At 51.6% G+C, this 134,810-nt stretch overlaps 12 protein-coding genes and 1 non-coding gene across 27 annotated transcripts in view; 6 read left to right on the forward strand and 7 right to left on the reverse strand.

Annotated features, from left to right (window-relative positions):
- Positions 1 to 14,684: 14,684 nt before the first annotated feature.
- Positions 14,685 to 21,051, forward strand: LOC119814739 (caseinolytic mitochondrial matrix peptidase proteolytic subunit). The gene is given in 7 exon segments (XM_038330757.1): positions 14,685 to 14,926; positions 15,028 to 15,099; positions 15,808 to 15,904; positions 17,540 to 17,736; positions 18,755 to 18,769; positions 18,772 to 18,862; positions 20,728 to 21,051. Coding segments are annotated over 7 exon segments (828 nt in total). The 5' UTR covers positions 14,685 to 14,740; the 3' UTR covers positions 20,898 to 21,051.
- Positions 21,052 to 21,918: 867 nt separating this feature from the next.
- On the forward strand, positions 21,919 to 24,144 carry Alkbh7 (alkB homolog 7). The gene is made up of 4 exons (XM_038330745.1): positions 21,919 to 22,579; positions 23,377 to 23,550; positions 23,654 to 23,778; positions 23,946 to 24,144. The coding sequence occupies exons 1-4, from the start codon at positions 22,274 to 22,276 to the stop codon at positions 24,097 to 24,099; spliced, it is 759 nt and encodes a 252-aa protein (XP_038186673.1). The 5' UTR covers positions 21,919 to 22,273; the 3' UTR covers positions 24,100 to 24,144.
- A 116-nt stretch (positions 24,145 to 24,260) lies between these two features.
- Pspn (persephin) lies at positions 24,261 to 26,928 on the reverse strand. Its single transcript, XM_038324826.1, has 2 exons — positions 24,826 to 26,928; positions 24,261 to 24,738 (listed from the first exon to the last, which is right to left on the reverse strand). Exons 1-2 carry the CDS (start codon positions 24,974 to 24,976, stop codon positions 24,422 to 24,424), a joined length of 468 nt encoding a protein of 155 aa, XP_038180754.1. The 5' UTR covers positions 24,977 to 26,928; the 3' UTR covers positions 24,261 to 24,421.
- Positions 26,929 to 27,079: 151 nt separating this feature from the next.
- Positions 27,080 to 35,163, reverse strand: Gtf2f1 (general transcription factor IIF subunit 1). 5 transcript variants are annotated; one of them, XR_005284945.1, is made up of 14 exons: positions 35,030 to 35,163; positions 34,780 to 34,942; positions 34,645 to 34,691; positions 33,284 to 33,356; positions 31,106 to 31,299; positions 30,416 to 30,586; positions 29,260 to 29,444; positions 28,330 to 28,483; positions 28,183 to 28,244; positions 27,990 to 28,109; positions 27,815 to 27,888; positions 27,604 to 27,743; positions 27,406 to 27,499; positions 27,179 to 27,313 (listed from the first exon to the last, which is right to left on the reverse strand). XR_005284945.1 is itself a non-coding variant. In XM_038324816.1 (13 exons), the coding sequence occupies exons 1-13, from the start codon at positions 34,789 to 34,791 to the stop codon at positions 27,109 to 27,111; spliced, it is 1,527 nt and encodes a 508-aa protein (XP_038180744.1). In that variant the 5' UTR covers positions 34,792 to 35,125; the 3' UTR covers positions 27,080 to 27,108. The 5 variants fall into 5 exon arrangements, 1 of the variants encoding a protein (XP_038180744.1); XR_005284946.1 differs by having other exon boundaries at positions 34,780 to 34,928; positions 35,030 to 35,161; XM_038324816.1 differs by having other exon boundaries at positions 27,080 to 27,313; positions 27,406 to 27,496; positions 27,604 to 27,737; positions 27,810 to 27,888; positions 34,780 to 35,125.
- On the forward strand, positions 34,026 to 34,098 carry Trnak-uuu. The gene has a single exon. It is a non-coding gene; the product is annotated as a tRNA-Lys (tRNA).
- Positions 34,867 to 44,204, forward strand: LOC119811194 (adenylate kinase isoenzyme 1). Of its 2 annotated transcripts, none has more exons than XM_038324834.1 (5): positions 34,867 to 35,168; positions 36,169 to 36,368; positions 37,517 to 37,630; positions 42,704 to 42,851; positions 42,994 to 44,204. In XM_038324834.1, the coding sequence occupies exons 2-5, from the start codon at positions 36,243 to 36,245 to the stop codon at positions 43,122 to 43,124; spliced, it is 519 nt and encodes a 172-aa protein (XP_038180762.1). In that variant the 5' UTR covers positions 34,867 to 35,168; positions 36,169 to 36,242; the 3' UTR covers positions 43,125 to 44,204. The 2 variants fall into 2 exon arrangements, with proteins under 2 accessions (XP_038180762.1, XP_038180771.1); XM_038324843.1 differs by lacking the exon at positions 34,867 to 35,168 and adding an exon at positions 35,200 to 35,276.
- Positions 44,205 to 44,305: 101 nt separating this feature from the next.
- On the reverse strand, positions 44,306 to 54,780 carry LOC119811161 (KH-type splicing regulatory protein). The gene is made up of 18 exons (XM_038324783.2): positions 54,425 to 54,780; positions 52,457 to 52,553; positions 51,939 to 51,977; positions 51,617 to 51,656; positions 50,260 to 50,309; positions 50,079 to 50,150; positions 49,159 to 49,216; positions 48,783 to 48,957; positions 48,593 to 48,691; positions 48,271 to 48,369; positions 48,079 to 48,181; positions 47,526 to 47,771; positions 47,291 to 47,451; positions 47,090 to 47,199; positions 46,746 to 46,834; positions 46,460 to 46,660; positions 46,311 to 46,388; positions 44,306 to 46,225 (listed from the first exon to the last, which is right to left on the reverse strand). The coding sequence occupies exons 1-18, from the start codon at positions 54,674 to 54,676 to the stop codon at positions 45,948 to 45,950; spliced, it is 2,247 nt and encodes a 748-aa protein (XP_038180711.1). The 5' UTR covers positions 54,677 to 54,780; the 3' UTR covers positions 44,306 to 45,947.
- Positions 54,781 to 55,970: 1,190 nt separating this feature from the next.
- Slc25a41 (solute carrier family 25 member 41) lies at positions 55,971 to 62,110 on the reverse strand. Of its 3 annotated transcripts, XM_038338218.1 has the most exons (6): positions 61,958 to 62,110; positions 60,726 to 60,878; positions 60,508 to 60,615; positions 57,696 to 57,863; positions 56,936 to 57,083; positions 55,971 to 56,384 (listed from the first exon to the last, which is right to left on the reverse strand). In XM_038338218.1, the coding sequence occupies exons 1-6, from the start codon at positions 62,087 to 62,089 to the stop codon at positions 56,197 to 56,199; spliced, it is 897 nt and encodes a 298-aa protein (XP_038194146.1). In that variant the 5' UTR covers positions 62,090 to 62,110; the 3' UTR covers positions 55,971 to 56,196. The 3 variants fall into 3 exon arrangements, with proteins under 3 accessions (XP_038194146.1, XP_038194136.1, XP_038194128.1); XM_038338208.1 differs by having other exon boundaries at positions 56,309 to 57,083; XM_038338200.1 differs by lacking the exon at positions 60,508 to 60,615 and having other exon boundaries at positions 56,309 to 57,083; positions 61,958 to 62,109.
- A 3,096-nt stretch (positions 62,111 to 65,206) lies between these two features.
- Positions 65,207 to 82,687, reverse strand: Slc25a23 (solute carrier family 25 member 23). 2 transcript variants are annotated; one of them, XM_038338190.1, is made up of 11 exons: positions 82,301 to 82,687; positions 80,887 to 81,013; positions 79,900 to 79,987; positions 78,002 to 78,113; positions 75,525 to 75,683; positions 75,287 to 75,439; positions 74,998 to 75,105; positions 74,395 to 74,562; positions 69,537 to 69,570; positions 69,005 to 69,155; positions 67,011 to 67,153 (listed from the first exon to the last, which is right to left on the reverse strand). In XM_038338190.1, exons 1-11 carry the CDS (start codon positions 82,451 to 82,453, stop codon positions 67,144 to 67,146), a joined length of 1,263 nt encoding a protein of 420 aa, XP_038194118.1. In that variant the 5' UTR covers positions 82,454 to 82,687; the 3' UTR covers positions 67,011 to 67,143. The 2 variants fall into 2 exon arrangements, with proteins under 2 accessions (XP_038194112.1, XP_038194118.1); XM_038338184.1 differs by lacking the exon at positions 69,537 to 69,570 and having other exon boundaries at positions 65,207 to 67,153; positions 82,301 to 82,672.
- Positions 82,688 to 84,084: 1,397 nt separating this feature from the next.
- On the forward strand, positions 84,085 to 90,096 carry Crb3 (crumbs cell polarity complex component 3). Of its 5 annotated transcripts, XM_038338238.1 has the most exons (7): positions 84,085 to 84,343; positions 84,634 to 84,765; positions 84,889 to 84,991; positions 85,350 to 85,521; positions 87,183 to 87,247; positions 88,622 to 88,765; positions 89,139 to 89,432. In XM_038338238.1, exons 4-7 carry the CDS (start codon positions 85,449 to 85,451, stop codon positions 89,202 to 89,204), a joined length of 348 nt encoding a protein of 115 aa, XP_038194166.1. In that variant the 5' UTR covers positions 84,085 to 84,343; positions 84,634 to 84,765; positions 84,889 to 84,991; positions 85,350 to 85,448; the 3' UTR covers positions 89,205 to 89,432. The 5 variants fall into 5 exon arrangements, with proteins under 5 accessions (XP_038194166.1, XP_038194160.1, XP_038194187.1 ...); XM_038338232.1 differs by lacking the exons at positions 84,085 to 84,343; positions 84,634 to 84,765; positions 84,889 to 84,991 and adding an exon at positions 85,017 to 85,136; XM_038338259.1 differs by lacking the exons at positions 84,085 to 84,343; positions 84,634 to 84,765; positions 84,889 to 84,991; positions 89,139 to 89,432 and adding exons at positions 89,456 to 89,494; positions 89,996 to 90,096 and having other exon boundaries at positions 85,163 to 85,521.
- On the reverse strand, positions 89,647 to 102,792 carry Dennd1c (DENN domain containing 1C). Of its 3 annotated transcripts, none has more exons than XM_038338161.1 (23): positions 102,695 to 102,792; positions 101,452 to 101,513; positions 101,320 to 101,363; positions 101,172 to 101,221; positions 99,702 to 99,821; positions 98,850 to 98,919; positions 98,623 to 98,703; positions 98,460 to 98,525; positions 98,297 to 98,350; positions 98,091 to 98,201; positions 95,916 to 96,016; positions 95,597 to 95,642; positions 95,374 to 95,475; positions 95,159 to 95,284; positions 94,617 to 94,721; positions 94,149 to 94,242; positions 94,031 to 94,071; positions 93,750 to 93,821; positions 91,876 to 91,920; positions 91,255 to 91,362; positions 90,622 to 90,689; positions 90,314 to 90,518; positions 89,647 to 90,236 (listed from the first exon to the last, which is right to left on the reverse strand). In XM_038338161.1, the coding sequence occupies exons 1-23, from the start codon at positions 102,709 to 102,711 to the stop codon at positions 89,697 to 89,699; spliced, it is 2,328 nt and encodes a 775-aa protein (XP_038194089.1). In that variant the 5' UTR covers positions 102,712 to 102,792; the 3' UTR covers positions 89,647 to 89,696. The 3 variants fall into 3 exon arrangements, with proteins under 3 accessions (XP_038194089.1, XP_038194083.1, XP_038194098.1); XM_038338170.1 differs by having other exon boundaries at positions 90,097 to 90,236; positions 90,314 to 90,543; XM_038338155.1 differs by having other exon boundaries at positions 89,647 to 90,543.
- Positions 102,793 to 105,160: 2,368 nt separating this feature from the next.
- Positions 105,161 to 112,187, reverse strand: Tubb4a (tubulin beta 4A class IVa). Its single transcript, XM_038346309.1, has 4 exons — positions 112,036 to 112,187; positions 110,950 to 111,058; positions 110,710 to 110,820; positions 105,161 to 106,796 (listed from the first exon to the last, which is right to left on the reverse strand). The coding sequence occupies exons 1-4, from the start codon at positions 112,090 to 112,092 to the stop codon at positions 105,739 to 105,741; spliced, it is 1,335 nt and encodes a 444-aa protein (XP_038202237.1). The 5' UTR covers positions 112,093 to 112,187; the 3' UTR covers positions 105,161 to 105,738.
- A 21,728-nt stretch (positions 112,188 to 133,915) lies between these two features.
- Positions 133,916 to 134,810, forward strand: part of Tnfsf9 (TNF superfamily member 9) — a 2,031-nt gene continuing 1,136 nt past the window's right edge. Inside the window, exon 1 of the mRNA XM_042055357.1 lies at positions 133,916 to 134,347. Coding sequence (XP_041911291.1) covers positions 133,916 to 134,347 — 432 coding nt within the window. The remainder of the gene's footprint in view (positions 134,348 to 134,810) is intronic.

The raw sequence follows: 134,810 nt of genomic DNA on the forward strand, positions 1-134,810 counted from the left end.
GGAGGATCTGGAGTTCAAGGCTACAGAGTAAGTCTGAGGCCAGACTGAGCTAATGAGACCCCATCTGGGAGGCAGAGGCATGGGGGTCCCTCTGAGCACAAGGCCAGCCAGGTCCAACTGGTGAGTTCCCAGACAGCCTGGGCTACACAGAGAAACCCCGTCCTCAAAAAACAAAAGAAACAACCAATAAACAAACAAACAAACATCACAAAATAATAAGTCTGCAGAGGTTCAACAGTTCCCCTTTCGCAGACAGGGAGTAACGTTCCATGGTGGTAAAGCTCTGCTTGGCTTTTTCTTAAATTGGTGTTTGAGACAGGCTCTTACGATGTAGCTCAGGCTGACCCGAAACTAGCAATTCTCCTGTTTCAGCCTTCTTAATGCTGAGATGGCAGAAGTAAATTCCCATCCCGGGTTTGGATTCGACTCTTGACCTGGCTGTCATCGAGAACCGGGGCATGTCCCCCCAGATCGATCCCCATTGGGCTTAGCTCTGTCCTCTTGGAGACCTTCCTGTGTGACCCTGTCCTGTGAAATCCCTTGAGGAGCAGGTTGTGTTCCCGCAGAGGTCATCTAGGGATGAGGGAACCTGGAGACATCCCACATGGGGTTCCTGAGTCCTGACTTCTCAGGACTGAAGGAGAAACTTCAAGGCACCTACCTGGTTTCCTAACTTGGGCCATGAATTCACCTCTCTGATTCTAAATTTGCTCTCCTTTTAAGGAGATTGATAACCAGCTGTTCGGAGCACAAACAGGGCTTCGCCTCTATACTCTATGGCAGCAATCCCTTTCACATGCATTTATATATTTTGTGCCTGTGCAGGTCCGAGGACAACTCTCAGGACTTGCTCTGGATAAAGCAAGTGCCTTTACCCTGAGTCCTCCTTTGGTGCAGCCAGTGAGCTTGCTCCTCGAGGACACCACGCACAGGTCACTGAAAGAGCTTTCTTCTCTTTTCCTTTTGTTTGTTTGTTTTCTGTTTTTTTTTTTTTTTTTTTTTTTTTTTTTGAGATGGGTTTCTCTGTATAACAGTCTTAGCTGTTCCAGAATACACTCTATAGACCAGGCTGGCCTCAAACTCACAGAGATCCACCTGCCTCTGCCTCCTGAGTGCTGGGATTTAAAGGCATGCGTCACCATTGCCCGGCTGGGCTTACTTTTCTGCCTGCCTAAGTATAGAATTTAGGATAGACTCCAACATACCATCCCCCTGCCCCAGGCTTCCAAGTATTGGGATAACAGGCTTGGACAACCATACTCCGCTTTAAGGTTTCTTTTGTTGTTGTTGTTTTTCGAGACAGGGTTTCTCTGCAGCTTTTAGAGCCTGTCCTGGAGCTAGCTCTTGTAGACCAGGCTGGTCTCGAACTCACAGAGATCCGCCTGCCTCTGCCTCCCGAGTGCTGGACTAAAGGCGTGCGCCGCCACCACCCAGCCTCTGCCTTAAGTTTTTATCTTCCTGTATATAAGAACTCTCTCAGGGGCTGGAGAGATGGCTCAGAGGTTAAGAACCCTGACTGCTCTTCCAGAGGACCTGAGTTCAATTCCCAGCAACTACAGAGTGACTCCCAAACCACCCTATAATGAGGATCTCGTGCCCTACATGCCAAAGCACTGTACATATAATAAATAAATCTTTTTAAGAAAAAAACTCTCTCCCTCTGTGGTGTTAGTAATGGGATAAGTGTCCTTACTGGGGGGATTCTACGGCGAGGGCTCCACCTTGACCATGCCCCCAGCCCTCCACTGATGATTCTAGGTGGGGCTTCACCCTGACTACGCCCCCAGCCCCTCACTGGGGTTCTAGGCAGGGCTCCACCCTGTCTGACCCCGCTCCCAGGACCTCACTGGGGGATTCTAGGTGGGGCTCCACGCAGACACTTTATGTTAAACCATATGCCCCAGCCCAGAAAACCATCAGCAAATAGAACAGTACTTAGCATTCAGTAAATATTCATTGAGGGCTGAGATGTGGTTCAGTGGTCAAAGCTTGCCTTGCCACAAATCCACAAAGGCTTTGGTTCCATCTTTACCACAGTAATAAAATAAAATAAAATAAAATAAAATGTGATAATGCTAAAAGGAGAGGAAATTATGCACTTGGAATGCTGAAGAAGGAGATGAGTTCTCTACTGCTCTAGACTACATGAGATGCCATTTAAAAAATAAATTAAATAATGTAAATGTGGCAACATAATCTATAATCCTAGCACTAAGATATTGGTGTAGTAGGATGAGAAGTTTGAGACTTGCCTGGGCTATGGGAGACTGAAAAAAGGAAAGAAAAAAGCCGGGTGGTGGTGGTGCATGCCTTTAATCCCAGCACTCGGGAGGCAGAGGCAGGCGGATCTCTGAGTTCGAGGCCAGCCTGGTCTACAAGAGCTAGTTCCAGGACAGGCTCTAGAAACTACAGGGAAACCCTGTCTCGAAAAACCAAAAATAAAAAAAGAAAAGAAAAGAAAAGTCCAGGCATAGTGGTGCATGCCTTTAATCCCAGCACTTGGGAGGCAGTGGCAGGCAGATTGACAGAGCAAATTCCAGGACAGACAGGGATACACAGAGAAAGCCTGTCTCAGAAAACAAAACAAAAAAAAAGTAAAATAAAAATAAATGAAATACAATAACATAAGGTAAAATTTTAGCCCGGCTTGGTGGCATGAACCTTTAATCTTAGCACTCTGGAGGCAGAGGCAGATCGATCTCTGTGGGATTTTTTTTGGGGGGGGGTTCAAGACAGGGTTTCTCTGTAGCTTTGGAAACTGTCCTGGAACTCACTATATAGACCAGGCTGGCCTCGAACTCACAGAGATCTGCCTGCCTCTGCCTCTGAGTGCTGGGATTAAAGGAGTGCGCCACCACTGCCCACTGATCTCTGTGATTTTAAAGCCAGACTGAGCTACATAGAGTTCCAGGCTGAACTACACAGTGAGATCCTGCCTCAAAAAAGTCCATAATATCAAAAATAGAGATGGAGATGTAGCTCGGTGGCAAGTCCGTGTCTAGAATCTGCAAAAGCTCTGTATTCCAATCCAGTACTGAAGAAAGTGTGTGTGTGTGTGTGTGTGTGTGTGTGTGTGTGTGTGTGTATGTATGTATGTATGTATGTATGCGTATATGTATGTGTTGGGGGAGACCACTTGTCTGTTCCCGGCTGCCCAGAACAAAAATAATCACAAAGAAATCTGTATTAATTTCAATACTGTTTGGCCAATAGCTTAAGCATATTTCTGGCTAACTCTTATATCTTAAATTAACCCATTTCTAGTAATCTGTGTATCGCCATGTGGCTATGTCTTACTGGCAAGGTTCTAGTGCATCTGTCCCCAGCGGCGGCTGCATGGCTTCTCTCAACTCTGCCTTCTTTTTTTCAGCATTCAGTTTAGTTTTCCCCACCTAGTTCTATTCTACCCTATCACAGATCAAGGCAGCTTTTTTATCCATTAACCAATAAAAGCAACACATATACAAAAGGACTTTCCACACACTTGTATGTAATTATGCCATGTGAATAATATGTAATGTAATATATGTATATGCATGCATATATGCCTATGTGTGTATATGTATGTTGTATGCATGTATGTATGTATGTTGTAGTCTTAGTTAGGGTTTATATTGCTTTGAAAAAACACCATGACTAAAAGCAGGTTGGGGAGGAAAGGACTTATGTGGCTTACACATCCACATCGCTGTTCATCACTGAAGGGAGTCAGGACAGGAAGGAACTCAAACAGGGAAGGAACCTGGAGGCAGGAGCTGGTGCAAAGGCCATTAAAGGATACGATCCCATGGCTTGCTCAGCCTGCTTCTTATAGATCCTAGGACCACCAGCCCAGGGTTGGCACCACCCACAGTGGGCTGAACCCTCCCATATTGATCACTAATGAGAAAAAACCCTTACAGTTGGATCTCTTGGGGTCATTTTCTCAACTGAGGCTCCTTCCTCTCTGATGACTTTAGGTTGTCAAGTTGACACAAAACCAGCCAGTACATATGTATATGCATATGTATGCCATGTATTTGTGAATATATGTGTGCATTGTGTATATGTGTGTATGTATATATGCATGAGTATACTGAGGTGTGTATAGACATATGCACTGTATGCATATGTGTATATATGTGTGTATATACGTTCCCTTAGTTTGGGTTTCTGTTGCTGTGGAGAGACAACATGACCACAGCAACTCTCATAAGAAAGGCATTTGAAGCTGGGCGGTGGTGGCACACGCCTTTAATCCCAGCACTCGGGAGGCAGAGGCAGGCGGATCTCTGTGAGTTCGAGACCAGCCTGGTCTACATGAACTAGTTCCAGGATAGGCTCCAAAACCACAGAGAAACCATGTCTCAAAAAACCAAAAAAGAAAGAAAGAAAGAAAGGAAGGAAGGAAGGAAGGAAGGAAGGAAGGAAGGAAGAAAGGAAGAAAGAAAGAAAGAAAGAAAGAAAAGCATTTGACTGGGTGGTTCACTTATGGTTCAGAGGCTCAGACAGTTATCATGTCAGGGAGCATGCTGGTAAGCAGGCAGACATGGCGCTGACTACATCTTGATCAGAAAGCAACAGGAAGTAGACTGAGTTACTACTGGGTTGTATCTTGAGCATAGGAAACCTCAAAGCCTGCCCCCCAGTGACACACTTCCTCCAATAAGACCACACGTCCTAATAGTGTTACTCCCTATAAGTTTATGGGGGCCAATTACATTAGACTACCACATATGTATATGTGTAAATGTGTGTACACATGTATATGTGTGTATATGTGTGTGTGCATGTGCATATGTATATATGTACATATGTTGTATGTGTGCATATATGTGTATATGCGTGCATAGGTGTAGATGTCTGATGCTCTTTACCTCTTGTTCCTCTGGGACTCTCTCTGTTCACATTGCCCCCTCCTATCTTTTTGAACTTGGAGATCTTCCCACATCTGCCTCCCAAGTGCTGGCATTAAAGGTGTCTTCCTCATTTTTAAATGTGTGTGTGTGTGTGTGTGTGTGTAGTATGTTTCTGTGATGTACCTGTGTGGGCCTGCAGGACACATCTGCAGGTCAGAGGGCAGCTGTGTGTAGAGAGTTCTCTCCTCCCACCTTTACATGGCTCCCAGGGTTCGAACTGGGACATCGGACGTGGGCAGCAAGCACCTTCATGCCATGAAACATATGCTCACTCCTCTTTTGGTTTTTCAAATTACCCCATGCGTGCGTGTGGAGGCCAGAGAGGAGTGTCCATCATTCTCCTCCCAGCCCACCCTTCCAGAGCCTGGGGCTGGAGTCTCCACCCACCCAGCAAGCAGTCCCCAGCAGAGCCATCTTTCCAGCTTCTTTGCCTTCGTTTTTTTGATCCCAGGATCTTCCTGTCTCTTCTTCCCCAGTGCTTGGGATGTAGGCACCACGCCCAGCACATCAGTGTTCCTAACTGCTGAACCATGTCTCCATCCCAGGGAACGTCTTAAAAATAAGCTAAAGGTTGGAGAGATGGCTCAGTGGTTAAGATCACCGGCTGCTCTTGTGGAGGACCTGGAAACTGAACCCATATCCCGCAGCTCTCGGCTGCCTGTAACTCCAGCTGGAAGAGGCTGGAGAGATGGCTCTTCGTTAAGAGCCCTTGCTGTGTCATCCTGAAGACTAAGTTCAGATCCCAGTACTCGTAAAACAAGCCAGGTGCATCTGCAGATGCCAGCTACTCTGGCTCTGGGTGGGAAGAGACAGGGCTGCTAGGGACTGCTTGGGTGGAGACTCCAGCCCCAGGCTCTGGAAGGGTGGGCCGGGAGGAGAATGACGGACACTCCTTTCTGGCCTCCACACGCATGCGTGGGGTAATACACAATGGAATTTGAAAACCAAAAGAGGGGTGAGCATATGTGGATGCCAGAATGGAAAGCAAAACCCTCGGGGCACGTACCATCTCCCAGGGATGCTCTCGAACTCCCCATCCTCTTGCCTCCACATCCTGAGCGCTGGAACCGACAGGCATCAGCCAGCGTGCCCAATAAGCCCTTCTCTTTTTTAAAATTTAACTTTATCTTTAAAAAGAAACAGGTTGCCGAGCGATGGTGGCGCACGCCTTTAATCCCAGCACTCGGGAGGCAGAGGCAGGCGGATCTCTGAGTTCGAGGCCAGCCTGGTCTACAAGAGCTAGTTCCAGGACAGGCTCTAGTAACTACAGGGAAACCCTGTCTCGAAAAACCAAAAAAAAAAAAAAAAAAAAAAAAAAAAAAAAGAGCTAGTTCCAGGACAGGCTCTAAAGCCACAGAGAAACCCCATCTCAAAAAACAAAAATAAATAAATAAATAAATAAATAAATAAAATAAAAAAAATAAATAAAAAGAAACAGGTTCTTTAAAATATTATGGGTGTGCATGCATATGCGCATGTGCATGTAAGGGGGCGTTTGATTTCTTCTGCCCCCCTGCCCCACATACACCGGCAGCTAGAGTTACAGGCAACTAGAGCTGCTCCAGTGGGTTCAGTTTCCAGGTCCTCCTCAAGAGCAGCCGGTGATCTTAACCACTGAGCCGTCTCTCCAACCCCTACCTTATTTTTTAAGAAGTTCTCTGGGTTGGAGACATGGTTCAGCAGTTAAGAACACTGACTACTCTTCCAGAGGACCTGGGTTCAATTTCCAGCACTTACATGTCAGCACACAACTGTCTGTAACTCCAGTTCTAGGGGATCTGATGCCCTATCAGATGTATATCTGATGCCAGATATACATGCAGGCAAAACATCAATGTGCATAAAATAAAAATAAATTTTAAAAAATCTTTTTTTAAAAAAGAAGTTCTCATTATGTAGCCCAGGTTGGCCTGAAATTGGCAGTAATCCTCCTGCCTCATCCTCCTGGGTGCTCAGCTGACAGACAGGTGCCCTCCTGAGACTCAGACATTAGGGGAGACAGCAGGAGGGAACACTGCATGGCCTTTCCTGTCCCCGTGCACCAGGCAGCTTGCCTGCAATCAGTCCAACACACCCAGAACCTTTGAACTTGACCAGTGGCCAGAAATCCCAGCTGGTGCCAGGCGTGGAGGAACACACCTGTTCCAGCACTCTGCAGGTGGAGGCAGGAGGGTCAGTCGCACAGAGGGAGGAGACCCCTCATGTCCCAGTGATTTGGCTCCTGTACTCATTATGTGCGCATGGGCCACGGCAGGTGTGCAAGGACAACTGGAGGGAATGGGTCCCTGTGGGTGGTGTAAGGTCTCAACTGTGGTGAATGGCAGAGGTGCCTGTTTAACATATCAAAGCTGGACCCGGCCTTCAGGCTCTCCCAGCATCCCTCACTCCTTACCTATTGCAGGGTATGGCTGGCACAATCCCACCTTCTATCCTGAACTCTCCAGTCCCAGGGCTGGGCTGCCCTTCCCCAGAGGCTTTTCTGTATATAGGTCAGACAGGTTGGTTACCCACCCCTTTTGTACCTTTGGCCTCCTGGCTGGTTCCCCTCTGTCCCCTCTCTTTTCCCCTCCTCCCGCCTCACATGGCTCAGAGTTCTGTCCACTCTGCACGTGTCTGCGTCCAGCTGCGCTCTCCCACATAACTATAACACTTTCCCCTCACCACACCTAGGAGCAGTCCTGTCCTTCCTGTCCTTTTTATCTCTTTTCTTCATTCAGGTCCCGGGGATGAAGTCGGGTCCTCAGTTTACTGGCTGAGGCCTCTTGCCTGCTCTTGCCTAGATTTTATAGGACAGTCTTCTCCCTATAACTCACAAACTCGACACACTTTGCAAGGTGCAATGGCACGGACCCACCATGCCAACACTTTAAGGACATACTCAGCTGTGGAGCCAGTTGCAGGCCAGCCTGAGCTACATGAGGCTCTGTCTTTAAAAGGCTTAAAAAAAAGAGACACTTTTAATAAGAGGGGGTGGGAGATGGGCAGTGGAGCAGTGGTGGGCACACACCTTTAATCCCAGAACTCTGGAGGCAGAGGCAGGTGATCTGTGAGTTTGAGGCCAGCCTGGTCTACAGAGCGAGTTCCAAGACAGTCAGGGGTACACAGAGAAACCCTGTTTTGAAAACCAAACCAAACAGATGACAAAAAACAAACAAATGGGGGGTCATAAAACATCTGGGGTGGCAGGAGCCCCTCTTCCTGATTTACCACCTGGAGTGGCAGCGGCCTCCCCCTCCTGACCAGCCCTCTGGGGTGGCAGCGGCCTCCCCCTCCTGACCAGCCCTCTGGGGTGGCAGCAGCCTCCCCCTCCTGACTTGCCACAGCTGCATAGTGTTCTGAACAATCACTGTGGCCTCTGAGTCAAGGGAGTATAAGAGATCAGAAACCGAAGTGTGCGGGGCTCCCTCTGCCAAGTGTTTAGAGGGTGGTCACCTGTGTTTTGTGGGGCTTCTGCCATGCTTCTGAAAGTGACCCAATAAACTCCCTGCTCACCAAGCTAGACTGGGGTGGGGCGGTTTCCAGGTGTCCTATCCAAGGTAAGTGACATGTATTCACATTTCCCAGAGAAAAGTTCAGGCAACAACTTTCTTTCTCTTTTTCTTTCTTCCTTCTTTCTCCTCTCCTCTCCTCTCCTCTCCTCTCCTCTCCTCTCCTCTCCTCTCCTCTCCTCTCCTCTCCTCTCCTCTCCTCCCTCCCTCCCTCCCTCCCTTTCCTTCCGCCATCTCTCTCCTGCTTCTATTACCCAGACTTTCCTTACACTCAGTAGTTAAGGTTGCCCTTGAACTCCCGACCCTCCTGCCTCTGTCTCCTGAGTACTGGGATGGCAGCCAGCTCTGTGAGACTGCTGCGGCAGTGGTGACTCTGGCAAGGACAGATGATTCCCACAAAGGCGAGCCAACGCCCACTGGTGTCACACGTTATGTAACTCTGCTTTCAAAACCAGAGAGCTGGCGCTATTGGTATCTGGAGATTTTAATCTGGTTTGAATTGCCTTGACCTGGATTCCTTGGGGTTTCTCCCCATTTCCCTGTGTGCACTTTGTGCAAACCACACAGCTATCATGAGCTTAATCACTAAATTCCAAAGGAAAGGCAGTGGTGGCTCCTGTCTGTCATCCTAGCCCTCAGGAAAGAGGCTCTGGAATTGGATGCCAATCTTGGCAACATAGTAAATTCCAGGCCAGCCTGAGCTACGGGAGACCCTGTCTTGGACAAAAATCACCAAATAAGGAAACTTAGTAACCCCTTGAAGAATAGAAAGGGGATTCCAACCCTACCACATCCTTCAGAACTTCAGCTTGTTTAAAAGGGATTACAAGGTTACTGCATTTTAGAAAGAGCCAATGACTTGACAAAGGTTTTGTTTTTGTCTTAAACAATTCATATGTGGAAAGGAATAAGACCTACTAGCAGTGAGCCTGGCTCCTTGCTACATGCCCACCATCTCAGCATTACTGAGGCTGAGGCAGGTAGATTGCCATGAGTTCCAGGTCAGTCTGGGCTATAGAGTGAGATCTTGTCTCAGAAAATCAAAAGAAATTCATCCCAATACATACACATAGCTGAACCAACCCCTCAGCCCACTGAGGTTTGAATAGTGACATTGAAGGACTGCAGAAGTGGAATAGCAATTGATAGCACTTGCTGTGTAGATGACAGTTTTTGTCCTGTCTGGTCCCGCAGCCATTCAGTCTGAAAGAAACACACACAGGCTTATATTAACTATAAACTGTTTGGTCAATTAGCTCAGGCTTATTATTAACTAGCTCTTACAATGTAAATTAATCCATAATTCTTATCTATGCTTAGCCATGTGACTTGGTACCTTTTCTCAGTAAGACATTCTCATCTTGCTTCCTCCACATCCGGATGATAACAGCGTCTCTGCCTTTCCTCTTCCCAGAATCTTCCTTCTCCTTGTCTGGTTGCCCTGCCTATACTTCCTGCCTGGCCCATCACTGTTTTATTAAACCAATACAAGTGACAGCTCTTGAAACGTACAAGAGCATTATCCCACAGCAGATAAGGAAAGGGGAGATGTGGGATGTCCTTCTGTATATGTGTTGCTTTTATTGGTTGATTAATAAAGCTGTTCCGCCAATGGCTTAGCAGAGTAAAGCCAGGCAGGAAATCTGAACATATATATATATATATATATATATATATATATATATATATATATATATATATATATATATATATATAGAGAGAGAGAGAGAGAGAGAGTAGGCAGAGTCAAAGAGACACCACACCATGTAGCTGCTGAAGGAGAAAGATGCCATAACATTACCAGTAAGCCACATCCTCATGGTGATACATAGATGAATAAATGGGTTAATTTAAGAGGTAAGAGCTAGTTAGGAATATTACTGAACCATTGACCAAACAGTGTTGTAATTAATATAGTTTCTGTATGATTATTTTGGTCTGAGCAGCCAGGAAATGAAAGTGCAGTCTCTGTCTAAAAATGGTGCCCAAGCTGGGGCTCAAACCCATGACCCTGAGATTAAGAGTCTCATGCTCTACCGACTGAGGTAGCTGAATGACTGTGGAACCGGGTGGGAAACTTCTGTCTACAAATGGCACTGAAAGATTTGGCAAGAATTTCCATATAAAGCCTGAGAAAGCTAAAAAAGGGGATTCTAGACAGACAAGAACTGAGACAAGTGAACCGTCTTGGTAAGAGACATGGTTCCTATAAAAGAGGTTTCCTGACTCAGGATTAGCAGCAAAAACCTTGCAGATCTTTTAAGAGGCTTTGCCACCAAACACTTAAATGGTATTTATGAGACAGTGACAGCATGCTTCTTGGTGGTGGCAGGGACCTAGAAACTCCAGAGTTGTAGCAATATACATGGCTTCCACCTATACCTCTGCCATAAAGCTAGACTCTCAGGAAGCTAAGTATGGGTCAGAGTCAGCCACCAATATCACAGCTTTAATCCTAGCCATATTGCTTAGCAGATTAAAGACTCATGTGCTCAGAAAAAAAAGAGATGTACAGTAAAGACAGATTAAATTGAAAAAAACCTCTAAACGGTTTACAGTGTGTTTAAAAATAAACATAGGTTGGGAGAGAAAAGAAATGGTATATAGAAAGCACTTAGGGGAAAAAAAGAAATAGAGTAATAGGTATGGTGGTGCATGCCTTTAATCCCAGCACTCGGGAGGCAGAGGCTGGCAGATCTCTGTGAGTTTAAGGCCAGTCTGGTCTACAGAATGAGTTTAGCAGGAATTAGCCTTGAAAACTACGCCCACATTCCAAAAAATTTGATTACAAATGTTTGTCTTTGTTTAGTGTGTTGGTTAAAAGTTGCTATCAATAATGGTCAGGAAAAAAAGCTAAACAAAAGAGATTAGATTCAGGGTCTTGTTTTGAAAAGAAAAAAGGGGGCTGGAGAGGTGGCTCAGAGGTTAAGAGCACTAGTTGCTCTTCTAGAGGTCCTGAGTTCAATTCCCAGCAACCACATGGTGGCTTACAACCATCTATAATGAGATCTGGTGCCTCTACTGGTATATATATGCTAACAGAACATTGTATACATAATAAATAAATCTTTAAAAAAAGAAAAGAAAAAAGGGGAAATGCTGTGGGATAATGCTCTTATACACTGTAAAGGTTTGTCACTCACATTGGTTTAATAAAACTCTGACTGGCCAGTAGCCAGGCAGGAAGTATAGGTGGAGCAACCAGGCGAGAAGGAAGATTCTGGGAAGAGTAAAGGCAGAGACACTGTTATCATCCAGATGCAGAGGAAGCAAGATGAGAATGAATGTCTTACTGAGAAAAGGTACCAAGTCACATGGCTAAGCATAGATAGGAATTATGGGTTAATTTAAGTTATAAGAGCTAGTTAATAATAAGCCTGAGCTAATAGGCCAAATAGTTTATAATTAATATATGTCTCTGTGTGTTTCTTTCCGACTGAAGTCTGCAGGATCAGGTGGGACAGAAACTTCCATCTACACTTGCTGTTTTTAATTGGGCCTGGGTTCAGTTCCCAGCCAGGAAGCTTACAATCATCCGTACTTTCAGTATTTAATCCCAGCACTCAGGAAGAAGAAGCAGATAGATATCTGAGTTTGAGGCCAGCCTGGCCTACAGTGAGCTCCAGGAAAGCCAGGGCTACACAGAGAAACTCTGCCTCAAAAAAACAAAAGAAAAAAAAAGTGCATCACTGTATCCCTGGCTGGTCTTTCTTTTAACATTTTTTTTTAAATCTTTCATCCTTTAACAGTTTCATACATTTATGCAAAGTATTTTACTCAGATCCATTCCTGTCCCTCCCATTCCTCCTGGTAAAGCCTCCTCCCACCTTCATGTCCTTTTTCTGCAACCCTCTGAGTCCAGTAACTGCTGCCTGCTGGAATACTGACTGATCTTATCCAGGCAGCTGCAGTTGCGATGAGGTCACGAGTGTGCATCAGACATTTCACAGCCTTCATCCCACCCTCCAGCTCTCGCAGTCGTTCTGCCCCCTCTTCTGTGATGTTCCCCCAAGCCTTGGAGGGCAGTGGTGCTGAAAATGTCCCACTGAGGACTGAGCACTTGCACCTGCTTCTTCCTCTGCGTTCTGACTCATGAGTCTCTGCAAACAGGCAGGAACATTCCAAAGGCAGTTTCACATCCAGCGAGCAATGAGAGGTGGGTGTCTTCCTTGGCCTGTGACTTCCGAAGGTGGGCTCTGGGTCATCTTACAGCACCAAGCATAATTCCCTCCTGTAGAATAGCCTTGACTCCAACCAGAAGGCTGCTGGCTGCCCCGTCACTCTCAGGCCACTACTGCACCAGGGTTGCTGTCCTGCCATTCGTCAGAGCGGTAGTAGCCAGGGTCCACAACCGGATAACACAACTGATATCTTTTCTTTCCCAACAGACTGAATGTCACCTTCTGGCACTATGAAATCAAACCAGCAGGGAGGAAGGCCCCCGTTCCAGCTTGGTTTCTCTGTGTCCTGCAACCAAAGCAACTGGTGTCTTCAGCAACTAAGTCTTGTCACCTGATTATAGGAGGCAACCAAGAGCCATGGCAAGAGCCTGTGTTGTTGTTGTTGTTTTGGTTTTTCGAGACAGGGTTTCTCTGTGTAGCTTTGGAGCCTGTCCTGGAACTAGCTCTTGTAGACCAGGCTGGCCTCGAACTTACAGAAATCCACCTGCCTCTGCCTCCCGAGTGCTGGGATTAAAGGTGAATGACATCACCGCCCAGCTGAGACTGTGTTGTTTGAAGAGATCTGGGGAGAAACATTTCAGGCCTTTGATGTTCTTTTCTGGCCTTTGTGCAAATTTAAATGCAGGTCCCCAGTTACCAAAATGTACCTTCCTCAGGGAACACAGCGCTGCTTAGGAAATCTTTCAGGAATCCCGGGATGCACCAGAGACTCCCATTTTATAGGCAAAGAAACTGAGACTCAGGAATCCAGCGGCTTGCCTCAGTTCATCATTTGATAGCTGTTTGACCTAGAATAAATTCCTTAACATCTCTAGGCTTTAGTTTCTTTTTAGTAACTCGGAGATGAAGTAGTTGCTATTTCTTGGGGCTGCTAAGGATATTAAATAAGATAATATGGGGCTGGAGTATGGCTCAGAGTTAGAGGCCCCACTAAGAATCCCCCAGTGAGGAGCTGGGGGCATAGTCAAGGGTAGAACTACCTAGAACCTCCCAGTGAGGGGCTGGGGGGCAAGGCTTGGCGCTGGGAATCGAGATGAACAACTTGTAGACTGTCTCCCCATGAAGCTCTTGTTCTACAACTACAAAAGACAAAACCAAAAAGATCAATCAGTGCAACTACTTTAAGTAATGTTTATGTCAGGTGACAACTAATTGGGAAAGTTCCAGACTGTGCTTCTGGTGGTAGCAAAGGCAGTGAGTTTCTGCATACATGTCTGAGCCTGATATAGGTGTGTTGGGAAAGAGCTCAGCAAAGAGCAGAGGGAATCCCATCTGGTAGGAAGTGTGGCCATTGGAGCCAAGCGAGTGTGCAAGGAAGACTAAGGTGGGTGCAGAGGTGACTGGCAAGGAGCCATGATGTCACGGGCTCGATGGCTCAGTTTCACCTCTTCCGAGAACCTCCTAGCACAGGCGAGGCTGGAGGAAAACGGAGAAGCAGGTGTGGCCGTGGAGGGAGTTTACGGGATTTGGGTCTGGCGGCGGCAGCTCGAGGTGGAGGGGACAGTATTTCTCAAGGTGGAGGACCATGCATCTCACAGCAAAAACTGTCCACCTGAAATGGGACAATAAAAGGGACGTTTCTAGAGAGCTGGGCACCCTCCAAGAATGAATACAGCTATAGAGAACATCCGATGCCTCCGTCAAGTTTCAGGGCTCCTGCTCTGGGGTCCTTGGAGGCCTCCAGGAGCCCTACCTCAGCGTCCCCACTCCTTAAGCTACTTTGTTCAATACATTTCTCAGCGAGTCCAAGGCTCGACTTCTTGTATAAGTCCCGCCCCCTTTTTCAAAGCGCCTATACCCGGGAGTCATGGCTGAAAGCACCTGGGAATTGTAGTTCCTATGACCAGGCGAGCACATGACATGCACCCAGAGATTGCTGCGGGAGCAACGGTGACGGGCAGATGTCTCACCTGAGGCATCCCCTCACCCCGCTGTGCGCTGCTTCCCGCGTGGGCACCGCGGAACCGCAAAGCCCCTTGCGGGAACCTGCATGACCGAGATAGGCTTTCCCTAGTCTTTCGAACGCTAACTTCCGATGAAGACCCCGCCCACAGGTTTACCCCCGCCTTCTGCGGCCCCACCCACTCCCTTCTCGGAAGTGGACTAGCGAGCGACTCCCGCAGAGCACGCCGGGAACTGTAGTTCCGGAAGGCAAGCCGGGGCGCGCGGAGGTATGTGGCCCCGAGTGCTGCTTGGGGAGGCCCGGGTGGCTGCAGTCGGATACGGTGCTGTCTTGTCTCGCTTCGCCGTGCGTTTCTCTCCGCCATGGACTGCTGGAAGCGGCTCACCCCTGCGGAGGAGCCTGCATGGAACTACTCCGCGAGCTTTCCCGCTCATCCCCATAGTGGTGGAACAGACGGTACGGGGTCCTGGTAGGGACATGGCGTGGCGTGGAGACTTGAGGAGGCAGGGCGGCGTGCAATGGTCGCTGACCTTTCACCACTTTTCTTTTCCTACCAGGGTCGAGGCGAGCGCGCTTATGACATATACTCGAGGCTCTTGCGGGAACGCATCGTGTGCGTCATGGGCCCGGTGAGCGACCCCGGTGCGCTCTGGAGACACCTAGCTGTCTCTCCAACCTTTCTCTCCTTGTCAAGCTCTGTGCCTCACCCTGCTCGGTCATCCCTGGTGACCTCCTAGACCCTAGGCCCTGACCTTAAACATTCTTTTTCTTTTGAACCAGACTCTTGCTGCGTAGTCCAGGCTAGCTTCCACCTTGCCATCCTTCTGCCTCAGCTTCCCGAATGTTGGGTGTCAAGTGCGTACACCACCGTAGTCTGCGGCAGGGTCTCACGCTGGCCTTGAAGTCCCTCTGTAGCTGATGGTGACATTTATTGGGGTGAAGGTGTACCACCACACCAGGTTCATGACGTGCTGGGACTGGAACTCAGTGCCAGCGTTCTACCCGCTGAGCCACAGCCCTAGTTAGATAGTTGACTTTTTGAGACAGGGTCGTGTGTAGCCCAGGCTGACTTTGAACCCTGATCCTCTTGCCTCCGACTCCCAAGTGCTGGGATGACTGGTATGTACCGCCACACCAGGTCTAGGCAGTGCTTAGAGCCAGGGCCTTGAGCTTGCTAGGTGAGCACTCGACCCACTAAACTACATCCCAGCCCTGTCCTCAGCTTATTGCCGTCAGGCGTCTGGGGCTCCCTGACCACCCCCTTTCTATGCTGGCTCATTAAGCCTCCACCCAGCCCACCTTCAATCTGGGGACAATTCTGCCCTCCCCACCTACAGATTGATGACAGTGTCGCCAGCCTAGTGATCGCTCAGCTGCTGTTCTTACAGTCTGAAAGCAACAAGAAACCCATCCACATGTACATCAACAGCCCAGGTGAGCAGGGCCTGACCTGGATAGGGCTTGGGAATATTCCCTCTCTGGAGAATAGGTCTGAAACAGCTTTCTGCAGAATCTAACATTTAAACTCGCTCCGGGCATGGCAGGGTGGTGCACTTGTCAGGCAAAGGCGGGCAGATCTCTGAGTTCTAGGGCAGCCAGGACTACACAGAAATTTAGTATTTTTAGCCAGGTGTGGTGGTGCACACTTTAATTCCAGAATTCAGGAGGCAGGTGCAGGCAGATCTCTAGAGGCCAGCCTGGTCTACAGAGTGAATTCTGAGACAGTCAGAGCGACACAGAGAAACCCTGTCTTAAGAAACAAAAACAAACAAAAAACAAAGAACTAGCTAATTAATTAAAATCGCTCCAAAAGGGCTGTCGCTGGCCTGGAACTTTCCAAGTATGCCAGTGTGGCTGGAGAGTGAGCCCCAAGGATCCTCGTGTCTCCGCCTCCCCAGTGCTGGAATTACAGGCGTGTTCTGCTGTGTGTATTTTGTGGGTGCTGGGGTTCTGAACCCACTTCCACTTGCTTGTGTAGTGGGAACTCACTCTGCCACCGATTCCCTGTTGGCGTCTCACTTCAGCTGGGGGTTGTCAAAGGGCATGAGCCCCCAGCTATCTGCAGAAATAACTGATTTTGTTGTTGTTGTTTTGGTTTTTCTTTCTTTCTTTTCTTTTTTTTAAAATTTATTTAGTAATGTATAGTGTTCTGCCTGCATGTCTGCCTGCATGCCAAAGAGAGCACTAGATCTCATTACAGATGGTTGTTAGCCACCATGTGGTTTGCTGGGATGAACTCAGAAACCTCTGAAAGAGCAGCCAGTGCTCTTAACCTCCTGAGCCATCTCTCCAGCCCAGTTTTTGGTTTTCGAAGACAGGGTTTCTCTGTAGACCAGGCTGGCCTCGAACTCACAGAGATCCCCGGCCTTCTCTGCCTCCGAGTGCTGGGATTAAAGGCGTGCGCCACCACTGCCTGGGAAAAATCACTGATTTTTAAGAAAAATGTTAGGAAGGAGTGCACTTCATTATGTAAGTATGTGGGGTAGATGGTTGGGTGCATGCCACTGTGTGCGTGTCGGAGGGCAGAGGACAGCCTATGTGAGTCACTTCTCCCCTCCACCATGTGGGTCCCAGGAACTGAACTCGGGCTGTCAGGCTTGGTGGGGAGCGCCCTTACCAGATGGTCCTTCTCAAAGGCCCAGGGATGGGCATTGTTGATTGGGCGCTTGTCAGGCCAGGAGCCTCTCTCTCGGAATTTTCTACACAGTGAGTGCACTCATTTCTCAACAAAGTTTCAAGTGGAAGGTGAGGATGCTCACCTCCGATCTACACAGGGCAGGTGTTCCTTAGAAAGCAGGAGTGGCTGGCCCTACATGGTGATGTATGACCTGACCAGAGTTCATCACCAGGAGGTGGCTGGCAGAGCCTTGTGTGACATGCATGTGTGTGTGCGTGTGTTGTCCCATGTACGTATGTGCCCATAGCTGATTCTAAAAGGAGTCTCCTTGTGACCCCGCCTCTCATTCCTGTCACCTACCCACCCCTATGATGTTTGTACTCATAGTTTGCTGGAACAGAACTGGGGTGGAGGAGGATGCTACTGGGCCCTGACTTGCTCACTGTCTGCAGGTGGCGTGGTGACTGCAGGCCTGGCCATCTACGACACAATGCAATATATTCTGAACCCCATCTGCACGTGGTGTGTAGGACAAGGCTGCCAGCATGGGCTCCTCCTCCTGCTCGCTCGCTGGCGGGCAGCCCAGGCATTGCGCCACTCACTGCCCAATTCCAGAATCATGATCCACCAGCCCTCTGGAGGTGCCAGGGTGAATACAGGTCTTGCAGGGATTGTGGGAGGAAGTCTAGGCCGCTGGTCTTTGCTTGTGACAGAAGCAGCATCTCACCTTGCATCCTTAGCTGTCCTGGAGCATACTATGTAGACCAGGCTAGCCCTAGCCCACTGAGATCTCTCTGCCTCTGCCTCTGCTTTGAGATAGGTTGTTTCATGACTTGGGAGGTGCTCCTTGAGTAGAAATGGAAGACGCTGGGTCCCATCGTCCTCTCCTGCCGGCCGCCCGCCCGCCAGAGGGAAAGGATAACTGTAGTGAGGAGCAGGGGGCAGAGTTCCCACCACCCCGCTCCTGGCCGCCTGGCTAGCTTATGTCCCGAAATAACAACACACAAACTGTATTTCATTTAAACACCTGCCTGGCCCTTAGTTTCAGCCTATTACTCACATCTTGACTAACCCATAGCTAATATCTGTGTAACACCACGAGTGTGTGTCCTTACCAGGAAAGATTCAGCATGTCTGACCTGTGGGCTGGCTCCATACCGTCCTGTCCGAGGCATCTGCCTCAGAGAGGAGAGGGCATAGCGATTGCCCTGAGGCATCTGCCTCACTTCCCAGCATTCTGTTCTGTCTACCTCCACCCACCTATGTTCTAACCTATCAGGCCAAGCATTCTTTATTAATTAACCAATGAATCAGATAGATAGAGAACACACCTACATCAGATAACTAACAAAAGCAGAGCCAGCATGGTAGGCAAGCGCCCTCAGTTTCCAGAACTCAGGAGGCAGAAGCAACAGATTGCTTGAGTCTGAGGCCAGCCTGGATCTGACAGAAGAGTTCCAGGACAGCTAGAGCTATGTAGAGAAACCGTGTCAAGAAGATAAAATAAAAACTGATCATGGGGAAGGAAAATAGGCTCAGAAACTCAGGGTTGAAGCACAGGAATGGGGCTCCCCTCACTCTGGCATCCTACTGGTGGGGGCTGGGGGTGGGGACCCCTCCAGTTCTGAGCTCATCTTCGTCCTGCATTTACCACTGCACATCCTCAGGGCCAAGCCACAGACAAATCGCCATCCAGGCCGAGGAGATCATGAAGCTGAAAAAGCAGCTGTACAACTCTAACGCCAAACACACAAAGCAGAGCCTGCAGGTGATCGGTTGAGCACCCAGCCCGTACTGCGCGTCCATGTACACATCGTCCTGAGTCCGGACTTCCCCACCTGGACATTACTGTGGTGGGGTCACCTGGGCCGTGGCGTGGGCAGCAGACTCACTGGCTACAAGTGCTCTGAGCCTGTGACCCCTTCCAATGCTGAGAGCCAAATGTCTCTAAATGGTGGGGGTGGGGCCCAGGGGTGGAGCCCCGCCTAGAATCCCCAGTGAGGGCATGGGGGTGTGCCTTAAGTGTAAGTTTTAGTATGACAAGTGGTGGTGGCGCACCTTAATACCCAGCATTTGGGAGGCAGAGGGCCGGCAGAATCTCTTGAGTTTGAGACCAGCCTGGTCTACAATGCAAGTTCCAAGACAGCCAGAGCTACACAGAAAAACCTGTCTCAAAAATCAAAAACAAAACAAATATACATTTCTTTCCCTTTTTAAAAAATTCATTTGTTTTTATTATATGTATATGATGTTTTTTCCAATGTATAGTGTCCTATAAATTGCATGTGTTCCTGGTGCCTGTGGAGGTCAGAAGAGGGTGTCAGATCCCCGTGAACTAGAGTTATATAAACAGTTGTGAGCCACTGTGTGGGGCTGAGGATTGAACCATGGTCCCTCTGCCAGAACAATTCTCTTGATCCATCCAAGCCAATTCTCCACTATCAGCCATGAAACTGGCTCTGTCCGGGTCCGTGCTGTTTTTGACAGAGTGTATTTGGGTGGGGAAGGTAAGCAAGGGGATCCAGCAGGGTTTCCCTGGTGCGTGTGACATTCATTTTTTTAAAAAGCAGTTGATTTGGGGAGCATGTGCCTGCCACGTGGATGTGTGGCGGTCAGAGGACCAGTTTGTAAGAGATCAGCTCTCTCCTGATAACTTTGCGCATTGTGGTGGTTGAATGCCAGCTCAGCGGAATTGGTGGCAAGCACCTCTTTCCTGCCAAGCTGTGTGGCTGGCCTGCTTGCCATCCTTTGATCTGTCTTTTTGCTGGTGTGGTTTGCCATCCTTTTGTCTGTCTTGTTGCTGGTGTGGTGTGGGCACGCGTGTACGGTGACATGTAGAGGCCGGAGAACAGTGTTCAGCAGAGAATCGGGAGTCATCCCTTTGAGGGCTACTGAGCTCCTACCTGAAAACATGTTATTTCTTACTACTGGGGAAACTGAGACACAGAGAAGTTCCAAGCCCCTTGGGAAACAATTGTCAGAGTGCGTGCGTGTCTTACTTAAAACTCAGGATGCTGGAACACAACACTGTGGGGCTGGAAGAATAAAATGCTAGGAATGTGTATCTGAGTCCTGGGAGCAGGACGGTCAGGGACAGCTGGTGCCCTAAAGGCAACCTTTGACCTTCAGCTCCCAACCGTTGCCTTGCCGAAATTACAGGTAGTTCTGGGAACGGAACCAGGGCCAGAGCAGGCTAGACCAGTGCTCTACCAATTGACTTTTTTTTTTTAACTTTATTTAACTTTATTTCATGCGCATTGGTATAATGATGTCAGATTCTCTTGAATTGGAGCTACAGACAGACAGCTGCAAGCTGCCATGTGTGTGCTGGGAATTGAACCCGGGTCCTCTGGAGGAGCAGTCAGTGCTCTTAACCACTGAGCCATCTCACCAGCCCCATGACTTTTTTTTTTTTTTTTTTTTAAGACATTGATCTTGGTCTGTATCTCTGGCTGGCCTTGAACTTTGGATCCTCCTGCTCTAGCCTCTCAAGTGGATTTCTCTGTTAGTAATGGCACCTCCTGTGGTCCCATCCTCACAACTTCATAAACCATCTGCTACTGGTGGGGACTTCAACCTAGGTATCTGGGGAAAGCATCCCAGGTTTCTGCTCTTACGTACATGTACTGCTTCCCGCCAGAGTCTGCCATGGAGAGGGACCGCTACATGAGCCCCATGGAGGCCCAAGAGTTTGGCATCTTGGACAAGGTCTTGGTACACCCACCTCAGGATGGGGAGGATGAGCCAGAACTGGTACAAAAGGAGACTCCCACAGCACCGGCCGACTCTCCTGCCCCAGCGAGTACCTAAGGCCTGACCTCATCTCTAGGAGTGTGGAGACCCAGGACCGCCCCACACTCTGTCCTCTGAGCCCAGAGGTACCCCTGGAGAAGATGTGGATTGAGGCTACCTGCCGGCCTGAGACACTGTGACTTTACATTAAACCTTTGTGGTTTTTGTCCCATGTCTGAGGCACCTTCCATTACCTCTCCAAGACACCAGGCCGCTTTCAGTTTGACTCCACGACAAACCACCTTGTTTATTTGTTTGTTTGTTTATCGAGATAGGGTTTCTCTGTTTGAACCTGGCTGGGTCTCAAACTCATAGATCCTCCTGCCTCTGCCTCCCGAGTGCTGGGATTAAAGGTGTGCTCCACTGTGCATGGCTGTTAGCAAGCTTTTAAGCCATATACTAGCCCAAAGCCAGTAGGTAGAACTATGGTTTTATGCATTTACTTTTGATTATGTGTGGGTTTGTGTATCTGAGTGCAGTACCCCGTGGTGGCCATAAAGAGGGTATTGAGTCCCCTGGAGCTTCCCAGTGGGTGCTGGAACTTGAGAGAAGTAGATCTTACTTGCTGAGCCTGTCTCTGCCCCTGGAGTGGGGTGGGTAGTGTGGGCTGGAGGTCAACCAGACGCGACGTGGAGGAGCCACCATCCTCAGACCATGAGACCTGGCTCTTTGCCATAGGATCCAAAAGCAGGCTGGAGCCAGAAAGAATGATAGGGGAGATTTTTGTGGACTTTTTACTAAAAAGGGAAGCAGAGGATTGGGTATATAGATATAGCTAAAAAAGGAAATGGGACAAGTTTATTTGTGGGAGAGGGGGCAGGTGCCAGTGTCCCTATGGAGATCAGGAGTGACTTCTCTGATTCCACTGTGTGTTGGGGGGGTGTCCTGGGAATCACACCAATGCTACCAGGCTCCGTAGGGAGTGCCTTTACCTGCTGAGCCATCTTCGTGAGCCCAGGTGTTATTAGGGTGGTAGACAGTTTTTTGTTTTTTTTTTTTTTTTTTAATTAAAAATTTCCACCTCCTCCCATTTCCCTCCCCCTGGTAGACAGTTTTTTGCTTTTAAATTCAGAACATTTGAGGTGTGGGTTGTATTAATGGGTCTTACTTGTTTTATTGTTTGGACAACATCACCTGTAGTTCAGGTTGACCTCAAACTCGTGTAGTCAAGGCCGATCTTGAAGTTGTCATTCCCCTTCTCTCCGCCAGGGTGTGCTGAATAGCAGGTGTCGGGCCCGTACTAGCACGCGGGATGAACCTCTAACCTTGACTTTGCCCCACGTGACCCCAAGCCTCGGTTAGCCCACGTCCAGCACCTCAAGCACGAACCAGAGAGATCAAATCAGGGCCCAGAGGCGGGACCAACACTAGACGGTCTGGGGCACAGCTAATAGATGAGCTCATGTCCAATAGCGTGCGGTAGGAGGCGGGCTCGGAGCTGGCCTCAGCCAATGGCTTGCGGGAACATGGGCCGTCCCTTAAGCGGTCGCCTGAAGATGGCGGTCAGCAGGCGTCTGGCGATGCGGATGCTTTCTGGGTGCGGCTGGGTTCGCGGCTCGGACCCCGCCGTGCTGAGCCGCCTGCGCGATGAGGCCGTGGTGCGGCCCGGATTTCTGAGCCAGGCGGAGGAGGACACGCTGACACGCGAACTGGAGCCCCAGCTGCGGCGCCGGCGCTATGAGTACGACCACTGGGACGCGGTGAGTGGGCGGAGCTCCAGGGGCGGGGACCGATGAGGGCACGCCCACGGGGCGTGGCCAGACGGAGGGGAGAGCTGAGAACTAGGAATGCCACCCCTGGGACAGGGTGAGGGGCGAGACAGCCTAGTTGACAGTAAGCACTGGGGGCGGGACTCGGTGGGCTCGGCCAGGCTAGGGCCGGTCTCCCTCGGCCGGCAGCGTGTGACGCACTGCTTTGGTGTGGAACGTGGCGGGTACTCGGCAGCTCAGGAGGCACAAAGTTCCGAACACTAGGATCCGGACATCCTATGGGATAGGGCTGATCTTAACGCCAGAGCTGAGGAAGGGGGAAGGTCTGCTGCTGGGTGGTGTGGGTGGGACCTAGAGCGGGGGGCGGGGGGACTGAGCCAGGAAGGTGAGCCGGGAGTGTTGAGCCCAGGGGGCTAGAGCAGTGTATGGGCTTGGAATCAGAGGGCCTTTGTGGGCATCAGGGAATGGGCTGCAAAGGCAAGATTCCTTTGGACATGAGGTCTTGCAGCTGATGGCTGTCGACAAGGTCAGAGGTAGAAAGAAGACTCGGGTGAGGGGGTGCCAGCAGTTGGGGTCTCTCTAGGGTATTAGTGGGATTGAATTGAGCCCGGAGACTCAGACTCCTAATACTGGGGCAGCACCAGGGACTAGGAATTGGAGCCTGTTGACCAGATGTGTGGTTGAGACCTGAGCCAGCTTAGGATTGTAAATCAAAGCAGGAAAAACTACCTGTGGACTCATTTCCCTCTCCTGGAAGTTTCCAATCATGACCTGAGCTCTCTGTGCAGGCCATCCATGGCTTCAGGGAGACCGAGAAATCCCGCTGGTCTGATGCAAGCCAGGCCATCCTGCACCGGGTCCAGGAGGCTGCCTTTGGCCCTGACCAGACCCTGCTATCCTTGGTTCACGTGTTGGACCTGGAACCTCGGGGCTACATCAAGCCCCATGTTGACAGTGTCAAGGTGGGCAGAAAGCAGTTCCTCAGAACTCCCAGGATCTGAGTGGGCAGGAGGGCAGATCTGAGCCTGACTCAACCCCCACATGCATACCATACCCCTCTTCCAGTTCTGTGGATCCACCATTGCTGGCCTTTCCTTGCTGTCCCCAAGTGTTATGAAGTTGGTGCACACCCAGGAACCTGAGCAGTGGCTTGAACTGCTGCTGGAACCAGGCTCCCTCTATATTCTAAGGTAATGCCTTGCCCAGAAGCCCTCAGATGAGGTCAGATGCTTCTAACACCTCTTGTTTGTGCTCTCACAGCAGAGGAAGCTGCCACCACTACTCAGGGAAACTATAGAAATGCTGGAAGGGCGGGATTTCCCTCCACCCACCCCAGTCAGTCAGTCTCTTCTTGCAGGGGTTCAGCCCGATACGACTTCTCCCATGAGATCCTTCGAGATGAAGAATCATTTTTTGGGGAGCGACGTGTCCCTCGGGGCCGACGCATCTCAGTGATTTGCCGCTCCCTCCCTGAGGGGATGGAGCCAGGAAAGCCACCCCCAGCCAGCTGACCTCTGCCTATCCTCTGGACTTGTGAATAAAGTTGGAAAAAAGAATACTGTGGTTGTCTTCAAATTACCATCTGCCAGGGCTAGGGTCCTCAAGAGACAAATATTAGAACCCACATAGCCTGGAGGCTGCCAGGGTGTACCCCATCACACATACTCCTAAAGCCATTAGAACATTCCTTTTATTGCATTAATTGCAGATCCCCAGTCCCGGGTCACTTCCTTCTCCTCTTCACCTAGGCAGGTTTCTAATAAACGTTACCTGAGCCCTTCAAAGCCCAGGCTGCCTCATGCTTCTGATTCTGAGACACAGAGCTGGCCACCTTCAGCCACCACAGCCACAAGCAGCCGCTGAGAGCTGAGGCAGCTGTTGCCAGCGGTGACGATCATCGAGGAAGGTCACATCAGCATAGCTGGTGGGCCGGCAGCAGGGTCGACCATGGGCCCGACCCTGCCCACGCAGTCGGGCCAGCACCAGGCTGTGCTGGGTACGGGCCTCTCGGGGACAGCTGCCAGCACAGTATCGGAAGATGACCTTCTCCTCTGAAGCATAGCCCAGGCCCAGCTCAGCTACCGGCAGTGTCAGGCTCCACAGCTGGCATGGACCAGCCAGAGCTCTTGGAAGGCGGACATGGTTGATACCTAGTGCAGGGTAGAATGGGAATATGAGGCAAGATAAGGGCTTTAGAAGGAACTGGGGAGTCATGAGGCACCCCCAGGAATTCTTACCTTCCTGGGGCTTCCAGGTCCCTCCAGTCTCTATCTCCTCAAATGAGATCTCTTCTGCCGTTGGAGCCTCCTGAGGATCAGAGCCCCACCCGAGGCCCAGGTGCAAGGACAGGAGCAGCAGAAACATGAGTGTTAGTCTTCCTGCAGCCATTGTCACAAGGAGGTCCCAGGATGCTGAGACCCTGGTGCCCTCAATTTATTCACTGCCTGTCCTGGAGATTAAACTCATTGCCAGCACCATGGCTTAGGAAAGCCACTGGGGTTCCACCCACCTTGTCCCCACATCCTCACCCCTAAGAATTGATGGCTTACCCACCCAGACATTCCATAAATCCATTTCCGGATGCCCCTGATTTATGAGTGCCCCACCATTGGCCAGAAACAAAGCCCAGAGCTGGCCACCAATCTGTGTCCCCACCCCACCTGCTTTTGCTGGGAAGTGCAGGGACATCAGAAGAGAGTCTCTTGTAGGTCATGCACTAGAGTGTGGGCCATGTGGGGCCAATCAGGACCGGGAAGGGCTCAAGGCAGATGGAAGTCAGTGGGCTTCCATCCATCTCGGATTCAGTTAGGATTAAGACATCGCACCCTTGTCTCCGGGCCTGGTTGAGCCAGCATCAAAACAGGAAAAGGGAGTCTAAGCGATAGCCAAGGGCTGGGACTCCCCTTCTTGGAAGGCTAACCTGAAAAGCCACAGCCATAGCTAATCTGGGTTTTAGAGCATCAGAGCCCAAGGGGAAGCTGGAGCTTGCTGGATCCCATCATTCCCAAGAAGGAGCAGGTTTTGCTGACTTAAAACCCTGAGACCCAGCAGTGGATATGGGCAACATCAAACCAAAGACGTTGGAGGCAAAGGAATCCAAGTGATGCTGGACATGGCAGTGCATGCTGCCCACTCCTGGACAGCTTGGTACTCAGGAGGCTGGGGCAGGATTGCTGTAGGCTGTAGCTGGCATAAGCTAGAGTGAAGGCATCTCCCACGTTTGAAGCCCTGGGTTCCATCCAAAGCACAGCATAAAATGGCATGAGGTGCATGCCTGTCATCTCAGCACTGGGGAGGCTGAGGCAGAAGAAGCACTAGTTCAAGGCCAGCCTGGGCTATGTGAGACTCTTATCCCAAAAAGGAAAAGAAACAAAAACAATGGCTTTCAAAACCAAAGATCACTTGTATGTCATGCAGAATCAAGTTTGAAACAGGTCCTCTGAACATGAGGTTCTGCCCCTAACCACAAGGCCATGCATACCCGCCTGCCCTGGGTGGATGGCACCTTAGACCCAGGTCCAAATGGTCAGATAAAGTACAGCAGGATGCTCAGTGAGCAAGGGTATCCTTAGGGATTAGCCCCTTTTCTCAGCCAGGGGCAGCTGAAGTGGGAGTGGGTTTCTCCTGGTGCCACTGAGAGGAAGCCCCTCCCCTCCCTCCCAGGCTGCTCAGGACCCAGTTTTCAATGTAGCAGCTGAGGCCAAGGACCAATCAGCCATGTCACCACCCAAGAATGTAAAGCACTCTCCCTGAGCAACGCCCGGCTGGCCTGGGTAAAATATATCACTGGGCCTGTCAGGAGATAAGGGTGACCCCAGGAATGTCACTTGGAAATGGAAAACAGCATCCAAGTGCCAACACTAGGAATAGGTTTGGGTTCCAGTGGCCATGGAAGGAAGCACCTGAGCCAAGAAATGCAACAGTGGCTGGGCTGGATGCAGCAGTACTGTCATCCTAGAAATGCAACAGTGGCTGGGCTGGATGCAGCGGGTACAACTGTCATCCTAGCATCTGGGAAATCGAGTTCCTGGATAGCCTGGGCTACACAGCGAGACTCTCTCGAAAGATAGAAGAGCCGTGCCTGCCAGTGGTACATTGCCTATGACCCTAGCACTCCAAGAGGGTGAGGTGTGAGGATCAGGAGCTCGAGGGCAGCCTCAGCTCTAACAGTAAAGAGAGACTGGGGCACGTAGCTCACTAAAGAGCGCTGAGTAGCGTGTCCTGAGTCCCGCCATTTCACCACTTGTGCTCAAGCACAGCGAAGTCCCAAGCCTGCACAGCCTGGAGGACTGCTGGGAGCTGAGCACTCCCAGACAAGATCACGGCACAGGTAGGGCTGGGCATGGGCAGGGCAGAGCTTCTCCAGGTGGAATTAACTCCTGATGATCGCACAGGGGACAAGCCCTGGCCATGGATTGAGCTCAGCGGGCAGGAAGGCTGTGTGTGCCTGCCCCAGGGGAGGACTGGGGTGGCAGTGAGGACTCGCTCGCATTCGGGGCTTGCAGCTCTCTTTATTCGCGTCACTCTTTGAGGGAGAAGTGCATCTTGTCACCAATCATCTTGCGCTCAGGGTTGAGGCGCTTGAGGATCTGCGCCAGCACATTCACCGTCTGCTCGCTGCTCAGCCCTGTCTTTTTGGTCTGGAACTTTTTCAGAAGGTCCTTTGTGGTCATGGGCTTGCGGGTCAGGTAGCGGCGCACAGCGTCCTCTGTCACCTGGACATCACTGTGGGAGGTGGAGGGAAGGAGGCTCTGGTCACACAAGAGTCCCTTGTGGCCCAGTCCTGTCTTGTGGTCCCTACTCAGATCTGAACCTACCCGCCGCTGGGTGTGGACTTCCCAGACAGGCTCTGAGGGCCCGTGTCCATCCGCAGGCGCTTGGCTGCTGGAGTCTCACCTGTCCGCTTCCCTGCTGGAGAGAGGAATGTCAGGTGGAGGCAGGCGAGCAGATGGGGCACCGGGGGTACAGAAGGATGTGGGCTGCCATTGGCTCTCAGTTCCCCCAGGGACACTCACCCTGTTCCAGCTTGCTGGCTGCAGCCCGCAGGGTGGAAGAGGTGCTTGCTGCCTCTGTACTGGGAGTTCCTGGTCGACTGGGGCCCTTCGAACTCCCCCCTGATGGCTTCCGCTCCCTCTTGGGGGGGGGTCTTCTTCTTCTGCAGAGGTTGGGGTGTGAGTCTGTAGGCTCGGACTACCACTACCATCCCAGCCCTGGGCTCTGCCTTACCGCCATGAAGAGTGCAGAGGAGGTCTCGCTGTCGATGTCGCTGTCCTCCGAACTGTCTGACTCATCGCTGCTGTCTGCGCGGGCCAGAGGTGGGTCATGAGAGAGACCCTAGAGCCCACCCACCACTAGTGAGCAGGAGGATACTGCAACCCTGAGGCTCAAGTGCCCCATGTACCTTTCCTGCGTTTCTTCTCCTGTGGGGTGGGGGCCTTCTTCTCCTCCTCCTCCTCCTTGTCCTCCTCAGGGGGCTTCTCCTCCTCGCTCTCCTCACTGCTCTCGCTCTGCTCGTCCACGCCTGGGGACATAGGTGTGAGCGGAGGGACTGCCTGCCAGGAGGGCTCCCACCCCAGCTGGTCCCTGACACCGACCCTTGGGGCCATCCTCCTGCTGCAGCACTTTGGGCTTGCCCTCTGTCTCATCCGGGGAGCTGCTGTGGGGCAGAGAAGGGCAAACATGAAGATGGATGACCACAGGCTTGCCACAGCCTACCACGGCCTGCCTCACACCTGCCTCACCTGGAGCCATCTGACATGTAGTCCACCTCCTGGCCCTCAAAGTCCCCATCGTCGCTGTCCTCAAAGGCCTCGTCATCTGAGCCCTTCTTCTTTTTCTTCTTCCTGCCTGCCTTAGTCAGTGGGGCCTTTTTCTTAGCTTTGGAGGCTCTGTTGCCTATGAAGGAAAAAGAAGATATGGGGGAAATCAGACTGGATGAGCCCAGAGCATTGTTCACAGCTAGGTGGGGGCTCCACCCCAGAGCCATGCCACCAGCCCCTACCTTGTATCACTGTGTTGTGTGGGGTTTGGTGGGAGGGGAAGACTCTCTATCCCTAAGGCATCCAACTAATCCTTTTTTAGATTTTTTTTTTTTTTTTTTTTTTTTTTTTTTTTTTTTTTTTTTTTTGGGTGAGGGCACGTTCAGATAAGATTTCTCTGTGTAGCCCTGGCTGTCCTAGAACTCACTCTGTAGACCTGGCTGTCCTTGAACTCAGAGATCAGCCTGCCCCTGCCTCCTGAGTGCTGGGATTTAAGGCATGCCCTTTATATTTTAAGATGGGGTCCAGGTAGGCAGGCAGGGCTGACTGTGAACTCTAGATCCTCTTGCCTAGGCCTGAGGTCTGGGATCGTGGCCAGCACACCATATGGGGTGAGCTTTCATATGTCATACCCTGACAAGGAGACTGCACCCCGTGTTAGGCCAATTCACAGAGAAAGCAGAGGCTAGTCTGGGCACTTACCCTCCTGTGCAGGCAGCTCAGCCTGCAGCCCTCACCCCATTCTACCAGTGGGGTGACTGTCACTCAGTCACCCAGGCCTTGGGACCTGCAGCAGAGCACCCTCAGAACAGTCAAACAAACTGCTCCCATGGAAATTCTGTTAAGGTGTCATGTGTCATGTGCTTCCCTGGCGGCCCTGTCCTTGAACTAGGACCTCTAGGTCCCACTCACCCTCCTCGCCACTGGCATCGCTGCCATCGGAGGACATTTCCAGGTCATCCTCCAGGTCATGGATACGCAGCTCGCTGGGCTTCTTGCGGCTGCGCTTCTCCTTCTCTTCCTCATCTTCGTCCTGGTCCTGGTCCTTGAGCCGCCGCTGCTGCATGATGCTGAAGTGATTCAGAACCTTGTTCCTCCTGCACATGGGGACAGTGACTGAGCACTCTGGGGATGGTAGAGGATGGTGATCAGGTCACTCAGGTGGGCAGAAAGGATGACCCCGCAAGGTCGTTGGTATGAGCCACACAGCATACCCTATGTAGCCTGTTTCCACACAGCACGCTCCAGGAATACGTCTCCCCAGTCAACCAACCACAGAAAAAGGCAGCCTGGGTCATTTCAGACACCCAAATCTTGAAACCATACAAGGTGAACCCTCAGGTCCATGTACAACTGAACACCCAGGGAGCCCCTCCAAGCTCAGGGTCTGTTCCAGGCAAATCCAGCCATCATATTGGTTAGCTAATTAATATTCCTTTTTTTTCCTTTTTTTCAGGTCTCTACATAGTCCTGGCTGTCTTGGAACTCATTATGTTGACTAGGCTGGCCTTGAACTCACAGAGATCCTCTTGCCTCTGTCTCCTGAGTGTTGAGATTAAAGGCATGCACCACCATGCCTGGTTAAGTTTTGGGGTGTTTTGAGACCAGATCTCATATAATCCTGGCTGACCTCAAACTTAATACAGCAGAGAATGAACTTCAACCCCTGATCCTCTTTTTCCACCTTTAGGGTAACCAGCGTGCAGGTGTACAAGCCCACACCACATCCCCATAATTGATTTATCTCATGGATTCCTTAGAGCAGGGGTCTTACTGGACAAGGAGCTGTTGTGGACACATTTATGCTTATGGGAAGAGGCTGCTTTTGACCTTGTAGTCCTGGCCCCTTGAGAACCTGCACTGGTCCAGGCTTGCAAGCAGGCACACAGCAACTCCACACATCACATAAATACCCATAGCCCTCCCTGGACGCCTTATGCTGGGCCTCCCCAGTTCTGTCCCAGCTTCCTTGCATCCGTTTCAAGTTGTGCCCACCCTCAGCTGTCCTGCTGCCCATGCTGGGCAGGCCTGCTCCACGAGTATTGGCACTGCGACCCCTGTGGCTCACCTCTCCCATTCCTCCTCAGCCTCCTCAGCAGTGAGTGTGCGGTGTCGGGCCAGCGGTGTGAAATTATACCAGTTCTGCACAGGAAAGGCCTCAAAGGCGCCATCGGCACACTGGGTGAAGATGTAGTAGGCTGTGTTCTCAGTCACCCCACCCTTCTTTATGCCTTTGAACCTGTGGAAAGTCAAGGTCAGGTCACAACCCTACCCACAGGGCTGCCTACACCCCCAGCTACCTCATCAGCACCCATTTGGGCTCTCCTAGGAATGCCTGGGACAGAAGGGCACAGAACACAGCCTCCTTAGCTCAAATCATCACTTGGCCATCCTCAAAGCTGCTGCTGACAGAATCTGGGCCATGTTGCACTGTTTGCCCTGCTCCTAGCCTATAACCCGCCATGGCTTCGGTGCACAGAACACTTGTCACTGGCTCCATCGGACTCCACCTCCTTTGCCATGGATGGCCCTCTCCCAGGGTTTGTCCCCAAGTAATAAGACCTCATTTCAAGGCCACGCTCAGGCTGCTGAGCCAGGCCAACAACACCCAGTTGGCTCACCTTTAAGATTAAACCTTGGTCAGGGCGGTGGTACTGGGACGCCCCTTCTGCTGGAACACACTTGGGGAAGGTGCCCCTAAAGTGTGCACACATGTGTGAGAGCACAAGCTCCCCCCACCACCATTGGCACCACTCACTTCCTGCCAGATTTGCCGTTGACCCGGAGCAGCCAGGGCTGGTCCTCAGGCCGGAACTCCTTCAGGACGATGCCATACTTCTTCCGTCGTGCCTCCTCCCGCAGCTTTCGGTTGAATTCGCTGCCTGCTCCGGACTCCGGCATCTCCTCCTCCTGGTAGATCTTCTTGTTGCTCAGATCTCGCTCCAGCCGGGCCTGGAGGAGCAGTAGGCATGGCCTCTCAGCCTCTCACAAGAATACCCTTTTGTCTCCCTTTGCTGGGTTCTGTATGCTCCCAGCATGTGGAGTGGGAGTTCATATCCCCAGTACCTCTGTGCAGCTTAGACCCCAGCAGGGAGGGTCAGACAGCAAGGCCCAGTTTCAGTGAGATACCAACTCAAAAACTAACGCAGGCAGAATGCCTGCGTTCTGAAAACTGTTCTCAGATCTGTACACCGTATCCCACACACACCTGTGCCCCAACAAATGTCACTGGATAACAATGTGGACTACGGAAGACAGCTGATGTCACCTCCGGCCTTGACATGCACGGCACGCCCACAAGCACATGTGCGCACACACAACAACATACACATCAAGACTCTGGCCACAAGAAATGGGGAACTCAGAATAACAATAAAACAGACTGGGACAGAAGACCACAGAAACACGTAGGTGGCATAATGTCCCTCCAGCCTGATGCCAGAGTAAGTAACCCTGCTAGCTATAAACTCCCCTGGCTAGGCTAAACCCTAGCTGTGGAGTTTCACTCAGCCCTAATCCATCCTTTGTGTGACAGATACCTTTTGTGGAACTATATGAACCTTGTCCCAGAGTTTCCCATGGATACAAAGCCTATGCAAAACTTGGTTAAAGGAAACCCGGAAAACTGTGGTTCCTCATGAATCAGGGATTTGCACCTGCCATTGTATTTTTGGAAGCTTCATTCAGTCTGTTTTGAGATACAGAAATCTACTAGCTGAAGTGTAAACACAGGGAAAATAAGGTGCCCAGAGGCGAAGGGAAACGGCTCCAGGTCACTGAGACTGAGGCCTGCAGCCAGAGGCTGAGCTCATTCTCGTGTCTGAGTCTTCATTTTACAGACCCACGGGAACCCACACATCAGTGCGGTGTTACACACGACACATGTACAGAGACTATAGACAGACAGTGTCCACCCGGAGATGGGCAGGAACAACCCAGATGGTGTGGAAATACATTTTAACATGGCACCCAGAATAGTGGGTGGGCACTTTAAAACTTTGGTCTGATTTATTGGTGTTTTTGAGACTGGGTTTCTCTGTGGATCCCTGGCTGTCCTGGAACTCGCTCTGTAGGCCAGGCTGGACTCCACTCAGAGATCTGCCTGCCTCTGCTCCCCGAGTGCTGGAAATAAAGGTGTTTGCTTCTGCCACCTGGCTACTATTAACCAGAAAATCCTGTTGTTCAGCCAGACTGGCTTCACACTTACGACTCATCTGCCTCCCTGATGCCGTGGTAACAATCCCAGTGGCTGTTTCCATCTGCAGGCTGTCCTGAAACTCAGTGCAGACCAGGCTGGCACTAATCTCAGGAAGATCCTCCTGCCTTTACTGCCCAAGCTGGCATTATCATTAAAAAAAAAAAAAATTTTTTTTTTTTGGTTTTTCAAGACAGGGTTTCTCTGTAGCTTTGGAGCCTGTCCTGGAACTAGCTCTGTAAACCAGGCTGACCTTGAACTCACAGAGATTCACCTGTCTCTGCCTCCCAAATGCTGGGATTAAAGGCATGTGCTACCACCACCCAGCTAAAAACCTTTCAACTGCATTTATATTCATTGTGGGGGAAACTGTATGTGTCACAGGTTTGTGAAGTCAGAGGACAAATCTAGAGAGTCGGCTCTTTACTTGCTGAGCCATCTTGCTGTCCCCTACTTTATCTTTTTTAAGGCATGGTCCATGTAGCCTAGGCTTCACTTGAGCTCATTATGTATCCAAAGATGCTCTTCAACTTAAGATACCCCAGCCAACTCCAGCGCTGGGACTACAGATGGGCGCTACCATGCTCAGCCAAGCACTATCTCTGCCTCAGGCTCCTCCAGACGGCTGGAATCCCACAACTGCTAGTTTATAGGTGTAGCCACCATCGTTTCAGGAAACTGATTACTGCAACCACCAGCCCCGTTAGGTCCCTGCCCAGCCGCCCAGAATGACAGACTCACCTGGTTCCAGGTAGCAAAGTTGACCTTATCTGCTGCATTGAAAGCCATTATGTTGTACTTTTTGGTTGTGTTCCTGGAATAGACAAGACAATTCAACCTACTGACTACTCATTCAACAAATCCACCACGACTGCAGCATGGTTGTGGGTAATGCTGGGAACTCATAGAAGACTCCAGAGTAGTGCTTCTCAACCTCCCTAATGCTGCTGCAACCTTTTACACAGTTCCGCATGCTGTGGTGACCCCCAACCATGCAATTATTTAACGCAGTTCCGCATGCTGTGGTGACCCCGACCATGCAATTATTTTTGCTTCTACTTCACAGCTGTAATTGTGCTACGAATCGTAATGTAAACATCTGTGCTTTCCAATGGTCTTAGACAACACCCATCAAAGGGTCACTTGACCCCCGAGGGGTTGCGACCCATAGGTTGAGAACCACTGCTCCAGAGTTTCCCTGTCTGTTTAAGAAGCTGGATCCATCTCCTCCAACTCACTTTAAAAAAAGTGAGCCAGATCCACGGGCACCAAACATGCTCATAGTGCATATCTGTACACCCCGACAAGACATTCATAAAGAATAATAAAGCTTTAAGAAAAAGTGGGACAAAGGTGTAAAAGACCCCTACTGTAGAGAGGGGCGCAAGCAGGCAAGCGGTGAAGGCAGATGGGTCTTGGTGGGTTCAAGCCCAGCCCGGTCAGATCAGCTAGGACTGACTACACAGCAAGGCTGACCTCAAGAGCCTGGATAGCTCAGTCGGTAGAGCATCAGACTTTTAATCTGAGGGTCCAGGGTTCAAGTCCCTGTTCAGGCGGAAGTTGTTTTAGACACTCATACACTCATGCTGCCGGGCAGTGGTGGCGCATGCCTTTCATCCCAGCACTAGGGAAGCAGAGGCAGGCAGGCCCTGTCTCGAAAAGCACAAAAAGCATCTTCAAAAGGAGGCTGGGTGTGTGTCAATGGTGGAGCACTTGCCTAACTAGCACCCACCTAAGATAGTTGAAGGACTCTTAACATAGAAAACAGGATGTATAACATCTATGACTAGTTCGGGTTTTTCTGGGTTTTTTTCTGTGTGTGTGTGTGTGTGTGTGTGTGTGTGTGTGTGTGTGTGTTTTACTGTGTAAACCACAGTGTACTCCTGGCTGTCCTGAAACTCGCTCTGTAGCCCAGGCTGGCCTCGAACTCAGAGATCCTCCTGCCTCCGCCTCCCGAGTGCTGGGATTAAAGGGGGCCACCATGTCTGGCCTGAGCGTCAGAAACAGGACAAAGTAGCCGACGCTGACATCAACTAAGGTGTGATTGCTACTGGGGCATGGACGGGAAGCCGGCCGAGGAGTGTGTGGTGTGGGTGACTTACTTGGGGACACGGACGACATACTCGGTGACATTCTGGTTGCCGGGGCCCTGCAGAGGATGCACGAGTCTGTGAGGCGAGGAGAGGTCGCGCGGAACTGTCCTGCGACCCCCCAGTCCCTGTCTCATCCATACTCACTATAGCCGCCATGGCCGTTGTTCAAGTGGTTCCGGGTCGGCTTGACCCGGATTCTTCGTGGTGTCCCTGGGTCCGGGGAAGGCAACTTCCGTGTCACGTTAGAAGGATCTTGTGTTTCTGATCTCCAAACCCTTAAGTCTCAGAAAAAGCTGGGAGAGACAGTCTTTAAAAAACAAAAAGCAAATAAACCTCTCGGCGCGTGCGTCACAGCCTGACCCGGAAGCAGAACTGCCACTCTGATGGCAGTTACCTCAGTATCCACTTCAGCTTCGCCTCCGACCTCTGAGAAGAATGAAGCCACCTTCAGCCAGCGCTCTCTTCTATAGCGTGACTGATTGACTCACGGCGCGCGGCCACGCCCTCCGTGACGTCACGGCGCAGGCACCGCGGTGCGTCCTGGGTAGGGTGGGAACGGCGCCTGGCGGGCGTGTCCGGCGCTCAGGCGCGCGTGTGCGCCTAGGGCGCGTTGCCGTAGCAACCGCGGCCGTCTCCGCGGGGTACTCTCGGGGCTCCTCCCGGGGTGGGCGCGGGATTCCGTTTCCTCTGCGTCCCCGTGCCGAGGGAGTCCCCGGGGATTTTGCCGCATGAGCCCCTTGTGACGCAGAGCGGAGCCGAGGGCTCAGGGGTGGGGTGCAGATGGGGTCTCGCGTAGCCCGGCATGCGGACGGGATGGGTCTGTGTGAGTCCACGCTGCCCCAGACGGGCAGAGTTCTGAGGCCCCAGGAGAAGGGTAACGCGGGGAAGGGGGCGTGGGAGGGGCAGGCGTCCTCGCTGTCAGGGTGTGCACACACTAACAGGGCAGAGACACAGCTGCGCCTCCCCCCGCCCCACCGTTGTTGGTGCCTTTGGGAGATAACTTGACGGGTAGCGAAACCAGTCTCCGAAATGGAAATTACAACTCCGGGAGCGCTCCGAGAAAGGGAGTCAGCGGGACGCATAGGAGTTAGTTGAGCGGGGCGGCGGGGAGACACAGACGTGGAACCATAAACTGCTGACTCCACAGCTATGTCTGGTAGCCGAGACATTGCTTTCTTCAGAGGCCGTGCGCCCTGTGTCAGAGGCTGACTAGGAGGACCAACGCGAGTGGAAAGGGGAAAAGAACCATGGCTGACTGTGAGGGTCTGAGGCAGGGAGAGGAAAGGGCAGGGACGCAAGCAGGCGGGATAGACAGCAGCACCTACGGTGGGCGGAGCAGGGTGCGGCTGGGTGAGTTTGAGGACCTTTCCCTTTCATCATCTGTAAAATGGGGTAGTGGAGTTACTGAGGTGCTCCGAGGAGGTCTGTGCAAATGGCTCAAGAGAATCCCAGCGGTGCGAATCCCTTCGATGCGAGGCCACGGTCCCTAAAGACACGCACCAGTACCCGCTCTGTCTTCCCTGAACACCATAGATGTACTGAAGTCCCTCCTGATCATCTTCGTGGTGGGCGGCCCCGGCTGCGGGAAAGGGACCCAGTGCAGAAACATGGCCACCAAATACGGCTTCTGCCATGTGGGGCTGGGCCAGCTGCTGCGGGAGGAGGCTCAGAGGAGCACCAAGCGGGGCCGGAAGATCCGGGACATCATGCAGCAGGGCCTCCTGGTACCCACGGTGAGAGTTCAAGGGAAAGGGGGGGGGGTGGGGCACAGCAGGACAGAGAGTCCCCACGACACCAGGGTGTCCTGGCCCGGCCACTGCCTTGTCATGCTGATGTCGTCATGAGAAGTTGTGATGTGGGGCCGGTTAAGGGCGTCTGTTGCTCCAGCCCAGGACCCACGTGGTGGCTCACAACTGTAACTCTAGTTCCAGGGGGTCTGACGCCTTCGTCTAGCCTGAGGGCTCTACGCACATGCACAGACATCCATGTAGACATGGATAAATAAATAAATAAAACTCTACCCCCCAAAAAAAGTCATGTTAAGGGCTGTGGCGGAGGTCAGTTGGTAGAGCGCTCACCTAGCATGCACAATACCCTGGGTCCCATCCCCAGCACCGCAGAAACTGGGTGCACACTGGACAACCCAGCACTTAGGAGGTAGAGTCAGGAGGATGAGGAGTTTGTGGTATGACTACAGAAAGAGTCCATGCCAAGGACCAGAGAGATGGCACTGTGGGTGAAGGTACTTGCAGCCAAGTCTGACAACCTAGCTCAGTCCCTGGGGCCTCTGTGATGGAAGGAGAGAACCCCCTGCTCTAAGCTGTCCTCTGACCCCCACACATGCTGTGGGAAGTGCGCCACCCCTCCAGCGCCACCCCTCCACAACTAGATACATAATAAAGAGATCTAGTAAACTTTGTTTTTGAGACAAGGTTTCTCTGTGTAGCCCTGGCTGTCCTGGAGCTCTGGAGACCAGGCTGGTGTGGAACTCAGAGATCCGATCCAAGTGCCTCTGCCTTCCGAGTGCTGGGATTAAAGGTGTGAGCCACCACCACCCAACAATATCTAATAAACTTTTAAGAGTCTAGCCCTGAGCCTGGCGGTGGCATGCTTCTTTAGTCCCAGCATTTGAGAGGAAGAGGCAGTTGGATCTCTCCGAGTTTGAGGCCAGCCCAGTCGACAAGTTCTAAGACAGCCAGGGCTACATAGCACAAATGAAAACCTACAAGCAGAAAGGAAGCTAGTGATGAAGGGACTGGGTCCTGCTTCCCTGCCACCCGCCCCACCCCTCGTGAAGTTCAAACTGAATGGCCTCCTTAGCACCTGGCCTCTCGGCGGGGCCTGCACACTGAGTCCCGAGTCTACACACTTTCCTTCCCAGGGTCTCATTCTGGACATGGTCAGTGACAGCCTGTTGTCTTGTCCGGAGAGCAGCGGTTTTCTCATCGATGGCTTCCCCAGAGAGCTGGAACAGGCCAAAGAGTTTGAGCGAATTGTGAGTGTCCCGACCCCACAATGTCCTGGATGTGCGTGCCTGTGTGGAGGTTCCAGGCTACCCCTCCTCCCACTCCTCTCAAAGCCCTAATGGGTGATGCCTGAGGGTCTGAGGCTGGGAGACCTCCTTTCTTTCAGCTCTCGTAGCCTAGGCTGGTCTCAAACTCACAACTCGGACAGGCTGACCCTGAAGTTCTAGGCAAACCCTCTGCCTGCCAGGACCCTGCCCAGCCTCCTCATGCACAGTAAGGGTCAGAAGCTGGGATGCATGGAGGCGTAGGCCTGGAAGCCCAGCACTGGGAGCCTGTGAGGCAGGAATATCGTGATTTCCAGGCCAGCCCAGGCTACATGTAGAGTTCAGCTGTCTCAAACAAACAATAAAAACTGAACAAAACAGGCTGCAGTCTAGAGGGCTCAGCAGTTAATAACAGTTAACTGTTCTTTAGCTCAGTTCCCTACAAGGTGGCTCACAACCACCTGCAACTCCAGTTTTAAGGGACCCGACGCCCTCTTCTGGCCCCTACAGGCTTCTGTGTGTACAGTGCACGTAACTCACCCAGGGAAAGCTTATACACATACATTTTTGTTTGTTTATCGAAACAGGTTTTCTCTGTGTAGCCCAGGCTAGACTCAAACTCTGAGATCCACCTGCCTCTACCTCCCGAGTGCTGGGATTAAAGGCATGTGCCGCCGCCACCTGGCTCACACACATGCACACACAAATATTTTTTAAATCATAAAAAAAAACTAAGGTGGCGAACAACTGTGGAAGGCACAATTGGCCTCCACACTCGGATGCTGCTGGTGCAAGCTGATGGAAGAATCCAGAGGGTGAATTTACCCATGCAGAATGTTGCCAACGAGCTCAGTAAGCATTCCCACTGCTGTTGCCATGGGGACATGCAGGCCCCCATGTTACCAAGCCAGTGGTTTTATGAGAAGCTGGGAGCTTTGCTGCAGAAGTAGCATCCCTGCCCCTTGTTTAAATATCGGTCAGATTCTTAACATGTGAAACTGTGTAACCCAAAGGGAACTGTGGACTGGGAGTCAGGGTGGAGCAGCCCCAGTCCTCAGTGTCTCATGGTCTCCAACTCTGATTCTTTCTTTCCTTTCTTTTTTTTTTTTTTTTTTTTTTTTGAGAGAGTGTTTTTCTGTGTAGCTTTGGTTCCTATCCTGGAACTTGTTCTGTAGTCCAGGCTGGCCTCAAACTCACAGAGATCTGCCTGCCTCTGCCTCCTGAGTGCTGGGATTAAAGGCGTGCGCCACCACCGCCTGGACTTGACCTCCAATTTTTAAGTACCCAAGGATGACACTGATGTTGATGCCTCTGCCTCTACTTCCCCAGTGCTGGGAGGACAGTGAGACAGCACTGTCCGTCTGGCTGGCTTTATTTTTTGTTTTTTTCTGGAGACAGTGTCTCTCTGTGTGGCCAGGCTGGCCAGAAAGTCTCTGCAAGTCCTCCTGCCTAGGCCCACTGAATGCCAGGAACACAGGCGTGTAACATCACAGCTAGCTGTTGGCTGGACAGTAACAGTTAATTCTTTTCAGATATTCAAATTTATGCATATGAGTATTTTGAGTATTTTGTTTGCACGCCTGTACGTCCACTACAGATGTGCCTGGCTTGCCCCTTTGAGGTCTAGGTCTGAAGATGGCATCAGGTCCCCTGGAACTGGACTTAGAATGGTTGTGAGCCCTCATGAGGATCAGGTCCTCTCCAAGGACACAAGCACTCTACCACTGAGCCCTAACCACGCACCACATGGGTGCACTTGATGATACATACACAAAATAAGTCTTTGTCTTAAAGACCTGAAGATTGGAGCCTGGTGGTGTTCTGACACCCTCAAAGTCCCCAAGAGAGGGGCTGAGATACAGCTCAGGGGTGGAGCCCCTGCTTAGAATCCCCCAGTAAGGGGCTAGGGGCGTGGTCAGGGTGGAGGCCCGCCTAGAATTCCCCCAGTGAGGGCAAAGAATGTGCCTTAAGTATAGATTTCTTGCCAAGCAGCGGTGGTACATGCCTTTAATCCCAGCACTCAGGTGGATCTCTTTGAGTTTGAGGCTAGCATGGTCTACAAAGTTCTAGGACAGCCAAGGCTACACAGAGAATACTTCCTTTCTCAAAATAAGAGAGAAAGAAGAAGGGAGGAAGGAGAGATTTGGGCTGAAAAGATGACTCAGTAGTTAAGAGCACTCAATGCTCTTTCAGAGGACCTGAGTTCAATTCCCAGCACCCACTTCAGGTGATTCCCAACTTCCTGCACCTCACTTCTCTGTGGGTACCAGCGCTCGCTCATGTGTAGCAAACACATAGACACATAGATTAAAAAAAATATTTTAAAAAAGAATGAAGAGTGGGCTGGAGAGACGGATCAGAAGTTAAGAGCACTGCCTGCTCTTCCAAAGTCCTGAATTCAATTTTCAGCAACCACATGGTTGCTCACAGCCACCTATAATGAGATTTGGTGCCCTATTATGGCATGTAGGCAACATGCAGACAGAACACTGTATACATAATAAATAAATCTTTAAAAAAAAAAAAAAGGATGAAGAGGGACCAGTGAGATGTCTCAGCAGATAAAGTGCTTGCCACCAAGCCGAGTGAGAGAGAGAGAGAGAGAGAGAGAGAGAACCGTCACCCTTTTCCATGTTTGTCTTACATGCTCTGCACATGCAATGCCCACTACTCCAAATCGAGCCTTGAGTTGGGTGGGGGTGGACTCGGAGGGCAGAGTGCTGGCTTCCTATATTCAAAGTCCTGAGCTCCATCCCAGTGTAGAAGTGAACCCTCATTAGTGTCAGCTCAAGGATGTGTGGAAGACCTGCCATCCCAGCACTGGTCTGGGGAAGTGGGAGCAGGACAATTGGGGTTCAAGAACAGTGTGGACTTCTGAGAAAGAAAAAGGAGAGGAAAAAAAAAAGAAAAACAACAAAGGGTCAGGTGAGGTAGCACATATGTTTAACCCCAGCACCTGGGAAACAGGCCAGTGGATATGAATTGGATATGAACTTGTGGAAAACCTGCTCTACAAGGCCAGGTCCAGGGCTATATCGTGCAACCCTATCTAAAAAGAAAGGAGGGGGGGAGCAAAATGGCATAACTAAGTAACAGGCTTTATGGTATCAGCATTCAGGAGGCCGAGGCAGGAGGAATGTTAAGTTTAAGGCCAGCATTGGGTATATAAAATGAATGACCTTGTCTTAAAATAGAGATGATAGTCAATAAATAAAATAAAAAAGAACATATCCAGTATGGCTGTGCACACCTGTGATTTCATCCCCTGGCATTGGAGACAGGGGGATCAGGAGTTCCATGTCAGCTAGGGTGACATGAGACCCTGTCTCCCAAAGTACACCAAGGGTACATGATATGGCTCAGTCATCAGAGTGCTGGCGTTGCAAGTGTCTGGGCCTGAGTTCTATGCCAAGAGCCCACATAAAAACCTGGGTGTGGAGCTGGAGAGATGGCTGTGGTTAAGAGCACTGGCTGTTCTTCCAGAGGTTCTGAGTTCAATTCCCATCACCCACATGGTGGCTTGCAACCATCTATAATGGGATATGACGTCCTCATCTGGCGTGTAGGCATACATGCAGGCAGAACACTGTATATATGATAAATCCTGGCGTGTGAGCATACACGCAGGCAGAACGCTGTGTATATGATAAATCCTGGCGTGTGAGCATACACGCAGGCAGAACGCTGTATATATGATAAATCCTGGCGTGTGAGCATACACGCAGGCAGAACGCTGTATATATGATAAATCCTGGCGTGTGAGCATACACGCAGGCAGAACGCTGTATATATGATAAATCCTGGCGTGTGAGCATACACGCAGGCAGAACGCTGTATATATGATAAATCCTGGCGTGTGAGCATACACGTAGGCAGAACGCTGTATATATGATAAATCCTGGCGTGTGAGCATACACGCAGGCAGAACGCTGTATATATGATAAATCCTGGCGTGTGAGCATACACGCAGGCAGAACGCTGTATATATGATAAATCCTGGCGTGTGAGCATACACGCAGGCAGAACGCTGTATATATGATAAATCCTGGCGTGTGAGCATACACGCAGGCAGAACGCTGTGTATATGATAAATCCTGGCGTGTGAGCATACACGCAGGCAGAACGCTGTGTATATGATAAATCCTGGCGTGTGAGCATACACGCAGGCAGAACGCTGTATATATGATAAATCCTGGCGTGTGAGCATACACGCAGGCAGAACGCTGTATATATGATAAATCCTGGCGTGTGAGCATACACGCAGGCAGAACGCTGTATATATGATAAATCCTGGCGTGTGAGCATACACGCAGGCAGAACGCTGTATATATGATAAATCCTGGCGTGTGAGCATACACGTAGGCAGAACGCTGTATATATGATAAATCCTGGCGTGTGAGCATACACGCAGGCAGAACGCTGTATATATGATAAATATTAAAAATGAAACAAAAAAAATCTGGGTGTAGCATATATGCTTGATCTCAGCTCTTGAACAGGGGAGACAGGAACATCCCTGGGGCTCACTGGCCAGTCTAGCCTGCTTGTAAAGTTTTAGGCCAGTGAGAAACCCTCACAAAACAAAAACAAACAAAAAAACGAAGGTTGCAGGCTGCAGAGAAAGCTGTCAAGATTGTATATTGAGCCAGGGAGGCATGGTGTCATTCCCCTTCAATCCCAGTCCTGGGGAGGCAGAGGCAGACAGGTCTGAACACTCAAGATCCTCTCTTAGAAAGTATTTTTTTCAAGACCAAGTTTCCCTATGTAGCCCTGGTTGTCCTGGAACTCACTCTGTACACCAGGGTGGTCCATGTGTCTCTGCCTTCCAAGTGATGGGATTAAAAGCATGCATCACAATGTTAAGTTCAAAAATGTTTAAGAGTGTATATTGCTGTTTCTAGAGGACCGGAGTTCAGTTCTTAGCATCCATGTAGGTGACTCATTTCCACTCCTACACCATCCATTGCCAAAGGCCCTGATACTCTCTTCTGGCATCCATAGGCATTGAATTTATATCACACAGTCTCTCCTCACCCTGTCCTGTTGGTTATTGCCTAGGTGGGCAGGGCCCCCAACGCAGTCATGGTGTTTGACTGCTCCATGGAGACCATGGTGCGCAGAGTGTTGCGACGTGGACAGGTGGAGCACCGGGCAGACGATTCAGAATCGACCATCCGCAAGCGTCTAGAAACATACTACACCCTGGGTGAGCCCGTCCTGGCCTTCTACCAGCAAAAGAACCTTCTGCGAAACGTGGGTACCTGAAAGGGGGCACCGCTTAGCCAGTTTGAAATGAGGGGATTCTATTTCATGTAGCCCAGGCTGGCCTAGAACTCATGTCTCCCCAGCACCGATAGATGTGAGCCACTGGATGTGCTTAGCTCCTGAAAGCTACAATGGGGTCCCAATGCTGCACCTGTGTAGCCATGAAGCCCTGATGCTTCCCATACGTCTGGCTCAGCACAGGGGTGTTAGGTAAGGGACTTTGGTGGTGTTCTCATCTCTGTGGGAACAAGCATTGGAGACTCTGCCTTCTGCTCCCTGTACCCATGGGGTCTCCACTCCCTCCACACCCATTGCTGTCACCCAGGCTGCAAACCTGCTCACATCAGGGCTTGCCTTGAAGCAGTTATGGGAGCATAGATCTTGCCATGGGCTGTACCCTTGACCCCATGGCTTCCTCTCCCCTAGATCTTGGCTGAAGAAGCCCCCGAGAGCATTTTTGCCAAGTGCTGCTTAGTCATTGAGAGTCTGCAGTGAGGCAGGGAGGGGCCAACGTCCAGCCTACTCCACCCCCCACAGTACACAAGACCCAGGCCTGTGAGGTGAGACCTTGGTGATAACAGGGTGCCTTGTGGGAAGACAGGCACTTAACATAGCCAGAGAGCAACTACCTTCACCTAGAGGTGGCAGCTGTCACTGCATCATGTGGACACTGGTCATTTTGTATTGTGTCATGGTCTGCAAGGGGTCTGAAGGCAGCTTTGGAGAGTAGGTTCTTTTGGTCCTGATGCTGTGGCCCATAAGCCCATCCCCCATCTGGCTGGGGTTACAGGGGAGTCAATGCACCTAATTTGGGGACCAGCACTTTCACCTGCTGTGCCATCTCCCTGGCCTTGACTGATTTTGATCACAAAAGGTAACTTCACAAGCTGGCACACTGCCTCAGAGACCTTGGCACTACCCACTTTGTCCATGCATCCCAAGTGGCTTTCACTCATGCAGGCCTGACGTCTACTTCCCACTCAGTATTCACCACACACAGGCAAGTAAGGCCTGTGCCCCAATGGGATGTTTCCACAAGGCAGCCTTAGTGACAAGTGTGGCCACATCCATGGGAACATGCACCCCGGGGATCATCCTCAGTGCCTGGCTCCCCAGGTCCCAGAGGGAAAGAGTACATACAGCTGGGCAGGCTCCCCAAAAGGAAGGGGACCGCACTCACTCATCACCTCTACCCCACTCACTCTGTGTGTAATGAAAAGAGAGGTCAGGAAAAGGCAGGCCTGCAAACTGTCTCCTAAAAACCAAGACAAAATCCCCACATGAAGCCGCTCGCCTCCACTGTCACCAGGGTTATATTCACAACATCTACAAAGGTCATCCTCTGCAGAAGTCTACTTGAAGGGTGGAAGAAAGACGGCACCAGTAAGACACGGGGACGGTTTTGTCACCATTTATTTGTGAAGTTAAAAACGAGCGGTAAAAAGTAAAAACTGCCATACAATTTTTTTGTTGTTTTGTTCTCATTTTCTCAGTTTATCTCATCCTCAACAGATGACAACGTACCAGGCCAGTCCTGGGGTTGGGGTGGGTATGGGGCGGAGCCAGGGAAGAGCAGAGGGGAAAGAGAAAGGGAGGGGAGATACAGGTAGATGGGCAGGGCAGGAGGGGCCTGCGACACCCACACCTGGTCCAAGGAATGTTCCAACTCTAACTAAAAAAACGAAAAACAGAGATAGCAAGAGTGACTTGTTTCTTTCCTTTAAAAAGTTTATTTAAAAACAAGAATAGGCCCCGGGCAGTAGGGAGGAAGTGAGCCACTTCCCTCAGAGGGTGGGCTCAGAGGCTGGGGGATAGAGATTTATATATTTCTATATATATATCATTTTATAGGTTTTGTTCTGCTCTTTGTGATTTAATTTTTAAACTTTTTTTTTTTGGCAGAGGTTAAATTCTCGCTATTTTCTAAGGCTGGCTCAACATGAAGGATCCCGGTTTTGTAAGGAAAAAGATGTGAGACACACAGAATGAGAGAGGGAACGCCTCAGCATGAGGGGGACCCCCTGCACCCCGGGCAGCCATTGCTCTCTCACCAAACCAATCAAATTATAGAAACCAATAAAAGAAGCCCCCAAATGGAACAAAAATGGAGGGAAAAAATATTTTCACAGATGAAGTTCATATCCATTTGCTTCAATTGCCTGCGGAGAGGGAGAGACAGGAATGGTCATGGCAGGAGGGCGGCCGGGCTGTAAGAGGCTGCGACTCCAGGCAGCCGGCCAGGAGGCCGGACCCAAGCCCGCACAGGCCAGGCAGGGGGCTGTGGCTGTCTGTCTTGGGGACTCTGCTGAAGTCAGACTGCTCCTTGGTGGAAGAGAAGCAGAGGAAGAGGAGGAGGGGTCTGCAGCAGAAGCCAGAGGCATGGAAGGGGCGCACAAGGGAGAAGTGCCAGGGTGGAGAGGAGGGGGCAGAGGAGGGAGGCGGCGGCTCGGCGTCACAACATTCAGATCATGGTGTCCCCACAACACCCCTGTGAGGTAGGTTGGAAGGTGGCAACGATCGTCATGCCCACTTCACAGACAAGACTGGGACACAGAGGCAAGTGCACGAGAGGTGGCCTTGCCAGGCAGGGAGGGCCCAGTCCCCTCAGTGGGCTCCCCTCTATCCCAGCAGAGCCAAGGCCGCCTGCAACACGCAGTTACTTGGACATGGGGGATAAGGATGGTGTCTTTAAAAAAATAAAAAGAATAAAAAAGAACAAAACCCAAAATAGTGATGCTGAGAAGGGGAAAAAAATAGACATTTTCTTCCCAAGTGGCCAGATTTTGAGCGAGCGGGTTCGGCAACCGGCATGGCGCCCAGTGCAGTCCCCACTTCCTGCCCCCACCCGGGACACCCCAGCAGTTCAGAGTTCCACCTTTTCGGCCGGTGACCCCAGCACCCGACAACGTTGCACCAACAGCGGCTGCGGCTGCTGGATGAGCCTCTTCCGTGAGCCTCTGCACCCAGCAGGCGGGCGCTTCCCAGCGGCGGGGCTGCGGGGCTCCGGGAGACTCTGGCCACGCGCCCCAGGCTGGCATCAAGGGCACACCCCGCAGGGGAAAGGGTTTCCGGCGCTACCCACTAAGGCAGGATGGACGGTGGCCGGGGGTTGGAAGGAGAAAGGAGGAGGAGGAGGGTGGCAGTTCCCACTTGCCTGCTGCTGTCCCTGCTGGGTGGGAGGTGGCTGAGGGCCACCAGGGCCTGGGGTCTGTCCGTAGTAAGCGGCCTGCTGTCTGTAATACTCAGCCCAGGCGGCGCTGTAGTCAGGCTGGGAGCCAGGGGGTGCTCCAGGACCCCCACCAGTGGCCACTTGCGCTACAGGCAGAGAGGACAATGAGCGGCTGGCAGAAGAACCCACACCCACGCACAGCCCCATGCCCGGTCCCGCCCAGCAGCTCACCTTGCTTCTTGTAGTATTCTTCCCAGGCCTTGGTGTAGTCCTGCTGTGGGGGCGCACCAGGTTGCTGGGGCTGCTGGCCTGAAGAACAGGGTGTCAGGGCAGCTAGATCCTGTGTAGAATACCCCACTGCTCCCTGGCACTGAACTTACCAATTTTCTTGTAATACTCTTCCCAGGCCTTGGTATAATCCGACTGGCCAGTGGGTGGAGGCTGGGGGGGCTCCCCCTGCGCAGGTGGGGCTGCAGGGGCTGGGGCAGGGCCTGGCACAGGGCCAGGGGGTTGCTGGTAGTAGTGGGAGTAGTAGGCGGCCCAGGCAGCATTGGGGTCTGCAGCTGCTGCAGCAGCTTTGTCTACAGGAAGAGATGTCAGTTGAGGGAGGACACAGCAATTGGTCTGATGTCACCCCCAAATCTCCTACAGAGTACTGACACTTACTTGGGTCGTGGGGAGCAGGAGGTTGCCACTGGGGGTAGGTATTGCCCCAGCCCTGAGGCGGGTACTGATGAGGAGGGGGACCACCGGCACTGCAGGGGAGGAGAGAGGTAGTCATGAGAGCTGGCTCAAGAGTGAATATGGAAGTCCCTACCAACCTAAAGCTGGGGCTGACACACAGGATAGAGACCAAGGTCAAATGCAGAGCACTCTCTCAGGGCACCTATCAAACAGGCTGAACACAGCTCCTCCTGTGCTTGAGGGGCAGGGCTGAGACAAGGCCTGTCCCTCCTGTGCCAGGGGCTCCACAAGCCCATACACAACCCAGGAAGCCAAGGAATACTCACTGTGGGGGTGCTCCTGGAGGCCCCTGGTTGAAGGGTCCAGGGTTGAAAGGCCCCATAGGTCCAGCAGGACCTGGTCCTCCAGGGCCTGGTCCAACTGGGCAGAGGGGACCCTGAAGGAAAAAGTGGCAGCTGTGGTAAGCGGACCAAGATGTGTGTGTGTGTGGGGGGGGGGCACCTTTAACAGCACCCCATGGAACTCACCTCTATCTTCTCCTCAATGAGCTGCTTTGCATGGTCAATCTGCTGGGGCGAGCCCCGGATGACGAACAACTTGAAGTTGGGGTCCCCATTGGGTGGCAGCTGCCGAGATATCTCCACAAAGGCGCCCGTCTGCTGGTTAATGGCCTTCACATTCTCACCACCTGTGGGATGACAGCTAGTGAAGGGCTGACAAGTGCAGAACCAGGCAGGAAAGGGCAGAGCCCCAGGGACTCACCTCGGCCAATGACCAAGCCACACTTGTGGGTAGGAATGGAGAAGGTCATCTCTCCTCCAGGAGGGCCCCAGTTGCCTTGGCCGCGGCCCCGGCCCCTGCCCCCAGGGGGCATGCCAGGGGCTCCTGGAGGACCCGGGGGCCCACTCCGAAGGCTCTGAAGGAGGTCATTGATGATCCGGGCTGCATGCTCACACCGATCTGGGGGCCCCATGATGTGAGCAATCTTCTCAGGGCCTGTCCCGTCATCTGACATTCACACCAAGAAACAGTTACTTAAAGCAAAGTCAAGCTTCCTGACTCTGCCTTAGTTCAAGACCAGCTCCCTGACTTGCTGTCAACATGCAGTTGGACTTTTGCCCAGAACATGCCCCCATCCTTTCAGCGTGGCATGAGCGTCTTCCCACCTTTGGGGTCCACAGAACTAGCTAAACTTGGGGAGACAATGGTTTCCGAAAAGCAACCAACAGAAACTGGGCATCAACTTTCCATAAGAACTGAGGGCCTGCGAGAGGCAGGGGCAACACTAGTGCCTGGGCCAAGATGGCTCACTGACCTTGCTTGAACTGGATGCGTACGCCAGCATCATTCTGGATCTTCTTGATCATCTCTCCACTCCGGCCAATGACCACACCAACTGAATGCCGGGGTACAGGTACCTGGGAGGACAGGAGGCATAGGATCAGCTGGCGAGGCCCTAGCTCTGCCCTGCTCCTGCTGCCCACCTCTCTGGAGTGCTTGCACTTACATCAATGCCTCCACCAACTCGAGATCCGTACTCATTGCGGTCCCCAAAGCCGCCCTGGTCACGTTCTCGCAGGATGTCCATCACCATCTCACAGGCTTGCTGTGGACACACAACACTGGACAATGGGCACAGGCAAGTGTACTGCCCCAGCATCCACCCCCTGGCACCTGTAAGGGCCCTCCACATTCCTTAAGAGAGGTGTTCACCCCAGGGAAGAAGCCCAAGGGTTAAGGAAAGAATGCTGCTGCCAACAGAAAGGCAAGACCCCCAGGGCGGGCCTGACAGTGGAGCCTTCCAGAGACCATGCTGTCTGGGCACTCACCTGCACTTTGTATGGGTCCCCGATGATCCGCAGTGGCTTGTCCACATTTGTATTCTGGGAGCCATCTTGAATTAAAATCATCTTTACCCCAGCGCGCTCCTACAATGGTAAGTGCCTGTCAGAAGTGGGCTCTGACAGGGGCCCTCCGGGGACTGTGGGGACAAGTGTTCTGCCCTGCGCCGTCCCGCACCTGCAGCTGCTTGATGGTCTCCCCGCCCTTGCCAATGACCAGGCCAGCCTTGCCAGCGGGGATCATGATCTCCTGCACCGTGCCATTCTGACCCCCATTAGCGTTATCATGGAACTGTCCTGGGGGTCCCCCACGGCCCCGTGACACGATGTCATCCAGCATCATCTTCGCCTTTCTGGAAAGAGAACAGGGTGAGCACTCAAAGAGTGTGTTTTTGCTGCACACCCCGCTCAGGTGAGCTATCTGGCAAGGGCCAAAGACCTGGGGCTGTTCAGGACTGAGAGGGGTGTGAACTCATTTACACAGTTCTAGGAGCAGGTCAGGTGGGAAGGACACACATGGGTGTCACTAACACCCAAAGGAGCTGGGAACTTACTGGACAGACTCAGGAGCTCCAGTCAGGGACACGCTGCGCTCAGGGAGGCCACCACTATCTGCAGAGAAGAGGAGAGGCTCAGTGCCCAGAGGGCTGCTGTGGGGACAGGAAACTTCCAGAACAGTCTGCAACCCTCTTTGACAAATCATTTCACTCCCCTGCCAGAAGACACCCAGAAGGCTGCTTTTTAAAACCTCACTGGGGAAGATGAAACTTGGGAGATAAACAAGCAGAGCACCACACCCCATCACCTAGCACCATGAGACCAAGGCAGGAGGACGGTGAGGGGAAGAGGGAGAGTCCAGAAATCAGTTCTGGGGCTCCCTAGAAGCATCCGGGATCCTGTCTCAAGTCTGAAGGGAAAATCCTGAGCAAGGCCCTACAGGAGTGGTTCCACAGCAGATCCAAGCAGCTTCAGAGCCAGGCTGACCCTGCCACTCTGCTTTCTACGGCACTAATCCGTAGTTCATGGCACTTTAGGTGACAGCATAGAGCCTGCCACCTCGAGAGAGGTGCCCCCATACCTAAGTCCACATTCGCCTATGCTACCCCACATATAAACAGTAAAAACATCAGGTAGGGATATGTCTCAGGAAGCAAAAATACTAATCACCAACCCTGATGACCTGAGTTCAATATCTGGACCCCCCCCCCATCTGATAAAAAGAGCCAGAAAGCAGCACAGGTTCTGATCACCCTGACCAGAGCTGACCTCTGACCTCCATGTGTGTACTGTGGCAGGTGTACCTCCAAAAACACAAAAGAAATAAATACAATAAAAATATAAAGAACAGGAGAGTTCCAGCCACTGTGGAGCCTGTTGCCCCTAGCAGCAGTGCTGTGTGCGAGCCTAGGAAGCACCCACCCAGCAGATCCAGCTCTGCACCAGGGTCCCGGGCGACTTTAGATGACGGTCATACCTGGTGAGATCTGAACTTTGCAGCCCGAGTCCTGCTGGATTTTGTTAATCTGCTCACCACCTCTGCCAATGACTGGGTGGGAGAAAAGAAGAAAGGTAAAGGCCAGGAAAGGGCACCCAGACCAAGGATGCCCACCAGTGGCCCCTTGGACTCCACCCTCATAATGGGGCCCCACACTCACTCAAGCCCACCATGCCGTCCGGGACCCTATACTCTTCTGTCATAGAGGTCCTGTGGGAAGAGACACTGAACATCAGCCTCCAGCTGAAGAGAGACCCCAGCTCTCCTGGAGATGAAGGCCTGGACCCTTGAAGCCCCAGGACTTCTGCTGTACACTGTTACTAACAACCCAAGGGCAAAAGCTTCAGGGCCAGAGAGAAGAATGAAGATACCAGTTTACAAATGGCATGGGTCGTCCCATTTCCTCAGGTAGGAACAAGCATTTGAATTTCTTTTTTCTTTCTTTGCTTTTTTTCCTGAGACAGGGTTTCTCTGTGGCATAGTACTAGCTGTCCTGGAACTAGCTCTTGTAGACCAGGCTGGCCTCAAACTCACAGAGATCTGCCTGCCTCTCCCTCCCCAGTGCTAGGATTAAAGGCGTGCACCACCGCCCGGCAGCTCTTGAATTTGTTTTTGGAGACAGTGTTCCATGCAGCTTTGAACAGATTCCCTGCCTCTACCTCCCATGTGCCAGGGTAAGACGTGTGTCACCTTGCCTGTGGTCCTTGTTTGTTTTTTGAGACAGGGTTTCTTTTGTGTAGCCTTGGCTGTCCTAGAACTAATAACTCTGTAGATCAGCTGGCCTTGAACTCAGAGATCAGCCTGCTTCTGCCTCCCAAATGCTGGGATTAAAGGTGTGTATCACTACTGTTCTAACTAAACAATTTCCTTTCTTTTTTTTTATATTTTTATATGCATTGGTGTTTTGCCATGGGTGTTGGGTGCCCTGGAACTGGAATTACATTAGTGAGCTGTCAAGTAGGTCCTGGGAATTGAACCCAGGTCCTCTGGAAGAGCAGTTAATGCTCTTAACCGCTGAGCCATCTCTCCAGCCCTGCCTGTGTTTTCTTGGAACACAGTGCTGGGGAGGGAATCCAGGGTGGGTGTTCTATTGGCTGAGTTACAGCTTCCCCACCCTGGACATTTTCATACCACATTGACAGTCCAGACCTCAGTTTAAAAAAAAAAAAAAAAAAAAAAAAAAGAGGCTCACCACGCAGTACATCTCATTCTCCAGCCAATGTCTATTGTATTTCAAGAAATTACAGGCTCATTCAAAGACAATCAGTGGCCTGTCCCAATAACCTGGTCAGATTCACCCTAGGCAACCTGAGGCAGCCAGGTAAGAGCAGAGACCCACAGGCTCTGACTACCCTGGGAGCATCTGCCCAGTCCTAGCCAGTGCTTCTGAATGCTCAGCGTGGGAAAGGGAGGGACAAGCAGAGCAGTGAGGAGCAATTTTGCTCCCATGGTCACACACCTTGCCCCCACCGCCAGCACCCAAACCAAAGACACCAGGAGGCCGGGGAACAGCTTACCTGGGGGGAGGATGGATGGGTCCCAGTTGAGAACCAATAGCTGAGGAAAGAAATTCAAAGCAGAGCCTAGTTTAGAGCCTATTTAGGCTCCACAACACCAACCCATGATGTCCCTGCTTATACCAGGGGCAAATAGTACCCAAGACATAGCCCTGTGCCTGGATCTCATCCTGAGGGCACTGTGGCCTCTTCCCATGAAAGCCCCTGTGTAAGCTTTCGAATGTTTCAAATTCCATAGGCTCGAGGACCCTTAAACCTTCTGAGCCACTACACAGGTCTCCCGGACCCCAATACCCCCATGCCCACACACCAGCGAACTTACAGTCTCCCTGGGAAGCCAGTTTCTTGCTGTCTGGCTGGTCTGTGGATGAGAGAGACTGTCAGATGCGACACCACCCACTTGCACCGCCTCAACCCCAAAACTGGTGCGTTATGTTCCAGGCATAGTCACCACCATCCCGTATGACAGCCGAGATGGAGGGTTAGAAGGTGCTGGCCCAGAGTGACAAAGTTCACTTTTAACATTAGTAATATCAAGGGGTCCTTCCAGATTAGAGCTGGACATACCCAGGGAACAAGTGCCCTGCTTAGAAGCAACCTTGGTGATGTTGTGCCTGTGTTGTCTCCCACAAGAAAGGAACAATCTTGAGAACCTACAGTTTTCCTTGGTCACAATCGACTTGCCCTTCTCTCAGCTACCTGATACCTCAGAGTGGCAAATGGAACAAAAAACTGGCCAACTCCCCTGTCTTAGAGCCCCACTGGGACAAAGTACTCCTCTCAGTCCCAGGCTTCCCTCCAGGGTGAAAGCCAGTCACTGCCGCCACCACCAGGAGTTACCTCCATCTTCCAGCTGTCTCTTTTGGCCCCCAAAACCGAAATCGGGAGTGTTGTTATTCACGGTGGTAGCAGCATCACCTCCAATTTTGGCTGCAATCTAGGGTGAGGTAGGAAGTACAGACAAGTTACCATCTCAAGCAACCCTCAAATTCACCCCAGCCTTGGCCTGGAATGGCAGCTCTGGATTTTGGGTATACACACTCTGGAAACTTAGGAAAGTCTCCCTGTTTATTCTAAGTGCAAAGGAAACAGCAGCTTAGGAGGACAGGAACCTTGGGTCACCTCACACAAGGGCAACAAAAAGGACTTCAGCATGGTCCTTCCAACTTTCCTGTCTCTCACCTCTGACATAATTACAAAAAATCCTGAGACATCTCAGCCAAACTTTCGTCTTCAAAGCACCTGACATCCCCATATAACCAAAACAAAAGCACCTCTGGGATACAGCAGAGTTTCGAGTGCACAAAGCACCTTCACATTATCCCCAAATGTGCAAACACACACCCCCCAAATCCTGAACTCAGGAACCAGACTAGTCTATAAGAACCAGGTGTGCTTATCCTTGACAGCAAGTGATAGCACCACCCCAGGGTAGGCTGCATCTTAATCAACACTGTGGGGAATGACCAGAAGTAAGGCATGCTAGAACCCACCCCACCTAGCAGTGATGAAGGCAAAGACAATGGAGATGATAGTAACCCAATGGTTTCTCCCACCTTGGGAGGAGCCAGTCCTTAGCCCAGAGGCCCCTGGGCAACACCATCATCCATTGTGAACCTGGGCCATTTAACTTTTAGATGAAGAGAGAGGGGTTGTGAGCAAAGTTGAGCTGGGTCACACCAGCACATGCCACTTCTATAAGCTGTCACCAAACAAGTCATGTTCCCAAAGGGAGACAGACAATTCTTTTGAACCAACTCAAACAGTAAAGAGCAGGTGCCTGGTGTCCACCTTCCCCATCTCACTCCAAGGCCCGGCTCACCAACAAAGGGTCCTCTCTTTACCAACCAGATCCAAGAGGAAGGACTTCTCCCCACGCATCACCAAATCCCTTCCCAGGGAAGAGACAGAAATGTTTGGTTTGGGGACCTGTCTTGATTGGAAACGGGAGCAGCGGTGTGTAAATCAAGATCCTCTACCTATAAGGTAGATGTTGAACTTCTGGGAGGGTTCAAGTATGTGCTAAGCTGGGTCCCCACCTTCTAAGCATGTGCTGCCTCTTCGAACCCCCTCCAATAGTGGTCCCCTAGCATCCTTGAACGCAACTTTTGCAAACCCTGATGTGGCTCTTGGGGACCCTAATATAACAAGCATGGGTTCCCAGTACCCCTGACCTCATCCTTTTTGAAGTCTTGCAGGCCGGGAGTCCTCATTAGCCCTAAGAGCAGTTCCCTAACAGACTGCAAGCCTTCGTGTCTCCTAAGAGGGATCCTCGACTGCATACCCAGGAGTGGATCTTGGGGACATCCTCATAATGCCCAAGCTCAGGCCTCTGCAAAACCAGAGGACCTCTTCAAATCACAACCCCACCGGATTCTGGGGTGGTCCATCAGAATACAAGGCCGCGATTCCTGAATGGAAATGCAGAGTGCAAGCTTGGGGGTGGCTCTTGGGGACACTGTCCAAGACTGCGAGCTTTGTGGGTCCTAGAGGAATCCTCCAGTGCACTCAGGAATGGTTCTGGGGAACTCCGAGCCTGCAACCTTCCTATTCTAAGAGACCTAATGCAAGTTCAGGACTGGGACTCGGCGACCCCCAAGGCTGCCAACCCTTGTCCAGTGCAAAGTCTGGTTTTCGGGGACCCCCTCTGAGTGAACCCCTAACCCGAAGCACGCAGAGGGTCACCCTCATACCGAGGTGGCCCCAGACTCCCCGCCCCTCCCCCGCCGCCCACGTGACCCTCCCGCGACCCCGCGCGCGCCGCCGCCCCCTCCCCCGCGCGCGCACGCGCTTTCGCGGCCTCCTCACCTGGCGGGCCCGCTGCACGGCGTCGGCGAAGGCGTCTTTGCGGATCCCCGGGCCGCCACCACCGGGAGGCTGCGAAGGGCCTCCGGACGCGCCTCCTCCACCCGGGCCGCCGCCGCCGGGGCCTCCGCCGCCCCGGTCTCCCGCGCCCGGCGGGCCAGGCGGAGGGCCTCCTCCCGCACCCGCGGCTCCTCCTCCTCCGCCGGCAGGAGGCGGCGGGCCTGGCGGGGGGCCTCCGGTGCTGTAGTCCGACATGGAGCGGCGCGGACGGGCCTGGCGTGGAGGCTTCAAGCTGAGGAGGCGGCGGCGGCGGCGGCTCAACGCGGGAACAAGGCCTCGCTCCACACGGCCGCGGAGCACGATGGGAAGCCAGCGGCTGGGAAGACGACGGAGGGGGGGGGGCGGAGGGGGGCGCCTCCTCCCGCCGCCGGCGTGACGGACGGTGCGGTGCAGCCAGTAGAATGCGGCTGTCGCTCTGCGCCGACCAATCGTCGGCCGTGAATCCGGGCGACCAGTCAGACTCCCGCAAGGCTCAGGGGGCGGGAGGTGCGGAGTGACTGACGACTATAGGACTCAATAAATAGTAGGCTGCTGGAGCTGGGCGGGAAGTTCGAAGTCACGCGAGAAGACAGGAGGCCAATGAAGCGTGAGTTCCAGATTCGCGGGGCGGCTCCAGAACGAGAGTGATGGCGGATGAACGGGCGGGCCCTCGGGGAGATAGTTGTGAACGCCAGCCAGTGACTACACGTGGGAGGCGGTGCTTGTCAAGACTGGCAGTCCCTTAACCCATTCTCTGGAGCGTTTTGGGATGATGTGCTTGGATTTGGACTTGACGGCTCTTCTTAGACTCCGTGTCCCTCGACTTCTGAGCCAATGGCTGAGCGACAGGAGCAAGCGTTCGATGATCGACGTCTCCCTGAACGAGTAGCAGCGACGGAAGTAATAGCGCCTGTTTTGATGGGCGCGCACCTGCATTGGGTGGAACCCGTTACCAGAAGGCGAGAGCGGATTAGCGGGAGCCGGAGTGAATGGCCGCGGACGTGGGCGGGGGTGCCCTGCAGTCGGAACTACGGCCTGACCTCTAGATCAGCGCGCCAGCAGCCTGTCTCTGGGAGGACTTGCACGTGGCCTGCTCGAAGCCTGGGGGATCTGTTTATGGGGATGTGGGCGGCCCGAGGTTTGGTGAAGAACCCAGGGGTATCCCTGGTCTTCCCTCTCATCCCGAGTACCTAGAATCTGTATTTCTTCCAGTACTCATGGCACCAACTCCTCAAAGTTACTGCAAGCCTGTTTCTAAACTGGACCCAGGTCCCAACCCAGGACCCACCCTGGACAGGAGCCCTCTTACAGGGGGTCTAAAATCCCCAGCTAACACCCTGGATCCAAAAATCTCAGGTCCCTACAGGAACTTTTAAGCCCCTTGTTTCCCTTGCCCTCAGGGTGGGGATTGAATCCAGGACCTTGCTGGACAAGCTCTCTACACTGACATACGCCCTCATACTCAGATTCCCCACCCTGAACCAGCTAATCCCAGACAGAGACAGCCAAAACTATCTTTATTCTTTGTCCACACCTTCTGTTGAACGAGCCTGCAACAAAGCAGGCTGGAATATCAAATCAACTCAGACTGTATCCTGCAGGAGGGAATCCCAGCACTTCTAACCCTAGTCCTGGATGGTTTTTGCAAACCAAAATGGCCCTAAAGCCTGAGCCTTAGTGGGCTTTCTGAGACCCAGAGACACTGGGAATTCCATTCTCTTTTTGTTCGGGGCATGTCATCTGCTCAGGACTTGTACACCCAGGGTTTTCTTCATGGCTTCATACACCACGTAGCTGATACCGCCTGCTGGTAACACCTTCAGTAATGTGGGTGTCATGCCTCTGTACAGCCCAGGCCAGCCCTGTTGACTCAGTATTCGCCGGAAGACTCCCAGCATGGTGGGGTTAGAGCCCTCCACAGTGTCTGGGGATAGACAAAGACAAGTTCAGCACTGGGTCTGATGTGAGATGTCACTGTCAGTGTGAGAGGATCTGAGTCACATTTTGGGCAGTCTTGTCGAGATCATTCAGTTATTGCCATGTATGTATTTTGATACAGTTTTATGTAGTGCAGGCTGCCCTAGAATTCCATATGTAGCTGAGGCTAGCTTTGGACTCCTGATCCTCTTGACTCTACCTCTTGCTGGAATTACAGCAGCACTGCCACACCCCATTTACCCCTGGCTTCATGGATAGGCACACGCTACATACTGTGCCAGGCTGAGCTCCAGCTCCAGCCTCAAGGTATGTCACCAAAGATGATCTGGAATTCCAGATCTTCTTGCCTCCACTTCCCATGCGATGGGGTGACTTCTAATTTGAGAGCCAGGGTTATATTGGTGAGTGAGCATGTTTTGGTAGGTTCAGTACTCAGCATAGGCATTACAGACTGGTTTATGGAGAGGCTGGAAGTTTGTGGGGAAGGATGAGAAAATTCAGAAAGCCAGGATGAGGTAGGGACGGGGCCAGGCTGACCTTGTGCCTGCATCCGTGTGCGCACCAAAGTCAGCGGGTAACTGGCCATCTGGCCACAGGTCGAGGACAGTGTTACAGATGACAGACTGACCAGGCCACTGGGGTCTGTCATGTCCCTACCCGACTTCTGCCACAAACACCGGAGTAGCTGCAAAAGGAGGCAAGAATGCTATTTTTTTTTTCTGAGACAGGGTTTCTCTGTAGCTTTGGACCCTGTCCTGGAACTCGCTCTGTAGATCAGGCTGGCCTCGAACTCACAGAGATCCGCCTGTCTCTACTTCCTGAGTACTGGGATTAAAGGTGTGCACCAACACCACCCGGCAAGAGTGCTATTTATAATGACTCAGAGTCATGATGGTGCATGCCTTTAACCCCAGCACTGGGGGCAGGGGAGGGCAGGGGCTAGCCTCATCTACATATTGAGTTCTAGGTTTGCTGAGGCTACATACTGCACCTTGTTTTAAAAAAACAACAGTCTTTGGATCTCTGAGTTCGAGGCCAGACCGATCTATAGAGCGAGTTCCAGGCAGCCAGGGCTACACAGAGAAACCCTGTTTCTAAAACAAAAACAAAACAATGGTCTGGAGAGATGGCTCAGCAGTAAAGAGCATTAGTTGTTCTTGCTGAAGACTCAAGTTCAGTTCCCAACACCCAAAGGCTGGCTTAAATATATCTAGAAAAACAAAATTTGAGCGAAGGGGCAGGGGAGAGAGCTATGGGCTGACCTGGAGTCAGTGCTCTCTTCTCTGGGGACACACACCTCATAGACAGCCAGATCAGTGCAAGCATACGGTACGATGCCCAGCATATTGGGCAGATAGCCTCGGTACAGCGCTTGGGTGCCATCCCGTTCTAAGATCTGCCTGGCGCAGTCCAGAAGTCCTTTATACTGGCCAGTAAGGCGAAGGGTCAGCCGAGTCTTGAGTACCTGGAGAGAAGGAGGAGGTCCGTTTGGTTAAATACTCTCAGGCAGGCTTGTCACCCCACCTGGTATTGGTAGGTGGAGATATTGTCAAGGGTACCAGGGTTCAGTTGTGCATTTGCAGCACTGGGCCACCTACATGGAAAGAGGGGGCTGCATTGGCCTGATTGTTCTTGTTATAATACCTGAGGGGTTGAGCTTTTTCAAGAAAAGAAGTTAAACCCAAGTCTGGTTAGCACACCCATTATCCCAGCACTGGGGAGGCTGAAACAAGAGGATTGCAAACTCCAGGCTAGCCTGGGCTACAGAGCAAGACTCACAAAAAACAGGCTAATGAGCCGGGCGGTGGTGGCGCACGCCTTTAATCCCAGCACTCGGGAGGCAGAGGCAGGCGGATTTCTGTGAGTTCGAGACCAGCCTGGTCTATAAGAGCTAGTTCCAGGACAAGCTCTAAAGTTGCAGAGAAACCCTGTCTCGAAAAACCAAAAAAAACAAAAAAAAAACAAAAAAAACAGGCTGATGCAGTGGCTCATTTGGCGGAGGGAGTGCCTAGTACAAAGCCTTGAGTTTCCTCTCGCACCCCCATAAGCTGGGAGTGGTGGCATGCACATGTGATCTCAGCGCTCAAAAGTAGAGATGGGACAGGAAGTTTAAAGTCGTCCTCTTACAGGGCAAGTTCCAGTTCCGCCTGGTTACAATGAAACCCTGCCTCCCACTCCTTTTTGAGACATGACCTCACTATGTAGATCAGGCGCTAGCCTCAAACTCATACAGATTCTCCTGTCTCTGCCCCAGAGTGCTGGGATTAAAGGCACTACCATCACACCCAACCTGAAACCTTGTCTTCAAAACAAACACCCAAGCCAACGGGACCCCAAGACATCATCTAACCATAATCAGTGCCCAAATTCCCACTCTGTATTTGTTTGAGACTGGGTCTCTAGTAATCCAGGATAGCCTCTAGTTTGCTGCGTAGCTGAGGAGGATGGAGAGCACAAGGCCAACCTGGGTTACATGAGACTTCATTTCAAAAGCAAAAGAAGATGCAGTGCAGTAAGGCATTTGCTGCTAAGCTTGATCCTGGCCCCCATGTGGTAGTTCCAGGTCCTGGGGATCCAATGCACTCTTCTGATCTTGTAGGCACTCAATGTACATATACAGACATGCCAAAAGAATTTCGAAAAAACAGATGGGGTAGTGGTTTAACAGATGGGGTAGTGGTCTACCATGTGCAAAAACCCTGGACTCAACCCTCATTGTGCCCCTGACCCCCAAGAAGAGAGGCATCACAGTGCTCCTGACTGACCCCCGAGAGACATCACATTCACAAACCAACACCAACACACACATTAACATACAACCAGAAACAAAACTTAACTTCTGAAATACAAAAATGTCTCCCAATTTTTTTTTTTCCCACAGGGTCTCACTTTGTAGGGTTGGCTGTCCCGGAACTCACTCTGTAGACCAAGCTGACCCTCAACTCACAGTGATCCACCTGCCTCTGCCTCTGGAGTGCTGAGTTTAAGGATGTGGCCCCATCTAAAAGTCTACTGGGGACTGCAGAGGTGGGTGGCTTGGGCCCTGCAAACCCGGAGTGTCAGCGGGACACATATGTCCTTACATGTCTGTCACAGCTTGGGAGAAGGGCACAGAGCCACACTAAGGTATGTCCTGCATTGGTAGGAAAGGCAGCCTGGGGGGGTGAGGGGGGGCGCCTAAGGGAGCGAGCCTGTGGCCTGACGTCACACAGCAGCACGATCCTGGCAAACTGTAGGGGAGAGCTGAGGCTGACTTGGGAAAACCTTCAGCTTGTGTAAGAAGTAGAGCTGCTGGTTCCCGTGTGCACCTGCCATTCCGGAACTCAGGAGGCGGAGGCAGGAGGGTCAGGAGTTTAGAGTCATTTTCGCTACATGGCGTGACCAAGGCCATCCTGTGCTACACTTGAAAACAAACAAATCGTCTCACATTCATTTCTCTCCTCCCCACCTCCCAGTGTCAGAATTTGAAATCTCTGAGAAAGTTTTAAGTCTGTAGGAAAGTGCATAGCGGATCTCTGGGGTTGTCAGAGACAAGGGATGGGCCATTCGGGGACAGATCAGCGCAGGGCACACAGCAAGGAAGAGAAGTGCAGGTGGGGTGATGGCTCAGTGCTGAGAGCTTGCCTAGCCTGAGGGAGGTCCCAAGTCCCATCTCTAGCATCCGAGAAGGAAAGAAATGAAGGGGAAAGTTGTATTTAGTGTCTATGATCCCAGCACTTGGGGCCCATGCAGGGTGACAACTGGTGTTCTGGGCTATGCTGTGCTCAAGTTTGAAAACCTGTGTCAAACAAACAAAATAGAGCCAGACAGTGGTGGCGCACTCAGGGCACAGAGACAGACAGGAGAATCTCTGTGAGTCTGAGGACAGCCTGGTCTACAGAGCAAGTTCCAGAAACCCTGTCTCAAAAGCTAAAACAAACACAATGAGACAGACAGACAGCGAGAGAAAGAGAGAGACAGAGACAGAGACAGAGACAAAGGGCAGGAGGGTAAAGGAAAGTGAGGAGGGAGAAGAGCGAGGAAGGTTAACAGGGGAAGACAAGATGGAGAAAAGATGGTGGGGGGGTGGCCCAGCACCAGCCCTGGCTACTCAGGTCCTCCGGCTTTACCTCCATAGGGTTGATGAGAGTCTGGGAAATGGCCACAGCCAGGGATCCCGCCATCACCCGCTCCTGGAAGGGCGGGTAGTCCTGCACACTGCAGAAGACATTCTTACACTGCAAGGGAAGGAGGAGTGAGAGAAGCCGCCAGCCGCTGTGCACCAGAAGGGCAGAGGGTCGCGCTGCATGCTGGGGCCTTGCTCTGTGCAAAGTCACCCCAGACTTACCTGCTCAAACACAGAGAACTTGATGGCGTATTCTGGGGCGATCTTGAGCACGTTGATGCCATTGCCCCTCCAGAGTGAGCGGACACCTCCCTCCTGGATCAGGCTACGCAGGCCACTCAGCAGGTGCCTGAAGTTACTCTTGGAGGAGTACACCTGGGAAGCAAGAGGGGTGAGTAGCCCTGAAAGATTCCACCAGGTATCCCCAGTCCCTCACTGGGGGAATTCTAGGCGGGGATCCACCCTGACCATGCCCCCAGCCCCTCACTGGGGGAAGGGGTCTAGACAGGGGCTCTACCCCTGAGCCAAGTCCCTAGCCTTCTTATTTTATATTTTGACACATGGTCTTACTAAAATTGCCCAAACTAGCCTTGAAGTGGAGATCCTTCCGCTTCAGCCTCCGGAACAGCTGGAGTCACAGGCCTGTGCCTCTAGGTGGATCCACCTATTTAGTCCTAACACTTATCTAAAAACCCACTGTGGCCAGCCCTGGCGAGGCTGTTCTGTAAGCCCAACTCTTTGGGAGCCTGAGTCAGGAACACAGTAGTTCAAGTCCTTTCTGGGCTACAGAGTGAGTTCAGGGCCAACCCGAGCTACTTACTGAGATATCTGAAAATAAAAAGTGACAAGGGGGCCAAGGGAGTGACTGTCCAGTGGTCAGAGCCCTGGAGAGCCGGCTCGGGTCAAGAGCACCTGCCGCTGCTGTGGAGGAACCTGATTCCCTTCCCCGCACCCACATGGAGGTTCACAACCATCTCGAACTCTAGTTCGAGTGAACCCATCGCCCCATGTTGGCATCCAGTGGCACTGCATGCATGCGGTGTGTGGACATGGGGTCAAATTCTCACTCATATAAAATGAAATTAAATGTGTTTTCAAAAAGAAAGAAAGGAGGGCTGGGAATGTTGCTCAGCTGCGAGGGCTTCTCTAGCATGTGTGAAGCATTGGGGTCCATCCTTAGTCCCTTCCATGCCTGCACGTCCCTCTGCTAGCACCTCAGAGATATCACCCACAACCCGCAGACCTCCAAACCTTTTAACTTGGACTGTGTTGCTCTCTGTGACTGGAGTTCTCTGAGCCCAGTCCCAGCACTACTTCCTGTCCCCATCACCCGCAACTCCAGTCTCAGCTCCACTTTACGAGACCTCTGTGTCGAGACCCAGGCTCTCCTGAGCTCCACCAACTCCATCTCCTCCACCCCTCTCCTCCAAAGGGCTTCAGCCCTGCAGACAAACCTGCATGTATACTCTGGCTCGGTCCAGGGGTGCCGTTCCTGTGCGAGACACTGCCCCAGCCATGGCTCCTGAGAGCAGAAATTTCCACAGGGCCCCCTTGTTCTCCTCTTCCAAGACATCCACAGGGACCATCAGCCGCTCTCCTGTGTCCAGAACCTGCAACAGTGTCAGGCCACACTCAGCCCTAAAGGAGCTCGCTCCTTACAGAGTCCCCTCTGCTTTTCTTTGCTGCCTTGATGTAGACAGTTCTTTTGAGGGGGTGATTTGATGGTTTCGTTTGTTTGTTTTGTGACCGGGTTTCTCTGTGTCACCCTGGCTGCCCTGGAACTTATTCTGTAGACCAGGCTGTCCTGAAATGCATTCTGTAGACCAGGCTGGCCTAGAACTCAGAGATCCACCTGTCTCTGCCTCCCAAGTGCTGGGATTAAAGGTGTATGCCACCATGCCCAATTGATTTCTTTCTTTCTTAGTGACTTACTTATTTTTATGTGTGTGTGTGTGTGTGTGTGTGTGTGTATACATGTGAATGAAGGTACCCAAGGGGGCCAGAAAAAGCCATTGGTCTCACGGGAACCGGAACTACAGATGATTGTGGGTGGGTGCTAGGGCCTGAACACTCAGCCTCTGAAAGAGCTCACAATTCTGTGTGAGAGTGCAGGCATGCAAGTGTGTGCAAGTGTGTGCACGCAGTGGTGTGTGTATGCAGTGATGTGTGTGTATGAGTGTGTATAGGCCAGAGGTTGATGTTTCTCTGTAGCTTTTTTTTTTTTTTTTTGGTTTTTCGAGACAGGGTTTCTCTGCAGCTTTAGAGCCTGTCCTGGAGCTAGCTCTTGTAGACCAGGCTGGTCTCGAACTCACAGAGATCCGCCTGCCTCTGCCTCCCAAGTGCTGGAATTAAAGGCGTGCGCCACCACCGCCCGGCCCTCTGTAGCTTTTTTTTAAAGGTCTGTTCTTTTTTTTAAGATTTTATTTATTATGTATACAGTATTCTCAGTGCTCTGCCTGCAGGCCAGAAGAGGGCACCAGATCTCCATACAGATGGTTAATGAGCCACCATGTGGTTGCTGGGAATTGAACTCAGGACCTTTGGAAGAGCAGGTGGAGCTCTTAACCACTGAGCCATCTCTCCAGCCCCCTGTAGCTTTAGAGCCTGCCCTGGAACTAGCTCTTGTAGACCAGGTTGGCCTTGAACTCACAGAGGTCCACCTCAGCCTGGCTGACCTTGAACTTCTGATGTCCTGCCTGCAGCCTCCTGAGTGCTGGGTAATGTGTGTGCACCACCTCATGGTCTCACCCAAGTCCTGGGGTAATGGGTATGAACCACCTCATGGTCTCACCCCTGAGTCCTGGGGTAATGGGTGTGCACCACCTCATGACCTCATCCCTGAGTCCTGGGGTAATGGGTGTGAACCACCTCATGGTCTCACCCCTGAGTCCTGGGGTAATGGGTGTGCACCAGCTCATGACCTCAGCCCCAAGTGCTGGGGTAATGGGTGTGAACCACTTCATTACCTCACCCCCCCCCCCGGTGCTGGGATAATGGGTGTGAACTGCCTCATGGTCTCACCCCCAGTTCTGGAGTAATGGGTGTGAACCATCTCATGGTCTCATTCACCCCCAGTGGTGGAGCAATTGGTGTGAACCACCTCATGGTCTCACCCCCCAGTGCTGGAGTAATGGGTGTGAACCATCTCATGGTCTCATCCCCCAGTGCTGGGACAGTGGGTGTGAACCACTTCATGGTTTCATCCCCCAGTGCTGGGGTAGTGGGTGTGAACCACCTCATGGTTCATGTGTGTGGGTGGAGGTGAGGGAGGGGGCAGGGAATGGGTTGGGTGGACCAGGTGTAGAGCTTTTCTAAATAAGACCCCGACCCTCTTTTTTTAAAATATTTATTTTATTTTATTATGTATACAATACTCTGTGGTGTGTATGTCTGCAGGCCAGAAGAGGGCACCAGACCTCATTACAGATGGTTGTGAGCCACCATGTGGTTGCCGGGAATTGAACTCAGGACCTTTGGAAGAGCAGGCAATAGGCAATGCTCTTAACCACTGAGCCATCTCTCCAGCCCGACCCCGACCCTCTTAAGCAAGATCTGAACCCTCGAACAAGGTTGCATTACCTCGGGATGGACTCCCATAGCTGTTGAAGGATTAGGGTCTTGGTCTCAGTGTCCCTGGGGCATCTAGCTGGCTCCCAGCTGAGAGTGGCTGATTACCTGGCTTGTGAATTTAGGGGCAAGGGAGGATGAGGTCACAAGAGTGCTTGTGAGCTCACGGGTATGATGGGTAGGCAGTGCGATTACTCCCCGCCGCTCCATCTACAGCTCTCACAGAGGACCTGGGTTCAGTTCCCAGCACCATGTTAGGTGGCTCACAGCCACTGCAGCTCCAGGGGATCTGAGGCCTCTGGCCGTCTCACACACAAATCAGATACACAGAATAAATCAAATCTTTAAAATGTATTATTTGGGTGTGCATGTGTGGAGGTCAGATGACTATTTTGTGGGCTCCATTCCCTCCTTCCACTTGGATGTGAGACTCAGCAACCAGATTTGGGTGGTCAGGGCCTTACTTGTGGTGTTGTGTGTGCATGTGAGTGCAGTGTCCTCAGAGGCCAGAAGGGGGCGCTATATCCTGGAGTTGCAGCTGTAGGTGATTGTGAGTCATCATGTGGGTGTTGAGACTGCAGCTCGGGTCCTCTGCAGGCGCAGTGGGCTCTCAACAGTGAGCCATTTCTCCAGCCTGCCTGCTGTTTATAAATGGAGTGGAAACTGAAGCTTCCAGCTCTTGGAGAAGAGGGAAGAGGAGAGGGGCAGAGGAACAGGGAAGGAAGGAAAGGAGGGGGAGGTGATAGAGGAGAAGCAAGAAAGTAAGAGAGAGGAGGGAGAGAGGATGGAAGGAGGAAATGGGAGATGAAGGCAGGTGGGAAGTAGGGGATAAGATAAAAGGAAAGAGAGAATGAAGGTAGAGAGAGATAAAGGAAGGCGAGAGGGGGGAGGGAGAGAGGTGTGTCTCATCTCCCCTCCATGGGAGTACCCCGGTGCCATTCACCCATAAGTTTCTAAAAGTCACAGAACTACAGCGGGGTCAACAAAGCTGATCGCTGCCAAGTCTGACTACTGAGTTTGATCCCCAGGACCCACATGGTGGAAGGAAAGGGCAGACTCCCACAAGCTCTCCTCTAGCTTCCATATGCCCCTCCCTCAAAAAACAAATGTAATTTAAAAAACTGAAAAAGCGACAGTGAAAGAGCTTAGAAAATTTATTCTCTTCCCTTGAAATGACATACACGGGCAGAGAGACAGACTTGGTGTAGGCTGGAGGGAGAGGTGGAAGCCACGGTGGGGTCCTCTTGCCCCTCAACATCCTAGTTCCTTTCACAGTCCTTTGATGGGGAGTTGAGCAGGGCACCCCCCACTTATCCTAAGCTCAGAATCCAACGTTGAAGTGCGGAGGGTATGGGAATGTGGCGGGGAGTTAGGGGACTTTGCTCTCCGTCTGGTAGAAAAATAGACCCCGAGTCAGTCTGAGGTGGTTTCATTTTGCATACTGGATGCTGGGTTTCAGGAAGGATGCTGTGTATTGGTCCTTAATTGTGACTTTCTGAGGCCCTAGCAGGGCTGGCAGTGCTGGGATGCAGAAGGTCCCCTTGGCTGTGTCTCCTGGCTTCACCTGGCAAGTCCCTACCCATGAATAAGCAGACCAGACCCTCCCAGAGGAACCTGGGCTCTGGGAGTTACTAGCCTGGCAGGTGGGCAGGGCTGTGGAAGACATTGCAGAGAGGGAGATGGGGAGGGAGGTGATTTGGGGGAGTGGTGGGGTAGTGGAGGTGTGTCCTAGCTGTGGGGAGATTCAGCATTCATGTGGGGTATGGTGTGGGACATACATCCCATTCCTTTCCTGCCTGGTGTGGAGCTGGTAGTCCAGGGTCTGGGCTTCCAGAAGGATCCCTGATGGTGTGGGACGCAGTGGGAATCAGCTCCAGGGTGTGTCTGGGATACTAGGGTGCCTGTGGGATCTGAGATGCTGCCACTGGGCTGCTGGGATCTAGACTTAGGGAGTAGACTGAGAACTTGGGGTGCAGGAGCAAAGGGCTTGGAACCCGGTAGTGTCTGGGAGATCTTGGTCTTCTATGGCTGGCATCCAGAGAAGGGGTTGAAGGGATCTGGGGTCTGAGATTGAACAACTGCAGCATCTATGATCCACCCTGGAGCTCACACGCCGGTGGTTCACGGAACCAGAATCCAGGGAGTTAGGACTTGGGACTCTGGGATCCAGTGACAAGAGATTAAGGGTGTGTTAAAATGTATCCGGCAGTCAAAGCAGAAGGGCATGAAACTCCAAGTCGAGGTAAAAGAATTGTTTGGGGTGAGGGATCTGGGATCCAGTAACCCAGGATCTTGGCGTTGCTCTGTCAGGACCCTGTGTCTAAGAGTTCCTGGTTTCTAGAATCCAGACTATGAGGCGAGTGACAGGGAGCTCACCGGCAGATTTAGGGTCTCAGGTCTAGTGAGGCATGAGGGTCTGGTGCCTGAAGAATCTGAGATCTGGTTTATGGGATATATGGATGTGTGCCCTCATGCTTGGGACCATCTGTTGTTGCACAGGGTGGCCCAGCACCCAGTGGGTGAGGCAGGGAAAAGCAGGATCCGGCTCTGGTGTGCGGATGAGCAGGGTCAAGGGGCTTGGGGATAAGGGCTCAGGGCCAGAGTGTGGATAGTTCTGCATTTCAAGTGATGAATGAGGTACAGCAGTTAGGGTCTGGGAGTCTGGTTGTGAAGTCGAGGATCCAATACTGGGATCCAGTGGCCAAAGAGTGGGGCCTAGTGGTACAGATGTCAGAACACAGGGCCAAAGACCTGGGACTTGGGTACTGGTATCCAGCGGCTTGGGTTGGGGGATTAGAACCACTGGTCAGGCCATTAGTTTCCGGCGGTTGAGGATGTCAGTGTGGGAGATGCCGTGATGAAGATGAGGGAATCTTGGGGTGACAGGTTCCCGGTCCCTCACCTGGATGTGACCCCCAGGGCCTGCTTCATGTTCTCGTAGACCACGTAGGAGATGCTTACGGCTGGAATGACCTTCATGAAGTTGGGGGCAATGCCCCGGTAGAGGCCCCACACACCTTCCTGGGATAAGATGTGTCGAAGTAGACCCACCATGGAGACCTGCGGGCCACCCTCAATGGAGGCTGTGGGTGGGTTGGGAGCCAGGTAAGATCAAAGCTTCCCCCTCTCATTTCCCCCTCCAGGCCCACCCCTAGGGGTGGCTAGGTGACTATTTCAAAAGAGGCAAGAGGGTGACATAAAGGAACAGCAATCCCTACCACACTATGGATACCTGAGGGTCTAGGAACTGGCAGTCTTAGGGCCCACACTTGGGGATGAATGGAAACAGTAGGTGTGTATGTGTGTGTGTGTGTGTGTGTGTGTGAGAGAGAGAGAGAGAGAGAGAGAGAGAGAGAGAGAGAGACAGAGAGACAGAGACACACAGAGAGAGACACAGAGAGAGACAGAGAGAGACAGAGAGAGACAGAGACAGAGACACACAGAGAGAGACAGACAGAGAGACAGAGAGAGAGAGAGAGAGAGAGAGAGAGAGAGAGAGAGAGAAAGTATGTGTGTGTAAGTGTGTACAATTAAGTGAGAAATCCCCCTTCCTTAAAGTTAATCTTCTCCTTCTCTTCAGGGCTAACTTCTGCTCATCTTTCCCTCCTCCATCCCAAAGCTGGCTGTTTGGGGGAGCCGTCTGTGGCACCTCAGTCTAAGTCAGGTTCCTACCTCTCCTCTCCTCAACCCTAAATCAACCCTGAATTGTGGAATGATTGCTGACCCTTTCTCCTTCCCAGGGGATAAAGTTCATGAGGGTACAGAGCATTTATCTCATTTGCTGGTTGTTTCTCCAGCAAAAAAACAGGGAACACAAACAATAAAGTTCACAAAAACAGACTCAGGGAAAGCAGAACCGGAAAATAATCCATGGGAGGCAAATACAGAGGGAAAACAGTGAGGAAGCTGAGGCAGGAGGATTGTCCTGAGTTCCAGCCCAGCCTGGGACACAGAACTCCTCTGTGGTGTTCTGTGGGAAAGAGAGCTTCCTGCTCTTCTGGAAGCCCAGAGCTCAGTTGCTGGCACCCATGCAGGTGACCTCCTAGCTCCAGGGAGTCTGATGGGTCTGTATGGATGTCTCAGCTCCCCACCCCCATGCTCATGCACATACGTTCACGCATGAGTGCAGAAATAAAAAAAAAAAAATCGTGAAATAGAAACAAAACACGGTAACTAGGTTGTCCTTAAGATTGGGCATGGGGCCGGGCGGTGGTGGCGCACGCCTTTAATCCCAGCACTCGGGAGGCAGAGGCAGGTGGATCTCTGTGAGTTCGAGACCAGCCTGGTCTACAAGAGCTAGTTCCAGGACAGGCTCCAAAGCCGCAGAGAAACCCTGTCTCGAAAAACCAAAAAAAAAAAAAAAAAAAAAAAAAAAAGATTGGGCATGGGGGTGCACACCTGTAGGAGGCAGAGGCCAGTGGCAGATCTTTGGGTTCTGGGCCAGCCGGGGATACATAGTTAGACCCTGTCCCATTAGATAGATAGATAGATAGATAGATAGATAGATAGATAGATAGATAGATAGATAGATAGATAGATAAGTAAATAGATAGATAAATAAATAGGTAAATAAATAGGTAAATAAATAGATAAATAAATAAAATAATGACACTGTCCTTCCCTGACTTTGGCTAGTTCTGTTCTCAGCAGGCCTCACTCCCTTGTTTTCTCTTAGCTTTGAATAACAGCTCAGGTTACTGGCAGGTCCAGATATGCCACAATGTTGCCTGCGGTACTTCCCTGTACCCGATGCCACTGACTTCTCAGTTGAAGGGACTCCCTGGTCAGCATCACTAGTGGGTAAACTGAAGTCCAGACAACAAGAAAGACCCACAGGAACCCAGCCCAGACTCTACCTCCATGGACTTAGGGGACAGCAGGTGGGACCCAAATGGCTGACTTTCCTACCCCAGCCTCCCGCCCAGGCTTCTCACCTTGGGCCTGCATTCGGGTCCGGACCAGTGCCAGGGGGTAACTGGCAATCTGGCCACAGGTGCTGGAGATGGTGCCACAGGCCAGGAGCACGAGAATGCCTGGGTTTGCTGATTCGTGGCTGTACTGCTGAAGCCAGCGATTCTTCAGAGTCTAGAAGAGAAAGGAACAAGTGTTCTTAGAGTTGCAGATAGGAAGACTCTGGTGTAGAAGACCTTGTAGTACGTCAAGGTTGCTGGTACTAGATAAGATGATGCTGTTTGTCTTCCCCACTGGTCAGAGCCACGCCCCAGCCCGCCTATGGGGATTCTAGGCAGAGGCACCACCTCTGACGGTGGCCAGCCCATCACTGGGGATTGTAGGTGGGCGTTCCACCCTGACCACGCCCCCGGTCCCTCATTGGGGGATTCTAGGAGGGGGGGGGAGAATCCATCCCTGACCACGCCCCAAGCCTGCCTCTGGGGGATTCTAGGTGGAGGCTCAACTGAGGGATTTAAAAAAAAATATTTTATTTGATGTACATTGCTGTTTTACCTGCATGAATGTCTGTATGAGGGCATTGGATCCCCTGGAAATGGAGTTACAGATAGTTGTGAGCCGCCATGTGTAAGCTGGGAATTGAACCCCAGTCCTCTGGAAGAACAGTCAGTGCTTTTTCATTGTTTGCTTGCTTTTTTGATACCGGGTTTCTCTGTGTAACAGTCCTAGCTGTCCTGGAACTAGCTCTTGTAGACCCAGGTTGGCCTCGAACTCACAGAGATCCGCCTGCCTCTGCCTCCCGAGTCCTGGGATTAAAGGCATGCGCCACCACTGCCCTGTGCAATCAGTGCTCTTAACAGGTGAGCCATCTCTCCAGCCCCCCATTTTGGATTTTTAAAGACAAACTCTGGTCCAGATGGGTCCTAAATCTATTAAGTAGCTGAGAATGAACTGGAACTCCTGGCCTTCCTGCCTCTACCTCTCTAGATGGGGTACTGAGGTCCTGGGATGGACCCCAGACTCTGTGCACATTAGGGGAGTGCTCGAGGCCCTGAGCTATACCCTCCATCCCTCTGAAGACAAGTTAGTGCCTCACCGCGGGTCTTAGGGTACTTTAGCTGATGAGATTTATAAGGACGATGGGCGCGGACTCTGAGAGCCACAGTGTCTTTCTATGAAGAAGAGGGACAAAGAGGAGAGAGTCAAGGGACATCAGACATAGAAACGGGACTGATGGATCTACAGTGAAGACGGAACGCTTCAGGAATTGCAGTGACCATCTGTGAATCTAGCTGCACAAGAGGCTGAGGCAGGAGGGCCAATTATGCCTAGGAGCTTGTGATCATCCTGGGCAAGAAAGTGAGACGCTGTCTATAACGAAAGTGGGTAAAATTTAAAATAAAAGAGGAGGAGCCAAGCAGATGGCTCTGCAGAGAAAGACTGCTTCATGAGCAACTGGACCTCAGAGCTCAGGGTGCACAAAGGAGCCAGATGTGGCTGTGCACACCTGTAAACACCGCTCTGGAGAGGCTGAGACAAGAGGATCTCTGGGGCTGGTAACTAGTCAGCCTAGACAAGCGAGTGAGCATGGGAGCCGAGCAAGAGACCCTGCCTTCCTCCCGTCTCTACCTCCCTCACCCTCACAGGAGCTGCAACCAGAGGAAGATGCCTATTCATATGGTTCCTATGTAGCATGTGAGAAACCGAGGGGAAGGAAGCCATGTGCCCCAAACTCTGGAGTTTTCTGGAACCTTCTTCCAAGATCTTCCTCTCCCCACATCTTCCTTCTTTCCTCTTATTATTTTTGAGGGTATATGTGTGTGTTTGTGTGGGTGCAGGGGTGCATGCCCACTGGAGGAAGTGTGGAGGCCAGAGGTTGGCTGATCAGGTCAAGCTCTCTCACCTTACCTTTGGAGACAGGTTTTCTTACTGAACCTGAAGCTCATTGAATGGCCAGTCAGGAAGCTCCAGGATCCTCCTGTTCTGGCTCCCAGCCCTGGAGTTGCAGATGCTCTTCCTAGTGCTTAGATTCACATCCTCTTCCTTGTATGGCAGGCATATTATCAACTCAGCCAGCCCCCTAACTACCCAAACCCCTCTTTTGAGGCAGGGTCTCTTTGTAGCTCTGGTTGGCCTAGAACTCGCTACATAAACCAGGCTGGACTCAAATTATGAAGATCTGCCTGCCTCTGCCTCCTAAGTGCTGAGATTAAAGGTGTGCACTGCCACCACCACCCGTTTAAAAGTCATCTATTTTCATTTTATGTGTATGGGTGTTTTCCTCCATGTATGTCTGCATACCATAAGCATGCAGTACCTATGGGGGGTTAAAAGAGGGTGTCTGATCCCCTGGAACTGGAGCTATGGGTGGCCGAGAGCCACTGTGTGGGTGCTGAGAATATATATGTTAAATGAGTTATCAAAAGCTGTTATGGACTGATGAGATGTCTCAGTGGATAAAGGTGCTTGCAAGCAAGCCTGATAGCTAGGTTTGATCACTGGAACCCACATGGCGAAGAGAGAACCAACTCCTATATGATACCTGCTGACGTCCTCACACACACTGTGACACAAGGACACACACAGAGACATAAACATGACCTGCTCTGGGCTGGCGAGATGGCTCAGTTGGCAAACCTCTTGCCACGCAAGCATGGGGAACTGAGTCTGATCTCCAGCACCTATGTCAAAAGCCAGGCATGTTGTATATGCCTGTAAGTACATTGCTGGGGAGGCGGGAGGCAGAGATATGTGGGTTCACTGATGAACCTCTCTAGCCTCCTTGATGAGCCCCAGGTCCCAGTGACAGATACCATGTCAAAAAATAAGGTGGACGGTATCTGAAAACTGACACCTGAGGTTGTCTTCTGGCCTTTGCGTGCACGCGTGTGCACGTGCAAACACACACACACACACAGTATTCTGTTGCCAGGGACAGTGGTCATGCCTTTAATGTTAGTACTCAGGAGGCTGAGGCAGGGGGATTACCCATGAATCCAGGCCATTATGGGATGCATAGTGAGCCCCCACCTTTAAAGACAAAAGAGCTGTGTTCCAGTTGGTGGAACATTTGCCAAACATGCATGAAGCCCTGGCTCCACACAGCACCACATTGACTTGGGTTGGTAGTGTAGATCAGTTATCCCTGCACTCAGGAGGAGTTCAAGATCCTCCTCAGCTACCTAGTAAGTCTGAGGTAAATGAAGGCTATATAAGACCCTGTTTTGCCCGGGCAGTGGTGGTGCATGCCTTTAATCCCAGTACTCGGGAGGCAGAGGCAGGCAGATCTCTGTGAGTTCGAGGCCAGCCTGATTTACAAGAGCTAGTTCCAGGACAGGCTCTAAAAAAGCTGCAGAGAAACCCTGTCTCGAAAAAAAAAAAAAAAACCAAACCAAAACAAAACAAAAGACCCTGTTTTAAGTAAAAAGGAAAGGAGAAGGAGGGAGACAGAAAAAAAGGGGGGAAGCTGGGAAGATGGCTCAGTGCTTAAGAGCACTGGCTGCTCTTGAAGAGGATCCAGGTTTAATACCCAGCACTCACATGGCAACACACAACCATCTGTAACTCCAGTTCCAGGCAACCTAGCACCCTCTTCTGGCCTCCACAGGTACCACATGCAGTGTGCAGGCAGGTGAACAACCATACATAATAACAATTGAAAATAACAAATAATTGAAAAATAAAGGAAGGAAGAAAAAGAATGTGCTGGCCTGGAGACCAGGCCAGAACCCACACACACTTTGGGGAAGATGGTATCCGAGGCTTATTTTACACCATGTTCACACTCTCAGGAGCTGGAGGGGCCCCAATTCCTACGAAGCTAAACTTTCCATAACTCCAAAGAGGCAAATGTGAACCCCTAGGCTTCATCTGCAGCACCTTAGGGAGGGAAATGGTTATATTATTATTATTCTTGTTTTGAGAAAGGGCCCAGGCTGGCAAATATCCTCCTGCCTCTGCCTCCCAAGGCATGGGATTAAAGGCATGTGTCACCATGCCTACTTGTTATGGTAATCCTCCTGCATCAGCCTTCTGAGTGTTGGATGACAGGCACCACCCTCCATGCCTGGCTAAAAGTGGCCTTTTTATATTTTTGGAAAGATTATTTTTTATTTATGTGTGTGTGTGCCTATGTGAGTGTATATGCACCATGAGAATGCAGTACATCTAGAGACCAGAAGAGGGTGCCGCATCCCCTGGAGCTGGGTTTATAGGGCACTGTTAGACCTGATGTTGGTGCTGGGAACTGAACTCAGGTTCTCTGCTAAAGCAGTAAGCACTCTTAATGGCTGAGCCATCTCTTTAGCCCCATTTTTCTATTTGGTTGCTTTAGCCCCATTTTTCTATTTGGTTGCTTTTTTTTGGCATTTTGAGACAGGGTTTCTCTGTAGCTTTGGTGCCTGTCCTGAAACTAGCTCTTGTAGATCAGGTTGGCCTCAAACTCACAAAGATCCACCTGCCTCTGCCTCCCAAGTGCTGGGATTAAAGGCGTGTGTCACCACTACCCTGCTACTGTTGAAATCTTTTAATTTTTGTTTTCTTCTTTCTTTTTTATAATTTATTTATTTTATTTTATGTTCATTGGTGTTTTATCTGCATGCATGTCTGTGTGAGAGTGTCATATCTTGGAGTTACAGTTGTTAGTTGCCATGTGTGTACTGGTTTGAATCCTGGGCTCTCTGGAAGAGCAGTTGGTACTCTTAACCACTGAGCCATCACTTGAACCCCCCTTTTTCTTTATTTTCCAGAGTCAGGGTTTCCTCTGTGTTACAGTTCTAGCTGTCCTGGAACTCACTCTGTAGACCAGGCTGGCCTCGAATTTGCAGAGATCTGCCTACCTCTGCCTCTCCCCAGTGCTGGGATTAAAGGCATGAGCCACCAGATCTAGTTTAAATTTTGTTTTCCAAGCTGGGCGTGGTGGTGCATGCCTTTATTCCCAATATTCGGGAGGCAGAGGCAGGTGGATCTTTGTGAGTTTGAGGCCAGCCTGGTCTATAAACTGAGTTCCAGAACAGTCAGAGCTTAAACAGTGAAACCCTGTCTAAAAAAAACCATAAATAAATAAATAAACAAAATTTTGTTTTCCAATATTGGGTCTTTTCATATAACCAGGTTGTCTCAAAGCTGACTACCTAGTACAGGCCACCCTTGAACTCTAGTAGATCTCCCTACTTCAGCCTCCTAAGTCCTGGGATGGGAAGTGTGTGCCATCATGTGGAACTGAGACAAGTTTTTTTTTGCATCAGTGACAGAAGGGAGGTATGATATCTGGAGGGATTCTCCAGGGCTTCAAGGGCCACCATAGTTTTGAAGTCTACGATTGTCCTTCCTAGCTATGAGAAGCAAAGAATGTCCTTGACCAGATCCCAGAACGAGAAAGAAGGGAGGGAGGGATGGTAGGTTATCCACAGACCTCGTAGACGGCTAGATCGATTCCAGCATAGGGGATGATGCCCAGCACGTTGGGCAGGTAACCACGGTAGAAGGCACGGGGCCCTTCGCGCTCCAGGATCCGCCTTGCGCAGTCCAGGAGCCCCTTGTACTGGCCAGTTTTCCGTAGAGTCAGCCTTGTCTTCAGTACCTGGGTGAGAACTCTGTCAACCCCTTGAAAAACTACTTCCAAGAATCATCATGCCCAGGAGTGACGTCACCTAGAAGTCGCTACTCACGAAAGCAGATGTCCTGTGGACCTAACTGGGTCTGAGGAGGTAGAGTATCTACATAAAGGCCTGATTTCCATCCCGAGCACCACATAAATCAGGTGTGGCGGCTCGTGCCTGCCACCCTTGCACTTGGCAGGCCTATCCATAAACGGCCTGTTACTATGACTACTACGTTCCTAGAAATTACATCTCAAATTGAGATACCCAGACAAGCTAGACAGGAAACGGCTTCTGGTCTCAAGTCAGGCAGTTAGGGTTACAGTTAGCTCCACACACAGTGCAGAGCGGGGAATGGCTCAGTACAGCAGGCCCACCCTCCCATGCTGGGTCTTCCTCAGGCCCCTCCTCCTCACCTCCATGGGGTATATGATGGTTTGAGCTGTGGCCCCGGCCAGGGAGCCAGCCACGAAGCGCTCCTGAACATGCAGCGTCTCTTGCTGTCCCCGGATGGCCCGCTTGATCTGAGGGTGGAACATGGGGGTGGTGTGAGGCGCATAGGAACCTTGGAGATTATTGAGCATTCCAATGTTCTCCAGCTGGCACGGAGCTGGCCAGTAGGGGGCGTGGTGCAAGCCAAAGCCCTTGAGCCCTTGTGCTTAATTTCTGCTTCCCAAGGCTGAATATACTCTCCCCTGGACCAACCTGTTCGTAAGCCATGAACTTGATGGCTGACTCAGGGGCGATCTTGAGCACGTTGATACCATTGCCCCGCCAGAGGGACAAGATGCCCCCTTCTTGAATCATGTTCCGCAGGCCCCCTAGGATGTTGAGCCGGTTGGACTTGGAGGCGTGGACCTGAGTGGGGAGAGAAGGTAGCCTTAAGATGCTCTCCTAGGCCCAGGACCTGGATGATGGGGTGGGCCCCTTCAGGTCCTCTCACCTGCATGAAGACCTTGAGACGGTCCAGAGGAGCTGTGCCCGTTCGCGACACAGCGCCAGCCACTGCGCCAGCCACCAGCTGCTTCCACCACATGCCAGTAAGTTTCTCCTGCTTGGAGAACTCATCAGGCACCGTCAGGCATTCACCAATGTCCAGGACCTGAGGATGGAGGCTGCAGGTGTCATGTCCCAGCAGAGGAAGGGGATGCACCTGGGTCCTAAGTGGGGAAGGCTCCCCTATGAATTCCAGGACACCCCAGAGTCCACCAAAGGACCTTGCTTGGAGAGTCCAGCTGATCCCATTTGGATCCTGCCACTAAAACATCCAACCAGCAGTCTGGCTATGATACCCTAGGGTTCCTCTGGGAGATCTCCGTGGAGTTCCACTAAAGCAGTGGCTCTCAACCTTCCTAACACTGTGACCCTTCAATACAGTTTTGTTGCTACTTTATAACTATAATTTTGCTACAAATATTTACTGTAATATTTGCTGTAAACATTTACATTTATATAATGTAAATATTTGTGTTTTTGTTTTTGTTTTTGTTTTTTGGTTTTTTTTTGTTTTTGTTTTTGTTTTTCGAGACAGGGTTTCTCTGTGGCTTTGGAGCCTGTCCTGGAACTAGCTCTTGTAGACCAGGCTGGTCTCGAACTCACAGAGATCCGCCTGCCTCTGCCTCCCAAGTGCTGGGATTAAAGGCGTGCGCCACCACCGCCCGGCAATATTTGTGTTTTCTGAATAGTCTTAGGTCACCCCTGTAAAAGGGTTGGTTGTTCGACCCCAATGGGTTGAGAACCACTGCATTAAAGGATCCATTAAGTACTAAAAATAGTAACAGTCCACTGAGCCTTACCAAAGGAGCCATGACTCCCACACAAGAGTCAACTGCAGGGCCTGTGAGAGGGTTATTAAGGTCAAGACATGTGTGATCAAGTCTGAAGACCTGAGTTCAATACCTGGGGGCCACATGATGGAAGGAGAGAAGACTTCCCCAAGCTGTCTTCTGACCTTCACACATGTGCCCCTCACACAAAATAAGTAACTGTTAAAAACAGAATCCAGAAGTGGTGGCGCACGCCTTTAATCCCAGCGCTCCGGGGCAGAGGCAGGGGGCGATCTCTGAGTTTAAGGCCAGCCTGGTCTACAGAGCTAGTTTCAGGACAGCCAGAGGTACACAGAGAAACCCTGTCTCAAAAAACAAAACAAAACAAAACAAACAAACAAAAACCCAAAAAAACAAAAAAAGAAAAAGGTGCCACTGGATTTCACCAGAGGGTCCCCTGATCTCACCAAAGGAGCTACCGATTCTTTCCAAAAGATCCACAGAATCCCACCAAAGAATCTATTGAATCCTACTGAAGAATCTATCGATCCCACCACAGGACCCCAGCAAAGGAGCCAGTGAGTCTTACCTAAGGATCTGCTCTCACAGCGTCTCCTCCATGGGGAGGCCTCTCCTACAAGTCTCCCCCAAGAAGGCCTTTCCCAGGAGTCCTCCCGAGGAGGCTCTCCCTCCTAGATTTCCCAACTGTGGATCTTTGGGGGTGAACATCTCTGGATCTCCCAAGAAGATCCCACTGGCTTTTTTTCCTCAGCATGACATCATCACCACGTTGTCATTTTAAGGCAGTGATTACCTTGGCCTGGTAGCTATGGCAACGACTTGAGCAGAATAATCTGGTGATAACTGGGTCTATGGTAATGGAGCTATTGCACCCCCTGGTAGGGAGGGGGCATTTACAAGACCTCACTAGGAAGTCCACTCACCATCCCATCCCAGCTGCAAGGAATCCTGGGGAAGCATTATCTATAAAGGAAGCAGAAGGCTAATCGAAAGACTCCCTGTGGTGCAGCTTCCACCATGGGGGTGCCATCCGCCATGGGGTCGGACTCAGCAGTGGCGCAGCTGTTTGGGGGTCACCCAGGTCTTGTAAGTGACCCCTCTGGGTGCTCTAATGGAGCTCGAGCATCTCATGGGCTTACCACATCAGACCTCGGTGAATCCTTCTTTTGGGCTGTGTCACCTCACCTGAACTGAGCAAATATTTGTCCACATTTCCCCGGACAAGCAAATGCAACGAGGATCCTGTCAGAACCCACAGACGGACCTCCTCCTCACACCAACAGGCTCCCTCCCCACCCCCAGTGGACTCCTCTGTCCTCCAAAGACAGCGTCTGCCTACATCTTCCCCTCAGCCGCAGTGTGAGCCTCGGAGCCGGCGAGGAGCAGCCGGCAGCTGGCAGTTGTGTGGGTCGAGCATGGGAACACCATTTGGTGTATTTTTCTCCTCCATAACCCTAATTCCAACCTGGAATCTGAGCAAGACTAATGGGCTCTGAGCAGATAGCAGGGATGTCCATTGGGGTTACCAGGCTCCTGAACCCTCAGATGTTGCTGACACCTCCAGAGTCCTGACCCAGCTCTTTTGAGACCCAGGGAAGCTAGCCTCCACCCCTGCTGGTGGCCCCCAACTTACCGTAGAATGCTTCCAGAAATACAGGACATCCTCCACATTCTCCAGAGAGTGCAGCAGAAAGTGGTCTCGCCATTCCTGCCAATCAATGGTCATGGTGCCATCGCGGTCCATGCTGAAGGTGGGGTGGGCAGAGGCTCAGTGTCTGGGCTGGCAGAGGTGGGGTGCTGCTAGCTTTCATGGACTTGGGAAGCACAAAGTGCATTGCTTCTTTACAGCACTGGTTTGTTTATTATTTTGAGATAGGATCTCACTCTATTGCCCAGGCTGGCTTGGAATTCACAGCAATCCTCCTGCCTGAGTACCCAAAGCTAGCTAGAACAACACCCCATGCCTGCATTTTTTTTTTAAAGGTAGGATCTTACCCTAAAGATCAGGCTGGCCTTCAACTCATGCGCAATCCTCCTGCCTAGCTTTCTGAGCACTGATACGACAGCCATGTACCATCTGGCTAAAGCATTTTCAAACCTTTTAAAAATTATTTATCTTAAATTGTGTGTGAGTCCTGAAGCGTGATTACAGGTGATTGTGAGCCAGCTGGCTTGGGTGCTAGGAATCAAACACTGTTAGAAGAATAATTCACACTCTTAACCACTGAGCCATCCGTTTCTCAAATGTTTTGTCAAGCCAGGCTTTTACTTTATAGTCTAAGCTGGCTTGAATCTCAGAGCAATCTCCCTGCCTCGACCTCCTTAATGCTGTGTGCTAGGGCTATACTATTGTATCTGATTTTAAAAAATAATTTATTATTATTATTACATTTTATTTTTTGGTTTTTCTTTTTCATTTTTTAAATATGTATGTATGTATGTATGTATTATGTTATACAATATTCTGTCTGTGTGTATACCTGCAGGCCAGAAGAGGGCGCCAGATCTCATTACAGATGGTTGTCAGCCACCATGTGGTTGCTGGGAATTGAACTCAGGACCTCTGGAAGATCAGGCAGTGCTCTTAATTGTTGAGCCATCTCTCCAGCCCATATTTTTTTGTTTTTTCGAGACAGGGTTTCTCTCTAGCTTTGGAGCCTGTCCTGGAACTCACTCTGTAGGCCAGACTGTCTTAAACTTACAGGGATCCACCTGTCTCTGCCTCCTGAGTAGTGGGATTACAGGTGTGTACCACCACCGTCCAGTATTTATTATTATTTTTTAACGTACATTGGTGCTTTGCCTGCAAGTATGTTTGTGTGAGGGTGTCCTGGAACTGGAGATACAGACAGCTGTGAGCCGCTGTGTAGATGCTGGGAATTGAATTGGATCCTCTAGAAGATCAGTCATTGCTTTTAACTGCTGAGCCATCTCATGTGGCTTTTTAAAACAAATTTACTGTGTGTGTATGTATGTGTGTATGTGCTCATATTTGTGCCACGGCTTCACGTAGAGGTCAGGGGACAACTTGCTGGGTTGATGCTCTCCTTCCACCATGTGGGTATTGGGGATCCAACTGGCCTCATCAGGTTTGAGGGGCAAGCACTCTTACCTACTGAACCACCTTGCCAGCTTCACATGCCTGGATGTTTGGAGTTGTTTTTAAGGAAAGTCTCATTCTGAAGTCCAAGTTGACCTCTAAGTCATGGCAATCCTCCTGCCTTGGCCTCTTAAGTGCTAGGATGACAGGTTTGGGGTCCCAGGTATGATCCAGTCACATTATCTAGCTGACTCACCTGTGTAAGTCCTTCAAACCAGCCCTGTGTGGGTAGCTGTAGCACCTACTAGTGCTTTTCAGGGTCAGACAGGGACTTCAGGCCACTGGCCTAAGATCTGTTTGGCTCCGAAGTCCAACTTTTCAGCCCCGCCCTCCCTGGAGCCGGGTCTGGGGCTCAGAGGACAGAACTGTCTGGCAGAGGAGGGATGGGGGTGGGGACGGGTCTGCAAGGGCCTGAAACTCCAGTAACTCACCTGTGTAGGATTTTCTCTGCCTGCTCCAGCGAGATAGAGATGCCCAGCGCTCGGAAGCTTTGCTGAATCTCAGAGACATCGATGTGACCTAGAAAGGGTGCCCCAGGAGACACCCAAGCCAAAGACTGGACAAGGGGGATCCAGAAGCGTGTGTGTGTGTGTGTGTGTGTGTGTGTGTGTAGGTAGGTCAGAGGTCAATGGCTGCGTCTTCCTCAGTCTCTCTCCATGTTTCTTTTGAGACAAGGTCTCTCGCTGAATCTGGAATTCACTGACAGTGAGCCCCAAGATCCTCCTGTCTACACTTCCCCAGTGTAGACAGTGTAGACAGTGTAGGTCATAGGTGGGCACCACCCCACCCAGCTTAATGGGTGCTGGGGATTTGAACTCAGGTCCTTGTGTTTGCCCAATAGGCACTTTACCCACTGAGGGAGCTTCTTAGCCTTGGGGGGGGGATTTTTGTACCAGTTGTGGGGGCTACTCAGAGTTGAAACTGGGCAGTATTGGGGTGGGGGTCCTCCATTACCAGGAATGAATGAGTTCAGGGATGATTGCAGAGGTCCCTCTGCTAGAAGAGACTAAAGCAATATTTGCTTATTTATTAATTTTTCAGTTCCTCCCTCTCCAGCATATGTTCTAGGGATTGAACTCAGGACCTTGTGGTTTTGTGGCAAGCACTTTACCCCACTGAGCCATCTGTCAAACCTTAAGGCAATATTAAGGATCCTAGAAGACACTTGGTCGTGGGACTGTCCCTGGATCCAAGAGTCCCCGAAGCTACTATACTGTCCAGAAAGAAACATCTGAGGGTAGAGACAGGGGTTCTCTGCTAAAAGGGATCAGGAGGTGGCCGGTTTGGGTTCAGATCACCTAGTTGGGGCTGAGAAGAACTCCCAAAATAGCCTGTGAGTCAGAAGCAGCCCTGCCCTTCTCCCCAGCACTGCGGGTTCTAACCCATCTGCCCATCCCCCAGTTTGGAGCCCATCTCACCATCCTGGTTGCGGTCAAGGCTGTGAAACATGAGCAGAAGGCGCTGCTCCCGCTCCTGCAGGTAGCGGGTGAATTCCTCCAGGCTGAGGCCACCATCTGGATCAGCGTCCCCCTCAGAGGAGATGCCCTGGGAGAGAAAAGCAGGGACAGAGGGGACTGAGCAGACTGCACCCCCACAGTGTGTATGTCTCAATATGCCTCATGGCCCAGGAACTCAGAGCCCCCTGTAACTCAAGAAAGGGGTACAGGGGCCATCATCCCCGCCCCTCAAATCAGTCCACTTTTCAGCAAGATGCCCCAAGCCATAGTAGGTGTCTGGTTGCTGCCCAGTTCTCCTGGTAGGCAGACTGAGACGTTTCTAAGTCACGGAAGTGGTTCAAGGTCATAGAACTGTGAAGTGGCAACCTTGGGCACATTTTGTTTTTAGACACGGTCTCGCGTAACCCAGGCTAGCCTCATTGTCTTCCTTTTGGAGAATGACCTTGAACTCTGATTCTCCTGCAACACCTTGTCCCCCAAACCTGCCCACTAGCTTTTTCTTATAAAATCCGTCTTCTTGGCAGTCTTGGGGTGAGGGTGGGGTGTTGTGTTAGAAACAATCCTGATTCAAATAGGGCCCAACAGATCAAAGCCAATAGCCATGGGACCTCTACATTCCCACGGGAAAAGTGGGACCTTAGACTCAAGGTCAACAAAGATGCAACAAGTCTGTTTCAGGGACATCTAGGGGCTCAGGTGTAAGGGACACCTGTGACACACGGAGGAAGGGTCAGTTCTTGCCTCCTTTCACCGCCATTGCCACCTCCCATGCTGGGGCTGGAATCCAGGACCTTTGCACAAGCTCGGAAAGAGCTCTACCACTGGGCTGCACCCAGGCTCAAATTCCTTCCTAGATAGGTCGGACCCCTGTAGAGGCAGGGTGGCCTCAGATAGACTGAATCTCCGGCCGGGGCAGGCTGGGGCAACCAGCCAGGTCCCAGAAAGAAAGCACCAGCGGGGAATGTAAATAAGAGACTAGGGTAGCTAGCTGGGGGCTCAGTGGGTGCCCCAGCAGGGTGGGGAAGTTGTGTTCACTGCAGGTGGGAGCGGGTCACCCATCAGATCGTGCAGAGAGCAGCGGAGGGTGTGTCTCCGGGCAGTGGATGGAAAGCCTCCCGCTCTACGTTGCATTCTCCAGCAGGCACCCCACAGACCGGGGGGGGGGGGGCACTGGGTCCTGGCAGCCGCAGGCGCTGCAGGCCCGGGGCCTTGGCAATCTTGTCTCGCGACGCCTTTAGGCCAGACGCTTGCGGGTAGGGGGGGAAGGGAGGTGACAGAGATGGTTGGTCCAGCCAACAGGTAGCGTGCAACCGCATTCAGGTGCACCGGTTACGGCGCGGGCGGGCCCTGCAGCGGTGGTCGCTGCCCGTGGTACCTGCTGTGCACCGTCGGGATCGCCCCCTCCCAGCCTGGCCAGCCCCTGGCGCAACTCGTGCACGTCCACGCGGCCGTCCTTGTTGCTGTCCAGCTCCTCGAACAGGCGACTCCAGCGCTGCCGCCGCTCCGCGTCGCCGGAGCCCCCCCGCATGGCGCCCGCCCGGGGGGGAGGGGAGGCCCCACAGCGACGGCCTCGGCGGGGGCTTTCCGGCTCCCCCTCCCCCCCGGGGTCCCCGCAGGGCCAGCTCCCGCGATCAACCGCACTGCAGCCTCTGCACTGCGGGGCCGAGCTCCGGCACTTGCTGGAAGTGATAAACGCTAGTCGTACCCGCCCGCCCCAGAACTTGCGTCTCCTCCTCCGACCCGAATTGCTGGGGGGAGGGGGCCGGGGGCGGAGCAGGGGGCGTGGGGAAGGAGTCTAGGAGGCTCTGGTATTGCACATCTGACAGCGCCCGCATTCCTGAAACGATAGGAAAGGCGAACACCTCAGTATTTGGTTTGCCTCAGTTTACCCTTCTCCTTAAATGGTTTGGCAGGGAATTGTCAGGGATTGGGTTTTGTAATACCGTTCCTTTCGACCTCCCTCTCCTACGGACCCTCATCAGAAATTCAAGTTCTTGCTTCTCCCAGGCCTAGGCAAGAACTCGGAAGCAGTATAAGCGCTTCTTTTGCCCGCCCGCTCTCGTCAAATTCCCCAATCGATGACAGAAACAGGAGATCAACAAGGGGGAGCACTCCCTCCCCAACACTTCATCCCGCCCGCGCGCCTCCTTTTCTCGGTGACACTCGCAGAGAGAAACGCAATGTCAACGCGCAGCGCGGCTGCAAAGTCAAATCCCTATTGGTCAGAGCCACCTGAGCTGCGCCCGCCCGCTCCACGTAGGCGGGGCTTCCTGATTGACCCACTGCAGCCTCCAGCCCCGTCTCCCGCAGCCGGCCTGGCGTTCTTAAAGGGGCCGCGACGCCATCCAGACTCTCAGAAGGCTACTCTTTCCAGATCTGCCTGGGAAGGGAGTCACGGTCCAGAGTCCTCGGCGCCGCTGAGAATAAAGACCGTGAGGCGGCCGGGTTCTGTAGGCGGGGCCTCAGCCGGGGACAGTGGTTGCACCTGCTGAAGTACCGCCCACAAGTTTCGGGTGCAGTTTCTCGTCTTACCGTCAGGGGGAAGGGAGCCTGCTTGGTCGCAAATAATAATAGCTAACGTTGAGTGCGCTGCGCATGCCAGCCTTCCTCTCGCTGCTCAGCAGCCCAAACACTGCGAGGTAGGTAGGTGGCTCTAGTTTTTCCCACGATACAGAGGAGGAAACAAGAGGAGGCCAGCCGGGGTTCCCACTTGGGGCCAGAGCAGAGATTTAAATAGATTTTAAACCACTGCTCCTAGAAGGGACGAAGCCTTTTTTATTTATTCTTAGGGGGTTTTGTTTGTTTTATTTTTGTTTTTCCCCGACACGGTCTCGCTGTTTAGCCCTGGAAGTCACTATGTAGTCCAGGCTAATCTGGAACTCATAGAGATTCACCTGCTTCTGCTTGGATTTAAGGCGTGTGCCTCGACAGTGGGTGTCGTAGGGCACTCCAGCAAGTGGACCCCAGCTTCAGCTGTATGCCCATTGGTTGTTGTTGTTACTGATGTTTTGAGTCAGGGTCTTAATCTGCAGGCCTCGAGCGAGCTGCAGTTCTGATTCTGACTCCCAATGGCTGGGATGTAATCGCGTGCCACCATATCCTATGCGGTTCATGACTACCTTTTCCCCAAAGATGCATCCAGAGGTTATGTGGCTCCCACCCAGGCTGCGCCCATACATGTGTGGTGAGCAGGCAAGAGTCGCACGCAGCCCCTCTCTACCAGATGTTTCCACGCACAGGTGTTTCTTTGTGTGCCATGGGGACACAGGTGCTTTCTTGGACACTTCCCTGACAGATGAACCTCACACACAATAAACCAGTTTGTGGAGCCCCCTCTGCGGATGTCCTTCAGTGAGGATGGAAGGCCTTCAAGAACGAAATTCTGCACAGGCGCTTTATCCAGGTGTCTTTCACACAGGTGTGACTTGAAGCAGGTGTTCTCACTACATTACACTTACAGGTCCGCGTGTGTATCTTTCTAGTCCCATACAGGTTGGTTGGTTGATTAATTGATTGTGGGACTAAAGATGGAACCCAGGGTCTCATGAATGCTAGGGCGGAATTCATGGAGGGAGGAATCCAATCACTATGGCTTTCTAGACAGGAACTCTACCCCTGAGCCACGTCCTCTGACGTTTCCTAGATGATTCTAGTGTTCTGGCCCTGAGCCATGCCCCATCCCTCTTTTCCTTTTTTATTTTAAAATAGGGGTTCACAGAGCTGTTTAGCCTGGCCTTGAACTCGGATCCTCCTGCCTCAGCCTCCTGAATACCTGCATTACCAGGCCTGACTTCAGGTTTGAATTCTTCAGTGTTACGCATCAGAGCCCGCCCCTTACAGGTGTGTATCTTCCTGGCTGTCGCCACGCCCCCTGCGCCTGCACACCTGTGCTACCGAGGAACCCCGGTGTGCGGTCCTTGCACCTGCTCACTTCCGCCTTCTGCGCTGCTCCCCGGCGCAAAGGGGTTCCCGTTACAGGTGCTCCCGCGGTGCGGCCCCGCCCCCTCAGCCCCGCCCCTCTCAGTCGGGCTCAGGTGCACAAGCCGGAAGTGCGCTCCCTGCCTAGGTAGGTGACTAAACTTTCCGGGTCACGTGAGCGGGCGGGGCGGGTGGGATCGGGAGCGACGGGGTGAAGGACAGCGACTCGGGGTTCCAGCCGGGGACCCGGGATTGGGAATCTGCGCCAAGTTCCTCTCAGACGCCCGGGCCAGGTAGGGAGGCAGGGAGCGCAGCCTGGCCTGTCCCGAACTCCTTTCCTTCTCCTGGCCCAGGAACGCGGCCCGAGAGTTAATCTTTAATCTCTGACCCTTGGCGCCGAGGGCGGGGACCGCACTCCAAGCTTGGTCGCCCGTCGCTGGGGCCTGAGCCCTGCGGGTCCAGCCCCCAACCCCACGCTGCGGCCTCTCCTTTGGTCTGGTCCCCAGGTCCCGAGTCTCAGGTGCCCTTCTCGACCCAAGATGCGGTAGGAATTGGAGCCCTGGGGAAGTCCTGTCCTTGGCGCCACCAACTCATCGTCCAAGCTCATGGCGACCCCAGGCCTGGGGCTGCTCCTGGCAGTTGGTCTGCCGATGCTGCCCGCCGGTTGGAGCCAAGCGTGTAGGTACCATCCCGGTAGGCGATGGGGTGAGAGGAGGGTTCCCTGGTAGAACCCAGCCGGACTGGGCATTTGCGACCCAGAGAGGGTGAAAGGTCTGAGGAATGGGCTTGGATTGTGTCTGGGGACTAGGTCCGAAATCCGAAAGCATTAGGTATTAGGGCTGAACTACAGGTTAGTCTAGCCCACCTCTGAACTCTGAACTAACTTTCTCTCTCTCTCTCTCTCTCTCTCTCTCTCTCTCTCTCTCTCTCTCTCTCTCTCTCTCTCTCTCTCTCTCTCTCTCTGTCTCTCTCTCCTCTCTCCCCCTCTCTCTCCCCTCTCTCCCTTCCCTTCCCTCACTCCTTCTTTCGAACCCACAGTCTCCTGCAATCTGGGCAAGCACTCTGCCATCAAGCAGACCCCACACCCACAGCCCAGAATTCCTGAGTCCTTAAGTCTTGTGGAATTTGGGAGCTGGGGGTTGTTGGGCAGAGCCCAGAGGTGGAGGAGGGGAGGAGAGCCAGGGCACCTGAGTCTGCATAGTTGAGAGTCTTAAGCAGCCAGGGGACCTGGAGGAGGCCAGAAGGCCCAGCTGACAGGATTGGCAAGGGCCAGTAGGTGTGGACCCAGCCAGACCTTCCCTCTGTCTCTCTGATTCCAGTTTCGGGAGCCTTTGGGGGGGGGGGAAGACGGGACAGTGTGAGTCACACACTCCAGGGAAAGGTTGAGCCCCGCCCAGGTCCTTAAGAACCCTGGGCCAGGGTGATGGTAGTGGTGATGGTGGTGGTGACACTGTCCTGGAAGCCATTTATTATAATGGTCTGGCTAACAGTGGTGACTTTGGCCAGATTATTCCCTTCTGGGCTAAGAGTGGCCACAGGAACCAATACCACACTTGAGGGTGGAGTGGGTGGGTGGCCTGGCAGTATCAGCAGTCTCTTCCAACTGGAGACTGGGAAGGAGTTTTACAAGGCTGAGTGGGGTGTGTGTGTGTTTGTGTGTATGGGGTATGGGGATGTGTGTATGGGGGTGTGTTGTGTGTGTGCGTATGGTGTGTGTGTTTGTATGGTATGTGTGTGTATGGTGTGTGTTTGTGTGTGTGTGGTGTGTTGTGTATGTGTATGGGGTGTGTGTATAGTGTGTGTGTATGGGGTGTGTGTATAGTGTGTGTGTATGGGGTGTGTGTATAATGTGTGTATGTGTGTATGGGGTGTGTATGTGTGTGGGGTGTGTGTGTATAGTGTGTGTTTGTGTGTGGTGTGTGTGTGTATGGGGTGTGTTTCTGTGTGTGTATGTGTATGGGGTGTGTGTGTTTGTATGGTATGTGTGTGTGTTTGTGTGTGTGTGGTGTGTGTGTATGTGTATGGGGTATGTGTATGGTGTGTGTGTGTATGTGTGTGTGTATGATGTGTGTGTATGTGTGTGTGTGGTGTGTGTGTATATGGAGTGTGTGTGTATAGTGTGTGTGTATGGGGTGTGTGTATAATGTGTGTATGTGTGTATGGGGTGTGTATGTGTGTGGGGTGTGTGTATAGTGTGTGTTTGTGTGTGGTGTGTGTGTGTATGGTGTGTGTTTCTGTGTGTGTATGTGTATGTGGTGTGTGTGTATGGTGTGTGTGTGTGTGAGAGAGATGACTAGTGAAGAGCCTGGCATAGATTTTTTTCTTTTTCTGTTTCACAGCCACAGCACCGGACCCTTTCAACAGCACGACTCCATCCCCAGACCCTGAGTCCAGTGGGGGCCTGGTGAGTTGGGAGGGGGTGCAAGCAGTGAGCGCAGGTGTGCGAGAGAGCACCGGCAATAGAGAGACCTTATTTTTAGTAAGTTTGCACATTCTAGGCCTGTGTACAGCCAGGTTGTGCCCAGCCCTAGCCCTGGGGTCTGGTGTAGCTCAGGCTGGCCTCTAACTTCCTCTATAGCCAGATGACCTTGAACTCCTGATCCTTCTGCCTTCCCCCTCAGTGCTGAGCTGACGTGTGCACCATCATGTTGGGTCTATGGGATGCTGTAGTCAAACCCAGGGTCCCACCCATGCCAGGCGAGCGCTCTACTCATGATGCAACGGGACTACTTATGGTCCCAGACAGAGTGCTGGGCAGTGGTGGCACTCGCTTTTAATCCCGGTACTTAGGAGGCAGAGGCAGGCCGATCTCTGTGAGTTTGAGGCCAGCCTGGTCTACAGGGTGAGTTCCAGGACAGCCAGGGCTACACAGAGAAACCCCCTTTAAAACAAACACACAATAAGAATCCCAGACACAGGGTAGCAAGACTTCTCTACATAAGGGTGTACAAGAATGTTAAGAATATTGTGTCTTGCTGGGTGTGGTGGCCCACACACTCTGGAGAAAGGGGCAGGCAGAGCTCTGAAGTTCAAGGCCAACCTGGTCTACATAGTGAATTCCAGGCTAGCTAGGGCTACAGGAAGTTCCTGTCTTAAAAAAAAAAGAATACTGTGTCTTTGTGGGTATGGTGATACCCACATCTCAGCACTTAGGAGGCTGAGGCAGGAGGATTGCCGCAATCAAAGCCAGCCTGGGGTATATAGATGAGACTATATCAAAATACCATAAAAGGGATGGGCATGGTGACTCAAGCCTGTTGTCCCAGCGCTGGCATTATGGAGGAGGAGGCAGGAAATTCAGAGTTATTTTTTTTATGATTTATCTTTATTTTATGTGCATTGGTGTGAAGGTGTCAGATCCCCTGTAACTGGATTTTCAGACAGTTGTGCGCTGCCATGTGGGTGCTGGGAATTGAACCAGTGTCCTCTGGAAGAGCAGTCAGTGCTCTTAACCGCTGAGCCATTTCTCCAGCCCCTCAGAGTTATTTTTAATTCTATAGTAAGTCCAAGGCCAGCCTGGGCTACCTGTGACTCTGACCAAATAAACAGAGAACACAAAAGGAAAGAAAAAAGAAGGGAGGACAAGAGAACCCCGAACCCTTATAGGTAGCCCAGAGGGAGCAGGTATGAAGGGGACATGGCTAGAGACAGAGGCACCAGTGTGAGAGGTGCTGAGGTGGTGTTTCTAGGTGTCTGAGGACCCTGCTGGATGACTAGGTGGGGTGAGTAGGGCCCGCATGCAGGTGGTCACACTGGTTCCCCTCATGTCCTCCCGCAGTCTTCAGAGGCCGTTGTAGCTATCGCTGTGGTCTTTTCCATCCTGGGAGTCATTCTCCTAGCGGTGGGGCTGTTCCTGCTGATGCGGAAACTTCGAGAAAAGCGCCAGACAGAGGGCACCTACCGGCCCAGCAGTGAGGAGCAGGTGGGTGCCCGTGCTCCACCACCCCCCAACCTCAAGCTGCCCCCGGAGGAGCGGCTCATCTGAACGCCGGGGTGTCGGCTATGGGCTGCCACCACCGTCCAGGACTGCCTTGGCACACCCTGGCCCACTGCAGCCACCTTGGAGACACGCCAGCCTCTGATGGCTCAAGAGGACTCGGGGCGGGGAACCCTGGGGGCACCCGGCTGGTGGGCTACGCAGCATGCTGCCTCCGCTTGGCTCTGCATGAAGCTGGGGGTGCCGCGGCCGCGGGGGCCTCACCTCACCATTCATCTCGCGTGATCTTGCTCTGCTGTGTCTCCTACCGTGACTGCAGGCCCAACAAACCTCCTGTCCTTTCTTTCAATTTTCCCAGGCATCAGCTGAGGCCCGGGCCCCCCAGGACTCCAAGGAGCCAGTGCGGGGCTGCCTGCCCATCTAGCTCCTTCCCCCTTCTCCCCTGTCACCCATATTTCCTACCTTGCTGTGTGACCTTGGGGGAAGGCAGCACGCTCTGGGCAATCAGACTCACCCAATGCTTAAAGATAGAAGGGAAGAAAGTTCTTCAAAGACCTTGACTTTGAGGGAAAGGGAGGATGGGGTTGCTCACTTTTATATATTTATGTGAAATTAATAGTAAGGTATAATAAAGCGGTTTTTTTTCTTTTTTCTTTTCTTTCTTTTTTTTTTTAGCTTTTGGGAACATCGGCTTAGATGAATTCGATTTGAAGTGTAAGCTTTTTGAGGTCCCTAACAAACTGGAAATGGGGGTGGGGTGGGGGGTGGAGCTTCAGGTGAACCTTAAAAGATGGTTAGAGGTTGCTTCCGGGTGTGAATGAGGTAGGTTTCTGAAGCTGACGGAGGCCCCAGATAAACTTATCAAGGAGAATAAAATCAGCTTTATTGGGAGCTGGGTGCCTCTGCACCCTTGTTCTTACTTTTCAAAACACTTTTTCAGTTCAGCCACGCGAGGCTGCCTGACTGGGGGCCCCTGCCGGTTGGTTACTCCCAGCTCCTTGAGGGTTTGGGCTCGAGTCTGATCACTCAGGACCTGGAGAGGCTGGTTTCTGGGGCTCTCTGGAGAACTGAGGTGTGAGGGAGACTGAATGGGTTGTAATGTCCCGACAGTGTCAGGGTTGTGCTCTGTGGAGGCAAGAAGTTGCCGGCTCTCTTGGGGGCTGGGCTGAGTGGGCACTATGAGGAGCTTGGAGCAAGGGCTTTGTGGGATTCTAGGGTCCAGCTCGGTGGGAGCAGAACATTCGGGTTCTCGGCTGCTTGGGACTACTGAAGTGGTTGAAGATGCCGGAGGAGAGATGTCTGAAGGTGACTTAGAACAGTTCTTGTAATAGCTTGCCACCTCTAAAGATGGGGTGTCCTGTAGAGACGGCAGGTCCTCTGGCAAGGACCAGGGCTGGGCTTCCAGGGATTGCGCATCATCTTCTAGTTGCCATGGTGACCTCGCTGGGCTGTCAGGCTGGGAAGAGCAGGTCAGAGGGTGGTTGAGGTCAGGTGGGTAAGGGACAGGTTGGGAGGGCACAGTGAGGGTCTTACCAGGCTGAAGCAGCTCTCTGACGCCCCCTGCTGGCAGCAGTCCAAGCTCTGGCTGGCCCTCAGCCCGCCACCACTTTTGGTTTCCACGCTCAGACTGTCTAAAATCTCGCTTAACAGATCCAGTTCTCCAGACCCCAGGAAGCTGCCATCTAGAGTTTCCTCTGCCCAGGGACTCTGGGTGTCCTTGGGGCTCAAGGTAGGACTCCTGGATTGAGGATGGACATCCTGATCTTCGTTGGGTCTAGAGAAATCCCTCCTCATCCGTCATGACCCTTGCACCTCCAACTTTGACCTGCTTTAATTCTTACCTCTCCCCGAGGGGTTGGGAAGGTACCCCTTCCCGCCTGAATCTCCTGCTAGGGCGGAGGGGTCTGTTCTGAAAAAGATAAGGGAGGAAGAATGGGGAGGGGTCCAGGATCTGCAGAATCGGAGCTGGGGCTTTCCAGCCTGAATTGGAAAGAGTGAGCTAGGCGTGTTAATGCTCGTCTCTCCTCTGCACCTGCAGCCTGAGGCAGGAGGATCATTGCAAATTTGAGCCCTGGCTGGCTACATAGTGTGACGTTTCTAAAAACAAACCAAGGACCGGGATGAACCTCTGAGTTTGAGATGAGTCTGGTCAAAAAAAAAAAAGTCCCTCAAACCAAGGAACTGAGAGGATGCAACTCGGTAGAGGGCTTGCCTACCATGCACTGGGACCTGGGTTTGATCTCTAGCACCTTTTATAATGGGAGTGGTGGATCAGTTCAAAGTCATACTTGGCTGTTTGAGGATAGCCTGAGCTACAGTGAGATCTACATTGAAATAAAAGGGGAATAGTTTGGTGAACGCTAGGAATGAGTGGGGGATTTGGGGAGAATTTATGGTGTGTGTGCATGTATGCATGAAGGCATGGTATATGCATCTGTGGCGTGTGTGTGGGAACAGGGGGTGGGCGTCCTCACCTGCCCAAAGTGCTGGCTGATAGGCAGGCGCTGTTGCAGGCGATCTGAGCGGCTGATGAGGCTCGGGGTTCTCAGGGAGCCCCCCCTCTGAAGGCCAGAGTCTCCATCCTGTGAAGGGATGCCCATGGGCCTGAGGTACCACCCCACGTCCCCGAATCACCTGTGGGTGGGGAGCCCTCCATCCCTGAATCACCTGTGGGTGGGGAGCCCCCCGTCCCCGAACCACCTGTGGGTGGGGAGCCCCCCGTCCCCGAACCACCTGTGGGTGGGGAGCCCCCCCGTCCCCGAATCACCTGTGGGTGGGGGATCTCCCTGTCCCTGAATCACCTGTGGGTGGGGAGCCCCCATCCCTGAATCACCTGTGGGTGGGCAGCCCCCTGTCCCCGAATCACCTGTGGGTGGGGAGCCCCCATCCCTGAATCACCTGTGGGAGGGGAGCCCCCTGTCCCCGAATCACCTGTGGGTGGGGAGCCCCCCATCCCCGAATCACCTGTGGGAGGGAAGCCCCCGTCCCTGAATCACTTGTGGGTGGGTTGCCCCCCGTCCCTGAATCACCTGTGGGTGGGGGTCTCCCTGTCCCTGAATCACCTGTGGGTGGGGAGCCCCCCCCCGTCATCTCACCTTAATCATAAGCAGGTTCTGCACCCCCTTCAGGCCACTCTTCGCCTAGGATGATGACCAGCACTGTTAGATCTGCCACCCACCCCATCTTTGTATCTTCCAAGCTATTTTTTGTACCTTTGACTAGTGTGCAATATTCCTGGAGGGAGTCGCCCTGCCATAAACTAAAGGTTTGACCATCATGTGTTAGGGTTAAAATCGAATGGGCAGATCTGAGCTATAAAAGCTGGTCTGAGCTCCAGATCCAAAAAAAAAAAAAAAAAAAAAAAGTATGGAAGCTGAGTAACAAAGGTAGGCAAACAACCTTGGCTGTTAGGGTGTGTGTGTGTGTGCTTAATTTTACTTATGTATGTATTTTATTGGGGGGGTACATGAGCTATGGTAGTAGGGAGAGCAGAGTACAACTTGGGGTGCCACTTCTCTCCTATTATGTGGATTCGAGGGATCAAAGGTAGGTTGTCAAATTTGACAGTAAGAGCCAGCCATCTTGACAGTCCTAAATTTTATTATAAAATTTCTATCTATCCATTTATTTATTTCGAGACAGGGTTTCTCTGTGTAGCCCTGGCTGTCCTGGAACTCACTCTGTAGCTCAGACTGGCCTCAGACTCAGGAATTTGCTTGTTTGTGGAACCCGAGAGATGGCTCATTACCTGAGGACACTTGCTGTTCTTGCAGAGAACTCAGGTTCAAGTCCCAGTACCCACATCAGGTGGCTCACAACTGCCTGAAACTTCTGGATCTCCAGTGCAGTGCATCCAACACCCTCTTTGGGCCTCCACTGGTACTGCACACACAGTGCATACACAAGCAGGCTGGTAGGCACACCAGCACACAGGTGCGCGCGCGCGCACACACACACACACACACACACACACACACACACGAAAAGAAATGACAGATGAAAACCAAGCATAGAAGAATTTGCGAATGCTTTTAAGTGTGTTTTGTTTTGTGTAGCTTTGTGTAGCCCTGTAACTAGTTCTGTAGACCAGGCTGATCTCAAACTCATAGAGATCCATCTGCTTCTACCTCCTGAGTGCTGGGATTAAAGGCATGCACCACCACTGCTTGGTTTAAGTGCATGTTTAATGCCTGTTGGAATCAAAATGTTCAGTCATCTGTGAGTACTCGAGACATCTCTGTCAGGCTGGAGAGCAGACAGTTAAACTCTTTCCTTCTACAGAAAAAGCTGGAAGTTGTGGTGTGTGCCTGTAACGCTAGGGCTGGGGAGAGAGGGGAAGCTTTGGAGCACTGGTCAGTCAGGCTAGCCCAGTCCACTCCAGGTTCCTGTTTCAGAAAGCAAGGGGAGGGCCAGCAAGTAGTACAGTGGTGGGGGCGGCTTGAGCGTGGTTCTCATGTTTGGGACCCACATGGTGGAAGGACACAACCGTTTTGGTTTTTTGAGTCAGAGTTTCTCTGTGTGTAGCTCAAGCTGTCCTGGAACTCATTCTGTAGACCAGGCTGGTCTCTAACTCACAGGAGATCCACCTGCCTCTGCCTCCCCAGTGTTGGGCTAAACGTGTGCACCACCATCGCCTGGCTAATACAAGTTGTCCTCTGACCTCACACATGCATCGCGGCACACACACTCAACATAAATAAATGTAACTGCCCAACTCCCTCTCCCCAAGCCACTAGGTGTGGTGGGGCACACCAGTTCCAGCATTCAGGAGGCAGAGACAGGTGGATCTCTAAGTTCAAAGCCAGCCAGGGCCACATAGTGAGACCCTCTCTCAAAAACAAATCCCAAAGTGGACAGTGTGTAAGAATGCCAATCTCTGGCTTCTACACGGACAGGCACACACGTGCACACATACACACACAACACGGAGACTCCCTCTGTCTCTTCCTCGTGGCCACCCAAGTCTCACCGATCGGTACATGTTCCTGACAGCTGGTCGGGTTTTGGCCTTCATTGAATGCAGGAGGGCATCACCACCTTTCTGTAGGGGGGTGGGGAAGCAAACACCACAGGGGAGAAACTTGGGCCCCAGAAGTCACCATGGCTGGATCCCATGTTCCACTCCCCCCCCCCCCCCCCCCGCCCCAGTGCTTCCACCGGGTAGCTTAACAAAGCCCCTTCATGGGGACTGTGGTGGGTGATGAGGTGGTAAAGTTGGTTGTGGCCAGGATCAGGGATTGCTTTTATTACCTTAAGACTCTCTACCCAGAGCTGGTAGGAGCGAAGGGCGCCTGGAGAAACGGAGAGAGCTGTGATTACTAAGGCAGGCCTACGCTTGGGGAGCTGTAGTGAGAGCCCTGGGACTCACCTGAGGAAGCCCCACAGCAGGCAACAATCTCTTGCTCGAATTGGTCTGAGAAGCCTTCCCCAGCATTGAGTTTCTCCAGTCGGGTTTCGATGAACTTGGGGTAGGGAGAGAGGGTTAGACACAAGCACCCAGTAAGTGCCTGAAGACATAGAAGGTGCCTCCTGAGGCCTCAGGAATCAAGAAACTTAGAAACTAGGCATCATCCAACTTGGCCTCTGAAATCAAGATCTGTTCCCAAATCCATCCTCACCCTGTCCTCTAAGCCCCGCCCCCCAACCCATCCTATTCCTCACCCTAGACTGGGCCCCCAGGGCGAAGCTGCCATCCTTTCCCCTAAGCTCCGCCCTCAGGGAGAAGCTGCCCAAACTCGCCCCTCCCCTTAGACCCCGCCTCCAGTGACAGGCAGCCCATTCTATTCCTCACCTTAGGTCCCGCCCTCAGCCCCCCTAGCTCCCCCCCAAGGCGCACCTGCTTGAACAGCTGCAGGTGCACTGCCCTCTTGTGGAAGGTCTGCAGCGGCGACCCCGGCTTCTGAGCCAAGAAGGCTTCTTCACTGAAGGTCACTGGCTGACCCTGGAAGAAGGATTCCTTCCAGAGCTCTCTACGGCTCTTCTGTCTCTCACCATCTCTTTTTCAACCTCATAACATACCTAGCAAGCACTGATTGGGCGCCTACTGTGTACCCGACCCCCGTGCAGAGCCTCATGGGACACCTCATCCTCATCTGTAGTGTGGTTATCAGCATTAATTAATGTTGATAGTGTGGGAGGCTGAGGCAGGAGGATTGCTGCTGGGTTACATAGTGAACTCCAGGGCAGCCTGGATTACAAGAGACCCAGTCTCAAGAAAAAAAAAAGGGTCAGGAGTTCAAGGTCATCCTGGGCTACACATTGAGTTTGAGGCCAGCCTAGGCTACATGAGACCGTAAACCACTAGGTGTTCTTAATGTGACTTTTCCAAAGTTCCTTAAGAGGCCTGTCCCTGGGCATCTCCCCTCTCTGTTTGCTCACCGGGATGCAGACAAGCGCGTCGCGGTACCCTCCAAAGAGCAGAGCCTGGGCTTTGAGGAAGAGACGGGACACCCCTTCCCCGGGACTCAGCGCCACCTTCCTTAGCCGAAGCCTCAGCAGGGACACCTGGCAACACAGGAGAGACCCTGAGATGGGCAGGGATTGGAGGCTCCATCTTGAGAAGGGAGGAGGAGGTGGGAGGAAGTGGTACTGACTACGTCTGGGGGCAGTGCTTGCATGTCGTCAAACGGTGTCTCCAGCGTGTTAGAATCGGCATTCAACACCACGACATCTTCCAATGCTTTCTCCCGAACTCTCTGCAGGCGACAAACGCGGGCTGTCATTCAGAACCCCACACAGAGTAGGGGGCTTTGAGGAACTGGAGGTAGGGAAGAGAATCCCTCCCCAGCCCCAGCCTTGGGGGTTTCAGCGGTTCACCTCAGAAAGACTGGCGTGGACTCCGATGAGGTAGGGCATGGGCGCACTGTGGAGAGGATGGCAGAAGAAGGTGGTGCTTGCTTTAACCCCACCCTCCAGTCTTTTGCCTATGCTAGCCTTATGTAGCCCAGGCTAGCCTGGAACTCTTTTTAACTTTTGTTTTTTTAACTTTTTATGAAATAACCTCACTGTAGACCTGGCTAGCCTAGAATACAAAGAGATCCTCCTGCCTCTGTCTCCCAAGGATTAAAGGTTAACAACGCTCCAGGCTCTCCCTCTGCCTACCCTTCCTCATCCCCCCATACCCCTCTTTTCTCACCAGCAGTAATCCAGCAGGTGCGGGGGTAGTGTGGGGATCAAGACGTGCTCCCAGCGCATGGGGTAGAGCAAAGCGCAGGATGCATGAACGCAGGCTGTCAGCTGTGGGGTGAGAAGGAGGAAGGTGGTGGAATTAGGCCTTAGATTCCCACTTCAGGGACCTGGATCACTGAGATGGGAGCTTAGACTTCCCCAATCTCTCCCGTCTCCTCCATCCGTTGCTAGGGAGTTGAGTGAAACTCAGACCCCTTTAGGAAGGAAGTGGAGACCAAGATTTTGGCCATTTACAGCTTCTTGTGCTCAGATAAAACAAAAAACAAAAAACTGAATTTCATGCGGTGGTTCTGGCCTGCAATCCCAGTGCTCAGAAGGCGGAGTCAGGGGAATTGCTGTAAGTTTGAGACCAGGCTCAGCTACAGAGCGAGTTCTAGGTCAGTGTGGACTGGAGTGGGACTGCCTCAGAAACAAAATAAAACAAACAACTCCCCAACAAAACAGGGTGGGAGTGATGGCTCAGAGAGTAAAGGATCCTGTGGCCAAGTCTGAGGATCTGAGTTCGATTCCCAGGGCCCCATGTGGTGAAAGAAAAGGAACAATCCCTGCTGTGGACGGAACACAGGCCCCTTCGCAAGCAGAATCGGTGAGATGTGATTTCACAAAGCCAGCACCAAAGCAAGCAAATAACAAACCCTCACAACAAAGGATCTGGGCCAGGAATAAGAGCTCGCCTGGCTCCTGCAAAGTCCTGGGTCTCAACCCAGAATCATAAAACCAAAGCCCAGCTAGGCAGTGGTGGTGTACACCTTTAATCCCAGCACTCGGGAGGCAGAGGCAAGCAGATCTCTGAGTTCAAGATCAGCCTGGTCTATAGAGAGAGTTCCAGGACAGCCAGGGTTACATAGTGAGACCCTGTCTTGGAAAAAACCAAACCAAAACAAAACAAAAACCACAACCCCCCCAAAAAAAACCAAAGCAAAAATGCAAACAAAAGCCAAAACACAGAAACACACTTGAGGGGCAGGAGAGGCTGCTCACAACTGTCTCTAACTCCTGCTCCAGGGCATCTTCTTCCAGCTCGCAAACAGACAGACACATTAAAAAAAAAGATCAAAAACTTTAAAAATACTGTAGAACATACAATAAGTATAGGAAGCCTGGCAGTGGTGGCACACGCCTTTAATCCCAGCACCTGGGAGGCAGAGGCAGGCGAATCTCTGTGAGTTCAAGGCCTGGTCTACAAGAGCTAGTTCCAGGACAGGCTCCAAAGCTACAGAGAAACCCTGTCTTCAACAACAAAAACAAACAAACAAAAAAGCAGAACAGAAAATAAAAATAAAATTATGTTTACTTGTGAGTGATTGTGTGTGTGTGTGTGCATACACGTACACTTACTTGTGCACATTGGAAGACAACTTGTAGGAATCAGATCAGGTCCATCTTTCTTTCCACCATGTGTGTTTTGGGCATTGAACTCACTCCTCAAAAGCTTGGCTATAGGTACCTTTGCTCCCTGAGCCATATCCCTGGCCCATCTTTCTTTCCACCATGTGTGCCCTGGGTATTGAACTCAGGTCCTAAGGACTTGGCTGTAGGCACCTTTGCTCCATATCACTGGCCCTAGAATTTTTTTAAATTTTCCTGTCTATCTATCTATCTATCTATCTATCTATCTATCTATCTATCTATCTATCTATGTATCTATGTATCTATGTATCTATCAATCTATCTATCTATGTATGTATCTATGTATGTATGCATGTATGCATGCATGCATCTATCTATCTATCTATCTATCTATCTATCTATCTATCTATCTATCTATTGAGACCTGAGTCTCATGTGTTAGGCTAGCCTCAAACTAGGTATTTCAGGGTGATCTTGAACTTCTGATTCTCCTGCCTTAGGCTCAGGGTACCAGGCTTGGGGTGCTGGGATCACAGCACCATGCCTGCCAGGTCTGGTTAAGGGCATCATGGGAATGGAACCCAGGGCCTCATGCTGCCTAGGAGAAGGCTCTACCCATTGAGCTACATCCCCATCTGGGGCGGAGCTAGGCCAGGTCTGGTCCTCGGTGGATGTGCCTGTACTAGATCGTGCTGTCAACGAGGAGGAGCCACTGTGCAGCATCCTCATTTAGGAGCCTAGAGTCCCATAGGGGAGGAGGTCCCGCCCTCACAGTGCTGAGCTTGCTGGCGGTGAGCAAGACCCTCCTCTCAGCCAGCAGCGCCGCGAAGAGCCCCACGATGTTCTCATCCGTAACGGCGACCACCAGCTCCGTGAGATTCCTCTGGGGGACGGAAAAGCACAGCGCCTGGGAGTGGAGCGAACAGTCGAGATCCACCATCCCACCTTCATCCTTCACTCTGCATCCTCCTTACTCACGTTCTCGGGAATAGACGGCAGGCCGGCAGAATCCGGGGCCACAAAACAAGAAAGCTGGTGGAGACATCGGGGAGAAGAGTCAGTCAGTCTGCGCTGATGACGGTGGCCTCAACTACAGCGAGGGTGGGGGGCCTGTGGAGTGGGGGGCGGCAGCCCCACTCACCAACTTGCTATTTCCCAGAGTAGGAGGCAGGATCCCACACTTGTTCCAGATGATCGAGCTGCTGCCCTGGGGGACAGGAGTAACTGTATGGTTGCCCCTGCCCAGCTCAGCTGGCGGCCTCCACCGCCAAAGAGCCAGCGCCAAACACCTGGGAGCTACTCACCATCTCTGGTTCCCCTGAAAACCCTGGTTCAGGAAGAGGGTGTCGCTGCAAGTTCTGTAGGAGTTCTTCAGCCTCTGAGACCTGAGGGATTCAGGAGGAGTTTGCCCCGAGGGTCAATCTGGGATTCTGAGGGTCTCCACTCAGGCTGTGGGGTCCTGAGAACAGCCTCAGCGAGGGTGAGGGGATGGGAGGGCTGAGGTGGAGCTTGTGGGAGGGGCTGCTCTCACTTGGTTCTGGGCTAGGAGGTCCCCCACAGTATTGAGGATCTTGTAGAACACTTCAAACCAGGGAAGGTGGCTGGAGAGAGAGAGACGGCAGAGGGGTTGGGGGCTAGAAAGTGCCCCTGAGGGACTTGGCGATTTTACAGGTTTATGGTTTAAGAATTTTTGCACACCATGTATCTTGATCAAATCCACCCCATACCCACCCTTCCTCCCACCCCCACCAACTTTCCCCTTTCAACTTCTTGCAAAGCTGTTTTTAAAACCTACTAAATCAGTCAGGTGTGGTGTGCACACCTTTAATCCCAGCCCTCCAGAAGCAGAGGCAGGAGGACCTCTGGGAGTTTGAGGTCAGTCTGGTAGTTCCAGGCTACCCAGGGCTACACAGTGAGACCCTGTCTCAAACTCCCAGAACAACCCCCCTCCCTAAAAAAAAAATCCATTGAGTCCACTGGGTGTTATCTGTAAGTGCGTGGGTTTAGGGCCATCAATTACAAAGAGCAAGTCTCCCAAGAGAAGAATGCTCCCCACCCCGCCAACCATGCTGGGATCTGGGCTGGCTTGATGGTATGCAGGTGGTGTGTCTCCCTGCATTCATGAGCATGGGCTCTGTCACATCCAGGAGACATTTTTATTCTGGTCCTTCTGGCCTTTGGCTCTGATAGTCTCTTGGTCCCCATGTCCAAAATAGTCCCTCAGCCTTGTGTAGAGGGCAGTGATACACACGTCCGTCCGTTTGGGGCTGGACACTCTGCAGTCCCAGACACTTTGACCAGTGTGGGTTTCCGTGTTCATCATGAGGCTTGGTGTTTGTTCCCATCTGTTCCTACTTGGTTTCAGGTCCCCAATGTCACCCACCTGAGGATGCAGAGGCAACTCCAGGCGCCGGCCCGCAGGCGGCAGAAGCCGAATCTACGGTTGCCGGCCAGGTCAGTGAGAGCAAAGGTGAAATGCTGGACTGCAGGGCTGGGCGGCTCCCTGCAGGGGGAAGGCTCTGGTGAAGACTGGGTATTTTTCGTGTGATTTCCCTGCCTCCCACTCCTCCTGCCACACCCTACAGATGGCCCATGATAGCATGGTTTCTTTGTTTGCTTGATGTCTGAGCTCAGTATTTTGTGGGTTCCCTTGAGTCAGGAACTCTGAGTCCTGGAGGCCAGTCTCACAGCTCCATCCCCAAGATGTGTGCTCTGTAAGACCAAGGACCTGAGTTCTAGCCCCTATACCCATCTTTGAAAAGAAAGAAAAACTGGAGGCCAGGGAAGTGGCTTATCAGAAAAAAGGTGCTTGCCATACAACCTGGAGGTGAGAGTTTGATCTCTAGAGATCACATGGTGGAAGGAGAGAACCAACTCCACAAAATTATTCTTTGACCTTGGACTCCTATGGCACAAGCACACACTCCCACCTTACACACACAGTCAAAGAGAATAAAATTAAATCTGGTGTACTGGTGAACACTTACAACCCCAGAGCCAGGGAGGTAAATCATGAAAGCCCTGGGGTCTGATGACTGGCCTGTACAGCTTCCTTGAAGGCCTCCAAGCCAGTGAGAGACCTTGTTTCAGAAATCAAGGTGAGTGTGTGTTTAGGAACTGGAGAGATTGCTCAGTGGTTAGACCACTGGCCTCTCTCACAGAGTTTGGTTCCCAAACCCACAAGGTGGCTCACAATGTTTGTAACTCCAGTTCCAGTGTATCTGATGCCCTCTTCTGACCTCCCTAGGCACCAGGCATGCATGTGGTACACAGACATACATACATACAGGCAAAACTATCTGTACACAGGAAAGAAATCTAAAACACAAAATCAAACCAAACCAATCTGGGGCTGGTGAGATGGCTCACATAAAGAAAAGAAAAGGTGGCTGTGTCGTGGTGGCGGCAACAGTGGCGGTGGCCAAGGTGGCACACCGCCTTTAATCCCAGAGGCTGAGGCAGGCATAGCTCTGTGAGTTCAAGGTTATCCTGGTCTACGTAGTGAGTTCCAGAATAGCCAGCGCTATGTAGAGACCCTGTCTCAAAAACAAAAAACAAAACACCCCAAAATAAAAATAAGGAGAGAGAGAGAGAGAGAGAGAGAGAGAGAGAGTGTTCTGGAAAATGGCACTAGATCTGCCTCAGGCCTCCACATGCAGAGCCCCCCATGAACACACACTAACACTGACACTGAGTCCCCTCTGAGGGAACACCTGGTTTCCCGAGTCCGTCAGTTCTTGGGTTTCTGGGTCCCTGTGCCTGTAATTCTTTAGTTGTCTGCGTCCTTCTTAGACCCTGGGAGTCCTTGGGACCCAAGAGCCTGGGAATCCCCACCTCTCTGTCCCTTCCATACCTTTCTGTGTCAAAAGGGAAACAGAACTTGGGCACCATCTGCATGGCCTCCTGGAGAGAAGAAGAAATAGTAACCCCCGGCTCATGTCAGTCTCGCCCCACCCCTCTGGTTGGCAAGTCCTGAGGTGACAGGGATGCTTTCTGGATACCTGTTCCCGGAAGTCTGGAGGAAACTGCCACAGGATCTGGGGATCTGCAGGGAGGAGCAGGCTGCAGAGCTCATATCCTACAGGCTTCAGGTCCTCCCTCCCATCCTTCCAGCCCCAGCCCTTCCGACTCACCATCCTCCAGGGAGTGGGGGCGGCTTGCTTCGAAGAACCAGTCAAATGCTGCAGGGGGTTTTCTGTGGGCGTGAGGGGGCTTTAGCGGAGGGAGGGGTTCCGATTCTTGCCTCTGTGCTTCTCTGTGTGTGTCCTCTATTCTGAACATGTGTGTGTAACTAGGTGTGTTCGTGAGGGCACCCTGAGGGGTGGAGCTGGGTGGATGCTGCTGAAAAATGGGAGGGGGGATAGGCAGAGAAGAGAAGGAAAAAGAGAGGAAGCCAGCATGGTGGCCATACCTTTAATCCCAGGCAGATCTCTGTGGGTTCAAGGTCGGCCTGATCTATATATGAGTTCCAGGTCAGTCAGGGCTACATACTGAGACCCGGTCTCCAGAGACAGAGAGAGAGAGGAAAGGGAGAGAGACTGGGGATATAGATAGATAGATAGATAGATAGAGAGAGAGAGAGAGAGAGAGAGACAGAGAGAGACAGAGAACAGAGATGGGGGAGGTACACCCGTGCCTATGATGGTGTGTCTGAGTGTGAAAGCACTTGTGTGTGTGTGTGATTCATACTTGTGATTCTGTCTGACATCTGTCCCTTAGATCTGTAGGGCAGAGCTGCAGTGTCTCAAGTGTGTAACCAGTCTCCTGTCTTTTTTCTCCCTGTGCCTTTGAGCATCTTAGAGGCTCGCCCTTGTGTTTCTGAGGGAGATTTTGTGAGGTCCGCACTTCACAGCAGAGAAAGGAGAGCAAGGTGCCCTAGCATTGAACTGCAAGCCCTTCAGCCTCCCCTTTTCCTGCTGCTTCTCGAAGAAGATGCTGGTGTCTCAGCTTTCAGAGGCCGACACACTTTCTCACCCGGTTACACCCTGACATGGGTACCTTCAGCATTTCATCATCATGCGGGTACGAGGCACCCATGAGCTTCCCCCCAGATGACACACAGTCTCCCACCATAACCTCTCCCACCTCACTGCCGACCATCCCCTCTGGGGAAACTACCTTCCTAAAACACCTGCCCTTCCTGGGCATCCAACTCCTAAAATCCCTGTTTCCTTTACACAGATCCAGAGCCAGGAAAATTGAAGAGGAACCACACATGACCTGAGCAGGTCCATGCGAGTCCATCCCCGTGGGGGTCTGTGCGGCCTGGGCCCTCCCCTGCCAAAGTCCTGCCTGCCACGGTTTTTGTTTTTTAGTTTCCCCCCATCTCAGGCCTGGTAACCTTGCAGCACAGGATGGAGGAGAAAGAGCTCTTACTTTTCTGTGGATCCCATGGTCTCCGTAGGGTTGGCCCAGGTGGGCCCTTTCCCCACCAGGGCTCCTGGGGCTGGGGAGCCTGTGCTTGCTTGGGGCAGGGCCCCTGATCTGCTTAACTTCCTGTGTGGCTGAGAGAGGAAGTTTAACAGGGTGACGTCCCAGGCAAAGGAGGCCTCCGCCCCTACCCACTGCATGCAATTTAGGCGTCCTGGCTTCCTAGCCTAGGTGGGGACAGGGTGGGCCAGAAGCAGGCTGGGAGGTCCCTCTTCACCCTTATGGTCCCCTTGGTCACACCCAGGTCCCCTTTCTGAGTCCCCTGAGTACTGAAGGTCTGTGAAGACCACCCAGATAATTTCTCCTTGTTGTGTCTCTGTTTCATTTACATGGGTGCAGCTACACTGAAGGACAGGGTGAACACAGGAGTCCTGATGGGGTCATGGTGGAGGCTGGTGGAGGTGGGTGGAGGCTGGTGGGGCCTGGTGGAGGCTGGTGGGGCCTGGTGGAGGCTGGTGGGGCCTGGTGGAGGCTGGTGGAGCCTGGTGGAGGCTGGTGGAGGTCTGGTGGAGGCCTGGTGGAGGCTGGTGGAGGCCTGGTGGAGGCTGGTGGGGCCTGATGGAGGCTGGTGGAGGCTGGTGGAGCCTGGTGGAGGCCTGGTGGAGGCTGGTGGAGCCTGGTGGGGCCTGATGGAGGCTGGTGGGGCCTGATGGAGGCTGGTGGAGGCTGGTGGAGCCTGGTGGAGGCCTGGTGGAGGCTGGTGGAGGCCTGGTAGAGGTCTGGTGGAGGCTGGTGGAGGCTGGTGGAGGCTGGTGGAGGCCTGGTGGGGTCCTGGTGGAGGCTGTTGGAGGCCTTTTGGAACCTGGTGGAGGCCTGGTGGGGCCTGATGGGGTCCTGGTGGAGGCCTGGTGGAGCCTGGTGGAGGCTGGGTGGAAGTCTGGTGGAGGTCTGGTAGAGGCCTGGTGGGGCCTGGTGGAGGCTGGGTAGAGGCTGGTGGAGGCCTGGTGGAGCCTGGTGGAGGCCTGATGGAGGCCGGGTGGAGGTCTGGTGGAGGCCTGGTGGGGCCTGGTGGAGGCTGGTGGAGGCCTGGTGGAGGCTGGTGAAGGCCTGGTAGAGATGCAGAGAGGCTCAGAACCCAGGTAAGGTGGTGTGTGCACATACCTCATTTCATATACATCCCTCATACACCCACACACCTCACACACAGCAAACCTCATATACATACACAAGCATCTCATACACATCCCCCATACACACCCCTCCACACACACACACCTCACTGAGAGAAGACACAGAACTGACCAAAGACAAGCCTGGGCGTTACCGACCTTAGGGTCCCCATCTGTACCTGAGGACACTGGAGGTGTGGCTCAGTAGTTGAGAGCAAGGACTGCTCTTATACAAGATGCAAGTTCAGTTCCTCGCACACATGGGTGGTTCACAACAGCTTCAGTTCCAGGGGCTCTGATGCCTCTGGCTTCCATACACCCATGCATATAACCACAATTAAAACCAGCATTATATTTAAAAAATATATAAAATGATTAAAGACAAGTCAAGTGGAGTTACCCTTCCTTGAAAAGCCAATTAAAACAGCGCAATTATCCACAACTTTAATCCCAGCACTCAGGAGGCAGAGGTAGGCAGAGGTCTGTGAGTTTGGGGCTAGCTTGGGCTAATAGTGAGTTCCAGGATGGCCCAAACCAAACCAAATTGCAGAAAAAGGAGAGGTATCCAGTGTGGCCACATTGGGAAGAGAGACAACGAAATCCAGGAGCCCCTCAGGTCCATTTTTCCAATGTGGGCCACACTCAATAAATCTTACTTGACTTCTTTGCATACAGACTGTGGCCCCACTTTTAGTAACAAGGGAAGAGAGTAGACACCATGTTCCTGGTGTGCAAATGATTTATCCTAGTTCACAGATAAGGGATCTAGCCTGCTCTGCAATCCCCATACCCCACCACCCAGATCTGGTCTTTGTTAAGTTTCAGACCTGGTCCAATTGGTGCCGAGTTAACATATCAAAGAGGACCTGGCCTTCAGGCTCTCCCAGCATCCCTCAGTCCCTATGCGCTGCAGGGTACGGCTGGCATACCCTGCTCTACCCTGAGCTCTCCAGTCCAGGGACTGGGCTGCCCTCCCCCAGAGGCTCTTCCGTATATAATCCAGACATTTTAGTTTAGTTGAACACCTTTTTTTTTTTTTTTTTTTGGACCTCCTGGTTGCTTCACTTGGCTCCCCTCCCCGTCTCCTCACATGGCCAGCTCAGTCTGGTCCCGTCCACTCTGGATTCTCCCAGATGCCCCTCCACATATCTACAATAAACCTTCTCTCCTACCACACCTAGGAGCAATCACGTCCTTGCGTTTTTTTTTCTTTTCTTCAATCTTCAGTGCACCCCTTCCCCCATGGGCCAATCCCCTCCCTGACTGCTCTTAGAGAAGAAAATAAATTGAACAGAAAGCCACATCAAAGCAATGACTCATTTATTGATGGGGGGGTGTCAGCAGAAGCAGGGTGGGGTGGCCAGCGGGGAGGAGCTATCTCACCCCAGGCCACAGGCCTCTCTTTCCTCTCCCTCCAGTTTTTCCCTGGTAAAGCCAAGCTGAACTAAGGCACAAGGGCAGGGATACACGGGGTCTTACAGGAGCTGGGTCAGGATGGGGGAGCTGTGAGGTCAAAGGTAAGGCAAGGTGAAGGGGTTGAGGTGTGGGTAAAAGGTAAGTCAAGATCTAGAGAATTCTCTGGGGTTATCAGGGGTGGAGAATGGTTTGGAGCACAAGGGAATAGCCTCAGGATAAAAGACGCGACTGTCAAGGTGAAGCCTGTGTGGGGGCTTATGGGTATTAGAAGAGCTAAGCAGGGGTGGAGAGAAGGTGGGGTTCAGGGGCTAAAGGGGAAACAAGTAGAAGCAACCTGGGCTCTGGGCTTGGTCGGTGCTAGTAGGGCCATGACGAGGATGCTCATATGGTCTGAGGAGAGGAGGCAGCTTGGGGCAGGGTCAAAGCTTGGCTGGTCTGCCCCAAGGGCAGAGTGATGGCAGGGGTCTAGGCCACCTCCTCTTCGGCCTCCTCCTCGAACTCTCCCTCCTCAGCGGTGGCATCCTGGTACTGCTGGTACTCAGACACCAGGTCGTTCATGTTGCTCTCAGCCTCGGTGAACTCCATCTCGTCCATGCCTTCGCCTGTGTACCAGTGCAGGAAGGCCTTGCGCCGGAACATGGCGGTGAACTGCTCCGAGATGCGCTTGAACAGCTCCTGGATGGCGGTGCTGTTGCCGATGAAGGTGGCTGCCATCTTCAGGCCCCGGGGTGGGATGTCACACACGGCCGTCTTGACGTTGTTGGGGATCCACTCCACGAAGTAGCTGCTGTTCTTGCTCTGAACACTTAGCATCTGCTCGTCCACCTCCTTCATGGACATCCGTCCCCGGAAGACAGCAGCCACGGTCAGGTAGCGGCCGTGTCTCGGGTCACAGGCGGCCATCATGTTCTTGGCATCGAACATCTGCTGAGTGAGCTCAGGAACGGTGAGGGCCCGGTACTGCTGGCTGCCCCGGCTGGTCAAGGGTGCGAATCCCGGCATGAAGAAGTGGAGCCGAGGAAAAGGCACCATGTTGACCGCCAGCTTGCGAAGATCTGCATTGAGCTGGCCCGGGAAGCGCAGGCAGGTGGTCACCCCACTCATGGTGGCCGACACCAGGTGGTTGAGGTCCCCGTAGGTGGGGGTGGTGAGCTTGAGCGTGCGGAAGCAGATGTCGTACAGGGCTTCGTTGTCAATGCAGTAGGTTTCATCGGTGTTCTCCACCAGCTGGTGCACGGACAGCGTGGCGTTGTAGGGCTCCACCACCGTGTCAGACACCTTGGGCGACGGCACCACGCTGAATGTGTTCATGATCCTGTCGGGGAATTCCTCCCGGATCTTGCTGATGAGTAGGGTCCCCATGCCGGAGCCGGTGCCACCACCTAGCGAGTGGGTCAGCTGGAATCCCTGAAGGCAGTCGCAGCTTTCCGCCTCTTTGCGCACCACGTCCAGGACAGCGTCCACCAACTCTGCTCCCTCGGTGTAGTGACCCTTGGCCCAGTTGTTGCCGGCTCCGGATTGACCTGGGGAAGGGACAGGTTTGGATTCTCAAGCATGGGGAAGGGTGGCCCCTCCAACCCGTCAGCGCTGCACCCTAGTGTCTGAATCATTAGACCAGAAAATGACAAGGGTGCGTGGCCAGGCTAGGAGGGTAGAGCCCTGCCTTGCCCGCGGGAGGCCCTGGGTTCCTTGCCAGAGCAGAAGCCAGATGTGCTGGCCTCACCTGTCATTGCAGCCCTCACGAGCTGGCTGCAGGAGGATCAGAAATGCAAGACTAGCCACAGCTACATAGTGACTCGGAGGCCAGCCTGGGTAATTAATAATAATGAAAAGGCTGGTAGAATAATGTTAGCATTATTGTTATTTTAATTATTTAATTTACTTTTAGGGACTGTGGTGGCTAATTTTATTTATTTATTTTTACTTTTGTTTTGTTTTTCGAGATGGGGTTTCGCTGTAGCTTTGGAGCCTGTCCTGGAACTAGCTCTGTAGACCAGGCTGGTCTCGAACTCACAGAAATCCACCTGCCTCTGCCTCACGAGTGCTGGGATGCTGGGATTAAAGGCATGCGCCACCACCACCTGGCTTTATTTATTTTTACTTTAATAGCATTATTTTAGCTGTGTATAGTGGTGTGCGCCTTTAATCTCAGCACTGTGGAGGCAGAGCAGGCAGAGCTCTGAGAATTCAAGGTCATCCTGGTCTACACATGGAGTTCCAGGACAGCCATGGTTACACAGTGAGACTTTTTTTTTAAACGAACAAATAAACAAAGCTCTATTTTTATGTGTACACGTGAGTTCATCAGAAGAGGGTGTAGATCCCCTGGAGCTGGAGTTACAGGTGGTTGTGAGCCACCTGATGTGGGTGCTGGGAATCTTCAGGTCTCTTGGAAGAGCAACAAATGCTCTTAACTATGAAGCTATGCCTCTAGACCCCCAGTTGTTTTTCTTAGGTGGCTTTATCTACTTACTTTTGGTTTTTTTTTTTTTTTTTTTTTGAGACAGGGTGTCTTTGTGTAGCCTTAGATGTCCTGCAATTCACTTTGTAGATCAGGCTGGCCTCAAACTCACAGAAATCTGCATACCTCTGCTTCCTGAGTGCTGGGATTAAAGGCGTGTGCCACTACCGCCCGGCTACTTTATTTTTTATACATGTTCTCACCATGCAGCACTGGCTGCTCATGAGCCCTGACTGTCTGCCTGTTAAGTGCTGTGCTGACTGGGATAGGCTGCCTCACCAGACTTGGACCATTTGTTTATTTAGACACAGCGTCTCATGTAGCCCAGGCTGGCCTCAAGGAAACCTTCCTGCTCCACTGAGCTCTGAGCTGTTGACAGATATGAGGAAACCATGGAGCCCAGGGATTTGTGCATGCCAAGTGAATGCTCACCCGGCCCTCTTCCCTCCTACCTATGCTTCCATCTGTTCCCCTCACTTCCTCTGCCCCAGCCACAGAGGCCTTCTGGTGGCTTCTCTATAATACCAGGCTCCAGATCTATTTTACAGTCAAGACATGACAATCATACACATTTGTGGAGGGCCACACTGTATTTTGATACAGGGGTATACTGTCCAATGTTTGAATTAGCATAAAGATAATTACTTCCCCACACATACATCACTGTTTTATTTATCTTAAAAACATTTAAAATCTTTTCCCTCAACTGCTTGTGATCCTGTATATTGTCACTGCTTGCAGTCACCCTATGTAATAATACAGCACAACTATTATTATTAACAGCAGTCAGGTGCCATGGTGGTGGCGCACGCCTTTAATCCCAGCACTCGGGAGGCAGAGGCAGGTGGATCTCTGTGAGTTTGAGGCCAGCCTGGTCTACAGAGCTAGTTCCAGGGCAGGCTCCAAACCCTGTCTTGAAAAAACAAAAAGAACAAAGAACAAACAAAAAACAAGCAAACAAACAAACAACAAAACAAAACCCCCAACCCCCCCAAAACCAAACAGAAGTCATTTAATATAATAATAGGCATAAATAATAACTGATACTTTATTATCAAGCAATCATTAAGATATGAGTAATTTAATTATATGGTTATCTTCAAAATATTATTTTATTCTTTTATTTATTTAATTGAATTTTTTTCCAAGACAGGGTCTCACTATGTAGTCCTGGCTGTTTTGGAACTCCTCAGGCTGGCTTCGAACTCAGATCCTCCAGCTTCTGCCTCCTGAGTGCTGGTTTATTTTATTCAATTTTTTTTATGTTTGTGGGTATTTTGCCCGCGTGTTTGCCTGTGCACCATGAATGCAGCGCCCTCAGAGGCCAGAGCTGAAGATGGCTAAAGGGCCATCAGGGTCCTGAAAGCCAAACAGGATCCCCTGCTACAGCTGATTGCTGTTAACTGTTAAGCCATCTCTCCAGTGTCGATTATTATGCTATAATAATTACTATAGTTAATAGTGTTTCAATTTTGCCAAAGTTTCATTCAGAAGCTAGAAGGCTCCTATAAAAAACTAAGTAAAACCATGCCCCATAAACTTGAAAATCTCTGCTTCCTCACACTGCTCAGACCCGCTCTGGCCTTTCACGTCTGTGTTTCCTGAGGCAGCGACTAGAGGGCGCCCGTGAGCTGAGTCCATCTGTCCTTTTCCCCCCTCCCCTCAACACCGCTTCCTCCAGGCCCTGCAGCCAACAAGTTCTTCTGGCCCTGCCTTGTTCCCTCCTGCCTCAATCTCCATCTCTCTTCATTCCCTCTACTAATGACACGCGGGCCTCCTTGATGCCCCTCTATCAACTCTGAGACCTTTGCACTGGCCAGTCTGGCTGCCTGGAATTCCTTCTCCACCGGTATTCACATGTCCCCTCCCTCACCTCCAGCGGGCCTCTGCTTCATGTCACCTGTGTGAGAGTGTGTGTATGTGTGTGTGTGTTTGTGTGCCATGTGTATGGAGGCCAATGTCTTGTGTCTTCCTGTCTCTCCTACCTTATTTATTTATTATTGAGACAGGGTCTCTTGCATTGCTAGATTGGCTGGCCAGTGAACTCCAGGGTGTCACCTCTCACCGCCCTCCCCAGAGCTAGGGTTACAGACATGAATCCCTGTGCTTCTATTTTTAAATTGGTGCTGGGGTTTGAACTCACGTCTTTATTCTTGCACCCTGAGCACTTTACCAACTGAGTCATCCTTTGAATCTTCCCCTTTCTTTTCTCTCTGCCTCCCTTCCTTATCTCCTCCTCTCTGTCTGTCTCTCAGACACACACACTCTGTGCGCGTGCTCTCTGGCCCACCTCACTTTTTGTATCTTTCTCTCTTCAGTCATTTCCGGATGCTCCACACTACACAGGCACAAGTTACCTTCCACAAACTTTGTATCCATCGGAAAGGGAAACTCACTTGTCAAGGCCAGTAGCTGGGGCTGTAGCAGGAACAAAACAGTCGCCTGTTTGCTTCCACTGCGCCCTGCTCCCATCCACATGGAGCTAACATTCTAAGGACGGAGGCTGGAGATGAATGGCCAAACACTAGCCCTGTGGTCAAGGACTGACTCCTCTCCTAAGTGGAAGATGAGCTCAGAGCCCTTCTAGAAGACAGTGCGTTGTCTGCACAGGACCTGCTCACATCCTTCCTATGGACGCCATCTCCAGAGGGCGGGGGCTCAGTGGCTACAGAGCTCCTCCTGCATGCATGAAGCCCTGGGCTCCAACCCCAGCACTACAGAAACCCACCTGGCATCTCTGAACTGGGAAGGCGACGGCAGGAGAATCAGGAATTCAGGGTCATCTTAAGCTCCATAAGTTAGTTCAAGGCCAGCCTCAGCTATATGGAGAGTTGGAGGCTAGCCTAGGCTAGGCTGGTGTCCCTAATCAAATCTCTAACTGCCCTGTCCACTCTGAGTCTGCAGTAGCCGGCTCTTTGATGCTAGCTAGAAAGGAGAAGAAACATGTTGTCCGCCCACAGCGGAGAGGGACTCACCAAACACAAAGTTGTCTGGCCGGAAGATCTGGCCAAAAGGGCCAGAGCGGACGGAGTCCATGGTGCCAGGTTCCAGGTCAACCAGCACGGCTCTGGGAACGTAATTTCCACCTATGGGGATGACAGATGGAAGATGGCTGGGGTGAGGGCCAGGCCCAGCAGGCTCCAGGACATATCCTGTCCCTTCTTGCCAGCCCACACCCCCACAACAGAAGGCGTCCACCTCGCTAGCTGCCCTACCTGTGGCCTCATTGTAGTAGACATTGATTCTTTCCAGCTGGAGGTCACTGTCCCCATGATAGGTCCCGGTGGGGTCAATGCCGTGTTCGTCGCTGATTACTTCCCAAAACTAGAGAGACGTGTGTGATGGCACAGTTGAACAGATTTTCCTTTTGCCGTTGTTATTATTTAAAAACAGTTTATTTTTAAATAACATGCTTGAACGGAGGTCAGAGGACAACTTGCCAGAGGCGGCTGTTTCCTTCCGACACTTGCGACCTGGCCATCAGACTCAGGTTGTCGGACTTGGCCGTAAGCCCCAAAGGAGCCATGTTGCCTGCCCTATTGTTTGTTTGTTTGATGTTGGGGTGGGCAATGGGAACGGTTGAGTAGATTTTTTTTCAAAAATTTATTATTTTTAGACGGCGTCTTCTGTAGCCAAGGCTGGCCTGAAATTCACTAGATAGCCTAGGATAATATTGAATGACTCCACCTTCCTAGTGGCTGGGGTGACAGGTGTGTACCACAACACCCCAGTTTATTTATTTATTTATTGGCACAGGGTTTTACACAGACCAGGCTGGCCTCCCACTTACTCTTTATGGGAGGCTGTTTTGGGGCTCCTGCTTCTACCTCCCAAAGTGGGTCACAATGATAGCCGGGAAGAGCTGAGAGAGGCTGTCTGGAACACCCTTAGCGCCACTTCTCCAATTCTTAACTGTCCTCCCGCGGGGTGACTGGGGAACTCAGAGGCACAGCTAAGCATGAGCCAGCAAGAACCAAGAGAAGTGGGGGTAGGGACAGGCCGGGGCCCCACCAGAGACACTCGGTGCCAGCCCATCCCGGAGGCTACCCTGGGAGGAGGGGCCGTACCTCTTTGTGCCGGCAGCTGATAGTGACAGTGGCCCAGCTGTGAGGCCAGCTGTGGCAAAGGGACACAAGGCCAGGCCCTGCCCCCATCACCGGCCCCTTTGTTCCCGGCCTGGCTCTGCCCTGGCTCCCCTCCCCCACCACCCTGAGATGCAGAATTCCTGGGCGAGTCTTAGGGGAGCTAAAGACCCCTCTCTGCGTCCCTCCCGTCGCTACTCCCTCTCCAGTTCTGCGCACCTTGGCCCCGATCTGGTTGCCGCATTGCCCGGCTTGCAGGTGCACGATCTCCCGCATGGTGGTGGCGTTGCTGGCAGCCGCTGATGGACGGGTATCGATGGATCGCTGTGGCTCTGGCTCTGGAGACTGGATGAGGTGGCTGCAGAGCTGTCTCTGAGCCCCCGAGCGCCTCTATTTCAGCAGAGCTGTACCCACGTCACGGCCGGGTCACCCGCGAGCTCCGCCTCCTAGGCCTGCCTGGGATGCTCGCAGTGAAGGATGGAAGGGTGGAGGGAGGATACAGGGAGGCGCCCGGAGATGCCGGAATCTCCCCCCACCCCGCCCTGCCCAGACCCCGGTAAGCGCCTTGTCTGAGACCTCAGGGTCTTGATGTATCCTCATTCCAGCTTCCAGGTGCCATCAGGGACTTTTTGTCCCTCTCCACTCTGGTTTCATGGGGACTGCGTGGAGAGGTCAACACCATTTGGACCCACCACACCCCAGCCCCTGCCTCAGTGTCTCTGTCTGCTTCTCTCCTCTCCATCCCAATCCAGCAATCAAGCCCAGCTACTTCCTCAGAACCTTTGTATAGGCAGGGAAGGGTGGTGGCTCTGAGCCCCAGGATCTCCAGAGTCGATTGGTTTCAGGATGGCAGGTGTGTGTGGGAGATACCCTGGTTTCTGCTGTGTGTGTGTGTGTGTGTGTGTGTGTCTTCTGAAACCTTCTACAGTATTCCTTTCCTGTTTGTGCAGGTTGAGGACAGTTCTGAGGAGCCCTGGAAGGCCCTAGAACTCTGTTGCATCTCTTGAAAGATGGATACCACCCCCAGGAGGGCTTGAAGACTAGCATAAGTGGGCTAACACACACAGCTAGACCCCACAAACAGCAGGGTTCACCCCTCATCATTATTTCTTTGCTTCAGTGTTGATAATTATTTCTTTAATTACAGGGTTTCCTATGTAGTTCAGGCTAGCCTGGAACTAACTATGTTGCCCAGGCTGGCTTTGAACTCATGATGTTCCTGACTTCAGCCTCTGGAATGCTGGGGTTGATCAACAACATACTTGGCCTCAAAGTGACATCTAAAACCTCTTTTTGAGTTCATGAGTTTGCCCAAGCACTTTTGGAAGTCAGAGGGCAGCCGTGCATGTAGGTCTTTATCTTCCATCTTGTTCCACACGGGGTCTTTCTTCTTGCTCATGGGTTGCCAGATTCTTGGGGAAGCTCTGCTTTCACTTTCCACCCTCTGTACGGTCTGGGGCTACACATACTCTTTGCTGTGTTCCTGGCTTTTATGTGAGTTTGAGGATTTGAACTTGGGTCCTCACGTATGCGCAAGTGCTTTCACCCATCCAGCCACCTCCACAGCCCCTCTCCCATCTGAGATAGGGTTTCGTGAAGCCCAGATTGGCCCTCCACTTGGTAAGTAACCCAGGGTGGCCTTGAACTCCTGATCTTTCTGCCTCTACCTCCTGAGTGCTGGGACGTCAGGTGTGTACCACCATGACCTGGGTTTATTTGGTGTTGGGGATAGGAATCAGGGCCTCATGCATTCTGGGCAAGTGTTCGACCCATCGAACCCCAGTCCTAGCCCTACCATGTTGTGTCTCTCTCACTGCAGACAAAAATGTGATATTGCCAATATCAAGGCACTATCAGGCCAAGGACTGAAGTTTCTTCCTCCCTCAACCATTTCTCCCTCTCTTCTGCCCTCCCTCCCGTCCTCCCTTTCTTCCTTTCTTAGTCAGATTCACCCCCAGACCAACCTCCACATCCCCAACCCTCCCAACTTCAAGCCTTCCTGTTTTTATTATTTATTTATTTATTTATTTATTTATTTTTATGTAATGTGGGATTTCCCTCTGTATGCTGTGATTACCATTGGTTAATAAAAAACTGTCTTGGGCCTGTGCAGGGAACAGAGCTGGGGGGGGGGAGGGAGGGAAAGAAACTAAACAGATTGCTGGGAGGAAGACGGTGGATTCAGAGAGAAGCCTTGTAGCCACTGGGAACTTTAGCCGGTAAACCACAACCACGTCGTGATATACAGATGAATAGAAATGGGTTAAATTAAGATGTAAGAGTTAGCCAATAAGAAGCTAGAGCTAATGGGCCAAGCAGTAATTTAATTAATACAGTTTCTGTGTGATTATTTTGGGGCTAAGCAGCCAGGAACAAACTAGAGGCCTCCTTACTGCATTTATGTGTATGTGTGTCTTGTCTGCATGATATGCCTAACCACGTCTTCATGTCATGCCAGCAGAGGCCAGAGAGGACATCAGATCCTCTCTGATCCCTTGAGCTGCCTGGGGCTGCTGGGACTGCTGGGACTGGTCCTCCTCTCTTCCATGTTCCCTTAGCTGTGGGTCCTAACACCCTGTTTAGGGATGAGTGCTGGTCCTCCTCTCTTCCATGTTCCCTTAGCTGTGGGTACTAACACCCTGTTTAGGGATGAGTGCTACTCAGTCATTCCCCATTCTCAGCTTGTTGAGCATCCATGAGGGGTTTTCACCTCTGTTTGCTGCAGACAGAGGTGTCTCTGGTCAAGGCTGGGGGTAGCTGTTGTCTGTGGGTATAAACATAAACTTTTAGAAGTCAGTCAACTTAGGAACACAACAGTAATAAATCCTCCTGTCCCCATCCTCTCCCACTTCAAGCTTATGACCTCCCGATGGTGAGTTTTTAAACAGCGTGGAAGGGGGCTGGAGAGATGGCTCAGAGGTTAAGAGCATTGCCTGCTCTACCAAAGGTCCTGAGTTCAATTCCCAGCAACCACATGGTAGCTCACAACCATTATAATGGGGTCTGGTGCCCTCTTCTGGCCTGTAGGCATACACACAGACAGAATGTTGTATACATAATAAATAAATATTAAAAAAATAAACAGTGTGGAATTAAAATTCTGAAAATGTGAAGCAGTAGAACTGACTAGAATCTTCAAAGAGAGCCTGGGGGCTCAAGGGTTGGAGCCTCCACCTTGAATCTCTCAGCAAGGGACTAGGGGCATGGTCAGGGGTGGGACCCCTCCTTAGAACCCCCCCGGTGAGGGAGGGGCACGGTCAGGGGTGGAGTACCCCCTAAAGCCTCCCCAGTGAGGGGCTGGGGCGTGGTCAGGAGTGGAACTCCACCTAGAATGTGCTTGACCCTTACTTCCATCTCCATTCAGTACTGCATAAAAAAGAAAGGAGCAAGCTAGGTATGGTGGTGCACGCCTTTAATTCCAGCACTAGGAGGCAAAAGCAGGTGGATCTCAGAGTTCGAGGCCAGCCTGGTCTACATAGTTTCAGGACAGTCAGGACTACACAGAGAAACCCTGTCTTGAAACCAAATGTGGTGATGGTGCACATTTTTAATCCCCGCACTCGGGAGGCAGAGGCAGGAGGATCTCTGTGAATTTGAGGTCAGCCTGGTCTAAAAGAGCTAGTTCTAGGACAGGTTCCAAAGCTAAAGTGAAACCTGTCTCAAATAAATAAATAAATCCAAACCAATCAACCAACCAAACAAAAGGAGCTATTTTACTGAATTCTATGGTAACATCCTTTTGTAGGTGCATTATGGGTATCTGTTTAGGTTTTAATGCAGTGGTTGGAGGTGCCAGTACATGCGGATTTTGGAAATAGGAAATAGAAGCTCAAGGAGGGTGGAGCGCCTCACTACAGTGAGGAGACATTGCTGGTGCTGGGAAAAGGCGGTGAACCGGAACCTCCCAAGGCCAGGCTCATCACTGCACGACCTCAGCTACTTTGTTGCTTGGTATTAGACAAAACAAAACAAGCCTCTCTCAAGAATACAATGTTGCCAGGGTCCAGCACCATCACGTAACCTGCAACAGGGCCTCCGCCTGTACATGTCTCATGTCCCCCATCCATGCCATGTCCACTCCCCTTTCCCCCCTCCCCGCCCCAGCGCGTGCTAGGAGTTGGCTGCACGTGGGCTGTTGACTCAACCCTGGGTCTGTGCTGTCTTTGTAAGGGGCAGGGATCTGTGCTCTAAGGGGTGGCTGCGCTATTGCTCTGCCCCCCACATCCCACTCATGGCCTCTCCCTGGAACATTCTGCTAGTTGCTCACCCTGATCTTAGGCTACAACACGGTCTTGTTTTTCTGTGTCCTGGTGGTACCCAGGTGGTGGCCCTGGCTTGGCCCGAGTCCTCTGCAGCTGTGGAGAAGAGAGAGGGAGGGTTCTGGAAATGACTGTTGTCTGGGGTGTAATGCAGTACTACTAAGTCCAATCCAAGCCGTGCCTGGCACTGTACAGTGTGTGTGTATACATTTGAGTGTGTACCAGGGGAAGTGTTAGCCAGGGTCACACTGTGGAGTGTGTGTGTGTATGTCTGTGTGTGTGTGTTTGCGCATGTGTGTGGAAGGGGGAAGGTGGTAGCCAGGGCCGCACTGTGTAGTGTGCATGTGTGGACAGATGAGTTGTTAGCCAGGACCACTCCATTTTTTTCCAAACCGACAATCCCCTGACATAGTGATTTGGTTTCCCAGCTCCAGCAACTTCTTTTAGATTCCTGTCCTTTTCACCCTCAGCTGATTCACAAGATCCAGAAGGCCAGTCCCAGCACATACCAGGGCTGTCCTCAGTCCTGTGACTTAGAACCTCTCCCTCCAACGTCTAAGGAGGGCCCGGACTCTGCCACGGGTCCCTGGTCTCTCCTCAGAGTTCCACTGTATTGCTGTCTTGTCTTTCTATGGTGTTAATAACTCTTCATGACAATCTCACCCAGAAAGAACAACACGCCCTCAAACTCCGTCCTGGTTATGTCTGCTGCTGCAAGAAAACACTGACAGATAACAATTTAAGGGAGAAAGGAGCTTATTTTGGCTTAGAAGTCCAGGTTATATCTCCACAGTTGTGGAGAAATCAAGACAGGAGCTTGTCATGTGCCATCTGTGGATGCACAGAGGAATGAGTGCCTGCACGCTCATTTGCCTGCTTGCCTATGCTCAGCTCTATGTCCTCCTCCTTACACAGTTCAGAAACCCTGCTAGGGAATGGTGCTGCTCACTGTGGGCTGGGCCTTCCCACATCGACTAACTCAAGACACACCGGGTGGTTTCAGGTTGTGCTGTCAAAATGACAGTGAGTGCCAATCTTCACAGATCCAGAAGTGAACAGGACACGGTGTATTGTCTGGCCTGGCAGAGGGTGTTTGGAGCAGGGAGATTCTCAGAGAGGAGGGAGTCAGTCTGAGCTGTGTCTGTCTCCTCAGCCTCTTCCTGCAACAGCTGCAGGCTGCATGGAAAGCCAGAGAATCCACTGCTCTTGCCATGGAAGAGGTGGCTCTAGGGGGTGCACTGCCAAAAGGTGGGGTCACAAGCAGCTTGTGGCCAAAGAGGGGCTGGTCATGTTACTAAAGGTGATGGTGTTGCTTATCACAGACCTGGGCAGACCAGGACCTCACTGGTCAGTGCACATAGCTGCAGGCATGGGAGGTGGGTCACATTTCCCAGCTTGCTCCTCTCTTCTTATGGAAAAGGAGTAGACTTTTCAGCCAAACCAAGCAGAAGCCCGTGGCTCCATCCTCAGCATCACATAAACTGAGTTGGTGACACACACCTGTCATTCCAGCACTCAGGAGGCCGAGGCAGGAGACTCAGGAGTTCCAGGTCATCCTCAGCTATGTGGTGAGCTTGAAGTCTGCCTGGTCTACAGGCATGACCCTTGAAAAAGAAAGTTTTCCGGGCATGCTAGTTCATGCCTTTAATCCCAGAATTTGGGAGGCAGAGGCAAGGAGATCTCTGAGTTCAAGGCCAGCCTGGTCTACCTGGAGATTTCCAGGCTAGCAAAGGCTGCATAGTGAGGCCCTATCTCACAGCCTCCAAAAAGTTATACATGTATGTTTCTGGATTGTTCTGGTACATGCTTGGGGTCATATATGGGATCAGTGTTTGTGTCTGAGCCTTGATCTGTGTCTAACAGTTTGGTATTATTGTGAAGGTTGTATGTGAGCAGGGGCTGGCGTCTGTCACCTCCTGACATCACCAAACTAGTCAGGCAGGAAAGGGGTTGATGTCAAATCGGTCTGTGAGGGTGGTCCACACCAAAGGCCTCCCTAGGTCTCCCATTTCTCTCTTGAGTCAACGTGCCTTCTTCCTCCCTCCTCTCCCCTCCCCTCCCTCTCCTTTCTCACCATTTTCCTTTCACACATCCCATGCTGGCCTTGAACTCCTGATCTGTGTTTTGGGATGACAGAGGGGTTACATGAAGTTTGTGCCGTGCTGGGGATGGAACTTGGAGTTTCATACAAGCCAGGCAAGCCATCTGCCAGCTGAGCCATCTTCCCAGCCCCTTGATTCTCTTCAGTGTGCCACTCATTGAAGTCTGGCAAAGCCAGGCATCATGAACTCAGCCTCCACAGCCCCGACTCCCTTCCTGGCCTTGAGGATAAGGGGACTGGTAAAGATGCTTTCCCAGTCTAGCCTCTGCTCCTCAAGAAGGGTGCTCTGGTCAACATCAGTGTTCCCTTTGTGGGGGTGTTTGGTGATCTGACCCCTCTGGATACTCAGAGCAGATACTCATAGACATTGCATCTATGTATGGAGGGGGATGGTGGCTTATGGCTGTTGTATTGGACACTTGTCTCGTCACTTGTAGTGGGAAGGAGCAGCGTGGCTGCGTTCCCGCCGCCCAGTTCCCAGCAACCGGCTAGCTTTATCCGAAATAATTACACGGAAACTGTATTCTTTTAAAACACTGCCTGGCCCATAGTTTCAGCCTCTTATCTCACATCTTCCTTTAACCCATATTTAGTAATCTGGGTAGCACCACGAGGTGTGGCTTACCAGGAGAGATCTTAACCTGCGTCCATCTCGGAGAGGAGCAGCATGGAGACTCACTATGGCGAATGCCTGAAGCGTCTCCCCAACTCTACTTCCTTGTTCCCACAATTCTGTTCTGTCTACTCCACCTACCTAATTTTCTGTTCTTAAAGGGCCAAGGCAGTTTTCTTTATTAGTAATGAAAGTAACACATAGACACTCCTCCATCATTTCCCCTTTTTCTGTTTAAACAAAAAAGAAAGGCTTCAACTTTAACATAGCAAAATTACATATAACAAAACAGTTATCAAGCAAGTATTACAGTTACAATATTTAAATCTATTTTATCTTTTATCATAACTAAGGAAAGCTATAACTATCTATTTATTCTTCAACTCCATCAAAGACTCCAGAAGGATATAATGCTACCTAAGTAAACAAGAAATAAGTAACTTATAAAACTCTAGAAATGACAGAGACAACTCGCTGCCTGGACAGTCACCCAAAGTTCCTCTGTACCGTCGGGGCATCCATCTTCGGGCTTCAGGCCCACAGTATCCAGCAGACATTTCCATGAAGCAGAAAAATTCCAAAGACAGTTCAGTCACTTTCTGCTGTGTCCTGCAGAATGTCTCGCAGACTCTTTCACGAATCAGGAACCCTGAGAGACCATCTCACCTTTAGGCAAGTTTAGCAGTCCTCTTTCTGTGGGTTCCTTGTGTCCAGTTTATGCAACAGTCCAGGCAAGAGCAGTTTCTTGCCCAAATGGCTAACAAACTCCATAAGTAGCCTCTTCGATGCCCATCTTCCTCTTGAAGTAGATTGGTGCTGCCAGGAGCAGACGTGTCTCATTGTCATGAAAAACCTTAAGTTATTAAAACATTAAATGCCATATTCTGCAGTCTTTGAAAGATATGAAGAATGTCTATCTAACTGAAATATGTCTCTACATATCTAGAAAATCTAATAACATGACTATAAGCTTAACTATTATCAATGATTATCCATTAACAACCTATATTTCCTAATTATACATTACAATTTTTAAAATGAACTACAATCACAATAGCTTAATCAAGATCAGAAATACATATACATATAACAAAATTGACCTTAAAATCTATACCAATGCAAATTCATATCTATATCATCTCCCCCTTTAAATGTAAAAGAACATTTATAAACAATATTTGGGAAAATGGGCGCAGTTTTTTCTCTCCAAACTGCTTCCTGCTGAATGGGGGCGCTGTTATTTAGGTCTTTCATGGTGTAACCTGTGTGCTAGGTTCCTCTCAGTTGGCAGTTGAGTGAAGTAATTTTTTGAAGATGTTTACAGCAACCTTTCAGGAGGGCGTGGTCTATCATACCATATTGGGATAGAAGCAATCCACAGAGTCTCGTCCTCTGTGAAAACAAAAGAAGAAACTCTTTTCCAAAGCATCATGTTCTTAGATCCAAATCCTGAAGTCATACCATTAAGATGTCCATTCTGGTCTAGCCTGGCAGCCCATATAATGAAATGTCTCTCTGTACTTAGCTCCTTTACAGTCAAAAAAATCAAAGAAAACACAACAAAATACATAATCCAGACTCTCTGTGAATTTTCCATTTTTACGTGGCTTATTTTTACTCTATCACTTTACTTCTTTTAATCTATAACTATCTGTACTCTGTCTCTTTAAAGACTTTAACCTTTTTTTTTAAGGCATTAACTTTATTCTCTATATTTTCTTTTTCTCTCTTTTAAGCCTACGTGAACCATTTAAAGGCCTTCTATGTCTGAATCTTTTCTATTGTGAATCTGTAATTTTTTACTATCCAGGAGCACTTTTGTTTTGTGCTTTTAAATCGCTACACACTTAAGAATCTAAGCTGTGACATTCCTAGGTCAAAAACAGGTACTGCAGGCTTGCCACGCCCAGTCCAACATAGCTGAGCCGCTTGTGACTCTGAATCGGTTGCAGCTCTGAGCTGCAGAGCTGCGGGCTGCTCTGGATGTTGGCTCCACCTCTCTCCAATTTCAAAATGGAGGATGTACCATTTTCTACTAGCTCTGGGGCCGCCAGGTAGGAGCCGCACTCAGCACTTTAACTCTGAGACTGAGCGTGCAGCACAAAAACTCTTTTCATCCAAGTTACAGCCAAATCTGACATGCAGAGCACTGCGCAGTCTGAAAACATCTCTCTGTATTGTGGCAGGAATCCGCCATGCTCTTCCACCTGCCTAAGCCTGATTCCGCCATCTGCCCAGGTGCAGGTGGGGAGCAGTGAGCCATTGGCATCATCTCAGAGCACTTTCTTTCCGATCCCAAGCAGGCACACAAACATCCAGTCCATAAAAGCCATTGAAATGCTTTAAAGCCAGAGTTTGCACTGGCAGCACAGCACAAGGAAGCCGCGTTTTAAAATGACTCAGCTTTTTCTCTGTCGCTATTGCCGAAACAGGAAATCTCTCTATAGTACGTCCAGGCAAACAGCAAAAAGCTGTGTTAAACACTCTCTCTCCTTTATTTGAAGCTTTTACAGGTTTTTACGTGGATTTAGTCACCACGTTGGAGCGCCAATCTGTAGTGGGAAGGAGCAGCGTGGCTGCGTTCCCGCCGCCCAGTTCCCAGCAACTGGCTAGCTTTATCCGAAATAATTACACGGAAACTGTATTCTTTTAAAACACTGCCTGGCCCATAGTTTCAGCCTCTTATTGGCTAATTCTCACATCTTCCTTTAACCCATATTTAGTAATCTGGGTAGCACCACGAGGTGTGGCTTACCAGGAGAGATCTTAACCTGCGTCCATCTCGGAGAGGAGCAGCATGGAGACTCACTATGGCGAATGCCTGAAGCGTCTCCCCAACTCTACTTCCTTGTTCCCACAATTCTGTTCTGTCTACTCCACCTACCTAATTTTCTGTTCTTAAAGGGCCAAGGCAGTTTTCTTTATTAGTAATGAAAGTAACACATAGACACTCCTCCATCAGTCACTGGGACAAAGCACCCTACAGAAGCAATTTAAGGAGGGAGGGTTTATTGTGGCTCACAATCTAATATATCATGATTTTCTTCTTCTTCTTCTTCTTCTTCTTCTTCTTCTTCTTCTTCTTCTTCTTCTATGGAGGAGGAGGGAGGAGGCGAAAAACGAGGAGCAGGATAAGAGGACGCAGAGTAATCGAGGAAGCCTCGCTCACGAATGAATGCCTACTCCTAATACTCTACTCCCTCACTCCTCTTCTTCTTCTTCTTCTTCTTCTTCTTCTTCTTCTTCTTCTTCTTCCTGCTTCTCCTCCTTCTGCTTCTTCTCCTGCTCCTTCTTCTCCTCCTCCTCCTCCTTCTTGAGACAGGGTCTTACAGAGCTCTGCCTGCCTCTGTCTTCTGATCAGAGGTGTGTACCACTACCGCCTGGCAAAGACTTCCTTTTTATTCAGTCCTGGGCTCCATAGGCCTGGGTGGACTTTTCAGTAACATAACAAGATAGAGAGGGCATTAACAGGCCAAAACAAAACCAAACAAAACAAACAAAAAAACAGTCCCAGCCAGTTGTGGTGGCTCATACCTTTAATTGGGAGGAAGAGGCCTGTGAACCATTCTGAGTTTGAGGCCAACCTTATCTCCAAGAGAGTTCCAGGGCAGCCAGCTTACATAGTGAGACCCTGCCTCAAAACAACCTAAGGGTCTGGAGAGATGCTCAGCAGTTAAGAGCACTTGTTTTCCCAGAGGACAGGGTTCAGTTTACCAAATCTACATGGTGGCTCACAGCTGACTGTAACACCAGTTCCCCTGGGATCTGTTGCCCTCTTCTGGCCTTAATGGGCACTGCACACAAGCCATGCACAGACATCCACACAGGCAAAGCACATAAACAAACAATAAATAAAAAATGATAACTCAAAAAAGAAAGAGAAACAAACAATTACACTTGTTTTCAGTTTGGTGAACCAATGAGCCTATTGGGGTTTCTTGGTGCCCTAGTTAAGGTTTCTATTGCGGGGGCGAAACACCATGATCAAAACAAGTTAGGGAGGAATGGGTTTCTTTGGTTTACGCTCCCAGATTTTAGTCCATCATTTCAGGAAGTCAGAACAGAGACTCAAGCAGGGCAGGAAACCGGAGGCAGGAGCTGGTGCAGAGGTCACGGAGGGGTGCTGCTTACCAGCTTGCTCAGCATGGCTTGCTCAGCCTGCTTTCTTACAGAATCCAGAATGATCTCCCCAAGGATGGCACCATTCACAAAGGGCTGGGCCCTCCCCAGCCACATTCACAAAGGGCTGGGCCCTCCCCAGTCAATCACTAGTTAGGAAAATGTCCTTACAGGCTTGCCTGCAGCTTTATCCTCTGAAGGCATTTTCTCAGTTGAGGCTCCCTCCTCTCAGATGACTCTAACTTGTGGCAAGTTGACTACTTGGGAAAGGGGTTGCTTAAGGCAGTGTGGGTGATTCAGACAGAATTAATTGCCTCCATCAGATTGCCCTGTAGGGCATTTTCTTGATTGCTGATTGACATGGGAGGGTCTAATCCACTCTGAACAATGCCATCCCTGGGCAGGTGGTCCTGGGCTTCCTAAGAATGCAGGCTGAGCTGGGGGGGGGGGTGAGTGTTTTCATTTCCTCTGTGGTCTTTGCTTCAGTTTCTGCTTCCAGGTCCTTTTCAGTTTATCCCTGAATGGTGGACCTTGAGCTGTAAGATGAAAAAACAGCTTTCCTCCCCAAGTTGCCTTTGGTCCAACAAGCTAGATCAGATATGCAACACACAGTCCCGGAGACAGACACACACCTCTGCATGCCAGCATGGCGGGCTGGAAGCCATGCCTGTGCAGAACCCTCTTCTCTCCCATGAACACAAGCCGAGTCCTACAGGGAGGGACAGGCACGCAGCCCAAGCACACAAGCTGGGGCAGGGAGTCTCCCTCTCGCCATTACCCCTTTAGCTTTGGAAATCAGGGAGCTGGGCACGAGGCTGGGTACATCTGGTGCAGACGTAGTGATCGATCTTCTGAACTGGGAGTAGGGGGCTAAAGAAATGGCTCAGTGGCCGAGAGAGCTTGCTGCACTCAAACCCAGCTCACAATTACCACTAACTCCAGTTCCAGGTGATCTGACCCCTGTCTTCTGGCCTGCCTGAACACTCATAGCATCCACTCACAGACATCGCACACACGTACATAAAACCAAACTAAGTCTTAGCGAGAATAAGATGGCATGGGTGCGTTCAGCAGCTGGAAGGAGGCTTGGAAGGCACAGAAGGAGGTGGAAGCGCGTAGGAGTGCGACTACTGGGAAAGGTGGCAGGGAAGCAGGCCTTTCTCACCTAGGTGTTACCACGCACCCACCAGATGACTGTGCACGGACCTGGAAGAAAGACAGGTGCAGTAGGGAGAATGAAGGGGATGTGGGAAAGACCAGGGCGGGGCCTGGGATGTGGATGGAGAAGTCGGTGAAGCCTTGGGAGAATGGACCGAAGAAACCCACCTTTGGAGATTGGTAGGGAAGTGGCCGGGACGGGGAAGTTGAATAGGCTCTGTCTGGGAAGCTAATGGAGGAGGAAGTAGGTAGGGCTAGGAGAATGAATGAGGTGGGAATCCAGAACCCGGAGCGAGCGAAAGGCAGGGGAAGTGGGCGGGGCGTAGAGAGAATGATAGGGCCGCTGGCAGGGACTGAGAGAGCAGGCAGGCAAGGCCAGAGAGGTTGACAGTGGAAACTGAGGGGAGCCTACAGAAATTGACAGGGAACTGGGCGGGACCTTGGAAGCACCCAGCTGGCCAGTGAGCGGGGCCTAGAGAGAATAGAGGAGTCGTTGGGAGGAACTGAGAATGAAGGTCCTAGAGAGAGTGACAACTGGGAAGTGGGCGGGGCTTAGGGAGAATGACAGAGCAGGTGGGAGGAACTAACACGAGTAGTCTGGGAGATTCAGGCGGAAAGGTAGTGGGAGGGGCCTTACGGAGACTAATAGGGAAGTGGAAAGGGTCAAGGGAATGGGGAGGGACCGGGACTTTGACGTCAGGGAAGTGGGCGGGGCCTGTGGAGTCACAGGAACCCGCCTTTCCTTCTACAGCATCCTCACTGACCGCATCCTGGGGTCATCCAGGCTTCTCCGGGGTCCGGTCCTCGGGCTGGCGTCTAGGTTCTGGCGTCACATCCTTTCCAAGTCCCCCATAAGGATGCTCAGCGACCATGAGCGTCCCTCACTCCAGCACCCAGTGCAACCCTGGGGTGAGACTGCTGTCCACTAGAGGGCGCGCGTGTCCCGCTCTGGGAGCCAAGGCTAAGCAAGGAGCCTGAATGTCTTATTGAAGTACTGTTTTTTTTTTTTTTTTTTCAGCTGACAGTGACAAAGATGGTTTATTGTACACGAGTTACAATTGACCACAAGTGAGGACAGAACTAGTCCAGAACGCCATAGGTCCAGGGCAAAGGGGCTGTTGTCATGATGGCAGGCCGTCTCTCGGTGGTCTCTGCGAGCAGGTGGCGAGCTCGCGGGTCCGGAGACTTCTTCCGACTGCAGCTCAGTCCGACTTGTCCCAGCGTCCCGGCCTCCAGCATCCCTTTCTGCTGCTCCTGCGGCCTTCGGGGGTGGACAGGCGAGTTTACTTGGACCTCTGCCTCATCTTTCTTCTCTTGCGCTTCAGCTTGCTCATTCTCTTCTTCCTCCACTTCGCTCTCATGGCACAGGGATGTCTACGGCAAAAGAGAAAAAAGTTACAGTTAATTTGCTGCGATGATGGTAACTGTAGAAGTCAGATGTTAACGGATTGTACTTGAAGCCCGAAGACCGGCTACAACGAGACTCACCAAGGAAGATGGCGCTAAGGCCGAGAGCTGGTTGTTTTTTTTTTTTTTTTTTTTTTTTTTAGATAGGATCTGTCACTGGTCTGGAGCCTCAGCTATTTATCTAGAATGGATTGCCCGCGAGTTCAAGGAACCCTCTAGTGTCCACCTTCCGAGAGTTGAGTTTACAAGTATTTGCCTTTAAAAAACAAACAAAAAAGGGAGGGGGAGGGCTGGGGTCCTCAAGATTATGTAGCATCAGCATTTAAAATATTTTAAAATTTATTTGTATTTTCGAGTATGTGTGTGTGTGTGTCTCTGAGGGTGAGTGCATGTGAGTGCAATGCCTATGGAGGCCAGAAAAGTTTGTCAGATCCCATCAGATCTGGAGTTACAGGAGGTAGTGAGCCATTAAGTCAGTGCTAGGGACTTTACCACAGCTTCCCAAATACTCAGATGGCAGGTATGAGCCACCTCACCTCAGCTATCCTCTCTCTCTCTCTCTCTCTCTCTCTCTCTCTCTCTCTCTCTCTCTCTCTCTCTGTGTGTGTGTGTGTGTGTGTGTGTGTGTGTATGACTGTGGGGTATTTGTGGTTGGTGTGAGTGTCTGTTCTATGTCCTGACCGTGGGTGGCATTTATATTCCTGTGTCTAACTGTGGCCGTCCAATGGCTGTTTCCCCGGCCGTGCTGGAGAGTCCCTGCCAGGTGGTGGCCACGCTGGGATTCCCTTCCTACCCAGCTTGGCTGATTTCCCATCAGTGAGCTAGCTCCTGCCTCTCTGAGGGGTCCCCAGCCTGCCCAGCACCCACCCCCACCTTTCTCAGGGAAACACCTATTGCTGACGTTGGAGTTTCCATTCTTCCAGACAGCTGTGGCTACTTTTTCTTTCTTAGTGGTATCTAGTTGACCACAGGCTGTTAACAGTTAAAAGGAAGGAGGAGGAGGTGAGGAGGAATGGAGGAGGGAAAGAGGAGGGGGAGGAACCCAAACAAAACTCTGTACACTTGGAAATACAAGCTAGTGCTGCACCATGGTCTCCAGTGTCTCAGGGAGTGTGGAATGGCGTTGCAGACGACTCTCCACACTGTGAACACACTGTCCTGCGAAGCCCTTTGTTTTCTCAGCCCTGAGAGATCTGGTCAAAGGGTGTCACGGTGGTTCAAAGACCTGAGCTGCTCGTCTTTGCTGCCGCATGACCGCTAAACTCATCTGACCAACATTACTTTGACCAATTCCCTTTTGAAGACTGGAGAGATAATTTCCGTTCTATGCACTTTTTGCTGCTTCTGAGTTTTTTTTTCTTCCTTCCCCCTTTGGTTGGTTGAGGAGTCTCCTGTAGCCCAGGCTGGCTTCCTTAAAACCAAGGATGATCTTGAACTCTTGAATCTCCTGACTCTACCTCCAGAGTTCTGGCTCTGTGTAGTTCACTTCAAACACAGGTCTTGCTGTCTGCACGCAGGGACTGTGTATCGGATTTCAATGGTTCACACTCCACATGCAGAGTGGTCACTGACACACGCGAGGCTGTTGGTGAGAAGGTTGGTTGTCCCTTCTGAGTGCCCGCTGTATGTCTGGTAATGCTTGGGCTCTCTCAGTGTGGCCATTTTGCCTTTTCAATTCATAGGTGGGGAAACGGAGGCACCAAAAGCTGAAGGAATTTGCTCAGGAGGTGGGGCTGGAATTTGAACCTACCCTATGTAATTTCCATGTGCCCACCACGGGGAGCCTGGCTGGTAGAGTGTACCTGTAAGCTCAGCTCACAACAGACTGAGGCAGAAGGATGGAGACTCTGAGGCTTCCCTCCCCTGGGCTGATAGTAATCCCTTTCATTCAACAAGATAAACCACAACAGGAAGAAATTGACACTCATTGATCCTAGCCACTTGGGACGCTGAGGCAGGAGGATTACATGAACCTAGGACTTGGAGGCCAGCTTGGGCGATTTAGGGAGACCTTATATAAAAAACAAAGCAAAATAAATAAATAAAAAGTTGACACTAGTTGCATATGGTAGTGCACACTTATCCCAGGTTCTTAGGGGTGGAGACATGAAGATTGCAAGAGTTTGGCTTAAAGATATGTCTGGAATCCCCCAGTGAGGGGATGGGGGCATGGTCAGGGATGGAGCCCCTGCCTAGAATCCCCCAGTAAGGGACTGAGAACATGGTCAGAGATGGAACTTTTGCCTAGCATGTGTGAGGTGACTTTGGGTAACAGTGGGAGAGAATAGGATCCTGCATTAGAAACCTTCCGATAGGAAACTTTGCTTTTCTTCCTAGAAAACACCAAGGGGACCAGTCTGTTTGGCAGACCGCAGAGGTGGGAGAGGGGCCTCTAGGCCAACACTGCAGCTTTCCTTGTAACTGCTCTCCTCTGTTGGGCTCTCCCAGGATGTGTGTGGGGAGGCCTGCTCTCCTCCACAGGTCAGGACAGTCTCTAGGGAGACAGCTGAGCGGGAGGTGTGGCTACACCACAGTGGGGGTCCTGGCAGGAGGAGAAAGCTCCACTGGGCATAGTGGGGGGAGCATACTGCCTCAGACTCTCCAGCACAGCCCTGCAGGATTCCCCTTGGGCTAGGTAGCTGGTTGCGCTGGTGGCTTTCTCTGCTTTCCCCGGAGGGAAGGTCCGGAATTCTGTGAAGGCACACTGCTCAGAACTGTCCTTGGGTCTGTCTGTCAGCTTCCTTCATATTTCAGAGTGGATCTCTGGACCTACATCGTGTGTGTGTGTGTGTGTGTGTGTGTGTGTGTGTGTGTGTGTGTCTGCGCGCGTGCGGATACCCACTTAGGTAGGAAACAGGGAGTCATTTTTATTTTTGATGGTGACCCAAGCCTGTCATTCAGTGCTTGGGAGGTGGAGGCGGGAGAACAGGAAGGAGTTCAAGGTTGCCCTTGGTTAGGAAGTGACGTGGCCAGCCGGGCTACATGAGACCCTGTCTCAAAACATATTTGGGAAGAGGAAAGGATCAATGAGAGTGGGGGGGGGGGACGGGACAAGAGGAGATCATGGGTGTGGGTGGAGAGATGGCTCCATGATTGACATTTATGACATTACTGCTTTTTAGAGGACCTGGGTTCTGTTCCTTGCACCCACACGGTGGCTCACAACCATCCTTAACTGCAGTTTCAGGGGATGTGACCCTATCTTTCCACGGGGACCAGTCGCACATGTTAGTACGTGTGCAGTGTGCAAGCAAAACACCCACACACTTAATATACATAAACATAAAACACTGAAACAGACACCATCAAATTAAAAATGTGAGAAGGTAATGGGTGAATACGGAATCAAAATAAATTATATACAGGAATGAAAATGTCCTAACGGGATCTATTGTTACATATAGCTAATATGTATTCATAAAATATGAACAACAGTGGACAGCTCTCCTTTGCTAAAAATGTATTCTGTGTTCACCACCACACACAGCAACTTCTCAGCACCCTGAGAGATTTTCCGTTATCTACCACTTCTCGTGGTGCTGGGATGGAATCCACAGGAGGGCTTGCAGAACTCTCAGGCCCTGCAATTGCATGTAGTTCCTGAGTGTGATGCGTTCATACTGACAGGCACCACAGCACATCGAACATTGCAAGACCCATGCTGTTTGCTGCAGCAGGCTCTGGAGCTGCACCTGCTTTACCCACATTCCTGCAGAATCAGCAACAGGCCTCCTACATGTATCTCCTTTTCCTCTATCCACCCACACACCTACCCACACATGCATGCATGCATGCATGCAACCATCCACCCATCATTCCATTCATCCAGCCACACATTCATTCATCCATCCATCCATCCATCCATCCATCCATCCATCCACCCATCATTCCATTCATCCATCCACACATCCACCATCCATCCATGTATCTATCCATTGGTCCACCCACCCACATATCCATCAGTTCATATGCCCATCCATCCATACACACACATGCACAAACCCACCCATCCCATCCATCCATCCACCCATCCCATCCATCCATCCATCCATCCATCCATCCATCCATCCATCCATCCATCCCTGTTCTTTCCTTCCTTTCCTCTTTCCCATCCTTCTTTCATTTCTTCCTGGGAATACAGTGGATCAAGATGCTGCAGAGGATGCCAAGCATCAGCAGGGGTAGGAGGCAGTGATAAGGAAGGAAGGTAGTTAGGAATCAGAGGCAGTCATTCTTGACTGTAGAGATTACCGTTTGAAGTTCTCACGAAGCTGGAAGTGACAACACGCACTTGTCATCCTGCACACATACTTGGGAGGCTGAGCAAGGATGGTCAGGGCAACAGGACAAGCCGACGTTAACACAAAAGCGAAGAAGTCATTGGGGTGGTGTAATGTCGGCCTTTGAGGGTGGGGTTCTGTTATCTGCGTTATTGGAGTTCTTGATGTTTTCCTCCCAGTTCTTCTGAACGACAGCTTAGGCAATACTTGGCTGTGGTCTTAATTGTTAACAGATTGGCCCAGGGCCTGGGAGCTTGGCCGATGCTGTTCAGAAGTTGTTGAGATGTTAAATATTTCTTCTTCAAAGTCAGCTTCTCTGGAGCAATGTTTTAGTTTTTGGATCCTGCATGGTGGGGCAGGAGCCGGGCAGCAGTGTGTGTGTGTGTGTGTGTGTGTGTGTGTGTAGTTCAATATTCAGGGGCTGTAGATGTAGCTCACTTAGTATTTGCCTAGCGTCCATGAAGCTCTGTGTTCCATACCCAGCACCTCACACACCAGTCGCGGTGACACAGACTGTCACTAGCACTCTGGAGGTAGAGGCAAGAGGATCAGATGCCTGTTTATCCCTGACTACATAGGGAGTTTCAGACTAGCCTTGGTTACATGAGATTCTGTGTCAAAAACCAAATTAATTTCAGTATTGTAGTTTTATTTCCTTTTTGGGGGAGAGGGTTCTCACTACATAACACTGGCTGTTTCTCATTCATTATGTAAGCCAGGCTTGCCTTGAACTCACAGAGATCTATCTGCCTCGACCTCCTAAGTGCCACACACCCCTCCCCCACTTTGCTTTAGTTTTGAGACAGTATCTCTCTAGGTAGCCCAGGCTGGTTTTGAACCTCCAACCTTCCAGCCTCAGCTTCCTGAAAGCTGGGCTCAGAGGTGCACACCACAAAGCATGGCTTGTTCTAAATTGTATAAACTTTTCTCTCTCTCTCCCTCTGTGTGTGCGTGTGTGTTCTGTCCAGAAACTCGACCAATTTCCCAATCTTCCTGGGAGAATAAAGGCCCTTCCTGGCTCTTCAGGAGAGAAGGCAGATCAAGTGAAGTAGTGAAGTTATGGCTGAGTCAGGAGAGCGATTCCAGTTCCTCGGTGACGTGGTTGATGAATCCGTGGAGTGGAAGCCTTCACACGGTGGTTTGGAAGACGTTGTAGTCGGGGACAAGGAAAGTCTCCATCCGTCATTTTTACTCACTGCGATGATAACTGAGATATGAATGAGGATGAGACTTGGGGAGGGGGAATATTCCAGGCAGAGAGGGTCCTGATGTGCAAGAGTCACGTAGGTGTGGCCTGGTTCTGAGCAGGGTGAGCGTCCAGCAGACAGAGGTGGTAAGGCGGCCGTGTGTGTGTGTGTGTGTGTGTGTGTGTATGTGTGTGCGTGTTTGTGTGTGTACGAGAAAGGGTGTATGTGTGTGTGTGTGTGGTGTGTGTGTGTGTATGAGAAAGGGTGTATGTGTGTGAGAGGGTGTGTGTGCGTGTTTGTGTGTGTATGAGAAAGGGTGTGTGTGTGTGTGTATGAGGGTATGTGTGTGTGTGGGTGTGTGTGTGTGCGTGCGCCAGAGCTTCCTCAGCTGAATCACTATGGGTGCCCTGCAGCCACCAGGGCCGCCTGCTGGGTGGATCCTCCAATCTCTCTGTCACCCAAGTATTTTTTTTTTTTTTTTTTGGTTTTTCGAGACAGGGTTTCTCTGTGGCTTTGGAGCCTGTCCTGGAACTAGCTCTTGTAGACCAGGCTGGTCTCGAACTCACAGAGATCCGCCTGCCTCTGCCTCCCGAGTGCTGGGATTAAAGGCGTGCGCCACCACCGCCCGGCTCACCCAAGTATTTTGCATCTTGTTAATGCCCCCATTCCTCTCAGCTGAGGTGTGTTTGTTTTTTTTTTGTTTTTGTAATTCCCCAGAGAAGTGATGTAGGCTCAAATGGAAGGAAGGAGTGGGTCCATGGGCCTTGTGTTTCTTCCATGCTGGGGTAGGGATCTCAATGGGTTCTATCCCCAGTATGAAAAACAGCTGACCTGGGGTTAGAGATCAGTTGGTAGAGCCCAGGCCTAACGTTTCTCTGGGTTCCTTCCCCAGCACTGAAAACACTGGGTGTGAGGGTGCATGCCTGTGTGTGAGGGTGCATGCCTGTGATGTGTGAGTGTGCATGCCTGTGATGTGTGAGTGTGCATGCCTGTAACGTGTGAGTGTGCATGTCTGTGATGTGTGAGTGTGCATGCCTGTGACGTGTGAGTGTGCATGCCTGTGATGTGTGAGGGTGCATGCCTGTGATGTGTGAGTGTGCATGCCTGTGATGTGTGAGGGTGCATGCCTGTGACGTGTGAGTGTGCATGCCTGTGATGTGTGAGTGTGCATGTCTGTGATGTGTGAGTGTGCATGCCTGTGATGTGTGAGGGTGCATGCCTGTGTGTGAGTGTGCATGCCTGTGATGTGTGAGGGTGCATGCCTGTAACGTGTGAGTGTGCATGTCTGTGATGTGTGAGTGTGCATGCCTGTGACGTGTGAGTGTGCATGCCTGTGATGTGTGGGGGTGCATGCCTTTGTGTGCCTGCATCCCAACAGTCAGGAGGGTCAGGCTGTCTAGTGAGTTTGCGGATGACCAGAGGTACGCCAGACACTATGTCAAAACAGTCTCCCCATTTCTAGTTGTTTCCTGCAGGTGGAGGCTGAGAGGCTGAGGTAAACCAACTGGTCCTTCTTTGGGCACAAAGCGTCTTAAAATTATTTTAAATTACATTTTTTCTTTTCTTTTTTTGTGTTTTTTCTTTTCTTTTCTTTTTTCTTTTTTTTTTTTTTTGAGACAGGGTTTCTCTGTAGCTTTGGAGCCTGTCCTAGAACTAGCGCTTGTAGACTAGGCTGGCCTTGAACTCACAGAGATCTGCCTGTCTCTGCCTCCTGAGTGCTGGGGTTAAAATGGGATTAAAAGTGTGAGCCACCAACGCCCAGCATGATTACATTTTCTTAGTGGTCAAAGGACGTCTGCAGGATAGCTCTGTAGGTGCCAGTTCTCTCTCTCAGTCAGTTAGGTCCCAGGGACTGAACTCAGGACCAGGCTAGGTGGTTACGTCATTACCCGCTTGTCTTTTCAGCAGATCAAGACATTGAGGAGTCTGTCCCCAGGGCTTGCCCAGCGTCAATCACCTCTCATTTCCTCTTTTGGGGGCCTTTTCTGATGTTCCTGCCTCCCCTGGGCCTTCAACTCACACAATCGAAAATGTGTCGGTGGCCTAGGGGGAATTTCTCCATATGGGTTCTCCAGTCTTCTGCTTCTGGGGGTCCTAAAAGGTTCCTGACAGGAAGCCCCAAGAAGGTGGGTGGGGACAGGCCAAGAAAGGCCCCGGGGGTCTTGGGGAAGAGAGGCTGGGTGGGGGTGCTCTGGAGGGCTCTTCAGTTCCTCTGGGAGTGGGGAGTCGTCGAATCTTGGATGTCCCCAGAGTTCTTTGCAAAAGCCCTGAATTTAGGGGAACCCTGGGGACGTCCCGGGGATGGGGAGCTAGGAGTTGGAAGAAAGGGGAGCAAGAGAGACAGGGAGAAAGACAGAGGCTTGAGAGTCAGAGACAAAAAACGGAACTGAAGAGCTGAGATGAAAGAATTAAGGACCTTCAGGCAGGGCAGTCCCGGTCCGAACAGTTCTGTTAGAACGCCTCCCGTATGTACCTAAACCTCAGGACAGCGAAAAGAAGGGAAACAGACCGTGGATCCAGGAGAGGCTAGGGAGGGAGTGGATCCCGACATCACATGGTCCCATCATATAAACAGCTGTTTAATGTGTCAATGTTAAAAAAAAAGCGCGCGCGCGCGCGCGCGCACACACACACACACACACACACACACACCGAAAAGAAGAAAAGGATTGGGGAGCAGAAGAAGGAAGGGGGGAGGAGGGGAAGACAGAAGGAGGAAGGAGGAGGAAGGGAGGAAAAGTAGGGGAGAGGGAGGAGAAGGAGAAGAAAGAAGAGGACAGGCATAGGATCTGGATACCATGGTGGGACTAGAGAGGAGGAGGGGGAGGGGGGAAGTTCCCGTAGTCGTGGGGCGGAGCGAGGAGCCCGGGAACCCCGCGGCCGTCCACAACCGCCCGGAAAAGACGCCTCCTATAAAAGACGCAGCCTATAAAAAGCCGGCGCAGGCGGGAGAGAAGCACTGTCCGACCGTGGCCATGGACCAGAGCACGCTGGAAGCGGAGGACGCCGCGGAAGCCAGGCATGCCTCAAGTACTGTGTGCCCGGCGGATGCTGCGCTTCCCGCCGATTCTGCGCTCCCATCGGATGCTGCGTTCCTCGCAGGTACCGTTCGCCTAGAGAATGCTGAGCACCCTAAGGATGCTGTGAGTCTCAGGGTTAACGTTCAGGACCCCGAGCTCGCGTGGCCGCCCGCCCCGCACTCGTGTTCCTGCTGCCAGCTGCTCTACTGGCTAGGCGCTTTGCTGTTGCTGCTCGGGGTCTGTGGCCTGACCGTCCTCTTCACCCGTATCCTGACCCTGCCGGCGCTCACAATCCCCACCTCGACAGCCCAGGGGACCTCAGAGAAGACTTCAAACCTGACAGTCACCCCTGTTCCCCTAATTGGCTACCCCATCACTACAGGGCAGGTGAGGCACGTCCCGTTCCCGGGGGAATCCTTTCTAAAGCACCCCTCTGCACTGTCGTGGGGAAAACACCTTCCCCTAGCGCCCTCGCGCGACCACGTTTGACACGCCCCTTCTCCGTCTCTCACTCAGAGACTTCTTTGCTTCTTAATCCCCTCAACTTCCTATGTACATATCGGACCCGGGAGAGGACTACCGATGGCGCACCGCATTTCCCTACAGTCCCCTCTAGGTCCCCGGGGCTTTCCTCCATCCAAAGTTGAAGGGCATCCCAATGTGGGCTGGGCCTTATGAATTCCCACCTGCCCCTCTAAGACCTAAGGGAGCCCTTACTTTGTTTCTTCTTTCCTCCCAGGGGTCTTCCGTGTTCGCCAATCTACAGACTAAAAACGGTGGGTGTGCCTAATGTATCCCCGGCGGGTCCTGCTGAACAAAAGGGCCATTGGTGTCACGTACTCTGCCCCCC

This window comes from Arvicola amphibius, chromosome 1, assembly GCF_903992535.2.
Source record: "Arvicola amphibius chromosome 1, mArvAmp1.2, whole genome shotgun sequence".
Classification (NCBI taxonomy): domain Eukaryota; kingdom Metazoa; phylum Chordata; class Mammalia; order Rodentia; family Cricetidae; genus Arvicola; species Arvicola amphibius.

Coding starts and splice junctions, on each gene's coding strand:
- Slc25a41 (XM_038338208.1), bottom strand. CDS start 62,089: ATGGTCCCTGTGGATGTCTTGGAAGAGGAGAACAAGGGGGCCCTGTGG. Junction 60,879..61,957: donor GAGCCAGAGTATACATGCAG/GTTTGTCTGCAG, acceptor CTTGCTTCCCAG/GTGTACTCCTCCAAGAGTAA. Junction 57,084..57,695: donor CTGATCTGGCTGTCTATGAG/GTGTGTGTCCCC, acceptor CTCCTTTTGCAG/CTACTCCGGTGTTTGTGGCA.
- Tubb4a (XM_038346309.1), bottom strand. CDS start 112,092: ATGCGGGAGATCGTGCACCTGCAAGCCGGGCAATGCGGCAACCAGATC. Junction 111,059..112,035: donor GCAACCAGATCGGGGCCAAG/GTGCGCAGAACT, acceptor ACGTCTCTCTAG/TTTTGGGAAGTAATCAGCGA. Junction 110,821..110,949: donor CTACTACAATGAGGCCACAG/GTAGGGCAGCTA, acceptor TCATCCCCATAG/GTGGAAATTACGTTCCCAGA.
- Dennd1c (XM_038338155.1), bottom strand. Junction 98,920..99,701: donor AGTTGCCTCTGCATCCTCAG/GTGGGTGACATT, acceptor CTCTCTCTCCAG/CCACCTTCCCTGGTTTGAAG. Junction 94,722..95,158: donor ACGCGCTTGTCTGCATCCCG/GTGAGCAAACAG, acceptor TCCTTCTTCCAG/GGTCAGCCAGTGACCTTCAG.
- Slc25a23 (XM_038338184.1), bottom strand. CDS start 82,453: ATGCGGGGGGGCTCCGGCGACGCGGAGCGGCGGCAGCGCTGGAGTCGC. Junction 75,440..75,524: donor GTCTCAAGGTCTTCATGCAG/GTGAGAGGACCT, acceptor CTCCCCACTCAG/GTCCACGCCTCCAAGTCCAA. Junction 74,563..74,997: donor CCATCATATACCCCATGGAG/GTGAGGAGGAGG, acceptor GTTCTCACCCAG/GTACTGAAGACAAGGCTGAC.
- LOC119811161 (XM_038324783.2), bottom strand. CDS start 54,676: ATGTCGGACTACAGCACCGGAGGCCCCCCGCCAGGCCCGCCGCCTCCT. Junction 48,692..48,782: donor AGACCATCAAGCAGCTGCAG/GTGCGGGACGGC, acceptor TTACCATTGTAG/GAGCGCGCTGGGGTAAAGAT. Junction 46,226..46,310: donor AGAATACTACAAGAAGCAAG/GTGAGCTGCTGG, acceptor CTCTGCCTGTAG/CGCAAGTGGCCACTGGTGGG.
- Pspn (XM_038324826.1), bottom strand. CDS start 24,976: ATGGCTGCAGGAAGACTAACACTCATGTTTCTGCTGCTCCTGTCCTTG. Junction 24,739..24,825: donor GACCTGGAAGCCCCAGGAAG/GTAAGAATTCCT, acceptor ACCCTGCACTAG/GTATCAACCATGTCCGCCTT.
- LOC119811194 (XM_038324834.1), top strand. CDS start 36,243: ATGGCCACCAAATACGGCTTCTGCCATGTGGGGCTGGGCCAGCTGCTG. Junction 36,369..37,516: donor AGGGCCTCCTGGTACCCACG/GTGAGAGTTCAA, acceptor TTTCCTTCCCAG/GGTCTCATTCTGGACATGGT. Junction 37,631..42,703: donor CCAAAGAGTTTGAGCGAATT/GTGAGTGTCCCG, acceptor GTTATTGCCTAG/GTGGGCAGGGCCCCCAACGC.
- Crb3 (XM_038338238.1), top strand. CDS start 85,449: ATGGCGACCCCAGGCCTGGGGCTGCTCCTGGCAGTTGGTCTGCCGATG. Junction 87,248..88,621: donor CTGAGTCCAGTGGGGGCCTG/GTGAGTTGGGAG, acceptor GTCCTCCCGCAG/TCTTCAGAGGCCGTTGTAGC. Junction 88,766..89,138: donor GGCCCAGCAGTGAGGAGCAG/GTGGGTGCCCGT, acceptor CAATTTTCCCAG/GCATCAGCTGAGGCCCGGGC.
- Gtf2f1 (XM_038324816.1), bottom strand. Junction 31,300..33,283: donor ACTTTGCTACCTGGAACCAG/GTGAGTCTGTCA, acceptor CTGCTCCTCCAG/GCCCGGCTGGAGCGAGATCT. Junction 29,445..30,415: donor GCTGAGGAGGAATGGGAGAG/GTGAGCCACAGG, acceptor CCCCATGTGCAG/GAGGAACAAGGTTCTGAATC.
- Alkbh7 (XM_038330745.1), top strand. CDS start 22,274: ATGAGCTCATGTCCAATAGCGTGCGGTAGGAGGCGGGCTCGGAGCTGG. Junction 22,580..23,376: donor AGTACGACCACTGGGACGCG/GTGAGTGGGCGG, acceptor CTCTCTGTGCAG/GCCATCCATGGCTTCAGGGA. Junction 23,779..23,945: donor GGCTCCCTCTATATTCTAAG/GTAATGCCTTGC, acceptor CTCTTCTTGCAG/GGGTTCAGCCCGATACGACT.